The sequence below is a fragment of the Pseudorasbora parva genome, chromosome 1, assembly GCF_024679245.1.
Source record: "Pseudorasbora parva isolate DD20220531a chromosome 1, ASM2467924v1, whole genome shotgun sequence".
Taxonomy (NCBI): Eukaryota; Metazoa; Chordata; class Actinopteri; order Cypriniformes; family Gobionidae; genus Pseudorasbora; species Pseudorasbora parva.
This window is the reverse complement of record NC_090172.1, coordinates 47,989,670-48,102,109: the sequence shown is the minus strand read 5'-3', so window position 1 is coordinate 48,102,109 and position 112,440 is coordinate 47,989,670. Positions and strand designations below refer to the sequence as shown.

General features: G+C 38.2%; 7 protein-coding genes across 15 annotated transcripts in view; 3 read left to right on the top strand and 4 right to left on the bottom strand.

Moving 5' to 3' along the window:
- Nucleotides 1–18,667: 18,667 nt before the first annotated feature.
- Nucleotides 18,668–22,755, bottom strand: cmtr2 (cap methyltransferase 2). Of its 2 annotated transcripts, none has more exons than XM_067451639.1 (2): nt 22,655–22,755; nt 18,668–21,269 (listed from the first exon to the last, which is right to left on the bottom strand). In XM_067451639.1, the coding sequence occupies exon 2, from the start codon at nt 21,227–21,229 to the stop codon at nt 19,001–19,003; it is 2,229 nt and encodes a 742-aa protein (XP_067307740.1). In that variant the 5' UTR covers nt 21,230–21,269; nt 22,655–22,755; the 3' UTR covers nt 18,668–19,000. The 2 variants fall into 2 exon arrangements, with proteins under 2 accessions (XP_067307740.1, XP_067307745.1); XM_067451644.1 differs by having other exon boundaries at nt 22,651–22,734.
- Nucleotides 22,756–25,406: 2,651 nt separating this feature from the next.
- shroom4 (shroom family member 4) lies at nt 25,407–77,150 on the top strand. Of its 3 annotated transcripts, none has more exons than XM_067443770.1 (10): nt 25,407–25,759; nt 50,773–50,924; nt 64,112–64,270; nt 64,983–67,494; nt 68,991–69,055; nt 69,195–69,854; nt 70,746–71,375; nt 71,768–71,909; nt 73,954–74,226; nt 75,461–77,150. In XM_067443770.1, exons 1-10 carry the CDS (start codon nt 25,634–25,636, stop codon nt 75,746–75,748), a joined length of 5,007 nt encoding a protein of 1,668 aa, XP_067299871.1. In that variant the 5' UTR covers nt 25,407–25,633; the 3' UTR covers nt 75,749–77,150. The 3 variants fall into 3 exon arrangements, with proteins under 3 accessions (XP_067299871.1, XP_067299880.1, XP_067299888.1); XM_067443779.1 differs by lacking the exon at nt 25,407–25,759 and adding an exon at nt 40,866–41,003; XM_067443787.1 differs by lacking the exons at nt 25,407–25,759; nt 50,773–50,924 and adding an exon at nt 62,395–62,688.
- A 314-nt stretch (nt 77,151–77,464) lies between these two features.
- LOC137075336 (cytochrome c oxidase subunit 8B, mitochondrial-like) lies at nt 77,465–78,810 on the top strand. Its single transcript, XM_067443758.1, has 2 exons — nt 77,465–77,687; nt 78,526–78,810. The coding sequence occupies exons 1-2, from the start codon at nt 77,571–77,573 to the stop codon at nt 78,622–78,624; spliced, it is 216 nt and encodes a 71-aa protein (XP_067299859.1). The 5' UTR covers nt 77,465–77,570; the 3' UTR covers nt 78,625–78,810.
- A 122-nt stretch (nt 78,811–78,932) lies between these two features.
- Nucleotides 78,933–84,765, bottom strand: otub1b (OTU deubiquitinase, ubiquitin aldehyde binding 1b). The gene is made up of 7 exons (XM_067443712.1): nt 84,672–84,765; nt 84,008–84,069; nt 82,245–82,343; nt 82,044–82,162; nt 81,765–81,849; nt 81,431–81,625; nt 78,933–79,471 (listed from the first exon to the last, which is right to left on the bottom strand). Exons 1-7 carry the CDS (start codon nt 84,712–84,714, stop codon nt 79,274–79,276), a joined length of 801 nt encoding a protein of 266 aa, XP_067299813.1. The 5' UTR covers nt 84,715–84,765; the 3' UTR covers nt 78,933–79,273.
- Nucleotides 83,869–86,333, top strand: cskmt (citrate synthase lysine methyltransferase). 3 transcript variants are annotated; one of them, XM_067443736.1, is made up of 3 exons: nt 83,869–83,881; nt 84,879–84,949; nt 85,140–86,333. In XM_067443736.1, the coding sequence occupies exon 3, from the start codon at nt 85,157–85,159 to the stop codon at nt 85,817–85,819; it is 663 nt and encodes a 220-aa protein (XP_067299837.1). In that variant the 5' UTR covers nt 83,869–83,881; nt 84,879–84,949; nt 85,140–85,156; the 3' UTR covers nt 85,820–86,333. The 3 variants fall into 3 exon arrangements, with proteins under 3 accessions (XP_067299837.1, XP_067299846.1, XP_067299827.1); XM_067443745.1 differs by lacking the exon at nt 83,869–83,881 and adding an exon at nt 84,717–84,786; XM_067443726.1 differs by lacking the exon at nt 83,869–83,881 and having other exon boundaries at nt 84,775–84,949.
- A 26-nt stretch (nt 86,334–86,359) lies between these two features.
- On the bottom strand, nt 86,360–91,746 carry fam113 (family with sequence similarity 113). Of its 3 annotated transcripts, none has more exons than XM_067443692.1 (10): nt 91,644–91,746; nt 91,426–91,494; nt 91,187–91,266; nt 90,513–90,745; nt 90,260–90,410; nt 89,937–90,171; nt 88,342–88,434; nt 87,000–87,065; nt 86,707–86,835; nt 86,360–86,616 (listed from the first exon to the last, which is right to left on the bottom strand). In XM_067443692.1, the coding sequence occupies exons 2-10, from the start codon at nt 91,481–91,483 to the stop codon at nt 86,507–86,509; spliced, it is 1,155 nt and encodes a 384-aa protein (XP_067299793.1). In that variant the 5' UTR covers nt 91,484–91,494; nt 91,644–91,746; the 3' UTR covers nt 86,360–86,506. The 3 variants fall into 3 exon arrangements, with proteins under 3 accessions (XP_067299793.1, XP_067299785.1, XP_067299801.1); XM_067443684.1 differs by having other exon boundaries at nt 91,426–91,502; nt 91,644–91,743; XM_067443700.1 differs by having other exon boundaries at nt 87,000–87,062; nt 91,426–91,502; nt 91,644–91,743.
- Nucleotides 91,747–100,617: 8,871 nt separating this feature from the next.
- LOC137075284 (uncharacterized) overlaps nt 100,618–112,440 on the bottom strand; it is a 16,404-nt gene continuing 4,581 nt past the window's right edge. Inside the window, exons 3-21 of one of the 2 annotated variants that reach the window (XM_067443666.1) lie at nt 110,551–112,222; nt 110,138–110,410; nt 109,650–110,039; nt 109,129–109,554; nt 107,820–108,086; nt 107,472–107,723; nt 107,118–107,363; nt 106,786–107,043; nt 106,214–106,522; nt 105,843–106,112; nt 105,670–105,753; nt 105,082–105,238; nt 104,599–104,663; nt 104,313–104,524; nt 102,493–102,749; nt 102,287–102,400; nt 101,863–102,034; nt 101,748–101,792; nt 100,618–101,614 (exon numbers count right to left, since the gene is read on the bottom strand). In XM_067443666.1, the coding sequence (XP_067299767.1) occupies nt 101,325–101,614; nt 101,748–101,792; nt 101,863–102,034; nt 102,287–102,400; nt 102,493–102,749; nt 104,313–104,524; nt 104,599–104,663; nt 105,082–105,238; nt 105,670–105,753; nt 105,843–106,112; nt 106,214–106,522; nt 106,786–107,043; nt 107,118–107,363; nt 107,472–107,723; nt 107,820–108,086; nt 109,129–109,554; nt 109,650–110,039; nt 110,138–110,410; nt 110,551–112,222 (5,759 nt within the window). In that variant the 3' untranslated portion in view covers nt 100,618–101,324. Of the gene's footprint in view, nt 101,615–101,747; nt 101,793–101,862; nt 102,035–102,286; nt 102,401–102,492; nt 102,750–103,064; nt 103,300–104,312; nt 104,525–104,598; nt 104,664–105,081; nt 105,239–105,669; nt 105,754–105,842; nt 106,113–106,213; nt 106,523–106,785; nt 107,044–107,117; nt 107,364–107,471; nt 107,724–107,819; nt 108,087–109,128; nt 109,555–109,649; nt 110,040–110,137; nt 110,411–110,550; nt 112,223–112,440 lie in introns of those variants that run through there. The other variant, XR_010905024.1, reaches the window with a different exon arrangement.

Below are 112,440 nucleotides of genomic sequence, written 5' to 3'. Positions count from 1 at the left end.
TCCTAGGCCGTTGCTCCGATTTTCACGAAAATTGAAACAGATCATCTTCAGAGCATGTTGACAAAAAGTTATGGAATTCAAGTTGATTCGTCCAATCGTTTTCAATAAACGCACAAACAAATTTTACGTGGAGGTTGCAAAAACACACTAAAGGCTATATCTCCGCAACGCTTTATCGTATTCAAACCAACCTTGGTACATGTCATCACAAGCATGACTTGAAGCAACATGCAGCGTTTCGGCGCAGCGCCACCTACCTGTCCGGAGATACGAAAAATGCCTATTTTGGCTTATAACTTCTGAACCGTTTATCCAAAAATCATAAAATTGGTCTCATTAGATTCAGGGCGTCATGCCGAGTCGACTGATATCCAATTTTACCATGTCGGCCATTTTGGATGTCGGCCATTTTGAATTATGTGCAAAAATGCTGTATTTTATGAACGCATGAACAGATTGTTATGAAACTTGGTATGGGTCATCACCACGATGCCCTGAAGTAGCCTGAGAAGTTTCGAAACAGCGCCACCTAGTGGAGAATTTTTTTTTTCAAACGCTTATAACTTTGGGTGTGGTTGACATATTTTGATGGGAGTGTGTTTTTTGGTCTCCTGAATCCTTGCCGACTCCAACGATACCAGACTTGCCAGGTTTCGGCATATGGTTTGCGCAGAGTTGTAATTTAGTGCTTAAAAAACATTTGCTGATATCTTCGAAACCGCTAGTCCGATCGAGACGAAACCAGCCTCAGAAGTTCGGAAACATAGGTCGATAGCTATACGCTAATGCCCAAATCTCAAAATATTGATAGTAAGGGGTAGTAAAATCCAATCAAAGTCAGGTGTCAGTCATTTTTTACGTGTTTTTTCATATAAATGTCTATAACTCCAAAACAAAATGAAATATTTTCACCAAACTTGACACACATATGTATGGGCTCACTACGAGGACACATAAAAAAATTGGTGGGATTGTGCCTCTTGGTGGCGCTATAATAAAACAAAACATGAAATTCCCATTGACTTCAATGCAGTATTACGGTTTAAAATGCTAATGCTATAATTTAAGAATGCACTAGTGTATCGTTACAAAACTCGGTATGTGTCTTCCGCTCTATGTCCCGAACATATTCAAAAAGTTTCGGGGCAGCGCCACCTTGTGGTCAAAAGTTGTAATAAAATGTACAAAAATGCTAATAACTTTTGATTAAATTAGCCTATTGTAATGAGACTGGTCATAATACATTCATTGGCTCATGCCGAGAAGATAGATACCAATTTTGCCATATTTTGCAAACATATCTGTGCTCCATCTTGTTATTTGTTAAAAATCTACTTTTTCAAACTCATCCTAGACCGTTTGTCCGATTTTCACCAAAATTGATCCGTATCGTCTTCAGACCATGCTGACAAATAGTTATGGATTTCGGATTGATAGACAAAACAGTTTTCATATACCACTGCAACAGAGTTGAGCCATGATGCAAAAATTACTCTTGAGGCTGTATCTCTGCAATGCTTTGACATATTGACACCAAACTTTGCATGTGTCATTGTCATCTCAATCTGACTAAACCACATCAGTTTCGTAACAGTGACACCTATTGGTCGAAAGTGATAAACCATTAAACCATTATTATTGACTGTATTTAAAATTTGACTGCTATTTTGCCTAAAATCAACTTAATAGGTCCTTAATGGCTCATTGTTGCAGTTGGCTTGAGACTTCCAGCCATGCTGGCATGTCTTGTCTTCTTCTTTGCGCTTGGCCCCGATAATGGCTGCTTGCAGCTATATTTAGGGGCCAAGCACCGAAGGTGCGGAGGCACCTATTGAAATCGTTAGTGTTCCTATTATTAGGGGCCAAGCACCGAAGGTGCGGAGGCACCTATTGAAATCGTTAGTGTTCCTATTATTATTCTGCTTCTTCTTCTTTTTCCGCCATAGGAGTCTCTGGCAGCCCATAGAACCGTATGGTAAAAAGTTGTGAAATTTGGCACACTCATAGAGGCCAGTCTGAGCTGTCACTATAGCAAATTTGGTGCCTCTAACTCAATCCCTCTAGCGCCACCACCTGTCCAAAGTTTCACTCATATTTATGCTTATAACTTTTGACCCCTAAGGGCTAGAAACAAAATTCTTTTTTCATCGGATTCCTTGGCTCAAGCCGATTCGATTTCACCCTATGATGTCATTTTCCGGTATGCAAATTTTCCCGCCATTTTGAATTTTCTGAAAAACCTACTTTTTCGAACTCCTCCTAGGCCGTTGCTCCGATTTTCACGAAAATTGAAACAGATCATCTTCAGAGCATGTTGACAAAAAGTTATGGAATTCAAGTTGATTCGTCCAATCGTTTTCAATAAACGCACAAACAAATTTTACGTGGAGGTTGCAAAAACACACTAAAGGCTATATCTCCGCAACGCTTTATCGTATTCAAACCAACCTTGGTACATGTCATCACAAGCATGACTTGAAGCAACATGCAGCGTTTCGGCGCAGCGCCACCTACCTGTCCGGAGATACGAAAAATGCCTATTTTGGCTTATAACTTCTGAACCGTTTATCCAAAAATCATAAAATTGGTCTCATTAGATTCAGGGCGTCATGCCGAGTCGACTGATATCCAATTTTACCATGTCGGCCATTTTGGATGTCGGCCATTTTGAATTATGTGCAAAAATGCTGTATTTTATGAACGCATGAACAGATTGTTATGAAACTTGGTATGGGTCATCACCACGATGCCCTGAAGTAGCCTGAGAAGTTTCGAAACAGCGCCACCTAGTGGAGAATTTTTTTTTTCAAACGCTTATAACTTTGGGTGTGGTTGACATATTTTGATGGGAGTGTGTTTTTTGGTCTCCTGAATCCTTGCCGACTCCAACGATACCAGACTTGCCAGGTTTCGGCATATGGTTTGCGCAGAGTTGTAATTTAGTGCTTAAAAAACATTTGCTGATATCTTCGAAACCGCTAGTCCGATCGAGACGAAACCAGCCTCAGAAGTTCGGAAACATAGGTCGATAGCTATACGCTAATGCCCAAATCTCAAAATATTGATAGTAAGGGGTAGTAAAATCCAATCAAAGTCAGGTGTCAGTCATTTTTTACGTGTTTTTTCATATAAATGTCTATAACTCCAAAACAAAATGAAATATTTTCACCAAACTTGACACACATATGTATGGGCTCACTACGAGGACACATAAAAAAATTGGTGGGATTGTGCCTCTTGGTGGCGCTATAATAAAACAAAACATGAAATTCCCATTGACTTCAATGCAGTATTACGGTTTAAAATGCTAATGCTATAATTTAAGAATGCACTAGTGTATCATTACAAAACTCGGTATGTGTCTTCCGCTCTATGTCCCGAACATATTCAAAAAGTTTCGGGGCAGCGCCACCTTGTGGTCAAAAGTTGTAATAAAATGTACAAAAATGCTAATAACTTTTGATTAAATTAGCCTATTGTAATGAGACTGGTCATAATACATTCATTGGCTCATGCCGAGAAGATAGATACCAATTTTGCCATATTTTGCAAACATATCTGTGCTCCATCTTGTTATTTGTTAAAAATCTACTTTTTCAAACTCATCCTAGACCGTTTGTCCGATTTTCACCAAAATTGATCCGTATCGTCTTCAGACCATGCTGACAAATAGTTATGGATTTCGGATTGATAGACAAAACAGTTTTCATATACCACTGCAACAGAGTTGAGCCATGATGCAAAAATTACTCTTGAGGCTGTATCTCTGCAATGCTTTGACATATTGACACCAAACTTTGCATGTGTCATTGTCATCTCAATCTGACTAAACCACATCAGTTTCGTAACAGTGACACCTATTGGTCGAAAGTGATAAACCATTAAACCATTATTATTGACTGTATTTAAAATTTGACTGCTATTTTGCCTAAAATCAACTTAATAGGTCCTTAATGGCTCATTGTTGCAGTTGGCTTGAGACTTCCAGCCATGCTGGCATGTCTTGTCTTCTTCTTTGCGCTTGGCCCCGATAATGGCTGCTTGCAGCTATATTTATTATTCTGCTTCTTCTTCTTCTTCTTCTTCCGCCATAGGAGTCTCTGGCAGCCCATAGAACCGTATGGTAAAAAGTTGTGAAATTTGGCACACTCATAGAGGCCAGTCTGAGCTGTCACTATAGCAAATTTGGTGCCTCTAACTCAATCCCTCTAGCGCCACCACCTGTCCAAAGTTTCACTCATATTTATGCTTATAACTTTTGACCCCTAAGGGATAGAAACAAAATTCTTTTTTCATCGGATTCCTTGGCTCAAGCCGATTCGATTTCACCCTATGATGTCATTTTCCGGTATGCAAATTTTCCCGCCATTTTGAATTTTCTGAAAAACCTACTTTTTCGAACTCCTCCTAGGCCGTTGCTCCGATTTTCACGAAAATTGAAACAGATCATCTTCAGAGCATGTTGACAAAAAGTTATGGAATTCAAGTTGATTCGTCCAATCGTTTTCAATAAACGCACAAACAAATTTTACGTGGAGGTTGCAAAAACACACTAAAGGCTATATCTCCGCAACGCTTTATCGTATTCAAACCAACCTTGGTACATGTCATCACAAGCATGACTTGAAGCAACATGCAGCGTTTCGGCGCAGCGCCACCTACCTGTCCGGAGATACGAAAAATGCCTATTTTGGCTTATAACTTCTGAACCGTTTATCCAAAAATCATAAAATTGGTCTCATTAGATTCAGGGCGTCATGCCGAGTCGACTGATATCCAATTTTACCATGTCGGCCATTTTGGATGTCGGCCATTTTGAATTATGTGCAAAAATGCTGTATTTTATGAACGCATGAACAGATTGTTATGAAACTTGGTATGGGTCATCACCACGATGCCCTGAAGTAGCCTGAGAAGTTTCGAAACAGCGCCACCTAGTGGAGAATTTTTTTTTTCAAACGCTTATAACTTTGGGTGTGGTTGACATATTTTGATGGGAGTGTGTTTTTTGGTCTCCTGAATCCTTGCCGACTCCAACGATACCAGACTTGCCAGGTTTCGGCATATGGTTTGCGCAGAGTTGTAATTTAGTGCTTAAAAAACATTTGCTGATATCTTCGAAACCGCTAGTCCGATCGAGACGAAACCAGCCTCAGAAGTTCGGAAACATAGGTCGATAGCTATATGCTAATGCCCAAATCTCAAAATATTGATAGTAAGGGGTAGTAAAATCCAATCAAAGTCAGGTGTCAGTCATTTTTTACGTGTTTTTTCATATAAATGTCTATAACTCCAAAACAAAATGAAATATTTTCACCAAACTTGACACACATATGTATGGGCTCACTACGAGGACACATAAAAAAATTGGTGGGATTGTGCCTCTTGGTGGCGCTATAATAAAACAAAACATGAAATTCCCATTGACTTCAATGCAGTATTACGGTTTAAAATGCTAATGCTATAATTTAAGAATGCACTAGTGTATCATTACAAAACTCGGTATGTGTCTTCCGCTCTATGTCCCGAAGATATTCAAAAAGTTTCGGGGCAGCGCCACCTTGTGGTCAAAAGTTGTAATAAAATGTACAAAAATGCTAATAACTTTTGATTAAATTAGCCTATTGTAATGAGACTGGTCATAATACATTCATTGGCTCATGCCGAGAAGATAGATACCAATTTTGCCATATTTTGCAAACATATCTGTGCTCCATCTTGTTATTTGTTAAAAATCTACTTTTTCAAACTCATCCTAGACCGTTTGTCCGATTTTCACCAAAATTGATCCGTATCGTCTTCAGACCATGCTGACAAATACTTATGGATTTCGGATTGATAGACAAAACAGTTTTCATATACCACTGCAACAGAGTTGAGCCATGATGCAAAAATTACTCTTGAGGCTGTATCTCTGCAATGCTTTGACATATTGACACCAAACTTTGCATGTGTCATTGTCATCTCAATCTGACTAAACCACATCAGTTTCGTAACAGTGACACCTATTGGTCGAAAGTGATAAACCATTAAACCATTATTATTGACTGTATTTAAAATTTGACTGCTATTTTGCCTAAAATCAACTTAATAGGTCCTTAATGGCTCATTGTTGCAGTTGGCTTGAGACTTCCAGCCATGCTGGCATGTCTTGTCTTCTTCTTTGCGCTTGGCCCCGATAATGGCTGCTTGTTCTGCTTCTTCTTCTTCTTCTTCTTCCGCCATAGGAGTCTCTGGCAGCCCATAGAACCGTATGGTAAAAAGTTGTGAAATTTGGCACACTCATAGAGGCCAGTCTGAGCTGTCACTATAGCAAATTTGGTGCCTCTAACTCAATCCCTCTAGCGCCACCACCTGTCCAAAGTTTCACTCATATTTATGCTTATAACTTTTGACCCCTAAGGGCTAGAAACAAAATTCTTTTTTCATCGGATTCCTTGGCTCAAGCCGATTCGATTTCACCCTATGATGTCATTTTCCGGTATGCAAATTTTCCCGCCATTTTGAATTTTCTGAAAAACCTACTTTTTCGAACTCCTCCTAGGCCGTTGCTCCGATTTTCACGAAAATTGAAACAGATCATCTTCAGAGCATGTTGACAAAAAGTTATGGAATTCAAGTTGATTCGTCCAATCGTTTTCAATAAACGCACAAACAAATTTTACGTGGAGGTTGCAAAAACACACTAAAGGCTATATCTCCGCAACGCTTTATCGTATTCAAACCAACCTTGGTACATGTCATCACAAGCATGACTTGAAGCAACATGCAGCGTTTCGGCGCAGCGCCACCTACCTGTCCGGAGATACGAAAAATGCCTATTTTGGCTTATAACTTCTGAACCGTTTATCCAAAAATCATAAAATTGGTCTCATTAGATTCAGGGCGTCATGCCGAGTCGACTGATATCCAATTTTACCATGTCGGCCATTTTGGATGTCGGCCATTTTGAATTATGTGCAAAAATGCTGTATTTTATGAACGCATGAACGGATTGTTACGAAACTTGGTATGGGTCATCACCACGATGCCCTGAAGTAGCCTGAGAAGTTTCGAAACAGCGCCACCTAGTGGATAATTCTTTTTTTTCAAACGCTTATAACTTTGGGTGTGAGTGAAAAATTTTGATGGGAGTAGCTTTTTTGGGCTCCTGAATCCTTGCCGAGTCCAACGATACAAGACATGCCCAGTTTCGGCATATGGTTTGCGCAGCGTTGTAATTTAGCGCTTAAAAAACATTTGCTGATATCTTCAAAACCGCTAGTCCGATCGAGACGAAACCAGCCTCAGAAGTTCGGAAACATAGGTCGATAGCTAAACGCTAATGCCCAAATGTCAAAATATTGATAGTAAGGGGTAGTAAAATCCAATCAAAGTCAGGTGTCAGTCATTTTTTACGTGTTTTTTCATATAAATGTCTATAACTCCAAAACAAAATGAAATATTTTCACCAAACTTGACACACATATGTATGGGCTCACTACGAGGACACATAAAAAAATTGGTGGGATTGTGCCTCTTGGTGGCGCTATAATAAAACAAAACATGAAATTCCCATTGACTTCAATGCAGTATTACGGTTTAAAATGCTAATGCTATAATTTAAGAATGCACTAGTGTATCATTACAAAACTCGGTATGTGTCTTCCGCTCTATGTCCCGAAGATATTCAAAAAGTTTCGGGGCAGCGCCACCTTGTGGTCAAAAGTTGTAATAAAATGTACAAAAATGCTAATAACTTTTGATTAAATTAGCCTATTGTAATGAGACTGGTCATAATACATTCATTGGCTCATGCCGAGAAGATAGATACCAATTTTGCCATATTTTGCAAACATATCTGTGCTCCATCTTGTTATTTGTTAAAAATCTACTTTTTCAAACTCATCCTAGACCGTTTGTCCGATTTTCACCAAAATTGATCCGTATCGTCTTCAGACCATGCTGACAAATAGTTATGGATTTCGGATTGATAGACAAAACAGTTTTCATATACCACTGCAACAGAGTTGAGCCATGATGCAAAAATTACTCTTGAGGCTGTATCTCTGCAATGCTTTGACATATTGACACCAAACTTTGCATGTGTCATTGTCATCTCAATCTGACTAAACCACATCAGTTTCGTAACAGTGACACCTATTGGTCGAAAGTGATAAACCATTAAACCATTATTATTGACTGTATTTAAAATTTGACTGCTATTTTGCCTAAAATCAACTTAATAGGTCCTTAATGGCTCATTGTTGCAGTTGGCTTGAGACTTCCAGCCATGCTGGCATGTCTTGTCTTCTTCTTTGCGCTTGGCCCCGATAATGGCTGCTTGCAGCTATATTTATTATTCTGCTTCTTCTTCTTCTTCCGCCATAGGAGTCTCTGGCAGCCCATAGAACCGTATGGTAAAAAGTTGTGAAATTTGGCACACTCATAGAGGCCAGTCTGAGCTGTCACTATAGCAAATTTGGTGCCTCTAACTCAATCCCTCTAGCGCCACCACCTGTCCAAAGTTTCACTCATATTTATGCTTATAACTTTTGACCCCTAAGGGCTAGAAACAAAATTCTTTTTTCATCGGATTCCTTGGCTCAAGCCGATTCGATTTCACCCTATGATGTCATTTTCCGGTATGCAAATTTTCCCGCCATTTTGAATTTTCTGAAAAACCTACTTTTTCGAACTCCTCCTAGGCCGTTGCTCCGATTTTCACGAAAATTGAAACAGATCATCTTCAGAGCATGTTGACAAAAAGTTATGGAATTCAAGTTGATTCGTCCAATCGTTTTCAATAAACGCACAAACAAATTTTACGTGGAGGTTGCAAAAACACACTAAAGGCTATATCTCCGCAACGCTTTATCGTATTCAAACCAACCTTGGTACATGTCATCACAAGCATGACTTGAAGCAACATGCAGCGTTTCGGCGCAGCGCCACCTACCTGTCCGGAGATACGAAAAATGCCTATTTTGGCTTATAACTTCTGAACCGTTTATCCAAAAATCATAAAATTGGTCTCATTAGATTCAGGGCGTCATGCCGAGTCGACTGATATCCAATTTTACCATGTCGGCCATTTTGGATGTCGGCCATTTTGAATTATGTGCAAAAATGCTGTATTTTATGAACGCATGAACAGATTGTTATGAAACTTGGTATGGGTCATCACCACGATGCCCTGAAGTAGCCTGAGAAGTTTCGAAACAGCGCCACCTAGTGGAGAATTTTTTTTTTCAAACGCTTATAACTTTGGGTGTGGTTGACATATTTTGATGGGAGTGTGTTTTTTGGTCTCCTGAATCCTTGCCGACTCCAACGATACCAGACTTGCCAGGTTTTGGCATATGGTTTGCGCAGAGTTGTAATTTAGTGCTTAAAAAACATTTGCTGATATCTTCGAAACCGCTAGTCCGATCGAGACGAAACCAGCCTCAGAAGTTCGGAAACATAGGTCGATAGCTATACGCTAATGCCCAAATCTCAAAATATTGATAGTAAGGGGTAGTAAAATCCAATCAAAGTCAGGTGTCAGTCATTTTTTACGTGTTTTTTCATATAAATGTCTATAACTCCAAAACAAAATGAAATATTTTCACCAAACTTGACACACATATGTATGGGCTCACTACGAGGACACATAAAAAAATTGGTGGGATTGTGCCTCTTGGTGGCGCTATAATAAAACAAAACATGAAATTCCCATTGACTTCAATGCAGTATTACGGTTTAAAATGCTAATGCTATAATTTAAGAATGCACTAGTGTATCGTTACAAAACTCGGTATGTGTCTTCCGCTCTATGTCCCGAAGATATTCAAAAAGTTTCGGGGCAGCGCCACCTTGTGGTCAAAAGTTGTAATAAAATGTACAAAAATGCTAATAACTTTTGATTAAATTAGCCTATTGTAATGAGACTGGTCATAATACATTCATTGGCTCATGCCGAGAAGATAGATACCAATTTTGCCATATTTTGCAAACATATCTGTGCTCCATCTTGTTATTTGTTAAAAATCTACTTTTTCAAACTCATCCTAGACCGTTTGTCCGATTTTCACCAAAATTGATCCGTATCGTCTTCAGACCATGCTGACAAATACTTATGGATTTCGGATTGATAGACAAAACAGTTTTCATATACCACTGCAACAGAGTTGAGCCATGATGCAAAAATTACTCTTGAGGCTGTATCTCTGCAATGCTTTGACATATTGACACCAAACTTTGCATGTGTCATTGTCATCTCAATCTGACTAAACCACATCAGTTTCGTAACAGTGACACCTATTGGTCGAAAGTGATAAACCATTAAACCATTATTATTGACTGTATTTAAAATTTGACTGCTATTTTGCCTAAAATCAACTTAATAGGTCCTTAATGGCTCATTGTTGCAGTTGGCTTGAGACTTCCAGCCATGCTGGCATGTCTTGTCTTCTTCTTTGCGCTTGGCCCCGATAATGGCTGCTTGCAGCTATTTTGTATTTGTTTTTGTATTTGTATATGTGCACTGGAAGCTTCAGTACCAAGAAAAATTCCTTGTGTGTCTGAATCTGATTGCTCCAGTCTTCTGTCACATGATCATTTGGCACTCATTCAAATATGCGGATTTAGTGCTAAAAAATAAATAAAATAAATAATAAATGTATTTATTTTTAATTATCAATGTTGAAAATTATACATTTTCTTCAAGATTCTTATTCTAATGCGTCCTTGCAAAAAAGAAAAAAGAAAAAAAGTATTACTTAAAATACTTCTTAATAAACCCCCATTTTTGGACCATTGTGCATATTGTTTTAATGAAGAAGATTAACAGTTCTTAAAATGTTAGGTGGATTCAGGTAAATTGTGCCAAAAAGAAATATCTAAAATAAGTAACATACATAAATAACTAATGTTTATTGTATGAAAATGATGACCAGATGCAGTTCCTACATTAGCAAAAAAACTAACAAAACAGTGCTATAAACTACCAGATTTCCCATAATCCCAAAAAGTGACAGTGATGACTGTCCTTCTGCCAGCACAAAACATGATCTGATGCAACAGATTGGCACAGCAAAGGGAATCTCCCTATAATCAGACATACAATGCCATCTGCAAAATATACCCCCACATATGTAGAATGTTGTTCATTTGATGTAAGGGATATTATTGTAGGCTATGCAGCATTTTGGCTAAAACACATGCAGCACACACATATGTGCTTGCCTTGATCCTCTTCAAAGTCAAGAATAAGCCGTGCCACTTCTGCCATATTCATTCACTCTTGGGACATTATCACTTATGAAATAACCCATTAAAAATACAATTATTATGCAATCATTGAAGACATTTCTCCTTATAAAGAGCCTCTTTGGAATTAAAAAATGAAAATCCTGTCACCATTTACTCATCCTCAAGTTGTTCCAAAGCAGATCTTGGCCCCCACTGACTATCATAGGGGGAAAAAATATTAGTCAATGGGTACAGAGAGCCGATTGGTTACAAACACTCTTCCAAATATCTTCCTTTGTGTTCAGCAGAAGAAAGAAATGTATACAGGTTTGGAACAACTTAAGGGTGAGTAAATGATGACAAAATTTTCATTTTTGGGTGACCTATCCCTTTATTGGTTCTTTAAAATTGAATCAAGAACCCTACTGTCAGGATCATCAGTCACCATGGCTGTTTCTCAAACGGAAGGCTGCATATCTGGACTGCCAAGTCATTAAAAGTCGCTGAACGCCATCTCAATTTGAAGGATCCTTGGAAGACAGCCTTCTTCGGCCTGCTTTAAAGGATGCAACAGATGTATCCTTCGTGGTCTTAAATCACCCACAATCCTTTGCATGCATTTAAATTCACAAAAATAAACTGATGGAAAATGAGTCGGTACTGAGCTTGTCTGAGTTTATTATGAAGTGTAAGACAAAAAGAATGTTTTCGGACATGAAAGCACAGATGTTATCATTTGTTTTGCTGTAAATTTATCACTAACACTAATCTGACAATAATGTAAGCTGTTGGGAGACCGCAGACAGCTGCCATTCACTGTACTGCATTAATAGAAGGCCAGTTAATATAAAGATTTGAAATACAAAGTATTAGAAGCTATAATATTATTTTCGTTCAGTGACTATGGTGGTGGGAACGTGTGATATAGCCATGCACACTTACTATACCATCTCATTCTAGTGTTTAATTGCTGATGAAGACACTAGTCTACAAGCTTCAGAAGGACTGTACTGGGAAGGATGCAGTCTCGGTAGGATGCAGCCTTTACCCCATGCCTGTCACATATGCGCACAACATCTCCCACAATGCTCCCTGGTTATCACTTCAAAATTACCACACCTTTCTTTCTGCATTACCCTCATCTACTGCTCTACATAAGCCAGCACCACACACAAAGAGTTGTTCTGGACGACTGCTATATTGTCTACGACTTCCAACTGCTATGCTTACTTACCTGAGTCTATCTCCCTGTGCTCCATTCATTAGTTTCCATTCCTTCCAGGATCCCTGTTTCCTCCAGATCGTCTGGTTACTAACTGTAACAATAGGAGACATTGTTCATATCCAGTACAACAGTGATTTAAAGGTGTGTGGTGCTACTTACCTCTCAGGACCATCTTCATCATTCTTCATATTCTCTGGTTGTGTGTGTGTGTGTCTGTGTATAATACTCAATCTCTATATTTCACCTGCTTGTTAATAACCCGAGTCATTCACTTTACTCACCTGTGCCCATTGAATCTGTGTTCTGTGACACCTACGGTTACCCCTATTAAACCTTTTTTTTTAAGTGTCCCTTTTCCCTGTAAATGGAAGATGCTTATACAAACCTGATTCCAAAAAAGTTGGGACACTGTACAAATTGTGAATAAAAAAGGAACGCAATAATTTACAAATCTCATAAACTTATTTCTCATAAACTTATATTTTATTCACAATACAATATAGATAACATATCAAGTGTTGAAAGTGAGACATTTTGAAATGTCATGCCAAATATTGGCTCATTTTGGATCCTATGAGAGCTACACATTTTTAAAAAGTTGGGAAAGGTAGCAATAAGAGGCCAGAAAAGTTAAATGTGCATATAAGGAACAGCTGGAGGACCAATTTGCAACTTATTAGGTCAATTAGCAACATGACTTGGTATAAAAATAGCCTCTCAGTGTGGCAGTGTCTCTCAGAAGTCAAGATGGGCAGAGGATCACCAATTCCCCCAATGCTGCAGCAGAAAATAGAGGAGCAATATCAGAAAGAAGTTTCTCTGAAAAAAAATTGCAAAAAGTTTAAAGTTATACCCATCTACAGTGCATAATATCATCCAAAGATTCAGTGAATCTGGAACAATCTCTATGAGTAAGGGTCAAGGCCGGAAAACCATACTGGATGCCCAATGATCATCTGGCCCTTAGACTACACTGCATCACATACAGAAATCCTATTGTAATGGAAATCACAACATGGGCTCGGGAATACTTCCAGAAAACATTGTAAGTGAACACAATCCATCGTGCCATTCGCCACGAATGCAAATAGGTAAAAAAAAGAAGCCATATCTAAACATGATCCAGAAGCAAAGGCGTTTTCTCTGGGCCAAGGCTCATTTAAAATGGACTGTGGCAAAGTGGAAGACTGTTCTGTGGTCAGACGAATACTTTTTTGTGTGTTATTTTGGGAAAACTGGGATGCCATGTCATCCAGACTAAAAAGGACAAGGACAACCCAAGCTGTTATCAGGGTTCAATTCAGAAGCCTGCATGGGCAGCTTATACATCTGGAAAGGCACCTTGAATGAAAGGTATATCCAAGTTCTAGAACAACATCCTCTTTCAGAAAAGACCTTACATTTTCCAACATGACAATGCCAGACCACATACTGCAGCAATTACAACATCATGGCTGTGTAGAAGGATCCAGGTACTGAAATTACCAGATCTTTCAGCCATAGAAAACATTTGGTGCATCATAAAGAGGAAGATGCGACAAAGAAGACCTAAGACAGTTGAACAACTAGAAGCCTGTATTAGACAAGAACGGGAAAACACTCCTATTCCTAAACTTGAGCAAATTGTCTCCTCAGTCCCCAGACGTTTGCAGACTGTTATAAAAAGAAGAGGGGATGCCACACAGTGGTAAAAATGGCCTTGTGCCAACTAATTTTTAAATTTGTTGATGGAATGACATTTAAAATCAACTTATTTTCCCCTTAAAATTATACATTTTCTGTATCAGTTGTATTCTGAATACAAAAAATGAAATTTGAAACTTCCACATCCCTGCATTCTGTTTTTATTCACAATTTGTACAGTGTCCCAACTTTTTTTGGAATCAGGTTTGTAATACCAATAATGTATTTCTTTTTAAATAAAACAACCTCCAATTAGCTAAATAATACGTACTATGAAAAAGGGTTTTTCTGAATGTAAGGTGCAGCAATAAACCATTGAAGAACCTTTTTTAATAGTGTAAAAGGCGATCACTGTTTGATTTGTAAGAAGAAAGAGACTGAAAAGAGAAAATGTGAAAGATTAAAGAGTTAAGTAACAGATTTATTCCTCCGAGTTTAAACAACAAAGCTTAAAAAGGTTCAGTCATTCTTCTGAAAGGCTCTTGTGTGCTGACTAAACAACAAATTCTGTGTATGTGCCACTCAGAGTGCTCAGGCTGAAGTACTAATAGTAATGGATGCGTCCTCACAACCGCACGCACACACACACACAAAGCAGTGGAACTTTCCAAATTACTGCTGGACACTTTTTCTCAGAGACAGAATCATGCACCCGCACAATTTTATAGACTTAGTGGTAGAGAGGGAGCATATGCATATACTGTCTGGATAATGTGTCATGAAAACAAATATAATGCAAAGGAAGAATGGAAGAGAAAAGTGACTTTTAAATATGTCCTGGTGTGACTTTTAAATATGACTTGGATCTCACTATTCAACAGAAGCAGCCCTGCAAACATAACCAACGCCTTTTAAGACATTTTGCATTATTGAAAGAAAACACTTAATGTATCACGTCTTGGCATGCATCCTAACTCAGTGCTTAGACCACTAGGTTATGGGCATTTCCTCTGATAGATCTCAGATCAGTTTAATGTTTAACTCATAATGGATTTCATTCCTCTAGATTAGAAGAGTGACATTAGAATGAAGCTTTGGATTAAATACTGAGTGTGTGGTATATGTCAAGATTTCAGTGAGAGATAACATTGTGAATAATCGCGTATGCTATGCAGCTATTAGCGACATCATGTTAACGCATGTGCAAATGTGTGTCAGTTTACTTGAAGTAGTATATTCCTATATTGCTGAATTATTTTATGGAAATGTACGTTCATAAAAAAAGTTAAGCCGATAGCTGCCAGCAGACATACTGTAATGTGACTGAGGAAGGGACCTCCATGGAAATCCCACTCCAAATGTGAATCTGTCCATAGTTCTGATGGTTTATAAACCACTAAAGGCCTGCACAGTAGGCAGCCACTGCAGTTCTGCAAAGTGTGCAAAATTGACTCTAGTATGTGTGTTTGTATTTGTCAATGAAAGTCTTACTACATTAAAATTCTCATGTGGCCCATTCTATATATATTAATGAGTGTGACAGGCTGACAAAAACACATTTTAATAGATTTATTAAGTCTGCCATTCTGGTCAGGATTATCTGTTTGTTTTTCTGTCTGGTTTTTGAAATACTTGTTTTTCAAACAAGGGTCTGAGGAAGAAGCAGAAACTATCCATCAGTTGGGTCAACTTTATTTATATAGCGCTTTTACAATGACAATTGTTTCAAAACAGCTTCACAGTGTTAAACAGGAAAATGTTGTAACAAAATTTGATTCGGCTGTACAGTCCTTCTGGAAAACAGAGATGTTATCAGCTCATTTCAATTTATCATATAGTGACAATGTGGGCAAATCAGTTATATAGTTGATACAGTTAAATTAGTAATTCATTTTATTTGGATATTTACTTGAAAACTTAGATCAAAACTTGAGTGTCCCAAAATGAGCAAGCCAAGCCAAAGGCGACAGAGGCAAGAAATCAAAACTCCATCAGGGCATGATGGAGAAAAAGACATGATGGAGACAGACTTATTTTTGGGTGAACTATCCCTTTAAATGGTTGTATGCAGAGTTTTGGAAGACTAGCAGGCCACAGATCAGATGTGAGTACAGAGCTCTCACACTTGCTGTGAAATCCATACATGCTTAAAAATATTCAGTTGATAAAGAGTTCTTGGCATTCAAGAAATAAGAACACAACGTTTGGACATAAGATAACTTATCAGATATGTGCAGAAACTTTTACCTTCACAACTTTTTACCTTTAAGACAAGAGATGACACTTTTCCACATATTTGTAGACATTTCCTTAAACATGTTTCTGGACAGAAAAATGGCCATAGGTTGTTCACTGTCTTTTGTTGGATCACTCAGCTGGAACCACATCTGTAAACATAAAAAATATATAACTCAGATAACAGCCACTGGCTCACACTTGACTATTATGTCAAAACGTGTTTAGTTCCAGTGGTGAGCATTTAAGTAGGAAAAGGAGCAAAATGCATTGAATACCAAATATTTCGTTGGCCAGTTTGATTATTATTTTTGGCTATTCTATGTGAGAACAACCATTAACTAGGAGAGGATACTAATTTTTAGACACAACATTCCCAAAGAAGCAATGAAGACTAACAATATGGCATTGCAGGTAAATTATTTCTACTACTACTTGTGTACTGTATGCATTTATACTGTCTGATTTTATATATATTTCACTGGCACCCTCAATATTATTTATGTACGCTTTTTTATGTTTCTTATTTGCTAGATATACCTTTATTTTCATCAAATGTTTTATTTACATTAAAAAAATCTCATTTTCTTAAGAGAAAAAAAAAGAATATACGCAACTGTAAAAGAGAACAAAAGGGGGGAAAAAGAGTTGAGTTACTTATAATACTCTTATAAATTACAGCTATAATGCAACTTGTAGCACCTAAACACACTTTTGTTTGAAAATAATCCTGTACAATGCAAAAAACTAAGGACTCATTTACAGTTTCAGCATAGTCTTAATGAATACAATTAGGCCTACACAAAAGTGCCAAATGTTTATGATGTAGATGTACTCAACCATACAGTCATGGGCAAAAAGAAAAAAGCCCAAGCCAAAAATGACAATATTTAGTGTCTTTTAATGGTCTTAACCATTTCAATGACATATCATTGGTCAGGAAATTAGCAAGAATTGCACAAATACTGTGGATGAAGTAACAGCACAGAACAGCCTTCCCCTTTCGTTTTCTTTAAATGTTTAAGCTGTGGGTAAAACTTGCAGACAGTTTTTTACAGGAAGAAGAGTCAGTGATGTTCCACTCAATATTGATTCTTCAAACAGTTAAGAGTAATAAAACACAAAAAAATCAGTTAGTTTGAGTGTGAGTTTAGTTTTAATGAGAGACCAAATATTGACTATAGGGTTCAGATCTGGACTCTGATCAGGCCAAAACATGAGCCCAATGGTCTTGGTTCTTTGTTTTCTTTTGGGCAGGAGACTTAAAAAAATAACATTGATTCATTACTTTTTAATATTACAACTTTTCAAATGTAGGAAGGAAGCCATTTTGCAACATTCTCCTGTACCCCTAAGAATGAAATGACTTTAATGACTTTGCACAGTTAAGTAGCTCACTAATACCAGCAGCTAAAAGACGCCCCACACAATGACACCTATTCCTAAATGCTTTACTGTGGTCGAGGTGCATTTGATTTTATATTTCTCAGCTGATTTTCGAAGACACCGCTCTGGAGCAACAATGAGCATCATTTCCACACAAAAACCCATTTTCTGCCAAAAACTTATTTTTGTCTCTGATGTTTTTATGAAACAGCAATGGCTTTTAAGTAGTGCATTTGATTAAATTTGACTTATTTGTGGTAAAGACCATTAAAGGGTTAGTTCACCCAAAAATGAAATTTATTTAATTAATGACTCACACGCTAATGTCGTTCCACACCCGTAAGACCCCCGTTCCTCTTCGGAACAAAGTTTAAGATATTTTATATTTATATTCAATCCTCAAATAAAGATTCAAACGGTTAGGAATCAGTGAATAGATCAATGATTCGGATTGCCAGTGTCACGTGATTTCAGCAGTTTGGCACATGATCCGAATCATTGATCCCCAACCGTTTGAATCTTTATTTGAGTTATTGAGTAGTTTTTGTTATTTTTGGACCAAAATGTATTTTTGATGCTTCAAGAGATTCTAATTAACCAACTAATGTCACATATGGACTACTTTGATAATGTTTTTATTACCTTTCTGGACATGGACAGTATAGTGTGTACACTTGGATATGCTCTCGGACTAAATATAAAATATCTTCAACTGTGTTCTGAAGAGGAACGGAGGTCTTACGGGTGAGGAATGACATTAGTGTGAGTCATTAATGACATAAATTTCATTTTTGGGTGAATTAACCTTTTAAAGGCCCCTCCCTCCCATATATCAGACAATATGTGCATATATTGCATATTTTACCTTACACTTTGTTAACATTTAGTTGCTACTCATTGCCTTCCCAACTAGATATTTTCATGAAAACACATCTATATGTCCATTAAAGAAAAGTTTTTAATAAATCAGGTAGGACAAATTGATCAAGGCAACTCATATAATTTCAACCATTAAAAAAAAAAGACAATTAAACATAAATATTAAAATAAACACACTGAACTGCATTTTCTATTATATAAATATATCTAAGAAACATTTTTTACAGTCATATGCAGCACATTAAAGGTTAAAGAAAGATTTTCCCTAGTATAAATATATAAAACAAGGGAATTATACCCAATATATCCTAAATATGCACTGTGGAATTGGCACAAACTAAAGTTACTGCTTCAATTGAAGTAAACTGAGGCATGATTATAGTCAAACTAAAACGTTTTCCCAGAGGATACAGCCATATAGGGCTAGCATTATGTGCTCTATTCATCCTGCATGAGCACATGCAGCTGCTGTCGGATGACAGCAGTATTGAAGGAAGACAAGAAACGAGGTAATTCCCCTCTGAGAAGTTCCTCTAAAGGTACAAACTGCAGAACCTGCCTCCCCAGCTCAAGTTTAACTTTCTTCATGTTCTCCATCACATCCTGGAGAAAGTCCAGCAGCCAGGGTAGGGCTGAAGGTGGAGAGAAACCCATACACACAAGAGCAGCAGGAGGCCAACCAGACAAGCAACGGAATGTGATATATCGAAAGCACAGGTGGAGTGTAAAAATTACGCCTGAGGTGAAGCGTGTTAAGGCCGAGCATAAGGGAATCACAAGGGTTGACCCAAGACTCTGCTTCTGCAGAGCAAAAAGCACAGCGTTCAGAAGCTCAAGTTGATAGTCTGGTTGTCCGTCGTGCAACGTGGAATCCTTTACCTCACAACAGGAGGGTCCCTGCAAAAGCTCTGGCTGGAATTTAACACCTACAAGTGTGCCATCACACCAAGACTGGTTTCCCAGCACCAAACAAGATGTCACATCGGGATGGCTGCAAATCTCAGATAAGATGCTTATAGGGGAGTCAGTCCTGCAGGAGTTGCATATTGACATGGCTCTGTCAGAATGATTTGCCACATTGACCCTCAGGTTCTCTTCCAGAGCTTCATTCAGGAAGTCTAGCATTTCTTGATCACAGAAGGTGGAACTGCAAACTTTGGGCAGGGCAGCTCCCACAAGGGCAAACCAGGTTCCCAGATCGCACTCATCCAATGGGCCATTAAGTACAATCTCATATCCTTCTTTCCCCACAAGATGCTTCTTTATTAATGCCGCATAATTTCCCTGAGCAAGGCGCTGCTTCCATCCCTGAAGTTCCATCTCCTTGCGCTGATTAAAAGAGCCCATTTGCTTCCTCTCACTGTGTTTCACCCATCTGGCCACTCCACCCCGGCAAACCCAGCTTTTCCGAGGGAGGTAGTGAACATTGAAACGTTTTGTATAAAATTCTGCTGCATATTCCCTGAGCTGCTCCAATCGCCTGCGCTGTTCTACTCTCATGTCTACAGAAAGCTTGAGGTTCTCCTGGATTGTGTTAACTTGCAATGCATGGAAAAAAGTGCATATCTCTTCATGCTGGCTTAGAAATGAGTCTGGAATGCAGTGACGGGGAAAAAGCGCCACTGTGGATGACAAGTCTGGCCCGTAATTACGGATTAACTTCGAGAGCAATGGTCGAATTTGTTCTTTGGCCTGATAGTCCAAGCACACTATATACAATTCTGAATTTCCAGACTTGCTTGTGCCTGGCTTGAAGACGTTCACAGAACGGAAGCAGCATGCAAGGAGATACAGCAGACAGACAGATGAGTGTTCAAATAGCGTGAACATCTTCAGAACAAATGAGCCTCCAGTTCCTAACAGCAGCAGCGCACAAACGGCTTCACAATATTGTAGTGGAGCAACTAATCTCTCCTGCTCTCCTGGGTCCCCCTGACAGTCAAAGCTTCCATCTGCTGTAACCAAATCAACATTGCGCATATTGCTCACAAATCTTGGCAGTTCCAGCAGATGCTTCTGAAGCATTATGTCACCCGTGTTGTCGGATCCAAAGAACCACCAAGGCAGAGTGTGTGCAATGAGTCTGTCATCTGTAATAGTGCAACCACGTCCGTTGGCTTCATAGTATGGATTAAGGGTGTTCGCAACCCAGGTCCAGTCGCAGTGTAGGCCACTCGTCTTGAGGAAGTGATTCAGAGCAGATATGAAGGCACCAGGGGCTTCACACAAGTGTATGGAGTTCAATTCACCACTCCTCAATGCATTGTCAGGAAGAAGTTTAAAAGTGCCTAGGATCTCATAGAACTTGGCCCAAGCCTGCGTACATAGCTCTGCATTGGTTGTGGAGCGAAGGTGGGCTGTAACAGTGCCTGCACGATTGGTGAAACAAGTATGCTGGTGCCATACTGACAGGTCTTTATCACTGAGTTGATTCTTCACTTCATTTAGTGATCTTTTCAGAGCCTGCAAACGTGGGTGACATGCATGAGGATCACAGAGCACCACACTTGGGTCAGGCAACGTCCATTCTCCTCCAGCAGGGCGAACATAACCTCTGACCTTGTTGAAGAGCTGGAGAACCTCTGCGCATATCTCCTCATCACAAGTTTCAAGGACATTTGATTTTTCTGGTGCCATTCTTTTTCTCCCTCCCCGGCCCCGATTCATCTTTCAAACCTATGTTCGGTGACATCAATCACTCATAAAACTGAAAAAGACAAAAACAATCAATCAAGATTTTCATTAGCACTATAACATGGCAGAATATGCATAGCTTAAAGGGATAGGACTAGTTCAACCAAAGATGGAAATTCTGTCATTATTCACTCATCCTCATGTCATTCCAAACCTGTTTAACTGTCTTTTTTCTGTGGCACACACACGGGTTGGAATGACATAAGTAAAATTACACATTTTTATGTTTGGGTTAAATATCCCATTAATTGCAACAGAATTAGGTATTTAACTGGCTGCTGAAATGTTTCTAGTGAATTCCTCCTAACAATTCTAAGCCATATTTGCTTTAATAGGACAGTGAGACTAAATGCTATTTTGCATGCATGCATGCTCACATTTTTTTATTTTTTTATAAAGTGCACATGTCAATGCAAAACCCGCAGGCAATGGGTAACATATTATTTCTCTGATATGCTTCATCAAAATTACTTGTTAAGATTCACTGAATAATTGTGTTGTTTTACCATGTAGAATTATGTAAATATTACATATATATTAAAATTATTTTTTACAGGCTATATGAAAATGTAAAGTTATGTCTATCAGAAACCTAAAAAAAAACGTTTTAACCTTGTATTGACTTATGTATTTTAACATTGATTAAAATTGCACATATTTCATGTAGTCTCTCAATATTGGTCAGGCTTAAGAAATAGACTGTCAAACAACTTTCCAAAAGTACTCTATGTCAACTAACTTTACCCATTTATTTCCACTGATGCAATTTTCTTGCATCAATAGAAGCTTATGATTTCCTGTGTTTTATAGACCACCATAGGTATATCCACCACAGGACAAAAGAGTGTAAAACCCTCAGTGTTTTCATGTGTCTATGGATCGTGATTTTTTTTAATTATTTTTATTTATTTATTACCGTGTTGTATTGTATTGTTTATGTGCACTGGAAGCTTCAGCACCAAAAAAAAATTCCTTGTGTGTGGAAGCACACTTGGCAATAAAGCTCTTTCTGATTCTGATGTATCTCTCTGTCTGGCTAGTTAGCAAACAAGCTAACGAGGCTACATAACGTTATATTAGAAATGTAAAAAAGAGCTTTGTCACAAAATATATAATGTTTAATTTATGATTTTTACCAAGTTACTTTTTTAACCGCTTCTTAATACCAACCGAATATACGACAGAGCTGACAGATGAACGCAATTGCTGTGGGAGTGTTGTGGCTAGTTTAGGGAAGATTTGCAGGAAAATACGATGCGTATATTACGGCCCGCTAAATTGAACTTAATCACAAAAAACGACCTTGCTAGAATGATTTTTTTCCCTCTTTTTTTAAAACTTTTATCAGGATTCGATGTCAAGGAACTAATATAATGAGATCTGCTTGTGCTTACCGACCTCAGTACGTGTTCTCTCGCCTCCTCGTGCATGGCCCAGTCAGTGTTATGCAGTGCGACACACACATCGCTTAACGTTACTTCTTGGTTGTGACAGGAGGGGGAGTGACTTTCAGCAAGATACACTTCTGTATTTCAATTTATTGTTAAGGTATTGTGTGCTAAAATGATATTATAAATTAAATTGTTAATTACTGTGGCTGTTCTTACATGTTCATTCTGCATTTACTAACTCTCTACAGCAAGTGAGGAATGACATAAACATAGTTGACTGATGGTGGCTTCCTAATATAAAGGCTACTGATGTGCACTATTACCGCATTTTTTACACTGTAACTGAATATTTTATCCCCTAACACTAACGTAGGGCCTACTACCCCTAAACATAGGCTACCCATCACACAAACTTGATGCATTTTTTCATTTTTAAAGGAGTCATTCTGAATTATCTATAAACGTTTATGCTTATTTATAAGATGATATTATTGTATATATAAGCATGTAGCTTTATTAGTACAATTTGCTATGGCTTCAAAAAATATTGTATCTGTTTGTTTTATACCATTGAATCTCATAAACAAACTCACAGGCTGCACTATTCATTGAGCAAGATCCACTGTGCCATTCTTTGATTTATAAAACAGCATGTCTTATAGCAAATTGTGTTTTAACAAACAAAATGTATTGAATTCAAATCATGTCACCCATGGAAAATGGGGGAAGAAATATTGCCACTAAGCGATAGGAATGTGTGAGAGCAGAGATAAGAGCGATGCAGAGAAATTTCCCCTGGCTCAGCATATTAGAAGTATGCGACCATATAACTGCCTGTGCGAGTGTGAATTTAAGGCACAGTAATCTGTCAGAGTCAGATCATTACTATGGAGATGACAAGCTGCTTGCATGAATGGAGCGGTTTATTGCCATGGTGACACGTGACAGGCAGATTTTGACCCCATTGCTCTTGTACACTAAATGCCCCCCAAAAAGAGGAAGGGTCAAGGGAGAAATTCAGACCTATGTTTGAGGTGACAGTGGGAAAGAGAATTCTTTTTTTTTTTTTTTTAAATTTTAAGACATCATTGTCAAATGAGAGGCATTTAGATGACTAGAATATAGCTGAGCTGATGCGTGGGTGTTGTCATGCATAAATGTACACTACATGTGTGCTCAAGTGCATTCATCGACGTAAGGGTGCTTGTGCTTGCATGTGCGTTCAGCTGTCTCATATGGATGTGCAATCATGTGTACAAGAGTTGTGTTAAAGTGAGCACACTTATGTTGAAATGAGTGGATTATCTCTCGGAATGCTAAGAGATTAATAAAAACTTGACACTGGTAATGTTATTGTTTCTTAATTGTAACATCTTATTGCAGTAATCTACTTGAAGTCACTCTGGATTAAATGATGATTTACCTATAGAGGTCAATACCTTGTTCTCTTTAACACATTTCCCTGGTTTCACAGACAAGGCTTAAGCCCAGTCCCTATACTTGTTTGAGCTGCTCTAACTGAAAGCAACCTGCATTAACATACATTCAAACCACCATTTATTTAGACACATTTAAGCATTTATCACAATCACAGTTTATACGCTATAGGCTACAAGAATTCATAGTTAAACTGTGTCAGAATAAATTAATCTTGATAATGTCAGGTAACTGTCAGGCTGAGATCTGCTTTGTTAAAAAACATTCTTCCAAATATCTTCCTTTGTGTTCTGCAGAAGAAAAAAATTCATACAGTTTTGTTTGTAACAACTTGAGGTTGAGTAAATGGTGATAGAATTTTCATTTTTTGGGGTGAACAATCCCTTCAATTTTAACAAGAAATTATTTTTGAAGGGTCTGGGAATTATCAGTTGTATATCAATTGTATAGTTGCATATTGCAACTGCATTTGGAGTTTGCATTAGTATATTCTCTCTCCTCTCCATGTGTTTGACAGGTAATTGATTATTTAGACATGTTTTTGCAGTTTCTAATAATTTGGCTTTCCAGCTTAATAGCTCAAAGCAGATGTTCTAACAACATGACAAACTGGACATCACTGAACTTCTGTTAATAGCTGAATGGATAAGGAACTAGTTGCTCATCAATGTGGAAATGATTAGTAAAGAAAGGTAAGTGCTCACCCTGAAGCTTTGTTCATACATGCTGGCTGCAGACAGAGCTTGCATTAGTTAAAATACAGCTTTTGTATGAATTCTTATCCGGAATTCCATTACATCATGTCACACTTCTACATGAAACAACAGCTCCCTCAAGCGGACTTTTCATGGTATTGTGTTATTGTATATTTTAGCCAAAGGCTTAGGCTATACTTTATATTGTAACCATCTATTTGGGTTGCATTTATTTTAATTTGAAGTGCACGACACGTCATCTCTTTATTTTTTCCTATAGCTTAACATGCATTTGCAATTTTTTCCCCTCGTGTTAAAGAGAATATTCATTTATAGCTCACATAACAGAAATGACAGTTAAACATATTGACAGTCTCGACATAGCTTAATGGGAGAGCAATTCAAGTCAGTTGGTCATTTAATTGTCTTTTGCTGTCTAAAAAAGGGTAACAGTTCCTGACGCTTTTCTTAACCCATTTGAAGGTTCCTGTCAAGCGCAGTTTTCATGTAAATTATCGCTGTTGTGGTTAGAAAGTTATGACCCAAATGTTGATAATGGCCAACTTACTTGAGTTTTCCCAGACTCGCACAATGGACAATACAGCGGTCGATAAAGTTCCTGCCCTCGTCATAATTTCATTGGTCAGTTAGAGCGAAGCGCTGTCCTAATTGGCCAATCCATCTGTCACTCAATTCTACTCTTCAGTCTCAAGCACTTCCTCCGCTAAGAGTCCACGGAAAGCCCATCACTGGCCAACCCACCGCTTGTCCTCTCATGCCTGGAGTCTCGGTTGTCGTGATGAGGTTGCATCGTGATTGCATGGCGATCGGACGAAGCTGAAAACACAGAAGTTATGATGGAGACCGTAGAGCAGCTGGTGTCGTTCCAGCACATCCATGTGCAACTGAACGGAGGCGCTCCATGGGGATTCACTCTGAAAGGAGGGCTGGAGCACGGCGAGCCGCTCATCATTACTAAAGTAAGACCGGAGTTTGCAAAGTCTTAGAAACTCGTGTGTGTGTGTGTGTGTGTGTGTGTGTGTGTGTGTGTGTGTGTGTGTGTGTGTGTGTGTGTGTGTGTGTGTGTGTGTGTGTGTGTTATTGATATATTCTAACACTTGGTTACTTGTTTTCAGAGTTTAAACTTACTGTTGTTTTTGCTAGGATGAAATGTAACGGTGCGCATTGATAAATGTTTGGGAACTTTGTAAAAACTTGGTGGCAATTGGAAATTGACGTGATATCCAATGCTTGTGTCTAAACTGTTATTTCCACAAATGACATAAATCCCATGATATCTGTGAATCATTGACTTTCAAGATCCATGGAAACCAAAAGAAAGGAATGAAAAATCAATGTTTGCATAAGAGTCAAATTTATACAACAATTTAGTGGATCATTGAACATGGGTGAAATGACCAGCATATATTATTCATTATCCATTCACTATCATGAGTTTTGATAGACCAGTAAATTGGCAAATCTGATTAATTTGCCAAACAGATGGCTATATTAGCCGATTAATCGGCCTGGTTGAAGGACTAAATTCATCCAGTGTCAGATCCAAAATCTATTGACAGCTAACTGTATCTAAGGATTTGTGATTTTATGTATTTTAAAATTTGTGTGAACATTTTGTGAAATGCACATAAATGTATACATTTCGTGTACATACTGGACAAAGTGGTCATTTCAGCTTTCAAATATTTTACAGGGAATTTTGTGTGAATGTTTTGTGACATAAGCATAAATGTAGGCTATTAGTGCGCATCCTATTTGCATTCAGTTGTATTAAATCGCCTGTCTTGCTCTGTAGAAAAGTTGAGTGCATATTTTTAGTATTATAGGTAAATAATATAATAATTCATTCATTTAATATTCATTTAATTTATCGCACACAAAAAATACAGCAGCTTTTATGATAGAAAAGGGACATGGGATTATGAAAATCAGTCTGTAACAATAATGATCAGTTTTAGAGACTCAAACTTTAGAGACATCTCGGGGTTCTTTGCTGCTTTGTGTCATCAGCTCATTTGCTTTATCTTTAGTGTGTAAAACCAACTGGGATGTGGTACTACTGTGCAGTAATTTAGACAAAACCCCTTTATATGTATGAGCCCAAGGCAGATCAGAAATTAGTCATGTCTCATGTCAATAAATATTTGAAACACAATGACTGACCGGTAATAATAAAAAAATAAGCTAAAAATAACTGTAATTATTGAAAAAAGCAACGTTATCCCAAAAATACTTATAGTTCATGCTTTTTTTGAACCCACCTATGACATTTCTTCCAACTATAGAGAAAAGTACACGGAGGTAAGGGAATCCTGTTTTATTTCTTCTCCTCCCACCCCCACTTCCTCTCCAACGGCATTTGACCAACAAGTGTTGATTTATTTTTCTTAAATGAAGATGTTTTGGGGAGACAAGACCCCCAGAGATCACATTCCCAGACTCTGCCCCCTGAGTCAGCGGGGAGAAGGGGGTGGGGGTCATGAGGGGGAGGCTGGTATTTTTTTTGTCTGACAGAGGGAAGAAATTAATTTGATTTGTGCCTTTTCAGCATGTCTTAGAAGGAGTTTACAGTTGTTTATTCTGGTGCTCAAAACATCTTGATAACTTGTAATGTGCGTTGAGTCCGGTTTGGCTGTAGTTGGTAAAATGTCTTTTCTTCTGCTGTGTTTAATTTTAAAATGCTTTACACTTGGCACGCAGCATTGATATCGTCCCTTTTATCGCTCCCAGGCTTTTGACATTTACATGTCATTTGATCATTGTTTCTGCAGGATCAGAATGCATTCAAGATGAGCATTATATTAGTGATTCTGAGATAAAACTCAGTGTTTGCCTTCGCCATTCTGGCAGAGATTCATGCATTACCAATATGTTTCTAAGGTGTCAGAGTTTTATTGTCATTTTTAGTAGTTTCTTTTGAAGTTTTTGTAGCAGGCTAGTTAGTTCTCTGTAAGTGTCAACTCTTGGTTTACGGGGGGCTGGCTCATGGCCAATCTGATAACCTCATATTCACTGGCTGGCTGGACTTGTTAACTGCTTAACCTGAAACACATGCTTTGTTTGACACACAGTCCCTGTATCTGATTCTGCATGCGTCTCTGTCTACCTGCATCACTCGATTTTGAGGACTTTATTTGGATGTCATCATAAATATGATCTACAGAGTCTTCATCAGTGTTGGATTTCATTGTTTATATCTCTTTGCATGAACCTTCTGGGGTACATGCATGGCTCCAGTCGCTGCCAATCACGCTGATAGTTTTTCCATCTGATTTGGAGGCAAAGCACAACCTGCATGTCTATCTCTCCTTTTTTCTCTCATGGAATCTCTTGCCCTCTGATCCTGTCTTCCATCTTTGCACCCTGAGGGCATTATTTTGACCCCCCCCTCCAGTGGTCTCAGAAGACATTTATCTCAAACAGCAAACATAATGACCTGGTGCCCAAGGCTAGACCCAATACACCCCCCAGGTGTTTAACATGTGCTCAAATTAAAATCCCATGACGGGTCATTGTGACCTCAGCCAGGATACTAGGCATCTCCAGGCTACATAAAAGTCTGAATGTTGGAAGTTAAATGGACTCATATGGAATTTAATAGTAACAAACTTGCATCCCATCGTAACTTAATTTTTGAGCTGAACATCTTTAGGGTTTCAAAGCAACTTGTTCCTTGTGTGACAAAACATTGCCAGACTGATTTTCAAAATTGTGGTGAAAAATGCATGTAAACCATTTGTTTACAAAGAATGCTTGGTTATTTTCCACATTTGTGCCTGTGGAACCCCCCAAAAAATCCTCAAAGGCTTTTGCATTGAAATTGGCATTGATTGAACATGGAACAGGCTGATTTATGTATAAAAACCTCATTGTTGCTGCTTCCCCCCCCCCCACCACTTTGTTAATCATCCCTCCCTCACATTCCCTCTCTTTTTTGTTCTCCTGTAAAAGTGGAGATGGAAACATTGCGCATTTCCTTGCATTTCTCTTTTTCTGCTGTGAAGTTTATGTAGACCACATGGCACTCCAATCATCCCTCTCTTCCCACTCCTAATCGGTCAGTGGAACTTATTCTCAGGCGCTGGAGTTTTGAGGTGAAAGAAAGAGAACTTTGGACAGAGAGATGGAAATGTTTTACTGGGTCAAAATGTTTATGTTTTAAGTTTGCTTGCAGTTTGAACTTGCTGTAGAGCAGAATACATACCGCTTGTTTTTATTCCCCCAACAGCTTCGTTCCGGAAGTATTTTTATTTTATTAGTATATTTATTCTTTCCATAGGCAATATCAGTTTTAACCCATATACCAAACCAAACAGCTTAGAGATGAAACACAACATTATAAACTTGGATTCAAAGCCAAGAAAAGAGCGGGAAAAAACACAAAGGATCTGTGTTATAAAAATATATATATTTATCCAAATTATATTTTACAATTATTTATTTAGACAGGTATGAAATACAATATATTTAAACTATTGCTAAAAAGTAAGGAGTGGTGTAAATCTTTTTTATATTTTATAATTAAATTAAATTAACATAGTTTCATCTACAGAAGCATATCATATTAACAACCTTAAAGTTCATGGTAGGTCTGTCTAGAAATGTTTATGCATTTATTGATAAAAATGTGTTGCTTTATTAATAAAAAAAGAGTGGGATTTTATATTCCAGAACCTGACTCTTGCGGTCTATTTTTCTACTTCCATTTTTATCATCCCTATGTTTAAAGTGATCTCTTTGTTTAAAGTAGGATTACTTCCCCATTTCTGTTATTCATTAATGCCATACTTCTGTTTCTGGATAACTTCCCAAATTCAAATCATATCAGTTTTGGAATGCTGCGTGAAACTCATCAGTCTTGAGAGGTAATGCTTCCTTTTCCCACTGTTTTTACAATTGGATTTAATAGGGTAAATATATTGTTTCTTCGATTATTTGATAAAAGGCTGTTTGTTTTGAACGATGTGTTGATTGTGGTGAAGTCCACAGCTGGTTAGGGGTGTGGGAAGGATCTGATATGTGACAGGAATGTGAGCTTGGCTCCCGTTGCCTTTGCCTTGGGCAGGGAGGCTTTGATGGTGGGAGAGATATTGGGGTCTTATTGCCTGAGCCCCTCCACCACAAACACTCACCAGTGTTTCCACATGGTCTCTTAACCGAGCTAGGAGTGACAGGACTTCTAATCAGTGGGGCATGTGTGTTCGTTGTGTGTTTGTTCTCTGAGTGAATGGTTAAATAGTAAAGGTTGTAGTGAAGTAGACACTTCACAAGGAAAATAACGAAAAAATATAACTGCACACTCACTTAGTTATAAACGTATTTTTTAAGAAGACAATTATTTAATAAATGTTTAGCTGAATTTTATATAGGTGCATCCCTAAAAATACATATTTTATATAAAATATTGACAATATTTTCCCACCCTTAACCCACCCTTAATTTTCCCACACTGTCACACGATTTTTGAGATTGGACTGTGCAAAATTGACACTGAATAAACCGGCTTGTGTGAATTTGGGATGCTAACGATTAATTGTTGATAATTATTGAATCGATAAAACTGATGGTTGATTAAGCAAGGTGATCAAGGCTGATTTATACTTCTGCGTCAAACCTATTTTTGTAGCTACGTTGTAGGCTGGGTGTAGCCTGTGGTATAGCCTGACATGCACTTCTCCAAAAATGTAACGTGTCAATTCGATGCGGACCACAAACGCTGTGATTGGTCTGTCAGAAGCGTGCTCCAGCTGTAATGAAGTGTCCGATTGGCCTCTACCATAGACTGTAAAAAAATATGGACGTAGTGTCCGTGACGTCACCCATAGGATTCCGATAAGCCGTTCTGAAGCGTAAAGTAGGGGCGAGCTGGGCATTGCCATCTTGTGAGCGAGTCATCGCGTGTCACTCCCGGATAACAGAAAATGGGCAAAAAGGCGGGATGCGCACGGAGCTGAGGTGACGCAATGACTATAGACGCCGGATAAATGGCTATCCACTTGCAACCACGCCCTTAATTATGCAGAACTTTAAGGCTTTATATAACGTAAACGAATGAGTTATAAAAAAATTCACCTCCCTCACAGTTGTCATGAAGATCAAAATTAGCCTTATAGGCCAAAAACACAATTTGTACCAGGCTGTAAACATGTTTTTTTCTGCTATAAAGTTGGGACTGTTAACATGGGGCTCAATGAGATTCTGCTCCTTTCTGGAGCCTGCCTCTAGTGGCCAGTTAAGGGATTACATTTTACATTACTTCCGTATTGGCTTCAAGAGAGATCGCGGGAGGTTGCCGCTTGGCCTCTACACATCATTCCTTCCCACTATACCCTCCCATCATACCCGCGATCCACGCTGTGTCCGAAAACGAATACTTCCCCACTACATAGCATGTGAAAAAGTGTATGCCAACAGAGTAGTATATGTGAATACAGTGAGTATTTGAAAAACAGTATAGGCAAAAAGTCCCTGGATGACCTAATACTTCTGTGAGATTCTGAAGTACGCATTCGTTGGACACTTTACTATCCTACGAGGAACAGAAGACAAGCAACGCAACGGACGCTGGTAGGTCACATGATGATGACAACATGGCGGATGTAGTACGTCTAGATTACAGTCATACTACCCACATTCATACTATATAGAACATATGTTTTTTAATGGTTGCGAAGTTAAAATTCAAATGTAGCTCCTACTCAGACAGTTGGACGCACCACCAGATTCCATTGGTTAAACTTTCAATTGAGGTTGGAAAACACTCCGTCATAATGATGATGCTGGATCCCGGAAGTCCTATAGCTTTAGCAAAGCAGCATGTCATGTCACTCCATGATTTACGCATTATCTTGTTGTGTTTGGGCTCGTTTGAGATGACCCGCTCTGAATAAAGACAATCTATCATGGTTTGCTAATGTTTCGCATAGTTAAAAACCAAAACGTGGTACAAAAGCAGCATGTGTATACTGTTTACATGTGTGTTGGCTGTGCTTTTTCATGAAAAAACTTGGTGTAGTTTGATCTGAAACATATGCTTGTTATATTCTGATAGTTGAGACCTTTAACGATATATGACACGGGTCTATCCAACTTTTATATAGGATTATTTTACAGATCCCAGTGATGGTCATATTCCCTATATTCACTGTAATTCCATACTTCTTAGCTTTAAAATTACACTTATTTTGTGTTGATGAAGCAAGTGGTTGTTAAGTAAAGGGGTGATTCAGTAGTGCCCCCCGCTTTGCATTTAAGAGGTTAATTATAGGGATTAATTGATTGTCAATTTAAACAACGGTTATGGGAATGTATGTACATTTATCCAGAGTATGGAGATGATTATGACTGTCTTTCCTAATTTGGTATAATTATAGGCATACAGTTTAACCTCAGTGTAGCCTGATGAAATGCGAGTTTGTGGTGCATTTAGGATTTTTTTGTGAAGACACATGGTAAATGATAATCAGGGAGTCAGTTTTCAAAGTTCATCTGTGTTCTGCAGGGGACCTGACCACATCAAACACTCCACCAAAAGTTTTGTCTGCCAACCTCGTATCCAACATTTGGGCTCAACAAGCCGTCAAAACCACTCCAAAGTCTTTGCTCCCAGGGAGGTGAGTCTGGGGGAAGGAGGTTCATGTGTGTGGAGGAGGTTAGCTGAGGGGACAAGGTCACTTCACACACATTACGACCTCAAAAGACTCTATGGCCCTATTCATAAATGGCAGGAAACTGAGGAATGACAGGTCCAAAATTGAGCCATCATTATGCCCTTCCTCTTACCATGCACCCTGTCGTCCTGTCTGCTATGACAGTGATGGATCAATCCAAGATATCTTTGGTCCAAAGGTTGCTGACTCTCTGACATCCACCATTGTCTTTTTCGGAAACGAGGCCTGCTCTATGCTCAATAGTTGCAATTGAGGCTATAATAGAGCAATCTCACAGCAACGGGGTGACTTCAAGCATGTCGGACTTCCAGATATGTGCATTTTCAGATTACGGATCGTACGTCCAATATTTATGTACATGCACACTTCCATTGCTACAATAACAACCTAACTCACCAAAGTAATTTATTGCCAAGTGTACTGTGAAGTGGTTTGATGTTCCTTTAATTTGCCTCTCACTGAACTTTGTTAAAACAAAGACAATATCTGCCCGTCAGGAGGCTTCTTCTTGGCTGCACTTCAAAAATGGCTTCTCACCTCTAGAGGAGAGAGACCTTGTTATGAGAGCACACACACTGCTGTTTCTGGACGTGCATCAAAAGGTGGAGGTTTTCCCAGTGCACGTCTAAAGCATGATTGATCACTTTGGGATGTTTGTGGAAATGTCCACCAGCGGTGATGTATGTTGTCCTGATCGTCTTAAGAATGGATTTTTAAGTGAGTCGAATAAGCTGTACTGAGTTAAGAATGTGATCAAGTAACTGAACAATAAAGGCAGGTTGTTGATCTGGGTGTCATGTATGAGATTAGTGATGTGCTAATACTGACTCTGGGTGAGTGTTGGGTTTCCAGTATGAATGCCAATTAATGTGGTTTAATTTCGGTTTTGATATGTGTGCTCATGTGCCTGGTAATATAATATCAGAGCTTTCTGTGTTCAATTAGTCAGCCGCTAAAAGACTTTTTAGAAACACTTATAGTAATGATTTGTAAGTAGGACATTTTAAAACTATGACAGTTTTAAAGGTATAGTACACTCAAAAATAGAGATACTTGTATCATTTACTTAAAGGGGGGGTGAAATGCTGTTTCATGCATACTGAGCTTTTTACACCTTTAAAGACTTGGATTCCCATCCTAAACATAGACAAAGTTTCAAAAACTAATGTTGGACGTTTGATGGAGTATTTCTGTGTTAAAAATACTCCTTCCGGTTTCTCACAAGTTTCGGCGAGTTTTTTTCGAGTATGGGTCTACTTGACGTTAAATAGAGCGGAAGGTCCTTGTATGGGCTGTACGGGCTCTTCTCCCGGAAGGGTGCGCGCGCGCGCGCGTGACTAGAGGGAGAGAGAGGAAATGCACGCTGTAAACAGTCTCTCAGGTGCAGATCCAGTCGTCCGTGAACACTTATGTCGCGCCGCGCTCCACTTTATTCCTATGGGTGACGTCGAGCGACTTCAACGCTTCAGCACAGCATTCCGGGAAGGCAGCGCTGCATTTGAACCGATTTGAACGCAGAAATGACGGGAAGCTTCATGGCATCGCTTCAGTCGCGTCGCAAAGTGGATTTCCACGGTCACTGCTGTCACAGGACTTCACCAAATCATACCAAAGAAGTGTGTTTTTGACAGAGCGGTCCTGCTTTGGAAGCAGCCGGTGAGTTAATCAACTTCAAATGTCTCTGCTATTGGCTACCGTCGCATGAGTAAACATCAGTAAACGATACGATCGCGTGCTTCGTCATTCAAATGCGCTAACGGTTACTCTGTTGTTCTGTATAACGTTACACTATTCTGACTCTGACGTGCAAAACCGTTTTGCTTGCTACCTCTAAGGTCTAGTCACATACAATAGTCCATAAACCGAATCATGTCCTCATAAACTGCACACAAAGGCCCCTAAATACAGTACATACCACAGAGACGGACATCCTGATGTTGCCGTTTCTCCTGTTCAATTTATTTCAGCCTCAGATTTGATTGTGGATCATTATCTGTATTAGCTGAGATAGATGGGTTTCTCCACGCTTGAGGACGTCACCGCTTTGCGCGCTTGTCATTCTTTAGCTCCGCCCACACGATACGCCTCCAGGCGCTCGGTTTTTTCCGGAAAGACTCGGTACAGCCCATATTTCTTTCATAAATATGATAAAACTAAAGACTTTTCGGAGATATGAAGGATGCAATACTACTCTATAGGTACTCAAGATTGACATGAGATTGACTGAAACTGAGTGTTTCACCCCCCCTTTAACTTTAGCATTATTTATATTGTCATTGTTTTTTCCCCTATTTAGCCATAATTCATTTTGATTTCAGTTTGTCATTTTAGTACTTTTTTCAGTTAGTTGCCAGTTTTTCACTTAGCTTTTTAAGTTTAATTTAAAATCTCAATACAGATTTTAAAAATGATGCTCTGATCAATCAGCCGCAGAATGTTATCAGCCGAAAATCACATTCTATGATTCAATCGGATTCAGACGTCACTAAATTTGCCCAATCTCACGAACAGATTGCAATTTGATGAGATAAACCCTTAAAAAGTTGCCAACGATGCACAAAGTATACAGAGGGGGCTTTTGTGCCGCAAGCGATTTGGTGTTGATTTTTAAACGAGCCCACACAACAAAAGTGAGAAAATGATGTGTGGCTAAAGCTATAGGTCTTCTAGAGTCCAATCTTGTTCATTGCAATCATGACAGTGTTTTCCAACGTCATTTGAAAGGTTGAAACCATTGGAAACCAATGGAAACTAGATCTTGGTTATGGTGGGTAGGGACAGTGTGGACCAATCAGACACTGTTTTACAGTTAAAGCATGCTTGGATCACTCAGATTGACAGGTCTTGATTTACCATACACTATAAAAAAGAAGATTATCAAAAACCAAACTTGATTTTATGACCCTGCATATACTTTCTAATAGTAGTCATCCTGTCGAGCATGTAAATCAATAAAATTGCATCACTTTTTGGGGGGGTTTCTCTGCAATGTTGTAAGCACCTTCTAACATGATGATAATCTATTTTCTTCTAAATTGTATTTCAAATGAGACCATATTTGATGATTCCTTTATAGGGTTAATAAAAATTAGACATTTATTTTAAGTGTGCCACTTGAAATCACATGCAATCATTTAAAATGCCTTAGGGTGTTGGGGTTAATAGTGACAGCCAATAGAAAGCTTACATATCGATTATATAAAGCTTGAATGATCGGCCAATTATGATGACAAAAATCCTTATCGAGCACCCCTAAAATTAACAATAACGACACTATTTTAAATACAATTAATGTGAATGGGGACTGAGGTGGTGAGCTCCAAAAATATAAAAAAAGCACCATAAAAGCGCTGTTTCCAAGTCGTTTGAAGCCATATAATCATTTTGAATTCAATTATTCAATGTTCAATTTTCAGCATTATTATATCTAATATTTGCCTTCATGTACATTCAAATTCCTCCAGATGTGCCAGGCGTGATGTCAGTGGTGTCAAGCCGCATTGGTTATTGTTCTCTTATAACTGTTTACCATATGCCATATTTGAGTGTATGTGATTGTGAACTCAAATTAAACTTGAGAGCTACAAGAAAGCATTTGCCACAACATTAGGGTGACTAACATTTTTTTTCAGACTTCTCCCTTTTTGGATGAACTATCCTTTTAAATCGTTTCATGGAAACAAATTGTAGTTATTTCCATGTTAGGCGTGTCATTTGTTCAGCAAGGACATTTTTAATTAGGACATATCTGAACAATGACCGTTGTAATCCCGCAGCTTGGTTAATGAGCTGATCTTTGTTTGAAGTGATGTTCAGTGAATGTTGTTTAGCATGTTTTGACTTCGAATTAGGTGTTGCTTTGCCGTTTTAATGGTCTGACAAGAAAAGGTGCAAACAGCATTTGGCGGTTAAGACTGTGAAGGCAAACAAATTGAGGAATGTGATAAAGCAATTCTCCACAGAAAGGCATTTCTTCCTCACGAGTCTCCTTGAAACAAAACATGCTCTGTACATCTTGTGTGTGTTGGACTAAATGATTCTTGATGTGTTTCTCTCTACTTTTTTATATTTGCACTTTTTCTTATTTGTTGGCTACATTTCTTTGGCAAGTAATTTGTCAACCAAAAAGCCTCTCCTATGAATATAGGTCACTGGCTGTTGATTTAGTTGCAGTGGTGACCTATGGCTGTGTGTCACACCTTTAAAAGTCCCGGAGCACAATGGAACTTTAGACTAAGTCGGGCCGCAGCCATAGCTCAGCAGACTGAGGTAGCGCTCTCTCATTTTCCCCCAGCCTGAGCCTTGAATGAAGCCTTTGTCACCCTCTCACTCACGCTGTCTCACCCACCTTTTCTCTCTCAGCCTCTCTCTCTTTCTCCCTCCACCCCCACTCTTCTGTCTTTCCTCATAAATGAAGGAGCTTAACGATATTCTCACCCACTCTGACCTTGAATGCATCCAAGTATGTCACTTTTCCAGGTTCGCCTGCGTTCCAAAGTCTAAACTCTTACTTGGAGCCAAATCTCCCTTCCTGCGGTCCGGATCCTTCACTCCCATCTCCTCCCCATTTATGAGATCAGGCCAGCTCAAGGACAGAGGTGTCCCAGCTTGCATCGGTCCCGGTGACCTCGGATACTGAAGAAAAAACGTTCTGATAAGCCCTTTGTTCTTAGTGGGGGAGCTTTGTTTCTGCTTTGCTGTAGTGCTGAGAGGTGTTTTCTTAGCTCCAGATAAACTGAATTTGTGTGTGGGGGGATAGATAAAGAAACTTCAGTAGGGATAATGCATATGTCAGTCAGACAGTCAGTCAGTCGGGTTGTGTTGTTGAGTGGAGGCTCAAATCCTTGTCCAACACTAGACAAAGGCAGTGCTGCAGAGGAGGGGGTTACTCAGGGCTCGCAACCTCATTCTTCTCTCTTTTATGAGCAACAGAAGACTGTGACGCAAGTCTGGGTGCTTGAATACATTCACTGACCACCAGCTTACAGAGCTTTGAATACAACTTCTCATCAATTCCTGTTGTGTAGCTTAAATACCTTCATCAATGAGAATATATTACGTTAGTTCAGCAAAATTACCTAGAAATTTCCCCTTTGGAATAAATATTAATATATATATATATATATATATATATATATATATATATATATATATATATATATATATATATATATATATATATATATATATATATATATATATATATATATATATATATATATATATATATATATATATAATATATTTTTTTTAGAAAACTAATTTGTTTATTATAGCAAACGAGAAACTTAAACAACAAAAAAAAAGATTATTATTTAATATATGTATTCAACTTTCACAAAAGATTTCTGATGTCTTTCAGTCCATGGACAAAGTAAGAACTTCTGTTAATTTACCAATTGTGCTTTATTATCTTAATTTGACAAAAAAATGTAATCTTTTTTTATTACTATCTTGTATTGGCTGAAATCGGTCCATCATTAGTTTTTACCATGTTACCACTTACCGCACATGCACTGTAAAACATTTTTAGTAATTGTATGCAACGGTCTATTTTTTTGTATGGTAACAGATTTTTACTGTAGCGTTTAACATTTAAAAAAGTATACTTGTATATTTTTTACATGTAAAAACAATTTATATCTAAATAGTTTACCACAAAATTATGTATACATTACAAATAAAGTAACTTACGTAAATTTACCTTATTTTACAGAAAATAGTTATTAAACAAATACATAATGAATACTTTTAAAATAGAACTCTTTTCAAATTATATCACTTAATGTATGGGGAATTTCCTACATTGTGTTATGAAACATACCTTGTTAGAACCTTTTATTTTTTTGACTTGTTTGTAAAAAAACAAAAAACAAAAAAAACTTAAAGCTGCAATCATATGTGAAAAGTCTTGTGAAGATATATGGAGGAATCACACCAAGGAGTTTTAAGTTTCATGGAATGAGATGGGGAAGTTTCCTGAAGAGGATTTGGGTGGGAATGGCAGCTGTTAGGCCTCGTCTTGTGGAGGCCAATGGCGGATTCTGGGCACAATGGGGTTTCCAGAGTGACCCACTGACTCTGCTTTTGATTGCTGTGGAATGAAAGCAAATCCTGGGATAGCTGACTGTGTGTGTGTGTATATACTTTATGTGCGTCTGGGCATGTTTGTGTTTTTTGAATGGATGTTCTGAATTGCATTCCCCCTAGATTTTGGCATTTGGTATTAATTTTCATATTGAATATGTATAAACACTTGCAGGGGAACAAGTTGCTATGCAGTGAGCCAGTTGGGAACATTATTGTGTTTCAGGCAAGGAAACACGCTTAATGATAAATACATGGCATGGTTGTAGTTTTGCCATAAGTTTCACTCCATGCTATAATAGTTCAGGATAAGTGTTTATTCCAGTTTTGATTTTATTGTAAATTGCATTGACAAATTCTTAACTTAAAGGGTTAGTTCACCCAAAAATTAAAATTATTTCATTAATTACTCACCCTCATGCCGTTGGACACCCGTAACACCTTCGTTCATCTTGGGACACAAATTAAGATATTTTATTTGAAAGCTGATGGCTGAGAAAGGCTTCAGATAGGCCTCCATTGGCATTCAGTACATTCCCACTCACAAGACCCACTAAAAACATCGATACAAAGTCCATCTCACTACAGTGGCTGTACAATAATTTTACAAAGCGACGAAAATAGTTATTGTGCGCACAAAAATCAAAATAACGACTTCGTCCACCAAGTTATTGACGTGAACTCGACACATGCGCGAGAATATGACGCAGATCTGCCGTTTGGATACATGACCTAAAAGAGGAGAAGCGCCGCTATCGAATGAGTTCACGTCCGAGACTTACACGGAAGACAATAACTTGGCGGATAATAATGTCATTATTTAGATTTTTTTTGCCCACAAAAAATATTCTCGTCACTTCGTAAAATTATTGTACAGCCACTGTAGTGAGATGGACTTTGTAACAACGTTTTTAGTGCCTTTTATGGGTCTTGTAAGTGGGAATGACGCTTTTCTCAGCCATCAGCTTTCAACAAAAATATCTTCATTTGTGTTCCAAAGATGAACAATGGTGTTACGTGTCCAACGACATGAGAGTAATTAATGAAATAATTTTCATTTTTGGGTGAACCCTTTAATTGTACACACACGTATTTAAGTCTACATTTCCATTTGGCTCATTCTAGACATTTAAAATGTATCATAAGTAAAACTTTAGTTAGAATATAGTGTTGTCTTTGTCCTTTTTTTCTTTTGGTACATTTGCATTCCCACATATACATGTGACTTGTACTTTCCTTGCTCCAACTGTTGTGATTGTCTGTTGTTTTTTCCGTCAGGATAACTAGCTAAAAAGAGCCAAAACCCATGTTCACCACACTTCCTAGATCTGCCTTGGATGTCTTCGTCTCACACACTTCCTTATAATCCCACACCTTTTTTTCCCATTTTTCCATGGCCACATTTTGAGTGTGCGCATCCTTTCCCAGAGGGATCAGAGACATTGTTTCAAATCAGCTGTTGAAGGACTATAAAAAGTGTGGTATTCTTTTTTTCTCATGCATATGTTACCCCTATTTTAATTAATTTCTATGTAAAGCACTTTGAATTGCCATTGGGTATAAAATGTGCTATACAAATAAACTTGCCTTGCCTTGCATGTGATGTTTTGGCACGAGATTTATAGTAATAAGTCATATAGACACAGGTCACCCTTATACTCCGGGGGTGTTTCTGTGCTCTGTACCTCTGGCTGCTCTCTGTTCGTGGTTTTCTGACTGGGGAAACCATTACAGGGATTGATAAAGCAGCACTTGTTTTAAAGTAGTGTTCTTGGACAACCCTCCTCTGCGAAAGGTCTCGCTGGAAAAAGTTGTGAATTACAGCTGAAAAATGATGGTGTCAAAACAAATTGTAGGTTTTGTGAAAAATGCTATGACAATTTCCTTACTAATTTATTCAATAGTTTATTCAAAGACTGAACCCTCCCTGATTAGTGTCAGTCAAAATTAAATAGTATTGCCCTTTAATGGAACATCATGTTGTAAAATACAACTTGACATGTCCGTTCTGCACTCTTATTACTCAAATGTTCACTCTCCTTGTCTGCATTTCACATTGCAGCCAGCGTCCAAGTGTTTTCTATAAAACGGGCAACTGTGTTCCCTGTGTTTCTTTGCCTGTTGCGGGATAGGCAATGCTTGGTTAGACCCATCTGGTTTCTAGGCAGCTCAGGCGGACTGTTCCCTGGCCAGCTGTGGCATAATGGCGGGCAGTGAGCCAGACTGGCAAAGAGCGACGCCCTGTTATTTATAGAGCGATAGAGGGGGTGACCTCATGCCGCCAGGAGTGATGCAGGCACTGGGAGACAGGGAGTCCATTCTTCACTGCTGCAGAGGCCCGAGGTCCATATAGAGCCTCTTCTCGCTACAGATTGCTTTTCATCCTCATACTCTGATTAACGTGATGAATACGAAAACCGATCTGATCCCTGATGTGTTGATACAGGTAAAACTTTTGCATTGTTAACAACTAATCCAAAAGTCCATTGCATGAGAATTTTCTTTGTATGTTGGATTTTTGCATGCATTACGCAAGATAATATATTAAACAATGAAATGGCTAGCAGTGGACTTCTGTAGGAAAATGTATGTTTCATTTATTATTCTGGAACTGAATGTAAAACATTTCCAAAGGGAAAAACAAATACAATTTAGCATAAAATATAAATTCACCCTATTTCCTAAATATATCTTAAAGCTGCTGTCCGTAAAAAATTTTGTGTTCAAGATTTACAAAAAATATAAACTTAGAATGTACATGAATCCATTTTCCAAACCATGTTTTTGTCTTACCCTGTATTATTTTGGTACACTTATAATAAGCGTTTATATTGTGGAGGAGCACAGTCCCTGCGTCTCTGTCATAGACATAAACAGAGAGAAGTAGCTCCGGCTGCAATGTTCTTCCACAAGAAGCATGCAGTTCTATAAATTAACCGCTAGAGCACAAAAAGTTATGGACTGCAGCTTTAATGATCTCATTGTGAATGAATCATTGATTCATAATGAATGATTCATTCACAATGAATCATTCATCCATGGATTTTTCTCCATTTTCTCTGGTGTTGTATGCTGGATTTCTCCAATCGTTTTGTCTGCTTAAACTCTTCCCATTTCTTACAATCCACTGCAAGTTTGCATTCAGATCTGCCTACATCCAATCAAAAACTGGATAGATCTTTTTTTTGATATACATCACAATACAGAAGAATTTTTTTTGCTGCTACTTTCATTACATTACGACTTTGACTGTTAAAACCATACTTTTTAAAAAAACATTTTTTTAAGTTAGATGTCAACCTTCTTAGTATTCCTCAATAAATTCATTATAAACAATATAAAAAGCAAAAATTATAAAATAATGTGTGTACATGTTGCATGTTGCATGTTGCATGTCGCTATCAACCCGGGGTGTGAGGGGGGGGGGGGCACTCAGTTTCAGTCAATCTCATGTCAATCTTGAGTACCTGTAGAGTAGTATTGCATCCTTCATATCTCCGAAAAGTCTTTAGTTTTATTATATTTATAAAAGAAATATAGGCTGTACCGAGTCTTTCTGGAAAAAAACGAGCGCCTGGAGGCATATCGAGTGGGCGGAGCTAAAGAATGACGAGCGCGCAGCTACTGCACGAGAGCTTCTGAAAGTTGACATCCTCAAGCATGAAGATGAAAACGTTACCCTAAATAAACCATGGCTATCAGATTCAACTAATACAGATATGATCCAGAATCAGATCCGGAGGCTGAAATAAATTGAACAGGGGAAGCAACAACAGCAGGACGTCCGTCTCTGTGGTATGTACTGTATTTAGTGGCCTGTCAACATTTGTCTGTGTTTACTCGCAGTTTATGAGGACATGATTCGGTTTATGGACTTTTGTATGCGACTAAACCTTAGTAGTAGCAAGCAAAACGGTTTTGCACGTAAAACCTTGTAATCCAGACTTTAACAGTGTAAAAAGCTCAGTATGCATGAAACAGCATTTCACCCCCCCCCCTTTAACCATTATTCCGCAATGTCTGATTCACGATGAAGTGATGTTTACACTTATAGTTGCTGCAAGCACAAAACAAAAGAATAGGAAGCATCATCAGCAAAACTTGAAATGGTTCAGCAATTTACTAACACAATCAAATATTAGTCTAGTGATGGTGGATCTGGTAAAGAAGCTGGCAGCTATCAAAATATTGATTTTGAAGATGTTGAAAAAGATAGTTTTGAGATTTTGTTTGAAACCGAGAATATGAGCCAGATATGAGCCTGAATGTAATGGGAAATGAACTCCGACGAGGACAATGATGGTGTAAAACATCTGCTCAAACTAAACCCTTCCAAGCTCCAAAAGGTAACAAAATATGATTTATTCATTAGTTAACATGAACTAATAATAAACTGCACTTTCATTATTTACTAATGCATTAATAAAATCTTGTTAGCATTAGTTAATGCACTATGAACTAACATGAAAAAACCATGAACAGCTGAATTTTCATAAACTAGCCTAGGTCTAAAATGTGTTATTTATTTCCAGCCATAGTGGGTCGGATGAATGGCATACAAAAAAATAAGTGGGTCGCAGTAGGCAAAAGGTTGAAAAACCCTGATCTAATCAACCAATCACATGGCAGTTGCTTCAATGCATTTAGGGGTGTGGTCCTGGTCAAGACAATCTCCTGAACTCCAAACTGAATGTCAGAATGGGAAAAAAGATGATTTAAGCAGTTTTGTGTGTGGAGTTGTTGTTGTAAAGCTTAAACAGAATGAGAGCATGGATCCATCATGCCAGATGGGCCGGTCTGAGTATTTCACAATCTGATCAGTTACTGGGATTTTCACGCACAAGCATTTCTAGGGTTTACAAAGAATGGTGTGAAAAGGGAAAAACATCCATTATGTGGCAGTCCTCTGGGCGAAAGTGCCTTGTTGATGCTAGAGGTCAGAGGAGAATGGGCCGACTGATTCAAGCTGATAGAAGAGCAACTTTTACTAAAATAACCACTCGTTACAACCGAGGTATGCAGCAAAGCATTTGTGAATCCACAACACGCACAACCTTGAGGCGGATGGGCTACAACAGCAGAAGACCCCACCGGGTACCACTCATCTCCATACAAATAGGAAAAAGAGGCTACAATTTGCACAAGCTCACCAAAATTGGCCAGTTGAAGACTGGAAAATTTTTGCCTGGTCTGATGAGTCTCGATTTCTGTTGAAACATTCAGATGGTAGAGTCAGAATTTGGCTTAAACAGAATGAGAGCATGGATCCATCATGCCTTGTTACCACTGTGCAGGCTGGTGGTGGTGGTGTAATGGTGTGGGGGATGTTTTCTTGGCACACTTTAGGCCCCTTAGTGTCAATTGGGCATCATTTAAATGCCCAACCTACTTGAGCATTGTTTCTGACTATGTCCATCCTGTTATCACCATGTACCCATTCTCTGATGGCTACTTCCAGCAGGATAATGCACCATGTCACAAAGCTTGAATCATTTCAAATTGGTTTCTTGAACATGACAATGAGTTCAGTGTACTAAAATGAGCCCCCACAGTCCCCAGATCTCAACCCAATAGAGCATCTTTGGGATGTGGTGGAACGTGAGCTTTGTGCCCTGGATGTGCATCCCAAAAATCTCCATCAACTGCGAGATGCTATCCTATCAATATGGGCCAACATTTCTAAAGAATGCTTTCCGCATCTTGTTGAAAAATGCCATAAAGAATTAAGGCAGTTCTGAAGGCAAAAGGGGGTCAAACACAGTATTAGTATGGTGTTCCTAATAATCCTTTAGGTGAGTGTGTGTGTATATATATATATATATATAATATATGCTAAAGACCTGAATATGTAATAATAATAATATGTAATAATAATTAGCGAAACATACATCCATTAAAAGTTGCAGTGTGTAGTAGATATGAGGATCTATTGACAGAAAGGCAATATAATATACACAACTATGCTTTCAGTGGTGTATAAAGGTCCTACATAATGTACCATTATGTTTTTATTACCTTATAATGAGCCAAAAAAGTACACACTGAACCTTAAAGGGTTAATTGCAAAATTTGTTTTAATTGTTGGGCATTAAATATGCCTGGCGAATGGCAAAATGGGGGAAAAAATATAGAGACGCGCGGGTGACTTGAGTTGGGTCAGTAAGTAACCACCCCAAACCACATAGCAACTGCATAGCAATGAACTAAAACTAATTTGAACACCTTAACAACTAACAAATACCTACGTATAACAGTGATTTGGCAAATTTTGTCCTTACTCAGGACTAGAGACATCACATGATTTAGACTTGGCCTTTTTTTTTAGTGTTAACTTATTTAATACTGGATTGTTTGCAGTGTGTAGTTCTGAGTCAGCCCACATGTCCTTTGTGATGAATTTAGCAAACATATTGTAGTGGGAGAGGTGAAGATTAACTTGCTTCATCACTGTCCGAAACAAACAGACACCCCTCCCTCCTGCGGTCTCTGAGCCTGGGAGTGCAAAGGCATTTTTCGGTACACTGACAGCATAACTAGGAATTGCCTCTCAAAGCCGTTATTGTATTAAAACTATTCCCATCCTGGGACTTATAATTTTCAAGTCCTTCTCTTGTAATTTAAGGTGTTTCTCGCCTCCTCTAGCTAAAGCTCAGACTGTATTTTATCTTGAAAAGGAGTAACTGGAGCGGAGTCAGAGTTTGTTTGCTGTAGCCTCTGCCCTCACTACTCATGTTGGGTGTTTTTATAAACACAAATGTCTCAGGCAGAAAGTTCCCCCTAACATTCACCTCCTCAACCATATTTTCCACCAGGTCCCATTTGAAGAACGGTTACGGAAATTCTTATTATTCGCATGACATGTAAGGAGTGGTCACTCCTGAGGGAGATTAAAGGAATGGGGAGACCGAAATGGATTTGTCACGTAGGACTGTTCAACCCTCCATAAAGGTCCCTTTGTGAACTTTATTTCATGATCACTAGGGAGCAAGTCCGTACTCATGCCCAAGCCAAACAAGCACTCATGCAACACACACACACAACACACACACGCGCAGAGAGAGAGGTCTGATGGAACATAGGTGTGGTTGCAGTTATTTTTATCAAGCCTCCAAGGAGAACATGAGCTCAAGGGATAGGAAAGAAAGAGTGGGAGAATGAGACTGGGTGGGCATACAGGAAGGGAGAGAGAGAGAACGAAGGATGGAGGTTCAGTGAGGTCCATGTGGTGTGTGCACCAGCTGACGCCAACACTTTGACAAAAGTTTTTCACTCTGGGTTCTCTAAATAATGCAACAAGATCTGAGAGTAAATGCGCACGTTTGAAGTACCATTACATCATGGCCCCGGGTACCCTTTAAACAGATTTATTGGAGGACAGCGAGTGTATGCTCTTATCTTCTTTCTTCTCGTTTTATTTTGGTTTCCCGGGCTTCCTAGCAGGGAGTTGTGGAAGTTCTGAGCACTTTGGCAGCTTTTGAGGTAAGAAGGTGCGTGTGAGTTTGTTTTATTGCCAAGGGGGCGCTCGTGTATGCCTGCCAACTATGTGAATTTGTTCTTTTTGTGCAATAGTGTTACATATCCTGCCATAAAACATACCTGCTATGAGGGTTACCGGGCTTTTTCCAGTGGAGTATATGCAGCAGATTGGATTTTAGGGTGGAAAAAGGCTGTGTTTGTTTTGAGTTTAATGAACAAATGGAAGGTCAGGCTACATCACTTCTCTCCTACACCAATGCACCTGGAGAACATACTGTAAACCGATTTCATTGAGACTCGCACAGAAGGTTTATTGGATTTGCTGCAGAAATTCAGGTCTGAGGTGGTACACTCATCCAGCCAGTTTAAAACCAAGTGGAAAAAGAGTTATTCAACAAGTGTCGTCTGTGTTGCATGTACAAACAAACACATGCAACCTCTCAGAATTGAGAATGAAGCCCCTGTGGTCCAGGCTGAAGGGCTTTGCGGATGTTGATTGTGGTATCCATGGAAACAGTCTGTTTGGAGCAGATGGGAAGGAGGAACGGAGTGAGAAAGAGCAATGTCCTCTGTGAGGCTGTAATTGTGACCATACATCTGAATATGTAATGTTTCCATTACATGCTACCAACCATTTTGCATCATAAACCAACCGAATGCATGAGAAAGACTTCAGGCCTAAGGTACAGACAACATCACTCAGAAATCCTGACTGAATGACTGTCTTTTCTCCTCAGACCAACCTGAGAATATCCTAGACTGGGTAAACCCAGCCTGATCTGCCCGCATTTTGATTTCGCCCGGCAACTCAGTCTGGAAACCTGTACATTAATTTCTACTGCTTCTGTTACACTTTCGTGGGAACCAATCACAGCCTGCCTTATTTACCTGGCACGCTATTGGCGGGTTTAACATGGTGACGGATAGAGAAGCGATGGGTCGTTGCCCACTGATCATGCCTCTTGTGGTCTGATTGGTTGAAGGACTATCCAATTGCGTACAGAGTTATTTGAATAATGCCAGTTGATCACGCCCCTTGTGCAGCAGAAAATACAGTGCAGACTCCCCAGACCAATGTTCAATTTTAAATTGAGCTTGGTCTGGTGATAGCCAGACAAAAATATCCTATCGTGGATCCAAATGTTAATTAAAAGCTGTGACACACCAAGCCGACGTCAAAGAACTAGCAGCAATGAAATTTGAATGTGTTGTCGCCTTGCGACGGCTGCGTCTGGACCAAAAAGCTGCACTTTAACACACAGCAAAGACTACAGTTGACTGGCAACTGTGCCTGTGTGTAAGGAAATAACTGTGTAAGCAGGTATCAATAGTCTATATTCGTAATTCATAAAGGGAAAGCGAAACTACTACTGCAGATATACTAACCATGAACAGGGCAGTGCTTGCTTACCGTTTTGAATATCAATCACTTTCTTTATTCCATTCAACTTATGAAAAAAAATTCACTCTCTAAACAGAACAGCCAATCAAATTGATTCAACATTCTGAATGAGGCAGACTCCTGCCGACGAGAGCCTGAATAGAGCCGACCATTGGAACACACTGCAAAAACTGACTCTTACAGACGGCCCGATGTTGGCCGACCATCGGCTTGGTGTATCATGGCCCTAAAATATTATTTTATCTGGTCTAAGACCCTCAGAAAGTCATTAACTGCATCTCTCCGTCTTCCTTTTCTCTTCTGCTTCTGTGTCCCAAAACCATCTCTGGTCTCTTTTAAAGTTGTTCTCTTTCAGGCCACATGCGTTGACAAATGAACAGCTTCTCGGCTTCCCCACCTGAAATTTGACTTGATAAACGGCACAGAATTAGAACATCTTTCATTCACAAAGTTGCCCTGGCATGTTCGGTTATTAAATATGTTTGGCTGATTTCATTATGCCTTCAGCTACCGGATCCTCTCAGGTCTGTTTAATCGTTTTGTCCCTTATAAATTCATTTCACAGATTTCTGCAGATTTCCCAGCACAGAAAATGCAAAAACATCTCCAGATTCTGTCTGGGTCTGCTTATGAGACAAAATCTTACTGAACATTTTGTGAAGTATGAACTCTACCCACATCCTGACACTCGCTGTCCCCCACCGAGCATTTTATTCAGGCCGCATGAATATTCCCTTTATGCCCCTCTGGACATGTTCTGTCTTTGATCTCCCCAAATATTCCTGCAATGCTCACCGCATACAGTGAATGTTCACACACAACACATGTGCATATGTTTACTCTACGATACAGACCGACAGTTGGCATTGGATGAGTCTTACAAAAATGGGAAAGTGTGTGAACATGTTTCAGAAAGATTTGGTTTCATTGTTGAAACATGGGGGCTCACTTGTAGCAAAATGGTGGCATGTGTTTCCGTGCATGTTGTTGTTTTTTACTTTGTATTGAGTATGTTTACTGGTTCTGCTTCAAAGTCAAGAAAAAATAGCCTGTTTTTGTGATGCGTTGCATGCTGAACTTGACAAAAATACAATGAAAATGCACTATAAACCTGTTTAACACAATCTTCTGTGATGTACAGTAGGCTTTTACGGTTTCTTGATTGCTCTTGTGATTTCTTTATTTTCAGGTTTTATATTTATGGATTTGGCAAAGTGACATCCCTGGGAATGGAACCCGTGACCTTGTCGTTGAAAGCACCATTTTCTTTTTAAACTAATATTTTTAATGTTTGAACCTCTTTAATCTAAATTAGATTTTATGGCAATCAAGTTTATACATTAGTTCTCGATAGTCCTGCTAGTTCTCAACAGCCTACCCCTGATAACCATTCTATAATTTATTGCATTTATGAAAGGATATACTCAGTGTGGTTTTATATGTTTATATTTAAAAAAAAAAATGTTTTTCTATATTCACACACAGGATAAAAAAAGAAAAGAAAATTGATTTGCGAGCTTGATTTAAATATGACTATTAAAGCAGCACTAGGTAACTTTTCAACCTTCATAATATATTTTTTAAGACTCTTGTGATGATAAATCGACTTACAATAGGTTGAATGACATGTCTGCCATAGCCTGATTGGGTCTGTATCGTTTTTAATCGTACTTTTAAACTTCGGGTTTCGGGTAGTAACCCGAGAACAAAAAGAACTACAAAATTCGACTGCTTTACGGCATATACGTCACTTCCACCAACACACACACTTCCTTAAATTCGGACGTGCGAGCCCAACTTTGTTCGTCGGATAATATAGTCATGTCCGAAGCAGCACAGACACATAAGAAAGAAAAGGTTTTGTTGGAGGAAAGCAATAAGAGGAAACGAAAAAGTGATGGGATTAAAGGCAGGACGAGGATCAACATGTGACCAGCGTTTGCTCGTCGGCGTGAGCTGAAGGAGGCGTGCCCGACCGATGCTGTCATGCTTGTTACGGTGATTACCTACCACTCAAACATTGAACTGAAGTATCATATAGATTCTGTAAAACGGTAACCAATAGACTACTATAATGACGCAGGCTTGTAAACGTGAGCATCGTGATTATTTGGCGTTTGAAAAAAATAAAACCCATGAAATTATATTCATATGACATGCTGAAACATGCCACTGACTGTAACGTTACCTGGGATGAAGACATTTCACACGCGACGCCAGAAGAACTCTGAACTCCTCCTGCAGTGTTCAGGGGAACTGTCAGTGCTGCACCGACCCGCGGTGCCACTTTTATGAAGTTATTTGGCCCGCACCGCACCACTGTATATATTTTTACAACCCGCCGTGCACCCGTGACCATTAAATAGACATACGGGGTCCGCGGGTTATGAGACGAGCCACACATCACTAGTTCAGGGCTATCAGGGTTGTCATGTCAACAAATGCACGCGCGATGGCATCCCCTGACATTAGTTGAGGACATTATTTTTTCCAAACTGTAGGGGGACCCCGAGAGCAAAAGTAGCCAAGTGCAGCTTTAACACTCGTGTTATGTATTAACTATCTCTGGGGCAGAATATATCGTTTGAATTTTGAAACCCCTGATCTGCAGCATGACGGTAGCTGCTGAAAAGAGAAATGTGACTTCAATTTGAAAGCTTTGTGGCGTTAGCTGAGTATTTTGATGGGTGGATTTGTGTAAAGGGAAATGGGCTCTAATGTAAGACCTAAAACTAAATATGATACTCTGTTGTAATGTATGTGGCCGTCAAAAAATGAAAGGTGTGCTTTTATGTTAGAAGCCAAGATTTACATGTGCGTGACTGAGTGAAAATGTGATTGTGTATGTTTTGACTGGGCTAATATTTTGTGTATGGGAATTACGTGGCTTTTGGAGCTGATATTTGACCCTTTGTCCTATTTTATGTAGGAGGCTCCCCAATGGAATAACTTGGTATTGTGTGTCTGTAAAAATGTTTGATGAATGGCTGTGTGAACTCTGTGCATTTACAGTACAACATTGTATGTATATTTGACTTCTGCCCCCTCTGCCCAATGTTTTTAAAAGAGGAAGTGGCTACATGTGAAATGGACAGGCTGTATGGGTAAACGTGCTTATCTGTAAGTAAGTTCTGTCAAGTGTGTGTGTGCGCTGCTCTTATTTAAGCATTTAACCTCTACGTCCTCTTTGAGGGAGATATGTGTTGTTATATGGCTTTTTTTTTCTCTCCAGAGGACCTCAGAAATGTATTTTTTCACATCTGTGGTGCGTGAACATATACAGTGCATATTTAAACATCATATTTAACCTTAAACTGTTTCTCTCTCTTGCCTATAGATAGAAGAGGGAGGAAAAGCAGCCCAGTGTAAGAAGTTGAGAGTGGGGGATGAACTGGTGAACATTAACGGCTCTGCTCTCTACGGCTCCCGTCAGGAAGCTCTCATCCTCATCAAAGGTTCTTACAGGGTTCTAAAAATCGTCATCCGGAGGTAAGCAAACACAGACATACACACACATGCTGACTTAAGTTGCGGTCACACTTACTGTTGTTCTGCGAATCCAGGAATTTCATTTGGTATCCACATGATCAGTGTTGACCAACAGAAGGCTGCTTTGTTTCAAAGTGACTTCTTTGTGAGCTTTATAACTCGCTACACTATTCAGGGTTTCTACTGGTCTTAAAGGGTTAGTTCTCCCAAAAATGAAAAATCTGTCATTAATTACTCACCCTCGTGTCATTCCAAACCCATAAGACCTTCGTTCAGCAAGGTCGAACGAAGGTCTTACGGGTTTGAAACGACATGAAGGTGAGTTAATTAATGACAGAATTGTCATTTTTGGGTGATCTAACCTTTTAATTCAGAGACATGTCATGACATTAAATGTGGCATACATTGTAAAAAGTTATTTTTATCAGTATCTCCTGTTTTCAAATATCTAAATCTCTTAAAATCGAAATGCATTTTCTTAAGATGCAAATGTAAAATGAAGTCTTGAAAAATGTAACAAATATGTCAGATGAGTTATGAAAACTTCCCTTTGAATAAAGTTTTTTCTGAGCCCATTGTCAGATATTTGTTCATGTTTTAATCATAAAACATAAATCATTTTCACAGAAATTAATGTAATTTTGTATCTCCAGTAAATGCATCTTGATTTAAGGATATTTAGACATTAGCACTGGAAAACAAACCGGAAGACAAAAATACTGAGGAAGAACATAACTTTTTGCAGTGTAATCAGAAGATAAAGTAAGAAGATAAAATACATTTCCATATTCTAGTGGTTTGGAGCAGAGGTATTCAAACTACTTATCTGTAAAAATGTTGTAATGGAGACCTCCCTAGACATTTACATTTAGAGAACATAGTTTAAATGTATTTCTTAATATTATTTACTTGTCTTAAAGGGGTCTTTAAAAACTCTTAAATTTACCAGACACCTTGCTATTGACAATAGACAACGTGTTTTATTTTTTGCCTGCAAAATTTTGCTCACAATGTGAATTCACCTTTTATAGGAAGCTGCCATTTTGACTTACACACATATATGCTAACTTAAGATGCAGTCACATTAACTATTGTTTGGTGAACCTTTGTTGATGAAATCCTGTCATTTCATGCAAATTGTCCACAATTGGCCAACAGTTAGTGTGATTTTGTGATCTAGTGTGAGCTCCAAACATCACTGTATTATATATAATATACAATGGACCTTTTTCCATTTTGCGAATGTGATCACACCTTTATATAATGAGCCATTTGACTTCTGAAACATTACACCTAGAAGATGTGACCAGGATATGCAGTGTTTCTCTGTGGGAGATTATTTGCACAGTGGCTAAATCCACCAGTAGCCTCTGATTATGTGTCTGTTGTTTATTTTAGCTGGCATGATGCAAGTTGACATCAGCAGAGTTTGGCAGACAGGAGAGATTTGTCACTCATGACAGATACAATTGACTGACACACCCTGTTAGACTCACAGTAGCCTGATCTAGGATCAGATCTTCTGATATCAATATCGCTCCTAGTTGTCAGGACGTAAATGTTTAAGCTGTATCCAGGTCAGTGTTGGTCCATTCAGTCTGACCACTGGGGTTTTTCCCTGTCCAGGCATGTGGGCAATCAAAGTGTCATGTGATAGTGCCTCACTGTGGCTGTGTGCAGAGGCGCAGTTGAGGAGACTAACCAAAACATGCACACACTCACAAACATTTGAAGAATTTTTGTGATGCACCCATATGCAGTTGGTGATAAATGTTTACCTTTTATTGCTAGCTTTTTGTGCGCAGGGTAAATGAGGTGCCGTGTGTGTTGTTGAGTCTGGACTGGATGTCCAGTCGGCTGAGTCCAGCACATTCCAGTGTGTTGAGGCCTCACTGCATTAGTAGCTACCAGACAGCTGAGTGTACGTCCCACACTCCTCCCTCTTTCATCTTCTTTCTCCTCTCTCATTTATTTATACTGTCCTCCCTTCCTCCCACTCTATAAACCCACAATCTCAACTCTTCATTCTTTTCACCAACTGTCTAAATAAAAAAATCTCTAGCTTTTATAACCTCATTCTCTAGCTTAAGGGGATAGTCCCCCCCCCCCCTCCAAAATTTAGATTTTTTCATAATTTACTTGTCCTCAAGTTGTTACAAACCTGTATGTTTTTTTCTTTTGCTGAACACAAAAAAATATATTTTGAAGAATGAAGAATTTTTGAAGAATACCAGACAGTTGAGGGTAGCCATTGACTTCCATAGAAAATTCCAATTACCGTATCCCACAGTACCGTTACCTGTCTGTTTTTTGTCATTCTTCAAAAAACAAAATATATATATACACGTGTGTGTGTGTGTGTGTGTGTGTGTGTGTGTGTGTGTGTGTGTGTGTGTGTGTGTGTGTGTGTGTGTGTGTGTGTGTGTGTGTGTGTGTGTGTGTGTGTGTGTGTGTGTGTGTGTGTGTGTGTGTGTGTGTGTGTGTGTGTGTGTGTGTGTGTGTTGAGCTGCACAAGCTAGGCCTTTCGCAACGCGCCATTGCTGCTGAGGTTGGACGCAGTAAGACAGTCATTTTACATTTCTTTAAAAATCCTGAGAGTTATGGGACAAAAAAGTCAAGTGGTAGACCCAAAAAGATTTCAGATTTCACCAGCACTGAGCCGCAGGATCTGACGGGTTGTCCGTGAAGACATAGGTCGATCCTCAACCCAAATTAAGGCCCTTACTGATGCTGACTGCAGCCCAATAACCATAAGACGTCATCTGCTAGAGAAGGGCTTCAAGAACAAAAAACATCTTTAAAGGCCACGTCTCCTCCCACGACACAAACTTATATATATATATATATACTGTGTAATGTGTTTGTTTTGTGTGTTTGTTGAAGTATTACATTTTGGGATAATTTCATTATATACAGTAGTGTCCATTATATATTTCATTAATAGTCACACAGTGATTTTTTTGTTTGTTTTAAACTTTAATTTGTGTTCATCCGAAGAAAAAAAGTCATATACATCTGGGACAGTATCTAGTCATTTGTGGGTGGAGTCACAGATGCTGACCTAGCATTAAATAAAACTATACTGATACTTTGAACTTCATGTTATAGGCTCTCAACAGTGCATATCTTTTGAAACATGATTCTCTATACTGAGTATCCTATAACATATAGGGATGTCTGTATATATATATATATATATATATATATATATATAACATGCACACATACATGTGATACAATTAGACAATGCAATATTTAGACTAAATTGTATTGCATTTTAATATCCACCTTACTAGCATTGGCTAGAATTGTATAATTGTATTGTATTGTTGCTTTAATGTATCCTTCATAAACTCATTCTTGAACCCCTTAAGTATGCTTCAATCTTAAAAAGTTTCTAACTTTTATAACCTCGTTCTCTAGTTTTGAATTTCTTTAAATTTATGATAATCTCTTCATTGTTTAACCTCATTCTTAAACCCCTTGACAATCATCTAACCTTTTGACATTCTCTATTTATCCTATCTGTTGTAAATATACCAATGAAAACCAATTCAATATGCTGTTTATTTTTGTCCATACTCCGACGCCAACCACTCAAAGATTCTCAAAACACAAGAATTCTCATGAAAATTTTTACAACAAAATACAACCTACATGAGTGCACTTAAGGTATGAGAATTCAGAATTCCATTCTCAGACTGTAAACATGCTTTTAGCTAAAAGAAAAATCTGAACTTTTATACCTCCAGTATTAGGATAGACATCCAAACACCAGCTCTGCAGAAGCTATCCACAGAGTCAGAGGTTCGGGAGTGAGGGAGATGAGAGGGGTGTAGAGAGAAATTCCTTTTCTTTTTACATCCGTTTATTTGGCTGCATGTCAGAAATGCGGCAGTCTTAGTGTTATTACCCTGCCTGTGGTTTTCTAGGCTGCACATCCTACTCTGTATGTGTGCGTTTTGTATTTTGCTGTTTGTGGGTTTGAACCCTAGTCACACCAGCAGGACTGCGCTGGAGGCTCTTGAAGGAATCAGATTTGATTGTTCTATGTGGATAGACTGTTGCTGTACATGTGGTCTTTTTGCATGCGGCTTGTTTTTGTATCAAGCTAATGGGTTGGATTGGTTTGAAATAGAATGCATGTTTATTCATGCTTGGCAATCACTTTAACATAGGCACGGCTGTGTCATTTAAGGTCAGTGTTGCTGTATTGTGAGGCCTTTCAAATGGCTTTACCAGCTTTTCAAGTCACTGTTTCTCACCTTTAACCTTTAGCAAAAACACACTATTGACCTTTCCGCATCATCTAGAATAGTTGTATCAGCTTTGTGCGTGTGTGTGTGCGTGTGTGCGTGTGTGCGTGTGTGCGTGCGTGCGTGCGTGCGTGTGTGTGTGTGTGTGTAAAAGCAAATCTTCTTTGCTGGTTTATTGCTCAAAGAAAGGAACTTAAGTATGACTATGTGTATGTGAGGCTTTGTAATGGTGTGTTCGTGTGTGTGTGCATCTTTGGACGTCAGTAAAGGTCACATGTATTACGCAGGGCTCATTTCCACCTCCATTTTAAGGCCAAGGAATGTATGACTATTCAGTTAGCACCATGATAGAGATGTTTTTTTCTGTGTGTGTGTGTGTGTGTGTGTGTGTGTGTGTGTGTGTGTGTGTGTGTGTGTGTGTGTGTGTGTGTGTGTGTGTGTGTGTGTGTGTGTTTAATGCCAACCTCCTTGCCAGTCATTAGACATTTGCCTTATATTAGTTTTTGCAGAGGAGGTTATTTGAACAAACAGAACAGTATTCTAAGAAGCATAAAAATCCACAACGCATAAATATTATGTAAGATAGTGGTTTTCGACCGATTACAACCCCCTCCTTTGGCAAAGACTAGCTTTGCTAAAATGTACTTCTGTTATAATAAGAATAATTAACATTGGGCCATTGAATTATTTTTATCTATATTTTGGATTGGAGCTGTTGTGTCCTGCTTTTTTTTGTGAATGGGAAGGTGAGCTGTACAGTTAAAGGATGTTTTTGGTATGCCATGTCCAGAGACGCACTGTATTGTTTTCCTGCACACACACTTTCTATTGTTCAGCAGCAGCTGTCTGGAATGCAGATCTCATGGCATGCACTTTGTTCATTGGACCGTACTTATAATTGCAGACATTATTGTGTCTTCAAATTTTGAGTTTCATGTGCTTAGTTCTTTCTTGTAAGTACTAAAAGTATGAACACTTATTACACACTGAAAAAGTTATCTTAACCTGATGTGCTCTGCCTGGAGGTGTGGTGCCCATCTTGCAAAAGAGAACAGTGTGCTTCTAAAATTTCTGGATGTCTGGTTCCTCCTAGCTCCAACTCCCACTTCCTGTTACACATGCTGACTGTAATAGCAGCTTTAGGAGCTGAGCTGGGAACCATGGGACAGAAATGTTTATTTACAGCAAATAACCATTGTCAGGGCCGGAAGAACTGTTTTGAAATGCATATTTTGTCCCTGACTTAAGCTAAGTCTGAAACTCAGACCGTATTTGGACTGCGAGTGTAACAATATTTAGATGCACGCACTCATGCTCAGCCTTAAAGGAAGGGTAGGTCTTTACAGGAAAGCCACGTGAGGTAAGGGAAGTGTTGCTGTCTTGCTTTGGCATGTATGTCTGGATTTACTGAGCAATTGGCACATTGTTTCTACATCATTTGCCAATTGTATGTATAATAATAGACCATACATTAATTTTTTTAATTTTTTTTTTTTAAATTTTTTTAAAAATCTTTTGCGAATGTTGCTTGTCAGACTGTACGAACATGATCCCCGATATAAGCCATGTCACACTTTAAGATCTCAGTTGTCATTAATGTCATACTGTACGATAGCCAAGGCACGCTAAAAACGGACGCACACAAGAAAACTCGTCCAGAGTTTTATATCATCAATGAATTCCGTGTTCGGTGACAGTGAGCTGCATTACACGCAGGACTGAAATGGTGGCTACAAAGAAATCTCTAGCTCTCGTTTTGGTCATAGTTTGTCTTGAAAAACCAAGATATTTGCCGGTCGTCATAGAAGAAGTCACACTGCAGGAGTGTGCGCCAAATCTTAACATTTGATCGCAGTGGTCATTAATCGGCTGCTGGTGAACATCAAAGATGTCAGATTTTAGCCTAGGATCAGAGGAATCTTTTAGGATTTCTTTTAGGAATCTTTTTGAATCTTTTAGAAATTTGTCTCAGACAGCAAAATCGTGGGCAAAATCGCACTGTGTGCATCCGGCTTAAATGAAAACCAGATTTTCAGACCTTAAACCACCCCAGAGTCACCTTTGGTTGAGCCAGAAATTGACATGTACATGTTGTGCTGCTCAAACAAACCGGAATATTTTGAAAGCACCACGGTGTTCACACTATTGGGTGTAATTCAAAAAGATAAATTACGCACATTACCTTTAATCAGTACCAATTTTCCATGCCTCAGCATTTCTTGAATCGTTTGAATAGAAAAGGAGCAGTTAATAAATGGCACTTTTAGCCATGTGCAAATCACATTAAAGGAATCAATGGCTGCAATCTACCGTAAGAAGCCATCTGGTCAATTGCTGATTTGCTGCAAGCACCACTGCTCTCATGAGGAAATAAAGCATGGAAGAGCCACTTCAGTAATCATCTATCAAAGGTTGCCTGGTCTCTCTAGGAGAAATCCCAGTTGCACTTCACTCTATGAGTTTATGATCTTGTGGTTTTGAGAAGCTGTGGAGGAGAGTTATGAAGGACAGAGACAGCACACTCGGGAAGCTTCAAGGAAAAGCAGTCTCACAGTAAGACCCTGTCCGATCTGCTAAGGAACAAGAAAGAACAAAGGAGACTCAATGCCAAAACAATGGACATTCCTTACATTCCAAAGACCACCACCCCCTCCTGACTTTCCACATATTAAGAACAAAACTCTAAGACCTTTCAGACTCCAAAACTTTCCACATGCCAGCCTCGGTGTATGGTGTTACTGTATAATATGTTTTGATCAAACTTGAATGCACAGAATATAACTCATTTATAGTTTATGGCTTACGTTGCTATTTGTTGTTATATATACAGTATGTATTAGGGAATCATTGGTAATCAATAATTTATTTCAATGCTTTGGCCGATAGTATGAAAAATGGATAATCATTTGGAGATTTAATAACATTTCTATCATGACTACTCTCAGAGTGTTTGGCATGGTAATGGTTATGACAATGTTGATATGTTTGGTCTTGGCGTAAAATATCTGTTACGCTGCTGCTGCTGCTGCTGCATAGGGGTGGGTATCGTTTGAATTTCAACAATTACGATTCTGTTTATCGATTCCAAATTCAAAAACAAACAAAAATCAACAGGCTAAAGAACACTTACACAAGGAACTTTTGCCCTTTATAAATAAAATATGCATTAAAAATATAGTTACTAAAGTTATTTAGTCAAGAACAGCGAGTTAATTTTCTCGTCTTTTGTTGTTTGATTAATAATGTGACCGAGACGGCAGCAGGAATATTAGGCTGCTGTCACTTTAAAGGTGGGGTAAGTGGTATAACAAAAATGCTTTAGAAAAGTGTCTCTGGCCGAGTACCAAAACAAACTTATAGCAAATCAGCAGTAAGGGGTATAAAAATACAATTGGCAAGTATATGCGACCTGTTAAAGTACCTTTTTCACAGGCCTATTTTACCGTGCAAACAGCAGAACATACAGGACAGCTCAACAACAGAACCTTGGTTCACACGTTATCACATTTTCATGCACAGCGTTTCTAACAAAGAAAAAAAGAATAAATTAGCATGCAGAATTAAATATCCAGTTCTGTATATTGTGCATTCTTAGTTTATATAAAATGTGAGTATTCCTGTTCCTGGAATATGGCTTTCCTGTAGCTCAAACAGTAGAGCGTGGGACTGGCAATGCCAAGGTGATGGGTTCGAGTCCCAGGGAAAGCAAAAACTGACAAAAATGTTAAATGTGTACCTTGAATCCAATGTGGCTCTGGATAAAAGTGTCTGCCAAATGCATAAATGTAAATGTAAAATGAATATGTCAAGTGATCAATCCCGGACAGTCCTTCATGTGTGGGTTCATCCTTTGGGATTGCATTACGGTCAGACGTCGCACATAGAAATGGCTTTTTTTTTATTAACAGGCCCAGTAGCCCAGGGCTCTGCGCCATAGTCCGCTTTCTCTCATCATGGTAAACATTTTCTGTGGTATAAGTGAACAAGATGTAGGCCATCAGTTAGATTAACCTCTGTTCAGTTGCCAGGGAAAGAGTAAACGGATTGCTGTGTTAACATGAGTGTAGACTGTGAAGCTTTGTGAACTGCTCTGCATCTGTTTTAACATCTGTTATTGAAAGTTTGTTTAGAACCGTTTGTTATCGAGGCTCCAGTCTTATTCTTTCACTTTATGATTTTGTGATTGACCTGGCACATCTCTCTGCTTTCTGCCCAAAATAGTTAGGAAGGGTCTGATGCGGCTGATAAGCTTTTAGGCCGTGATGCATTTTTGCAGGCATTCTTTCTCCTAGAAAAGTACTTTAAAATCAGAGTGAAAGAGTATCCAAAACAACAAACATGCTATTGTGCTGGAGAGCCTAACTTTTGACTGCTCCCTTCCTGGACTGGGCTTTTTCGTTGTGCCCATACTGGTAAAAGCCTGGGTGATTAAATGGAATGCAGCCTGTGCGTCTCGCTCGCTGTTTTCGGGAAGCAGGCGACCAGAGAACAAATGATGATGATTGCACCGACTGAAAGTGGAGAGGGGTGTGTGTGCGCGAGCATGCATGCATGCATGCATGCATATTTATTTATTTATTTATTTATTTATTTATTTATTTATTTATTTATTTATTTAACAGGGATAATACAGAATTAACTTGTTGCATATCATTTCATGCAATAGATGCTTATCTAGCTGATAACTAATTTGAGGTCAAAGGTCAGTTCATTTAGGGATATACAGATAAATGAAATGTGGTGCAATGTTTAAAAATACTGTACCTACTACTGTACGTATTTTGAAACAGTTTTTTTAATATTATGCAGCAATGAATGACCAGATGGATCCTAGCAGAAATTTCCCAGATCACAATTACAAACTCAACAAATCGCTGCTATAATTTTGATCACTGTATTATTCTTGAACAAATGAACAATTGTTACTTGGATATGGGCATGGTCATTTATGTATTACAATACAATACAGACAATAAAGACTGCTAGAGGACTATGTATTGGTGTGTGTGTGTGTGTGTGTGTGTGTGTGTGTGTGTGTGTGTGTGTGTGTGTGTGTGTGTGTGTGTGTGTGTGTGTGTGTGTGTGTGTGTGTGTGTGTGTGTGTGTGTTTGTGTGTGTCACAAATGTTTCTTATAATAACCAGTGATATCACACCTTAAGATGATAGTAATAATTGCTATCACACACAATCTAAGTTCCTATAAAGGATTCGAAAGTTAAACTCTATAGCTACCCATAATGGTGTGGATTGCTGTCACATAATTTTAAGTAATGTTAATATTTTCACTGTACATTCCCAAACCCTGGGTTAACATTTATTATTTGCATATTTGCGGTGTCATTGTCATTGATTGGATGAAAGTTTGCATAAAAGCTCTAGCATTGTGCATCCTCGAATTGCTAACTGTACTTTCAAATTTTATACTGAATGGACTATATAGGTAAGAAATAAACAGTCTCTTCTTCACTCAAATTGTCAGGTTTTCTGTGAGCAGTTTTCCTCTCAAACGCTGAATTTACAGGTTATATACAATGTGCATATGTGTTTTCATGACAACACTGCATCATTTCACACTGTACAAGTTTGGCACCACAATGCAGGGTTAACACCGCAAAAGCAGCGCTAACTCTGCTCTGGAGCAGGGCTTCTCTATATGATCAATTTAAATAAGCTGATAACTTCTCCAGAACGACTGTACAGGCTACTAATCTAATTTTGTTGTAATATTGTCCTGTTTAACAAAGCTGCTTTGAAACAATCGTCATTGTAAAAGTGCTATATAAATAAAGTTGACTTGACTCCTTGTGTTTAGATTCAGCATCTGTGGGAAGTAGTTACAAAGGTCGAACAGTGACTTCAAACATTTTAACTACAGTCATGAAGAGCATTATTTGCAACGAGTATTGTGTTTCAGAACACTTAACCATTGCGAATCATTTCCACAGATGGTATTAAAACATGTTGTGTGGTCATCATGTGTTGTATTTGTCCAGTCAATGCTACTAAAGAATGTTCACTAAAGGGATCATTTACAAATGTGTGATTGCAAAATCAAATACTCTAGAAAGATATAGACCGTACATGACATCAAATAAGATAACCCAGGATTACGATTCTAATAATAGTTAGGGATAGTTCACCCAAAAATGCAAATTGTCATAATTTACTTTCCCTCATGTCATTCCAAACCTGTATGACTTTTTCCTTGTCAGTGGGCACCAAAACTGTTTGGTTACCAGCATTCTTCTATATACGCATACAGATTTGGGACATGTTTTGAACAAGAATGAATAATGAAAGAATTTAAATTTTTGGCTGAACTATCCCTTTAAGAATGACCCTGGGTTATAATTCAACCGAAGAACCCATTAGTGTGAGTTTGTGCACCGTTATAATTAGTCCTACACATGATTGTTGGGGTTTTCTTTTATTGTTAGTGTTGTAGCTGTTAATCAGACTGACCTCATTCTGACTTTTATCAGCCCTTCAAATTTGAGCAGAAAAGCCTGTTTATTAAGCTAACACCGCTGATATGATTTCAATTTCACTTTATTCTCTCTCTCGTTCTCTCGTTCTCGTTCTCGTTCTCTCTCTCTCTCTCTCTCTCTCTCTCTCTCTCTTTCTCTCTCTCAGGCAGGCAATTTCTGAAATAACAAAACACACACTGTTGATTCTCAGATGTGTTTTGCATAGTTGTGCTTTCTACACCATTGAAAAAATACATGTACATGTACTTCCTCATGCCTCTGGGACAGTGCACCGTTTCAATGATTTTGTCTTATTCAACCAATTTGTTTCCCTTCTTTCCTCATACGGTATATCCTCCTCTTCTCTCTCTTTCTCTACCTCCCCTCACTCTCTCACCAGTGCTGGCCGAAATTGACTGCTCTCCCAGGGAGACAGGAAGCGGCCCTCACATTTTTCCCCCATTCAAACAATAATAGGAGAGAATGCTAGGTATTATTTTAGCAGTGGCTTGCCGCTTTATCTCCCCCAAACATAGTTTCCTCTCCGTCTGAGCACCGCTTCCTCTCCCCCTAATGTCATTAGAGAGAGTGAGTGGGCGGCTGTGTGTGTGTATATGAGCGAGAGAGAGAATATTCTGTTTATTGGACAGAGTGTTTGGTCTTCAGTTGTGACTTAGAATAGAGAGAGAGAGAGAGCGAGAGAGAGAGAGAGAGAGAGCTGCTCTTTGAGGGGAAGTGGGGGGGAGTGTTTGTCTGTTAATTTTTTCCTGGACTAGGAATCTGGTCAGAGCCTCTGGCTGCCTCATTACAACTAAATGACCGCCAACCTTCACTCATGTGAGCGCTGAAGCCGTTAGGGTCCTGATAAAGACTGACCACTCACAGCAGACAAAGACCTCAGGGTTGTCCTTTGACTCGAGACGTCTACTGATAGTTTAAAACTGAACTTCATCTTGAACCTGAAGCTAAACAGTCTTGGATTGGATTAATCTCAGAATATTTGTTTTACTGTGAGAACATCTGGAGTTGTGTCAGCTGCTGTGAGTACCTCAAGACGTTTTTATTGCATGGAAAACCTCAAGAGGGAGTCAAACCAGCACTAATTTCAACCTAGTTAACCTGTTTGTGTTTGGTGCATTTCACTGAAACAGTACTGTTGTGCTAAGGCAGATGCAGTACCTACAACACTGAAACTGAGAAAAAGGGTTTCAGTTAGTGTTTTTTGATAATTTGATTGTTTTGGTAATTTTATGTTTTGAGTCAAATTGAGCCATCTCAGGACAGATAATAGTCTAAAGAGACCCAATTTTACTCATAAATAAATTTTGACATAGTTGTTTTTTCAGTGTTTAGATCGTTTTCCTTTAGCTAGTTGTATGGGGACTCAGATCAGCTTTATGTTGTTTGATGTTTTAGGTTAGATCAATAGTTTGTATTATTGGACAAGGAAGACAATGTGAATATCTATGAGCTGTCTTGGGAAATCTTGAATATCCTGAGATTGCAGAAGTTTTAATTGGGATGAAATATTGATTACATTTATTGTTTATAGGTTTCTAAACGAGATGTATTTACATTTTGACCATTTCATTTGAAAAATATCCCCTATTTACTTAATGTCATTTGTGAGGTAATAGATTGTGTTTTTAATGTGTATTCATTTGTTTAATTTTGTTGTTTTGGAGTAAATATTCTCCTACCTGCTTACATTAACCTTACTCTGAAAAGCACTGTTTGTTTCAGAAGTGTTTTTAATGTACACTACCAAGTTTAGGGTCAGTAAGATTTTTGGATTGTTTTCCCCCAATAAGGATTCGATTTGTCAAAAGTGACAGTAAAAACATTTATAATATTTCATCAGCTTATGCTATACTAAAAGATTGTGACGCTATGTCCTGTGTGTTATACCAAGAGATTGTTGTTCCTTTTATATTGCATTTTTTTTGCTATATCTCACTTGCTTCTATTCTTTTCTAGCCTCTTGTGGAAAGACTAAAATTATTATTAGTCGAATAATAAGCTCTCAAAATCCATTCTTCCCTCTGGATCATTATTGCCATCTGGAATGTTTGTGAATACTCTACTCCTGTCAATGGGACTGATGGGATATACCTGGAATCTGGGCTTTGTTCCATTAATGCTGTTACTTTATAAATTAATTAGACTTTTTTTTACTATAGATGTCTTATAAAGAACCTCAATCAGCCATTTCTGCAATCCAATGGACGGCAGATATGAAAGAGTTCCAGATGGTGAAGTCAAACAGATTTCCCTTGATTTCTGTATGTGTTTGTCAAAAGTGACACTGCTTTGGGAGTATAGGGTCTTTTCTTTATGCTTGAATGCTGTGGTTTCCAGACTGTGGTTCCTTCTTGTCATTTATTGGTACTTGAATATATTAGGATAATGTTGTACATCTTACGCTCTTCAGGCTATACACGTCTTTCTGACTTGTGTGTTCAGGCGCAGTGTGCCAGTGATCCGTCCCCACTCTTGGCACCTGGCAAAGCTGTCAGAGGCACCCTGCACTACGGGCGCTGGTGACCCTTCAGATGGCTCCTCGGCTATGCAGCTCCACTTCACACCTCTCAGTGTACCGTGGCACTCTGGAGGTGACAACAGGTTGGTATAAATAACCATTATACAAATGATATATTCAAGTAAACATACTTTTTTTGTGTGTAAACACATAAGTGTTTTACATTTATTCATACATCTTTTGAAACATTTCCATTAAACTACTAATAGCTTTAACAGATCTTTGTGTCTATGTGAAAGGGATAGGGATATATAGATCTCATTGTTGAATTAGGGAATTTTGCTTCCAGCTAATTTCACAATGAAAACAATCAGAGAGGAAGCTGGTGATCTCACTTCTTATGTCAACATGTGGCTCACCGGATGCCACCACTATTTTCAGATGTATGACTCAGAAAATTCTTCACAGATCACCAGTAGAGTGACCAACAACACACAAAACACACAAAAAAGCCTGTAGTACAAAACACAACATTGGCTTAAGGGGCTAATCTTTAACTTTCATCTTCAACTTTAATGTTTGTTCTGGGGGATTTGTTCTTCAGTGTTTTGCCGCGGAGACTGTGAAACCTTATCACAACACCTGTACCACAGAATGAAAAGGCCTACATAATTATTTAATTTAAATTTCTGTAAAAAATAATATGAAATTGAAATGGAAACTGTTTGAACGAAACTGAAATAGTTGGCACATACAGATATCATTTAATACAGAAATTTAAGCTGGCAATAACTAGTGTAAGTAGGTGATTGTGTCACATTATCTAACTTTGTTCTCTTCTGTTTCATTGTGCAGTGAGCTGTCCATGCAGTGGGGCCACATCTCCAGGCACTACAGCACAGACCGCAGCAGCTCAATAGGAAGTATGGAGAGTCTAGAGAATCCTCCCAACCAGGGTTACTATGACAGTCAGCTCTCTCCCATTGATCCTGTCATCTTCAACAACAAACGTGACTCTGCTTACAGCTCATTCTCAGCCAGCTCAAACACATCTGATTACACTGTTCCTGTCAAGCCTGAGGAGACCAACTCCATGGACAATCTCCTCCAGGGTCTGGGATCTTCCTGCAGGTATCCAGATGGAGGCCAACATTCTACCCCCAGTGGCCATGGAAACCAGCAGGAAGAGCATCAACACTCTAAGATACTGTCTGCCAGAACTGAGGCTAAAGTCCGACCGTCATCCTATAGCTGCGAGGAGGAACACTGTGCACCACCGCAGCCACCCATGAGGAAGGACAGCTTTAGGGCTACTAGAGGCCAACCAACTGATAAACGCTGTGTGTCTGCTCCTGTAGGCATTCCAGCGGCAAATGTAACCAGCGGCATGGTTGAAGATCAACCCCAAGTCAAGGAAGTTTTGACAGGCAAAGTTTATTTGAATGGAACACAAGACAACGAGCAAGAATGTAAAGGGTGCCTCACTGAAACTTATTATACCTTAAACTCTCAGAGAGAAAGCAAAGCAACTGACAGTGAGAAAAAACACTTTGAGAACTGTTCAAAGTCTGTGGGGGTGCCTTCCCCTCCCCTGAGTCCCTTTTCACAAAGGAATATGGATGAGAACTTTGATAGCCAACTCCAACCAGAATGTAATCCCCAGTCAGCAATGCACAGGCACAGTGCACCTGAGAAACTTTTAGCTTCCCAGCTGTGTATGATGGATATTTCTGGTGTCAAAATTGATCATCGTGCATCTCCAACTTGCCAGTGGTCACAGTCTCCTCTTTATCTGAGCGATACTTGTTCAAATAGGTCTCACGGCAAGTGGGGAGCAAGCCGATGTTCCACGCCTGGTTCTGTGGCAACTTCCGAACTTGAGGATCCCAGGGTAGAGGAGGAACCTCTTGATTCTGGACAGAATCTGTGGGGGAAGCCTGGGAATCCCATGGGGAATGGATTTTCCTCCACTAACTCTCAGAACATTGAGAAAAACATTAGTTCTGTAGGTGTGGACACTCACCTAACCGAGAACGGAGGAGAAGTGAGGGTGGACAATAGCAATGCCACAAAGCAGTCGCAGAAGCGGCAGTTGCGTAGCTCCAAGTCGCGTCGCAGAAATGAACGTTTTGCCACCAACCTCAGAAATGAGATCCAGAGAAAGAAGGCCCAGCTGCAGAAGAGTAGAAACCCTTGTGGTGAAGAAACAGTGGAAGAAGAGATTACAGATCTCAATACAGAGGCAGTAGCTCCTCCACAGTACCATCAACACAGACCCCAAACCCTCCCACGTCCTGTTAACAGTCTGCCCTCTTCTTCCGGGCAAATAATCAAACAAATACCTCAACAAGTTCTTGATACCACACAAACTGAGGACCTTTCCAGCACCAGGGTTGTGTGCTTCCAGTCAACTCCAACCCAAACTCAGATCCCTCAACATACCAGACAAGTATGTGTGCGTGTGGTGGAGGAGGTAGCACCTGCAGGTAAACCACGGCGATGGCGTTGGACACCAGAACACAAGCTTCAACCAGAAACCGAGACCTCTGAGAGTAAGAGAAATGAGTCTACTGGACAGGTGTGGTCTGAAAAAATGCTATCGACAAGAGGGCGGACAAGTTCCTCCAGTGGTCGTTCAGGTCGGTCAGATGAGTGTGACATCCCTCCTTTTGCAGACCGCAGGAGGTTTTTTGAAGAGACTAGCAGGAAGTTGAGTCAGTCTGTAACAAACTTATCGAGTCTGACAAGTCGAAATTCGAGACTTGACAAGCCGTTTAGGCCAAACCATCCATCCTCACCTGAGCCTATTGAGATGGCCTCTAACCTGGGCAGGAGAAGGTTTTCATATCAAGATGTGCCCTATGTAAATTCATTGGACACTGGAAGACAAAGTACCCAACAAGACCAAGAAAAAATTATGGAAAGGCTGATGGAGAGAGAGCGAGAGAAAGAAAGAGAACAGGAGAAATTTAAGGAGCAAGAGAAGCTAAGAGAACAAGAGAGGGAGAAGGAACGATTAAGGAAAGAGAAGGAAAAAGAGCAACTAATGGTGAAGGACTGGGAGGAGAAGCAGAGGCTGCTACAGAGAGAACAAGAATGGGAGTCCAGCAGAGAAACTGTTCGCTCTGAACACAATATGAGCAGTGACACAGTTCCTCAGTCTTTATCTCATGACGCCTATCGGAAGCAGCAGCCCACACCTCAGGTTCCTTCCTCCCTGCAGTCCTCTGAGCATTTCTATAGCAACACTACCACTAACATCCAAAAGCCTTGCTCAGCGTTCCACCCAGTCACCACCCAGCACAATCAGTATGATGGCTACCACATAAATCCACCCTACAAGGCCAGGAGCTACACCCCAACTGAGGTAAGACTGGGAATTCAGCATTGTCCATTGTCTTAAAAAGGGATTGTCAAGCTTTTCTGATCCAGGCTCTCAGCCAACCCAGCAAACCTCTAATATCTAATGCCAGAATTTCATTTAAATGTCATTTAACAGCATTACCAAGTTTTGCAATTCATTAAATTAGTTGATGTGGTTTCCCGATTTACCTTACTTATTAAAGTAACATGGATGTACAAGTATTAGAGGATACCCTATGGATGTAAATGTCATAGTATGCACTATAAATGGAATAGACATGCACATAGACACTTATTAGTTAACCAATTATTTATGCAGGTTAGAGTAAAGCCTTCCTCCTACAGTTCACTGTCAAATAAAAACCACATAAATTCAGTGAATGGTCTGTATATGTGCTTATAATGAATAGCCTGATGGAAATTCAAAAAGGGTGTGATTTACTTTCTTTATTGTGGTTATTTTCAGTTCTAGGCTTACAGCTCTGGAAAAAAGTAAGAGACCACTTAACATTGAGAAATCCATGTTAAGTGGTCTCTTAATTTTTTCCAGGGCTGTAAATGAGCTAAAAGATGAGTCCTTACAAATACATGATGTGAAGCAATTGAGCCTTTGATTTCAGTTAAATAGTTTTGAATTGAAAATAGCCTTATTGCATATGGAATGAAAATTGTGTATTTGTTCCTGAAACTTTACTCGAAAATGCGCTGAGCCAGAATGATGCTTTTAGGGAATCTGTAAAATATTATGCTTCTTCTTTGTGCATTGATTTATATGTGCACTGTTAGAACTGAATAAGGATTAATCGGTTTATACTCTACTTGAGCTGTTATTTTAAGAATGAGACCGTTGTTTTCAGTCCTCGTTGCAGACTTATTTTAATATTAGCATTCATACAGGTCAGGATATATTGAACCTGGCCTTCTTCAGTGTCTCAAAAGGCAACATGTTGGCCAGAACTGTATAAAAGTCATAAATCAGCTCTAAAACAACAGGAAGATTGAATATGTATGCTATCTCAACAGTCACTATTTTTAATACATGTCATTTGGTTTTTAAAAGCATTTTAAAAGTTTCAACTCATTCTCTAACTGATCTCTGAGACATTCTTATTCCTTCAGTATATTTAGATAGACAACCTTTATGGATCCTTGAGGGCAAATTGAGGTGAATTCCAGAGGGATTTGTCCTTGTTGTGGAATCAAGCCCATGTACTCTAGATGAGAATCAGAGATACTATTGACAAGGAAGGAACTGTTGGATATGTAACCCTTATATACTTATTTTGCACTTTGTTTGCTTTTAAAAATCTGGGCTCTAGGTGGTTGGTTGGCACAACATTAGAGAGAATGAACCAGTATTTGTATGGTCACATAGAGCAAACTCTTGCCTTTCAAACCCAGTTGAGAGCGGCGTTTAAAGGCCAGGGTTCACCTATAGTGGGTTGTTAGAGTAAACTATTATAATAATATATTTAAATGTAATGCAAATGTATTTTACAGGCCCATCTTATGCAGGGACCGGAACAAAACAAAAAACTAAACAGAAACTACAGCTTAACAGAGAGGTAAGATTCCTGTTTTTAACTGGGTCTCAGTAAATTTAATGCTGTTATTGCCCCCATTTTATGCATTCTTTACTTATATATGTATTGTTATTGGCAAACTTTTACTTAGGAGTATAGCATAACATTTATTTTTCTACAGGGACTACTCAAAGTGCAAAAGAGGCTCTAAGACAGGAGAAGGTGCTGTTGTTCCTGACTTCATGGGTCAAGGTGGCCACAGGATTACAGGTGGCTGCAGTGAGGAGCATCTTTTTTCACCCCTTAAAAACCGTGCTATGTCAGAGAATGACATTCGCATGGAGACGCAAAATATTCATAATCACATTTCAAACACCAGCAGAATGCGTGCGTCCACTCTTAGCGACCTGGATGAGAATGGTGTATGTGTTGGTGAGGTAAAGAAGAAAAAAGGGCCTCCGCCTCCTCGTCCGCCGCCCCCAAAATGGGAGCAGTTCCACAAGAGGCGGGCATCCCACCACAACCTCTTCTCCTCCCCGCCACTCTATTCCTCTCCCTCTTCCTCTCCCTCTCCACCTCGGTCACAGCCCTGCACATCCCGGCCTCCCAGTGTGCCTGAAATGACACGCCAGCGCTCCTATAGTCTTCCTCCGAGGGAGGGTTCAGATAGCCGTCACTCCTGCAGTCAAGAGTACTCGGTGGCTCCCCCCAGCCCTGCTTTTACCCGCCGGGCTTTTAAACCCGTAGCCCTGCCCCCTAGAGAGAGAGACATAATCCTTCAGAACTATGACACAAGGAGAGAACTTCTTCAACCTTTGCCACACCCAGAACCATGCACAAGGTAAAGCGTGCCATCCAACCCCACGCGTATGACATCTAAGATCCATGATAAAGAACAGGGCAAATCTTTTTAAAGCTCATGCTTAAAGCACATGTGCTAACTTCTTAGAAGTGTACTTTTTGTATTCATGTTGATTTCATATGGTTTTGAGAAACCATTTTCAAGAAAACAACTTGAAAATCAAACAAATTGAATGTGGTCTAAGCATTAAGTAAAAGGTAAAAACATTATCTTTACACTTTGAATACATGAGAACTTTTTATTTATTGTTTTACAGAAATTATTGATTGTTAGTTTTTTTATTTTTGAATATTAATAATTAGTGAAACATTAGTAAACATAATATAAGACTAAGCCAAACTGCTAAAGATTTTATTTACTTTTATTTATTTACATTTCATTATGATATACATATTATGATATGCTCACCTCAATATATTTATTCAGAAATACAGTAAAACAGTAATATTTTTAATATTAACATTTTTTTTTTAATATGCTTTAAAATGTTTTTTTTTTTTTTGATGGCAAAGCTGAATTTTCAGCATCATTACTCCAGTCTTCAGTGTCATGTGATTATCCTTCAGAAATCATTCTATCATGATGATTTGATGCTCAAGACACATTTTTGTTATTCTAAATGTTGTAAAAAGTTGTGCTGCTTAATTAATTTTTGTGGAAACCATGATACAGTTTTGTAAGGATTCTTTGATGAATAGAAAATAGAACAGCATTTATTTGAAATAGAAATCTAAATATATTAACTTTAGATCCATTTAATGGATCCTTGCTGAATAAAAAAAAACTCTTACTGAACCAATACTTCTGAATGGTTAATTGCATTTTAGATGTACTTTTGAATAAATTACTTTCATATCTGCCTTCTTTTAGAATACCTGTCCATACTGCTGCAGTGTCAGATGAGCCTAGAGTCACACTAGTGAAGCCCATCTTTCCTGAGCATCGAGTTGAGTGGGACCGGTCCAGTCCTCACTATCCTGCACAGGGCACTACCAGGTTTCTTGAAATCCCAGAGAACAGATTGTCAGCTGGGCCAGTGTATCCAGAATCCTACTTCTCTATGAACAACAACCACTTGCTGCCCCATCCAGCAGGTTTCCCCGGAACAGCCCACAAAAACCAGATTATTTCCTCCCGCAGTCCCAGCAGCATTGAAGATGGAAACCTGCCCCTGGAAACAGACATCGATGAGATCTGTGAGAATGAGCGAGCAGGAGAAGTTCAGAGGAGGGAAGGAGAGGACAGGGTGGAGATGCAGGGTTTTGCTCGGCCTGTTATGGTGCTGGAGACAGACATCGACAACATGCCTGATGAAGGGGCTCCGCCGGCAAGAAGCATTAGAGGGCCGAGGAGCTCCCTGGTGGACTCCATTCTGGATGATGATTATGGTATATCTAGGAAGGAACTGATTGGAGAGTTATTTCCACACAGTGTGAACACAGATATAGGTGTCGAGAGCTGGAGAGGGGGCTACCCAATCAGTGGAGGAACACTAGAGAGGTACAACAATCTTCTCACTTTTTTGAGCATTAACTTTCCTTTTCTTAACATTTATGTCTAAATGCCATGATAGTTATGGTTGTCATGGAAAGAGACATGTTGATGAAGAAAATGTTTTTCAATGGTTTTGCATTCCCTCACAAAACCTTTGCACTCCCTCGTTAAAACATTTGCACCCCAAAAGTTGTGATTAGTTCAATGTTTTACTTGCCATTTCTTTGTAATTATTTGCAAAATGTCTGAATTTTCCAGTGAAAATTGATTCATTCTACACAGTACATTCTAAAAAAAATGCTGTGTATTATATTTTATTACATTATATCAGAAAGATTGTTACAGTACCTTAACCTCCACTATTGTTCTTCAGAAATATCAATGACCTTTTTTTCTAGGCCCTCTAGACTGGGAACATCCACAGCACAAGCGTCACGATCAACTTGTTACGACCAATCAGCTGAGAATGCGCAACTTCTTGCAAAAATTCGAGAGATCTCAGAGAGGAAAGAGGAGGAGGAGGAAGAACTCAATTATAAGGTGAAAGATTTGCTTATTACACACTTTGTAAATGTAAAATCATCCAGGTTCATACAATTTTTCACTTTTATGTAAATTCAGATGTGGCCCCAAAGTTCATGGACACTTGAAATGTTACTGAAGTACATATGAAACTTAAACAATTGTTGCTTTGCTTAGAGCTAAATTAACTCTCCTGACCATTTTATTCATGATCCTTTTATTTTTTATAACGCAAGATAATTTTTTTTGGGATGTATGAAGTTGGTTCCTATGAAGAACTAGGAGTTCATCTTTTAAAAAATTACTTCAGTTTATTCATTCAAAACATGAATTGAAAAAAAAGGTTGCTATTAAAATTTACACACAAAAAGCCCAGTATTAATATCATGTTAAAATGTATGCACTATAAATGGGGGGGGAGTGGGGGGATGGGGGGAGGAGGGAAACACTCAGTTTCTGTCAATCTTGAGTACCTATAGAGTAGTATTGCATCCTTCATATCTCCGAAAAGTCTTTAGTTTTATTATATTTATAAAAGAAATATAGGCTGTACCGAGTCTTTCCGGAAAAAAACGAGCGTCTGGAGGCGTATCGAGTGGGCGGAGCTAAAGAATGACGAGCGCGCAGCTACTGCACGAGAGCTTCTGAAAGCTGACATCATCAAGCGTGGAAAAGAAAACGTTACCCTAAATAAACCATGGCTATCAGATTCAACTAATACAGATATGATCCAGAATCAGATCCGGAGGCTGAAATAAATTGAACAGGAGAAACAGCAACAGCAGGACGTCCGTCTCTGTGCTATGTACTGTATTTAGTGGATTGTCAACATTTGCGTTTGTTTTCTCGTGGTATATGAGGACATGATTTGGTTTCTGGACTATTGTATGCGACTAAACCTTAGCAGTAGCAAGCAAAACGGTTTTGCACGTCAGATAGTGTATAAAAAAACCAATGGAGTAACGTTAGCGCATTTGTGAAGCACGCTTTGTGAGAGCGTCCCCTAGCCTAGATTTATGTTTGGATGGTTTTACAATAAACAAACTGACATATTAGTCAGCTAAACAAATGTATTTAAACACACACCATACATCGCTTGCTCCATTGATAAATTAACTATACACGATCGTGTTGTTTACTGATGTTTACTTACGCAATGATAGCCAACAACATAAGTTAGACATTTGAAGCAGTTTTACTCACCGCTTGTTTCCAAAGCACGGCCGTGAACCTTTATCGCTGGGACTGCTCTGTCAAAAACGCATTTCTTGTTGATTTCGTGAAGTCCTGTGGACAGCAGTGACCGTGGAGATCCACTATTGCGACACGACCGAAGCGTGATGTTGTGATGCTTCCTGTCATTTCTGCGTTCAAATCGGTTCAAATGCAGCGCTGCCTTCCCGGAATGCTGTGCTGAAGCGGTGAAGTCGTTTTACTTCACCCATAGGAATAAAGTGGAGCGCGGTGCGACATAAGTGTTGCACGGACGAGTGGATCTGCCCCTTGAGAGCAGTGTTTATGGGCGTGCATTTGCTCTTTCGCTCTAACCACACGCGCGCAGACCCTTCCGGGAGAAGAGCCCGTACGGCCCATACAAGGACCTTTCGCTCTGTCGACGTCAAGCGGACTCCTACTCGAAAAAAACTCTCCGAAACTTGTGAGAAACCGGAAGGAGTATTTTTGACGCAGAAATACTCCATCAAACGTCCAACTTAGTGTTTGTAACTTTGTCCATGTTTAGGATGGGAATCCAAGTCTTTAGCTCAGTATGCATGAAACAGGATTCTTCCCCACCCCCCCACCCCCAATGCAGTAATGCAGAAATGTTGTAAAAGATTTTATTTATAATTTTATAATTAAAATGTGTATATATTTTAAAATGTAATTTATTCTTGTTGATGGCAAAGCTGAATTTTACTCCAGTCTTCAGTGACACATGATCCTTCAGAAATCATTCTAATATTATGATTTGCTGTTTAAGAAACATTTCTATAAATGTTGAAAGCAGTTGTGCTGCTTAATATATAAACACACACTTATTAGTGAATGTTTACATTTACAGAAGCAACTGATAGAGAGCCTTCGTAAAAAGCTGGGTGTCCTGCGTGAGGCACAGCGGGGCCTGCAGGAGGATATTCGGGCCAACACTCAGCTGGGAGAAGAGGTGGAGAGCCTGGTTCTTGCTATTTGCAAGCCCAATGAGGTGGACAAATTTCGTATGTTCATCGGCGACCTAGACAAAGTGACCAGCCTGCTGCTGTCACTTTCTGGGAGGCTGATCCGAGTGGAAAGCGCCTTGGACTGTGTTGACCCAGAGACCGGCCATCATGAGAGGGTGAGGAGAGATAAAGTATGTTGCTGCAAAATGTAAACTGTATTATTGCCCAGCGACGTGTTGGCATAATCAGGACCAAAGTACGCACAATATGCTCAAAAGTTGGGTGCTCGACAAAAAAGATCGTAAAAAAATTATAAAAGTCTGCGCGCACAGCTCCAAAAATATGTTATGGTAGACTCACACACGGTTTAGGTTTCGAGCACGCAGGCTCTTCGTCAGACAATACAAAGTATACTAAACAAGCCTCAAAAATCACATGACCAAAAATAAATAAAAATAAAAATAAAGTCATGGAACGCAAAGGCAACAGAAACATACAAGATGGTAAATGTGAAAGTATAATTTGTAGGTATACTTTTAATTGTCTGATGAAGAGCCTGCTTGCTCAAAGCGTAACTCTATTCTACGTAACTCTAAGTGTGAGTCTATTCAAAATTCTTGCATATTTTTGGAGCTGTGGTGTGTCGACTTCTGTTTTGTTTTTTTAATAATGTTGGCATGAAAAAGAAGTTGCAATAGTTTTTTCTTTTCTACTGGGACAAACCTGAGTGAAAATGTTTCTTGGTTAAGAAAAAATGTATAGCGGGACATCGGAATCATGGACATGATTTTGTCCATCGGGAATTGATTGGATTGTTGTGATTTGCTATTACTGTGGTCATGTGAGTGACAGATTGTCCCGCCCTCACGCCAGTAAACATGTCAAAAGAGAAGAGATGTCACTGCAAGAGGGAGGGGGGAAGTGATTTTGATTTTAAAAAATCATGAGGCACATGAATGAAAAAGTAAAGTATGCACAAATAAAAAAAATTATAATTAATACTGATTAATACTGAAAAATGACAGTTGACCATTTTGATTTCATAGTGACTTTATATAGTACATCCAACTTTAGCTGCATACTGTACATACAGTACATACAATATAGCATAGATTGGTTGTATTGTCTTAAAATACATTATCGCCCTGCTCTAAATTTGCTAGGTGCAACTATAAGGCTGGGTTGCCATGTTTGCATAACAAAACCAGCCCAATGCAATTCAAAACCCACCCAATCATTAACAACATGATTTTGAGGAAAGCTTCTTTGAAACACTGTATTTTACGTAAGCGCTTTAAAAATTCACTTGACTTGAGAAACAGTAACATCTCTCTTTTCTTCCTTCTATATGCTTGCATTCATTTAATTTGTTTAACATTTTTATTCAATGGATATGTCTTGGTGTTATAGCTACAACTTCTGGAAAAGAAGAAGCAGCTGCTGGGGCAGATGGGAGAGGCTCAGGAGCTCAAGGAACACGTGGACCGGCGTGAACAGGCTGTTGGTAGGGTGCTGGGATGTTGCCTGACCCCAGAACAGATGCGTGACTACAGTCACTTTGTGAAGATGAAAGCGGCCCTACTGGTAGAGCAGAGGCAACTGGATGACAAGATCAGGCTCGGCGAGGAGCAGCTCAGGGGACTTCGAGAGAGCCTCGGCTTAGGGCTAGGGATCGGTCTGGGGTATGGGCATTACTGAAAAGTGCTTTAAAAATAGAGATTATTTTAAGATTACTGTGTGTATGTATGAAAAGATTTGAGTGGGACTGAAAAGACCTTGTACTGCATTATGGACATTGCATTGACACAACATTTGAGTACAGAAGAGCACAATTACCACAGAATGATTTCAGTTGAATTTAAAAACACTACATCACTACTTGAAGTTGTCTGTTAGGACTTCAGCTGCACTAATACCGTTCAGTAAAGTTTGCGCTCACTCAGTTAACCTCAGACACCGCCAAAGAATGCATGTGTGCGTATACTTCTCATTGAATACAGCTGGGGGAGTGTCCATGCACTGCTATTTATTTATTTATGTGTGTATATAACCATACACACAATATGTATCTATGTTAGTAAAATAGAGAATCCAGGATTCACGTTCACATTGCATTAATATTTCACAGCCTTACTTTGCTTGTATCTGATTTCATTCCACTCTTTGGCATGATGAACTGTTTTGTTGAAAATTGTTTGTTTTGTGAAGTATTTGCATGTACATTGAAAACGTGTACATACTACATAGTTGATGCTAATGTGCGTCTTTAAGTCACAGAAGTTTCATTCTGTCATAACTGGAACTTTTCTTAAATTAAACATTGCGGCCTATTATTGCAGTGTTTTCAACAAGTGACCTTTTTTATACTTAAATTTCATATTCAGTATGCCTTTATAGTAATTGCTACACTTTTCTCAGAAAATGATTATTGCCAAAGATAAAGTGCATGTCTTTGTGAACATTAGAATATAAATGTGCTGTGCCTGATTTGAGAAGACCAGCCTTGCCTTACCAAAGCCCTTATATAGAAGTTTCCTTTGAATAAGAGTTTTTAGTTAAATGAGATGCACTGTGTAACCTACGTATCATCTCACACACTGACATGGCAACTTTTGAGGCAATTGCTACTAGATTTCCTTTACTTTTTGAGAAACTGGACATTTCTCTAGAAGGAAGGAGAATGCTGCTTCATTGACCATTTACTGCCTTGAAAGTGATTTTTTTTTTTTTTTTGTGGCAAAACAAAGGAGCTTGAGATGAAGATTAAGGAGAGATTTAGAAGAGTGATGTATAGTTGTATTTTGTATTTGAAGGGTTTTCTGTATAGGAATAAAGAATGAATGTATGTATTTGGTTTCCAAAATGCAGATCACGAAGGCAAATGTGCCTGTGCTTTTATTTTTGCTTGTTTTGTTTTTTGCTTCACTTTGTAAACGTTAAAGTTTATTGACTATAAACTCTTGTTAATTTTTTGTACTATACATTGTAAACAGATTAGTGCTGGAGATTAAAGGAAATATTTGGTCTATTGATAATTTCTGCCTTTTTTGTGATTGAAAAGATTATTTGTTAAACATGTACAATTAAAAACAATATCCTATCGGGGTTATGCCTCTTCTTTTTTTTTCCTTTTAAAAAATAATTATTTTACAAATTCATTACACACTTTAGGGACTTGACATGCTTCGTGGTGTTGCATTATTTACTACAAAACTATTTTAAACAATGTTTTGCTGATTCATTTAATTATGCAGAATAATTTAGTGAAGTATATATTTAAAAAAATACATTATAATCACGCTGTCACTCTTTGTAACCTAATTAATTTAGTATTTGACCCTAATAAGCATAGTTTGAGGTAATAAGTTAATAGGTTGTCCTTACGTAACTAATTAACGATGGTATTGATTGGCTGGAACGTGAGTTTATTAAAACTACGTTACTTGGCGGGAAACGTAATAAAACATTCGAGCATTGCTTCTTCTCAACTATTATTTGCTGGTTTACATTGGTCGTGTACATGATGTTTGGCTTTGTACGAGCACTCAGAAGCACAATATTTACACCCAGTCATCATGCCTTTACCCAGCGTTTCTACATTACCTCTAAACCTGCAAAAGGCAAGGTCGGCGTGGTGGTAAGTCCGACTAATTTACATGAAATAATAATTTCGAATGTTTTTTTAGTTAAAATCCTAGTCCATATCTACGTAATTGATATTTGTTTAATTACATACTATATGTTGCTCATTGCGTTTTTGTTCGAAAAACATTTGTGTTCCTATGAGTTATTTTAATGACAAATGTAGAGACCGCTCGATGCGAGTGCACATCAATCCATGTTTGCTTTGCTCGCGCGCGAACGTTAGAAGGGCTGCCCTTTTTGTAGTTTGTGCTTGCTTAATCAGTTGAAACGTAGCAAATTTCCGTAGCTCCAGAAAATTAAAAACTTTATCTTAAACTCTCATGGAAACTAGCATGTATAAAACCATATATATAATATATTTTGCAGGTTATATTACATTTTTATGCCTGCATACGCCCTAGCCACACTGGAAAATAAGCGTTTTGGAAAATCTGCGGGTGCCATCTTGTGGTCATGGTGCATTATGGGAATTTCTAGCATTTGATCGTACATCAATTGTACAATTGTCGTTATTGCAGTGAATTGAATGAGGGCACTCGACAACGTCCACTTTGGTTTCGGACACCACTACAAATGTCCCCCTCAAACAGTGCCCTATCTAAAGGAATAACTCCAGTTGTAAACCAATCAAAATAGACTTCCACGAATATGCTACCTGAAATCTTATTGGTTCAGAGTGAACTACTTAGATGTATCTATTTTGTGGACCTGTTACAACTTTTTATTTTTAAGTTGCACATTACTTGCATGTATTGTTTATAGTTTTTCATAATTGCATCTTTTTTTGTTGTTGTTGCAAATATTGTGTACTATCTTTCCCACACTTCTAGGAGAGCGCATTTGTGATGGCCTTTATCTGCATTACTGTCCTCGGTCCGGCTGGATGGATCCTGTCCAACTCGTCTAACTCCCACAAGAAAAAGCAATGAAGGAGAATGATGCCTCCAGCTGGAGATGACTTTTTTTTTTTTTTTTTTGGTGTGTATGTGTGTAGTGGTTTGAGTTGTCCGTTACCCAAACCTACTCTAGATGGCCATCAGACCGTATAAGCCATATAATGCAAAATGCGCATTTAAAACCTTGCTGTTTAAGATTAAATAAAACAATAGACTCAATAGTGGTCTTTTTGTTACTGGCATAGATCCACTTCTGATTTCCGCTTCATGGAAACTAGCATAACTAGCTTCATGTTGTGAATAACATTCACAATTAATGATTTTTGCAACCAGAAATTCACTTTAGTCATGTGAGGTGGAAGTCCCTTTAATAAAACTCATGAAAGGCAGTGTAACAAAGGAAACACTAAAAGCAAGTTGACAACATTTACAACCACAAAAACCTACTGTACAACCCTAATGCTGCCGTTTGATGCAGTGTCAGTTTTTCGAGATTAAAAGCATTTAAGTTTTCAACTGTACTGAAAAAAAAATGATTTTGTAATGACAGAACTGAGTGAAAACTTTGTGACTTTAATCATAGCAAAGTCTTGCATACATGTGTATGACTCAACTTGGCTGTAGAACTGGGATGGGTTTTTTTTTTTTTTTTTGACAATGGAACCACAGAATATATAGAGTATCACTTATACAGGATGTCATAGTGGCCTGGGCGGTAGAGCAGGAAGATGCGTGGCTCACTTCCTTCAGGGAAGATATGATTGTTCACCGTTCCACCCTCTCCTCTGTCCATGTATTCCACTAATATGGGCACATTCAGTGCCTGTGCTAAGGCTATAATATGGATGTGGTCGCTTTCTTTCGACATGGGTTCCACCTCCTAAAAAAAAAAAAAAAAAAAACATTATTACACCAAGTATAATCCTTGATACTATGATTTAATATAGCTCAACGGGACCATATTTAGGCATATGCACCAACACACACGCAAACATTCACCACATACTAATTTTTAAAAGAAGCATTTGTCCAGAAAAGTCACATGTTGAAATAAAATCCAAAAGTCAATAACATACCAATGTATGTCCCTCATGAAATCTTATCCTAATCAGCTTATTTAAATAATGTACACTGATGAGCCAAAACATTATGAATCGAATATCATTGATCATGTAACAATGCTACACATTGAGGTCTGGATAGATTAGAGGCCAAGCAAACGATCCGTTCTGGTAATCAATGTTTTGAATGCAAGAGAAATGGGCAAGTATAAAGATACGAGTGACTTTGACATAGGCTGGATTGTTATGGCAAGGCAACTGGGTCAGAATATATCTGAAAAAGTAGCAAGGCTTTTGGGTTGCTCCAAGTCAGCAGTGATCCGAGTGAGGCACAACCAAAAAAACAGTGACAAAAGTGTTGGGTACCCAAAGCTCAATGCTGCATGAGGGCAATAAAGGCTATCACAATTTTAATGGTGATTATGAATGGTAGCTGCAGACCAATCAAATGCCTGTGACAACCCCTGTCCACCATCGAAAGTGCGATCACTGGACCTTGGAGCAGTGGAAGAAGGTTGCCAGGTCTAATCAGTCTCGTTTTCTATAGCCTCACTTGGACGGCCATGTATGTATACCATTTACCTGGGAAAGTGATGGCACCAGGATGCACAGTGGGATGACGACAGCCAGTGGAGGGAGTGTGGCGCTCTGGGCAATGTTCTGCTGGGTAACCCTGTGTTATTCATGTGGATGTAAATGTGACATGTACCTCCCTACCTAAACATTGTTGCAGACCAGGTACAACCCGTAAAGGGATACATCACCGCTTTTTCATATTAAACTATGTTATTCCCTTAACTAAGACGAGTTGATTCATACCTCTCATCTCAGTGCGTGCACTTAATCTCTCTGACCTGCGAACTCCCTGAACTCTACTGTATGGCGGAATAGCACCTTTGAGAGTACTTCCGACTCAGCGCAGTCAAAAGTCCTGGCTGAAACATCCTCCCTCACATCTCCCCCTCCCCCTCCCCCTTTTTGATAGAAATGAGAGGGAGGGGGAGATGTGAGGGAGGATGTTTCAGCCGGGACTTTTTACTGTGCTGAGTCAAAGTACTCTCAGAAGTGATATTCCACCATACATTATAGTAGTCACCATACTTGATCGTTCAACTATTCGTGTAACTGTATTTAAATAGGGAAACATGGAGGTGTTTGGTTGCTTCTAACTTGATCTCTGTTTGGTACCATAATGAATGAACTGGACTTAGTGGGCTAAGTAAATGCTATCAGAATTTCACCACGGGTCAGAGTGATTAAGTGCACACACTGAGACGAGAGAGGTATGTATCAACTCGGCTTAGTTAAGGGAATAACAGTTTAATATGAAAAGGCAGTGATTTATCCCTTTAATGGCAATGGTGTTCCCTGGTAGAAGTGGCTTCTTGAAGCAGGATAATGCACCTGGCCACACTGCACATATTGCTCAAGAATGTTTTGAGAAACATGATGATGAATTTATGGTGTTGCCCTGGCTTCCAAATTCTCCAGATCTCAATCCAATTGATCATATGTGTGGGATGTGCTGGATTAACAAGTTCGATCTAAAGAGGCTCCGTCTCACAACTTACAGGACTTGAAGGATCTGCTGCTAACGTTTTGGTGCCAGATACCACAGGACACATTCAGCTGTCTTGTACCGTTCATGCCTCAGTGTGCACACAGATGACCAACAGCATATTAAGCCATAATGTTCTAGCTCATCGGTATAGAAGCTTCATTGAAAAGACATTAACATTAAGACGTCAAAAACAAACTAGCACAAGTAATCTTTTCACCTGCTGGCAAAACTCTTTCACAGACCGGCCGCCCTCTATGAAGTGTTGAAAGAACACATGCTCCCGCTGCAGGTATCCAGAGGTGAGAAGCCTCAGGTAAACCACTATGTAGTCAGACACGCTCTGGTCATTAAAGGAGTTAAGCAGCTCTCCAAGTGATTGCTGCTTTTCACACAGCTCAATCAAGTCCATGAACTGACAAAGGAGAGAAACCACAGTGAGCACCAACTTACTACACAGACAGCATGATTCAAGTAAAATTACAGGATTTATGCCTTGAGTTTTGAATATAAGAAGAATGCATAAAGTTTAAATGATACATTTTCCAACTTACAGTGTTGTGAAAGTCCTCAATAGTGAATTCAGTAAAGCCCTGGTTTACAAGGTCCAGTTTGCTCTTAGCTGCCACGGCTTTAAACCTATAATGCCAAAAATGAGAAAGGAGTGATACATACATTCACTGACCAAATGACAGAAAGCAAAATAATATGTACACAATATACAAAATTGCACTTTACATAAATAAGTTTGCTGCGGTTTCTTGAATTAGTGTGTAATTTCCAGAGAAAAGCAGTGGTATCTGCTTTAAGCAATTCAAAAACAGTAAAACTACCTTTCCAGCTCTTTGCTGTCTTCCAGTAGTGTCTCCAAATGTGCAAATCCAAAAGCTCTGTAGAAACAATTTCCATCCGGCCGTGTCTTCCGAATGTGCGCATACTTTTTGTGAAGGTCCTATGAACAAGACACATGTTGGAGAAACAGTTGTACAGAAGGTTTCAGCACTTGTCAAGAAAGCTCATGAAACTGTAGTGACCTTTATCTTGAGTTGGTAAATGGTGTCCTCTGCAGCATATTCACCCTGAAGCACAGAGAGATCTTGTATGTCCGACACTAAAGGGTTAGTGGTGGCTATCTATTAAAATAAAACACACGCAATTAGAAGGTTAGTTAATTTACTCCCCCTCATATTGCTCAAAATCAATATGACTTTCTTAAAATCAGTGGCATACATAACAGTTCTAGTCTCTTTTCCAAACAATGAAATTGGGGTGTTATAGTTATCATTCTTGGTGTCAGGTACAATATTTAATCTTGGAAATGCTAACTTTAGCCTGCTAGCATTAAAAGCATATGATCACACCTTCCTGGCTGTAAATCGCCGTTCAAAGCAACGCCTCCTCCAAAACATACGAACGTCAACAGGCCAGAAAGCAAGACGACCAGAGACAACGTTATTGGATTATCATTCACCAGTGAGAAAACTTTATAGTACAGTAAATAACTACTACAATAACAAGCAAAACTGTTTGTCTGCCATTCTTACACGCTCTGCACAGCATACGTGAATGCACTGATTATGTATGATGTCTGCATGAACAGGCTGTACAGTGGTCTACACACAAACATTGACTCATAGGGAACAAATTATATATAATTTAATTCTGACTAAAGACAATGATTGAACGAACAGTCTATGGTCCTACACGTTCCACAGATGATAATATATTTATAAAAATACATTTGGATTGCTAAACACAGTGATTGCTGTAAGAAAATGAGGAGACTTTCACCCAGCATAACAAAAAAAATCTGCATAGAATAACCTATTGCACTTTTAAGGCAATTCCATTTAATGATGTTAAAGGGTTAGTTCACCCAAAAATGAAAATTCTGTCCTTAATTACTTGTGCCATTCCAGACCCGTAAGGCCGCCGTTCATCTTTGTAACACAAATAAAGATATTTTTGTTGAAATCCGATTGCTCAGAAAGGCCTCCACTTGCCGCAATGACATTTCCTCTCTCAACACCCATAAAAGGCACTTAAAGGGGTAGTTCATCCAAAAATTAAAATTAGTTTGTTTCTTCGAATTAGACCCCATGGCATTATATGAGCAACGATTGGAGTTAAAAATCTTAATTTGAGTTCTATTGAAGAAACAAACACACCTACATCTTTGATGCCCTGGGGGTAAGCAGATAAACATTTTCATTTTTGTGTGAACTATTCCTTTAAGAATTTGTTAAGACTAAAGACGTCGTTACAAAGCCCATCTCACAACAGTGGGTCTACAATAATTTTTTGAAGTAACGAGAATAGTTTTTGCACACAAAAACTATTCTCGAACTGCTGATTCAATAAGCTGATTCATGACACTCTGAAGCCTCAAAAAGCAGTGTTTTGAAATCAGCCATCACTATATAAATTGTTATTTAGTTGTTGTTTTTTTGCACAAAAACTATTCTTGTTGCTTTATAAAATTATTGTAGAACCACTGTAGTGAGATGGATTGTGTAACAATGTCTTTAGTGCCTTTTATGGGTCTTTGAGAGAGGAAATGTCATTGTGGCCAATGGAGGCGTTTCTGAGCCATCGGATTTCAACAAAAATATCTTCATTTGTGTTCTGAAGATGAACAAAGGATTTCTTACGGATGTCGAACAACATAAGGGTAAGTCATGAATGACATAATTTTCATTTTTGGGTGACTAAAATGACAAATTATATGCTTCAGCTTTAAATTCTAGATTGTTCAAAGCTATCAAAGCCATGGTATTGGTTCAGAAGGTTCCCTCACCTCTTGCTGAATGCGGTCCTGCTGTGCCATTATGGCTTCATCGTGTGCGAGGCAGTTTACTCCTGCAAAATAGATAAAAGTCATAAAAGTTTAAGAAACCTGACACACAAGAATTCGATCTTACCAAGTTGACAGTGATTACAGTTGGTAATGCTGGAGTTGAGTTCTTTCACCTCGCTGATTCTCATGCCTTTACACGATCCGACGTAATGTAAACAAAGCCCTGTGAGTCCTCTAACCATTATCTAATCTAACCGAGTATCCCAAACGTCCATAACGGTTATTATCAAATTAATATACAAATATATACACCAATTATCTTCTAATTTACTAAATTAATATAAGTCAATATTACAGTATACAACTGATTGGCAAACAGGACTACCAATCAATTTAAACTGAGAGCGTACATTTTTATTTTAGTATTTATTTAAATATTTTCCAAACGAAAATTTGACTGTGTGCAAAAATGTTGGAAGACTGTTTTTTTTAAATGAGCCCATGGTCTTTGTATGCTTCTGCTCTGCATCTCCTCCTGCTCGTGCAGAAGTGAAAACAAATTCGTTGCTATAATATGCAAGCTCCCTCGTGCAGATGTTTTTTTTTTTTCACGCATGCCACTCATCTATTAGACTGCGCGAGGAAATTTTAATTTGGTACTTACCCTCCATCTCTACCTGTGATGATTCCTGCTGCTCATCCGCCATCTTGATTGAGTTCTTTTTCCACCGCCCCCTCTCTCATGTACACTTCCGGGTCGTGTCATTCATTCAGTCAGAGTAAGACGCATGCTGCTAGCGTTGTGGTTGTTCTTGAATGCCTTTATTTAAGCTGGGATTTGTAAAAAAAAAAAAATGTTTTCATTTAACAGACTTGCAGTGTCGCTGAGGACCCTTCAAAAGCTGACGGAAGCTCAAAGATGGCACCATACTAGTTTGACAAGTAACGTTGTGTATTGTATTTGTCAAGTTTCAGTTAGGTAGAGATTCACTTTGACATATTAACCATATTGTGCAAAACGGCACAAAACCATTTCCAAACAGGTTTATAAACAAGCTTAAAAAGACTTGTAATACTTGGGGAATCGTGTCTTTTTATTCTGTCTGCTAATATGTATAACTTCTGTTCACAGATGAGTTGATTGAAAACATGGATAAAAAAGCAACATGGGACAGATTCTACACAGAAAATGGAAGCAAAGGCCAATTCAAAAATTTTGAATGGTTCTTTGGATTTCACTCAGTCAAGGACTTTATTCTCCCTACACTTCAGACCATGTCTCATTCCGGTATTGGCCCATTTAACATCCTGGACATGGGTTGTGGCACATCTGCATTAGGACCTTGTATCTACAGAACTTCTCCGTGTGCTGTAAAGGTTACTTGTGCTGATATCTCTCCAGTGGCAGTGAAACTTATGGAGAAGAACACTAATTTGGCATCAATACAGCCATGCAACCCATCCTCTGCTCTTGCTTTCCTGGAGCTGGACTGCACAAAGTTGAGAGGACACTTTGGGACAAGAAGCCTGGACATGATATTGGACAAGGGTACTACAGATGCATTAGTTAGGTCTAAAGAAGGTCAAGTTAAGGCTGGACAGATAATGAGACAGTGCTTACAGGTGCTGAATCCCTCAGGGGTTCTCTTACAGTTCTCAGATGAGGATCCTGATGCCAGGCTTATATGGATAGAAAAAGAAATTAGAGGAGCAGAACAGACAGCTGATGTAGGGGTTCACGAAGTGGGGGAATTGAGAGGGGTCAGCTATTTTTGCTATCAGATTTCTCCTTGTACTAGCCCCCACTCTTAAAATACAGTGCATTCAAATGTTAATAATGCTAATTAAAATAAATATATACATATAAAATTATGACCAGGTGAAGTGAATAACTGATGATCTCTACATCACAGCACTTGTTAGTGGGTGGGATAAATTGTCCGGGTATGTGGCCTACCTGGGGAACCCATGGCACTAGGATGCACTATTGAAAGAAGGAAAGCTGGCTGAGGCAGTGTGATGCTTTGGGAAGTATTCTGCTGAGAAACCTGAGGTCCTGCCATCCATGTGTATATTACGTTGTTATGTACCATCTACCTAAGCATTGTTACAGACTATGTACTCCCTTTCATGTAAACAGTATTCCCTGGAGGCTGTGGCCTCTTTCAAAAATGCTTCAGGAATGTTTTGAAGAGCACGAGTTTCAGGTGGTGACAGCCTCCAAGTATGTATGTATCTCTATTCAGCCATCCATCTATCTACAACTTGCTGAGTCAAAAGCCTGTTTACATTATTTGCATTACATGAATAAATAAATCAAAAAACACACTTTTGTAAAAAAACAAGTATTTATAAAAAAGAAAAGATTCACATTCTGTAGTGCCTATTAAGCTTAAGAATTTACACTGAATTAAACCAGCATCATTTAAAACAAAATGTACGAATAAAGAATATAGTGCATAGTTTAATATGTACACAGTACACCCTGCCAAAAAAACTTTAGTATCTGTAGGGATGTAGTCTCTCTCCCGCATGTGGCCTTCGGCGTTTCTGCTTCATGACTAAATTGTTCACTGGCCAGTAGGGGGCAGCAGGGGCATTGCTAGCACCTGAAAAAAACAAACACATAAAATCCACTTTTTAGAGCAATATCATAAATATTAGCTCCTAATGATTTCAGAAAATAATAAAATATGTACCTCTGTAGAAGTTTTCCCTTTCAAAGCTCTGGTAACCTGCAGTCATGTGGGGTGGCAGATCATCATGGCAGTATTGTGACCCGAAGCCATTGAACTGCCTCATCCTTTGGCCCTGTGTCCAGACAGGACCTGAAAGATGACAATAAAACGGTCTCTTTCAAAATAACCAACCATGAATTAAAACTACATTCCCCCAGTGCTTTCTGAAAGTTGTACAATTAGTGGTTCCAAATGAGTCATGAGGATTGTTACACTGGTTAAGTGAATTCTCTCAAGAGTGGCTTGATTGTTACCATTGTTGTAGTGGATGGCGGGCATCACAGGTGGATAAAAGCATCTCTGCCTGCTATAAGGATCTGCTAAAAAGACATGTTTTAAATTGTGAAAATTACTTTGAAGGAAAAAAAAGAAAGAAAGTAATCTGTGCGGCAGCCTGGTTATTTATACTATTGAAGGGTGCAGATGCGGATTCTGAAATCCACTGCCCTGTCAATATACATGTATATATCCTAATGAGATTTATAATCAAGGTCTTAATCAGGATTTATTCTCATACATATGATTTCTTCTTGTTTATGATACTAATCAACAGAAATACTGTTTGATTGTTTATTATTCTTTTCATCCGTTCTCTAAAGTCTGTATTTGGCCTCTGAGGAATGAATGTCAAGCAACGGCTAGGAGTGCAGTTTCCTCATTCAGCCCGCTGATGTGTGAAAATGTACCATAATAATCTATTTTCTCTTAGCCAATCAATCAGAATATACATAGCTAGACCTTGAAAATAAATTAATTTTGTTGAATTTTTTTAATACAATTCAATGTATGTGGAGATTGTGGCCTAGGAACTCCTTGTGAGACCTGAAGCTGGCTTCTGCTGATGAAACGGCAAAATATTCTTCAGTAATATTTTTCTGTAATTAAATAACACTTCTGACTCTTGATCTTAATTTCTTGAAAGTAGTGATAATTTTTGTCAGACATTTTTTTATTTTATTCTCAGTCTTAGTCCTGTGTCAAAAAACATTTTAGATCATTAAGTCAACTGTTTGTGTTTAGTCAAGATCACAAGTCACATTTAGTCACATTTTCGTCATACTGCATCGAACTTAATCAGTGACCTATAAGGATGCAGAAGGAAGATTCATTCTAAGAAATGGCTCTATAAACAGCATTAATGTTTTACTTATGAATGTATGCTATGCGCCAAATGATAGGCAAGCTTTTATTGAAGTTTTCAATGTAATTGACCATATGCACCATATTGAGTGTTCTTAAGAGCTTCAAAAATAATATAAGCCAGCTGGAAAACTTCCAGTCAAATGTCATTTGTTGTTGTGTCGGGATACTTCACTGCCTTTTCATATTAAACTATGTTATTCATTGAATCATTGAAACGAACTGTCCGAAAGAACCGGTTCACGGAAAAGAACCGAACTTCCCATCACTACTGTCTTCAAGATTGATACCAATATGATGGCTGATATATTGTGCATCCCCTAGACCACACCCATATTTTGTGGTAATCAAAAATAATGAAATTGGAAAGATGCATTTATGTATATATGAGATCAATTATTGTTCAATAAAATTAATACAAATTTACTGAGCCAAATCTTTTGGTTGATAATGTACCTTGGTAGCGAGCAGGAGCAGGAGCACTTGAGGTAGCCATTTGCCAGCTGTGGTTCTCAGGTAATGGTGGATGCTTATCTGGATTAATCTGGTCTGCAAAAAAAAAAAAAAAAAAAGCAAAAAAGACCAAACATAAACAGGGTATCTGCAGGTTTCACCAAGTCAAATTAAGACCATTCGCGCAATAAACAAAACATGCAAATGAAATGAAGAATCACTAAATTACTTGCAAAGCAAATTAATTTAAATTGAACAAAGTATTAGTAAATTTTATAGCTCAATAGATCCCACCAGGATTAGGATGGATGGATGGTAATCCTGGTGGGATCTATTGAGCTATAAAATTTACTTAAATGTACTATTACACACACACACACACGGCTATGTTAGATGCACAATAGTCACACATGGCAATTAAACAAACAAAATGCATGAATCTTGTTTGGCATTACCAAAAAAAGGCTGTTCCAGTGGTGTGCTATCTATCTTTAATAACACGATCGCTTGGGGTGGGAAATATGACTAAAAGCTTACAAGTAAACCCCAGCAATAATCAATTGCTTAATATAAGTAAAAAAAAGTTTTCAAGTAATTAAGTAATCTAAGTAAACGGTAATAAAATATATACTTAATTAAACAAATGACAATAGGACAAACAAATACAACAAAGATATATAAACAGTGCTTTAAGTGTAAGTGCTGTTTTCCCCATTTGTGTTGTTATTAAGTTATATTAGTTTGCTTTTACTTTGAGAACTTACTAATGCGCAGATCCAGAACTTACTGACACGTCCCAAACTTTTTTTAACTCAAGTCAGGATATGGACATATGCATAATGTGTGTATTTGATCATTCAAGAGTAGGCTAATGAGCCTAGAAATAAAATATTCAATACACTTGCACGAGCTCTGACAGGCGGCAAACACACACATCTGACATCGGAGTTCGGAGTTTACATCACTGTTATTAACTATTTTTAGTGCAATCGGGTATATTATACTTTTATTTGGTCATTATCCAAGATGGTGAGAAAGTTTAACCTTTGCTTTCACGATCGCGGAACCGTCAGCTGAAGAATGAAATCTGTTTTATGCGTCTATGGGCTATGATCAGAGAGACTCGTGCCAATAACACGAAAGCTGATTGGCTGCAATATTAGATGCATGCTGTCTCATTTGTAGTTGTAATACAGCGAACAATAGCTGGACTAGCGAAAGAAAGAACTACAACACCACAGAATAAACACGCGTCGCGGGAGGATTTCAATGAGGTAGCGTTATATGGACGTAGGAAAATTAAGACCTGTTTAACATTATTTAAGACCTAGAACGCAATGCTTCCGATAATTTAAGATTTTTAAGGCCTTACATTTAGATTTTGAAATTTAAGACTTTAAGACTTTTTAAAACCCCGTGAGGACCTTGATAAATGGGTGGCAAAAATGTTCCATACATCTTTAGTCAAGTTTTTAATTACAGTTGTGATTCATTTAACTGTTTGATTGGTATAGATAAATATATTCCACTTTTAAAATGATAGAAGCTTATTTTGCAGCTTTAAACCTCAGCTAACCAACTCAATCTGCATTTCTCACCAAGTTTTGGCAGCTCCACACCCCATGCTTGCGCAACATGCTCCAGGAGCAGGCATGTGATCTTTCTGTGGGCGACGGAATTCCAGTGTACACCATCGTGCATCCTGTGTTGCAGGCTGAAGCGAAACTGGAAGTGCAAATCCAGCACATCAAAGCCGAACTCGTTGGCAAGAGTGGCACCAAAGTAATTGGCTTCAATCACATCAAATCTTAAAGTCGGACCCATGTGTGCAATCTGAGTTTGTGGGAAAGATGAAAAAGGATTATTGACTCTCATCAATGTTCATGAGGGTTCATCCTCTGCATCTTTTTGTGTAACCCACCTCTGGGACCAGAAAACCTCCCACGATCTTCTTGCCCAAGGGCATGGTCATATTCCACACAACCAGGCTCTCTTCTGGCAAAATGGTCTTTAGCTTTCTGAAGAACGTGTTGAGGTTTTCTCTATACTCCGAGTCCCATTCACGGCTGTACCTGTGCAGTGTAGTAAAACAAAAATCATGTTAAACAAACAAATAATTATGACATGCTTAATATCTTATGCATGTAGCAAGCTGTAATGACGAGCACTCCTACCTGGATATATCCCAGACACAAGAGTTGACGATAACCAGGTCTGGTTTTATGCCCTGTTCAAAGTCAGCTAAGATGCTCTCCATGTAACGTGAGAAAACTTGAGTCACAAAATAGAAGCGGATCAAGTGGTGGTCCGTGCGGTACTGTCTCACTTCCCTGTACTTAGTGCCATTATTCATCTGGCCCAATCGGCCACCTTCCACCAGGCAATCCTGTTCAAATGCAAACTCACCCTAGGAAATATGGAGAAGATAGATCAGACATGCTTAACCAGGAAACTCTATACAGTATAGGGAATATTTCAACTCACTTTTCACAATTTACATACACAGCAGCGTTATTTGCTCTATTTATTACATTAAATAATAAATCAAAACTGTTTATTGGTTATTTAGCCAAAATAGCTTTTGGACGCGATACCTGTTTTTTAGCTGGTCAATCAGCTATCTGTCCCAAAAACTACAATGACAACTTTAAAATGATGTTAATCTGGAACTGTAGCTGGTCTAAAAATGGCCTACCAGTTTGCACCAACTAAAAACCAGCTGCCATACCAAATATAGCATCTTAATCTGGATTTTTTTCCAACGAAATAATTAGCTTAATGTAAAAATCTAATGTTTGAACGTACATATTTTGGTAAAAGGAAACATGGATTCGGATAAGTTACTGACCTTGCTTTTTAACTGCGATAAACTTAAATACGAGTCTCTCTGTAGGATTAGGACTAAATCCTTGTAGACAGAACGCTGAACTGGAGAGAAAATCAAGTCAGTTTTATTAAAAATCAATCATCATCATCATCATCAAAAAAAAAAAATCAATCACGTGTAAATTAGTTTGGAGTGGGTAATCACGATTCACGGAGGCCATTAACGTTACTATAACCATATTAATCTCAGTCAGTACTCACTTGAGTCTCCTAGCACCACAACAAACTTGTTGTGGAGCAGTTGAGTCACAGGCCTCATCGTGCCGTTACCTGGCTCACTTTGAAATCAGAGTGACATTTGATTGAAAAGCAAAACACAAGTACACTTTGTATTAATAAATGACAATACGATACACGTTGGGTTTGAAAAATTATCCACGATTTCCTTTCATTAAACACCTTAACTCACCAAACCTTACCTTTTAAAACAAGAATTCCGAGATGAGCGAGGATAAATTACGCGTCGTGATAAGAGTTCTCTGAAGTAAAGTGAAATACTGCGCCACTTGCGGTAAATATGGGCAAAACATGCTAATTTTTTGTTTTTATACTTCCTCTGGTCAGTCTAATTGATCTCTCGTCTTTAACCTCTTTAACCTGAAAACTTCAGCCCATTATAACAGAGAAAACTATTTAAAGTACACTTCATACACAGCTCACTATTTTACGAGAAAAAAACATATAACATAATATAATATATATTAAATTCCAAATGTTAGAATGGTGGCATCATGATTAAAAAAAATATAGAGAAATTATACAAATGTTAAAATATGGGTATATGGTAAAAATATAAAATTTTCTTTTCAAGTTTCTTTGTGAAATATTGAAATCCAAGCCATTGAGATATATATATATATATATATATATATATATATATATATATATATATATATATATATATATATATATATATATATATATATATATATATATATATATATATATATATATATTTCTTTTAGCAATATTGCTAGTTGTCCATGACTACTACAGCAGGCAAATCATCTTTGTTTGTTCTTTTGGTTCTTTTTATCAAACTTTTATTGTTTACTTATTGTCTGTTGATTTCACTTTCATCATCAAATATATACATTTCTAAATTACATTTGTGAAATTTTTGCACATAATTAGGCCTATCATACAGGCAAACTGTCATAGTTACATATATTCATATTGCAGCACATCTCACATTACTGTGGTGTTCCTCATTTCTAAATCACTCTGAATTGAATAATCTGCTAAATAAATCTCATTACATGCATGTAAGCAACATGAATACTTATACAACAATACCATATGTCAACAGTCAGAAGTAATAGGCTACTAATCTGTGGTAAACTGTTGTTCATGTAAAGTGCTTTTATACTGAGGTCTATTCACAATATTATTACAAAATCTGTAAAAGGCCTCTAACCCTCGAGGCCAAACAGCATCACGTACGGCTTCAGTCGGCCTGTCACAAATTCATCATTGCGAGGCAGCTTCTTCATGAACTCTTGAATGGCTTTCACTGAAATTTTATTTGTGAAATTTTTCAGTGAAATCCATTCTCTTAGTCTTAACTTGTTCTTACTTTGTTTTCTTGAGAATTATCCAACGCCTCCATGTGTTTTTGAAGGCAATCTTATCACTTTCCTTTTTTTTACACTGAATTTTCATTCGCAGTTCAGTCACATCTTTATCTAAGACCTCAAACGTAAGATGGTGATTACCATCATGCAAGGTTTCAAATCATTTTTCCTAAAGGGTATACAAATAATTATAAACACAAAAAAGCTGTACAGCATTTTCTAAAGGTTAGTAAAATCAATAAAGCATTGTTAATTTCCTGTGCCAATGGACATGTGCCTTGTTAGCTTCACACCATGATAAAACAGCAAAATATATGCGTTTGTGGTGAAAGAAAATTGTGGTTAAAATATAGATTAACGGTGAAAATGTCTGGGACAAACAATCTCTGAATCTAAATACCTTTGGCTATTTGGGATCAAAGTATACTTAGCATTTGTCATTAGTTGGCAGTCAAATAGTTTAATCGGTTGACAAAAACAAGAATTTATGAAAGTTTATTAAAATCTACATTAGTAACAGTACAAGATATTTTTAAGGAAGATATTTCACTACAGTGTTGGCTATTGGTTGGTTGGTTGGTTGGTTACTTTATTGTCCCCGAGGGGAAATTCTGCTTGGGCACAGTGCATGGTTGCTTCTTAAAAGAACATCACAAACATAACAGAATCCGATTACAGAAATATTGATTAGGCACAGTGCAGAAATACTTCATAAAAAACACCACAGACATCACAAATCACACAAATACTGCTTGGGCATAAGGCAAAGTTACTTCATAAAAAACATATATATTATGGCAATATATAATGAGATGTCATCTTGATGGATTATCTGTAGGGATGCAGTCTCTCTCGTATATGTGGTTTTCTGTATTTCTGCTTCATGAGTAAGTTGTTCACTGGCCATGTGGGGCAGCAGCTGAAGTGTTAGAACCTTTAAAACAGAAATCAGCCTTTTAGTGCAATATTGCATTATTATTGGATCCTGATAATTTGAGAATATAATCAGATCTGTACCTCTGTAGAAGTTTTCCCTTTCAAAGCTCTGGTAACCTGCAGTCATGTGGGGTGGCAGATTATCATGGCAGTATTGTGACCCGAAGCCATTGAACTGCCTCATCTTTTGGCCCTGTGTCCAGACTGGACCTGAATGATGAGAATAAAATGGTCACTTTAACGCTAACAAAACCAAACATGACTAAAAACTACATTCTCCCAGTGCTTTATAAAAGTTGTACAATTAGTGGTTCAAAGGGGGTTGATCGTTGTTTACCATTGTTGTAGTGGATGGCGAGCATCACAGGTGGATAAAAGCATCTCTGCTTTCTATACGGACCTGTTAAAAAGGCATGTTTTGAATTGAGAAAAAAAAGAAAAAGCAGTGGTGGGTATGATTTTTTTAAAATGTTTTTGAAACAAGTCTCTTATGCTCACAGAGATTGCATTTATTAAATCAAAATGTAACCAAATATTTTTTTCCTATTTAAAATAACCATTTTGTATTTAAATATATATATTTTTAAATAATTTATTTCTGTGATGGCAAATCTGAATTTTCAGCATCATTCTTCCAGTCTTCAGTGCCACATGTTCCTTCAGAACAGTCTAATATGCTGATTTGTTGCTCAAGAAACATTATCAAATGTAAAAAAAAAAAAAAAAAAAAAACAGTTGTGCTACATTACATTTTTCTGACAACAAAAGAACTGAATTTATTTTGTAACAATGCAAGTCTTTACTGTCACTTTTGATCAATTTAATGCATCCTTGCTAAATAAAGTATTTACAGTGGTGGTCAAATTTGTTGGCACCCCTGGTAAATATGATCAAATATGACTGTATAAATCTACACTGATATCCTTTTGATCTTTTATAAAAATAAAAATATTTCACTTTCATTGAAGTAAAAGAATTGAAAATGGGGGTAAATCACATTATGAAATAAATGCTTTTCTCCAAAACACGTTGGCCACAATTTTTGGTACCATTTTATTACAACTTTTTGCAACCTCTTTTTTCTAAGATAACCGCCCTGAGTCTTCTTCTAATGCCTGATGAGTTTGGAGAACACCTGAATAGAGATCCTCCATACAGAATCTCTCCAGGTCCTTCAGATTCACAGATCCATGTTGGTGCTTCTTCTGTTCAGTTCAGCCATTCATTCTCTATATGGCTCAGGTCAGGGAACTGCATGGGACGGCTACGGTAGAAGCTTTATTTTGTGTTCAGTGGCAGATTTGTGTGTTGATTTTCATCTTTGTTTTGGATCGTTGCCCTGATGGAAGATCCAACTACGCCCCAATAAAATATTTCTAGCGGAGACAATCAGGTTTTGATTTTTTATCTGCTGGTATTTGCTAGATCCTATTATACCATGTATCTGAACAAGATATCCAGGACCTCCAGCAAAAAAAAAAGGCTCTCAACATTAAAGTTCCAGGTGTATTTTTTAGCCGTGGGCATGGGGTACTTTTTAGTCCTGTTTGCACCAAACCCTTCTGGTAGATTTTCTGCTAAAAAGCTCTTTTTATAGTTTCATCTGACCAAAAAACCAGGTCGTGTCTGACAACTGAATATGCTGGAGTTTGTTTCTGGATGAGCGAGGAGGGTTTTTCTTGAATCCCTCCCAAACAACTCTGTGATTCTCCATCTGTGATCCTTGGAGAGTTTTTGGCCACTCAAACTCAAAAGGGTGTTCCTTGTCACCCTGGTGTGGTAAAAAAGGTAAATATTAATGTAAATATTTATTATACTTCAGAGATATTTTACTCATAAAAAAATCTAGGAGTGCCAGCAATTGTGGCCAACGAGTTTTGGAGAAAAGCATTTATTTCATAATGTGATTTACCCCCCATTTTCATTTCTTTTATTTCAATGAAAGCTTGGATTTTTGTGCTTTTTTAAATAAATGATCAAAAGGATTAACAATGCAGATGTATTTTTTTACAGCCATTTTTGATCCTATTTACCAAGGGTACCAACAATTTTGACCACCACTGTATTTCTTAACAATTTTATTTACTGAGCCCAAAATTTTGGTTGATAATTTACCTTGATAGCAAGCAGGAGCTCTTGAGGTAACGTTAGCCATTTGCCAGCTGTGGTTTTCACGTAATGGTGGATGCTTATCTGCATTAATCTGGTCTGCAAAAAAAGAAAAGCAAAAAAGGACAAACATAAATGCATGTGACTAAGGCTACTTTCACAATGTCAGTCCAAATCGGATTATTTTGTATCTGATTGGATTCTGATCTAAAATTATTGACCGTCCACACGGTGTATCGTAAACTGTTCAGATCCTATTTGTTTGTCACTGTCAATGCCGCTCTTTTGTTTTCTTGAATATATGCCTTGGTTTCTGGCAATGATGTTGTAAGGATCATGCTCCTATCAGAACAGTCATACTGAAACGGATTTACAGAAATGCAATTTGAATAGAATTTTAAACCAAATATGAATGAATGTAGCTCGAAAAGGATTTGTAAAAATTGGATTTCATGTGATTCTTAGCCATTCATACTTTAAAAGTATGATAAAGAAATATACTTTGCGTACGTTTAAAAAATAAAGTATACTTTGGCCTCAAACCACATCCATATTTGTGGTCATTCAAAATTATGAAATTTTTGGAAAGACATATATATACTTGTCTATATATTATAAACACAAAACCAGTCATAAGGATCAGTTTTTCAAAAGCTTTTATAGGCTTTCTATTGTTGTATGGTTTATTATATGACATGACAATATTTGGCCAAGATATAACTATTTGAAAATCTGGAATCTGAGGGTACAAAAAAAAGTTGTCTTTAAAAAAAAGCCTTTAAAGTTGTCCAAATTAAGTCCTTAGCAATGCACTTTACTACTAATAATACATTTATATTTACAGTAGGAAATTTACAAAATCTCTTCATGGAACATGATCTTAATATTCTAATGATTTTTTTATTTAATGCAGGACTGATAAGTAGTACTACATTAACATTTCAGCTACTACAATTAACTAATATAGAAACAAGCTTAACTCATCTTTAAAAATAATGGTCCATGTCACTAGTAGTTGCTGCACAGTGACTAGGTAACACTTAAGTAATTAGTGATGCATTTTATGACCACACTGAGTGTAAAAAGACAATTGCTCACATCTCAGACACATTAATGTTGTAATTAATTAGTATTTATTTTCCTAATTTGTCATAGTTAATTATTGGTTCTTAAATTATGCCAATCCCATTGAGTATTAATAATTATTAATGACGGACCATTATACTAAAGTATTACCGATAATTTCCCTATCCTTCACATACACAGTAGCTCCATTTGCTCTCATATATTGATTACATGAAATAAAAAATGATCAAAACTGTGTATTTGTTTTTTGTCAAAATATTGTTTGAACATGGTACCTGGTTTTTAGCTGGTCATCGGACGGTCCATCAGTACTACGTGCCAAAAACTAGCATGATAACCTTCCAAATTGAATCATCCAAATTTTTAAAAAATACCTCAGCTCAAATTCTTGATTTTGTTAATATTTTTTTCTGAAGATAAGTAAATAGTGATGAAAGCCAAAATATTAAATGTTATGAATGTATATTTATTGAGTAATCCACTATTTTGTCGAGGGGGTCAAAATTAAAATTTTCATCTAAGACTTGGAGCCACATTATGGGGGGGGGGGGGGGGGAATGGTAAAATTGAAATCTTAATTTTTAAGGCCCTTTGTGGTTAAATCCCATCGATATGAGGATACCAATACACCTCTGTTTACAATTTTGTTCAATGTCCATGTTCAATGTTTAAAAACCAAATGTGATTTATTTTGCACAAAGCTTATTGTATTTAAAGGGGAAAGTCTGAAGAATAAATGTTCAAACTAAAAATACATCTTGTTTTTCTCTATCAAAACAATTGCATACAACACACCTTTCTGAGAAAAATTCTACTGAAATGGAAAGTTGAGGCAAACTAACTTGCTCTCAAAAGTGTATTTATAAGAATCTACACCACTCAGATTATGTCCACCTTTCTTGGTTGGTCCCCCTTTTGCTGCCAAAACAGCCCTGATTCATCAAGGCATGGACTTAGTCTCCTGAAGGTGTGCTGTGGTATCTGGCACCAATATGTTAGCAGCAGATCCTTTAAGTCCTGTTAGTGGAAAGATGGGGCCTCCAAGGATCGGACTTCATTGTTTAGCACATCCCACAGATACTCGATTGGATTGAGATCTAGAGAATTTGGAGGCCAAGTAAACACCGTTGTGCCTACTCAAAGTCATTGTGCTCCCCAAACTATTCCTGAACCATTTAGCTTTGTGGCAGGGTGAATTATCTTGCAGAAAGAGGCCATAACCACTATACCATTTCCATGAAAGGGTGTACATGGTCTGCAACAATGCTTAGGTACTTGCCAAATATACAAGTAACATCCACATGGATGGCAGGTGTTAGGGGTTAATAGCTTATGACCCAGGACTAGTAGTGAAGAAATGAAGACAAAGAATCAGGATTGCAATTCATTAAAATAAAAATTTACTTAAGAATAGTTTGCAGTTTCAAAGGCAGAAGCCAGCTTCAAGTCTCACAAGGAGTTCGTAGGCCCCGCTCCCTCTCTCACCGTCTCGTTGCCTCGCCCTATTGTACATACTATTGTCCCAACAGTTATACCGTTTTCAAGGTCTTATCCAAGTCATTACTGCAATGCGGACGGTTCTGATTGGCTCAGAGACAATGCACAGTCATGGTAAATTTCCACTCATGTCAGTTAATCTGATGCACATTTTCATAGACGTGTCACTTGTTGACGCTTTCACCTTAGAATTAGGCCCGTAGTGACCTTCCAGATCTGGAGCAGGCGCCAGCTTGCCCAGAACAACAAGTCCACCCATCTCTTAGGGTGCCCATTGTACACCATTGTCAACACTGATCTGTAACATAGTATACTGTGCACATACATAGATACACAGTCTCTCCAAGGTTGGAGCTGATTAAGCTCCAGTTCTAACCAGTTCTAACCAAAACATACTGATAACATATGCTTTCTTTCAGTGAGAGGGACACACAATAGTACAGGCAATATTCATCTTGAGTCTTTAGTGTTTCAGTAAAAGGAAAAGGAATAAAATATAATAAATTAAATGAAAGACACTTAAAAAAACAAGAAACACAAAGCAAAAACACAACTGGAAATAATCATTATAATAATATAGGAAGATAAATATTGATTAAGGTTTTGATTATGAAATTAATCAGGATATATGTTTTATATACAGGTATATTGACGCGGCAGTGGATTTCAGAATCCCCCTTTCACAGGACCCAAGGTTTCCCAGCAGAACATTGCCCGAAGCATCACACTGTCTCTGTCGGATTGCTTTCATCCCATAGTGCATATTGGTGCCATGTCAGTTCTGATGCTCATGTGCCCACTGTTGCTGCTTTTGGCAGTGGAAAGGGGTCAGCATGGGCATTCTGACTGGTCTGCAGCTATGCAGCCCCATACACAACAAGCTATGATTCACTTTCTATTCTGACACATTTCTTGAGCAATTTGATCTACAGTAGCTCGTCTGTTTGACGACTTACTCCCCATGTGCATCAGTGAGCCTTGGCCACCCATGACCCGGTGGTCGGTTCACCACTGTAGTACTGTACCTTCCTTAGACCACTTTTGATAGATACTGAACACTGCAGACTGGGAACATCCCACAAGAGCAGCAGTTTTGAAGATGCTTTGAGTCAGTTGTTTAGCCATCACAATTTTGCCCTTGTCAAAACCTCTTAAATCCTTATGCTTGCCCTTTTTTCCTACTTCTACAGCTTGGAACATACTCCGCAAGAACCAAGAAATTTGTTCGCTTTCTCAAGGTGGCAAGAACATGAACAAACTTTGTTCTGACGAGAACATTCCATACTTCACGAGAAAACCAGGTGCCGAACAACTCTGTTTCACCACATTAACCACGCCCACTTTACATTTCTATATGTAAAGTAATAGTTCTCCGACACCCACAAGAAAAAAAGTTCTGCTCAGAGTCAGGCGATGTGTCGAGAACAAGATGCAAGAACTTCCAAACCAGGGCTAAAAGTAATTAAATACTTTTTGGAGAGAGTAATTTGTACAGTAATCTAATTACACTATTGAAGATTTAATTAGTAACTAGTAATTAATTACTTTTTTAGAGTAACTTACCCAACACTGGTTGTAACCTCTATAGTTGTAACTGGGTCGTAACTTGAGTTCTGTGGAGAATGTGAAGAAAAGCGAGATTATTGCGCCCCTTGCAGTTAATATGGGCAAACATGCTAACTTGTTTTTTTAGACTTCCTTTGGTCGGTCTAATTAAATTGATCTCGTCTTTAACTTCTTTAAAGAGGAAAACTTCACCCCCTGGCCTCCATTATAGCAGAGAAAACAACATAAAGTACACTTTTTATACACCTGTAAACTATTGTACTCGGTATTTGCTTTGTTATTTTTACAGGGGGGAAAAACTCTAAAAAAGGATATATGTAAAATGTTTTAATGACAGCTATGGCCATTCATTAAAATAAATAAATAAATAAATAAATAAATAAATAAATAAATAAATGTTGTATGAAATATGATATGTCTATGAAATATTAATATTTAGATTGACAATGACATTCAAAGACATACGTGCCTTTCTCTCTTTTGTGAACTTTTTTAAGTTCTGATAATTTTGCACATTCTATGCAAGCAAGCAAAGTTGGATTATGTACGAGTTTGTCCCTGGTAAGGGACTTCAGGTAAATAATAATTTGAATTATCAAATTAAACTTGTTATTGCTTTTATCAATTTTTTTTATTGTTTACATTGTTTGTTGATTCCATTTTTGACAATAAATATTAGGACATACATTTCTAAACTTCTTTTGTGAAATCTTTGTACATAATTCTAATACAAACAGATAACAGGCAGAGTAAATGAATTTTCAGTTACAGTATATTCATATTGTAGCAAACATATTCATATTATCTGCTAAACAAATAGCCTAGCCTATATGTAGGCTACACATAAGCAACCTGACCTACACAATCAATTTACAAATTCAATTACGAAACCACATTTACAGTTTAGGGCAGTCACTACCGATTATTTTGGTAATTGAGTAATTGGATATTTAGTTTGAGGTAATAAAAAAAACAACAACAATAACCTTTCAAATTATTTAAATACATATATAATACAACAATTCAATACAATTGGGTTCAAATTAAGTATCGAAATCAAGTAAGTAACCATAAGGTTTTATACAACAACATTGTTAAAATATATATTATATCAATCGACTTATGTACATTGTGTTTGTGTATATAATGCCTGAAGAGGACGGCAACAAACTAGTTGTTGCAATTTACAGCACATTAAATCCATTACAAAACAGCAGCCATATATAATGTCAACAGTCCGAAGTTACCAATCTGTGGTAAACTGTTGTTCATGTAAAGTGCATTTATACTGAGGTCTATTCACAATATTATTACAAAGTCCGTAAAAGGCCTCTAACCCTCGAGGCCAAACAGCATCACGTACGGCTTCAGTCGGCCTGTCACAAATTCATCATTGCGAGGCAGCTTCTTCATGAACTCTTGAATGGCTTTCACTGACTCTTTGAATCCCCATGTCTCAACAACCAAACTCGCCAATGCACACCTGTCGTTTGCTTCGTTAAGTCTCCTCCAACCAATAGGATCTCTATTCACAGTGTTATGCATTAAATGCTTTAGCGTCTTAAACTCATCAGCTTTAAGATCCTCCATGATTTTACCAAGATCCGATATCCAGTTTTTTTCTTAGACACACACATAGACAAATAATTATCAGGTGTTAAAATGTTTTAAAATGAGAAAATCAAAGAGAATATGGTTTAAAAAACATAAAAATGAATAGGTTTTAAATGTAAAAATAAAATAAAATTATAGTACCTGATTTGTTAGAATATTCTTCAGATCTTATTTGTGTGTAATTATCTAGAGAGACGAGAAATACAAAATATTTAGATACATTTTACAGTGTACAAAGTTTTAAAAAAAGTCTTACCTCTGTTTTTCTTGAGAATTATCCAACGCCTCCATGCATTTTTGAAGGTAATTTTATCACTTTCCTTTATTTTACGCTGAATTTTAATTCGCAGTTCAGTCACATCTTTATCTAAGAAGACCTCAAATGTAGGATGGTGATTACCATCATGCAAGGTTTCAAATGTTTTTTCCTAAAGGTTACAAAAAAAACAAAAAAACAATTATACACAAAAAAGCTGCACAACATTAGCAGGTAAAATCAATAAAGCATTGTTCATTTTCTGCGCCAATGGACATGTGCCCCATTAGCTTGACACCTTGAAAAAACAACTAAAAGACATAAAAATAAATGTGTTTGTGGTGAAAGAAAATGGTGGTTAATATATAGATTATAGGTGTGGATAAGCAAATGTCTGGGACAAACCATCTCTGAATCTAAATACCTTTGGTTGGACTCTTTTGGCTTTTTTTGAGATCAGAGTATACTTTGCATTTGTCATTAGTTTGCAGTCAGAGCTGGTTTGGATGAACATATACTCTTGTTGCTGTTTTTTTATCTGTTGACAAAAGAATAAGAAACAAGAATATGTGATGTTTATTACAAATAATCTTCAAAAGCAAAAGGAGAACAAATTAAAGGTTGGCAGACCTCTGAGAGTAGGACATTACTCGGCAATAGGAAAACCCATAGCCTTTGCTGTGTTGGTAACATATCAGGTTCCTGGAAGAGCAGCACCTGTCCCCTGATCATTCTGTTATTTTGATCATTCTCATGCACAATTCCATAGCTAGATAACTCACAGACATTTACAGCTATATGCGTTTTTGAAATTTTAACCGGAGAGAGGAATTCCAGAGTGTCTTCATTGTGTATATGGACAACAGAAAGATTTCCAATCGCATCAACTGTAGATAGAAAGATAAGAGGTACAAAAGAGAGAGACAGAAACACCATTAAAATTTATATCCAAGTTGTTCGAAAAATTATTTACAATAAACACTAGTATTGTGTTACTGATTAATTATGACGGAAAAGATTTCACAGCAACTGGCAGCAAAAGGCTGTTTTTGGTATCATTGCATATGTAATTTTCGGATAAGGAAATGTCACATGCCTGTCCTGTCTTGTGTGCACATGTAGGTTTTTGTTAGTTGAGCTTGTGCTCCTGTCATTGTCTGATCCCTCCCCCTTGTTATCTGATTAGTGTTTATTTCTCCCACCTGTTCCCTCTTGATTTCTTCCCCTTATAAGCTCCTTGTGTTTGCCAGTCTGTGTTGGATCCTTGTTTCATGTTGGTGTCTCCCCTTCCTCCTGGGATTTCATTTGGGATGTTTTTGTTTTATGTTCTATTATGTGTTTTAGCCCCCTCGTGGGTGTTTTGTTTTGTATTTGTTTTATTTTTGCAATAAATTATCATTTTTCCATGCACTTGAGTCCTCGCACCATTTCCATTGTCTGTGACGTAACAGGAAATGCCAGAATGAATTGTGGCAAGCGGTTAAAACTTTCATACATTACATTAATACGGAAAAACATAAATGGAAGATCATCCCATGTAATGTAAAATAGTACACAATTACTGTATACTTGGACTTAAAGCTCGTGTTGTGGGCAACGAACGGACTAATTTATTTGAATATGTAATGAGAGTCCCCAGATTTACATTTACATTTACATTTAATCATTTAGCAGACGCTTTTATCCAAAGCGACTTACAAAAAAGGGTAGATCAATAGAAGCAACGAAACAAACAAGGCCAACAACCTGTAAGAGCTGTAAGAAATCTCAATTAATTAGCACAGTACACAACTTTTTTTTTTTATATATAGCCAGCTACAACAAATACTCACGTACAGAAAATACAGAACACTGGATTTTGATAGCTATGATAACAACCCATTAGGACTAAGGCTGATGCCCCAACTGTTGTCGTTAATGCGGATTCAGTGGCCCAATGGGTTGGTTTTGTATGGCATTCTAGCTAAACGCACAGCAATAGCCATCGACAGCAAAAACTCACGTACGCAAAATACAGAACACTGGATTTTGGTAGCTATGATAACTATGTAACATACCCGCCTGAAGGCACAAATCCGGATGAGACGTAGATATGATCAGTAAGTGCTATTCTGTATTGGTCAAGATGGTATTATGTTTGGAAGGGTCTTAGCTGCTTTATATTTTCAATACAGTTTTTTGGGGTGTTTTTGATGTGGTTGAAATCACGCTGTTTTTGTGCATTACATTTATGCCAAATTAGTAAAAGAAAACAATAGTCAGACTCCCTTTGAGATAATGATTCAACCTTCCTTTTAAAGAGTTGTAGTTTTTATACGTATTCCACATCAGTTACATATAAGATTCCTTTCCAGTGAGGAAGCAGCATCAAAATCTGCTTATGTAAACAGTGAAGACTCACTACATTGTAACACTGGATGGGCTGACATCATTGTTAATGAATCATTTACCATGTGTCTCACAGTGCGGAAGGTGAAGTTCATAGATTTCTCCCATAGTGGTTTTAATATCAAACAGAGGTCCAGCAGGCTCATAGTGAGTGTTAATGAGGAGACGCATATCCCAGTGAACCACACTGTACTCTACACATCCACTTCCTTTCATTCCAAACAACAGCCCAGTTGTGCTGCACAAGAAAAGGCCTTCGGATGTGCACTGAAACCTACAACACAATAAAAAGAAAACATTCGCACACAGAAAGATCATATTCATTTAAGACATACAGTACTTACTCACCTGTATGAAATCCTGCCATTATTTACTTCTAGTTCAGGCTCAAACTCCTTTATAGGATCTTCCCTCTATGACGTAAGATAATTCGAAATGAAGCGGTTTTCTTTTGGCACAGTCATGCATCCAACTTAACTTCAGGTGACAGATCCTAGCAAAGCTTACTGACAACTAATCAAGAATGGGCAAAAATTTAAAAAAATTGAGGTCCCCTTCACATTACCCATATGTTTGTAAATGGCCTGTTTGTAAAAAGTATTTTAACATGATCTGCTGGGGTTTACTAACATTCCTTCATTGACTACACCCAACTAATGAGTCTGTGAATTGCTAGACGAACTAACTAGTGAATTGCAACATTATCACTGGTCTACTGAATCTCGATCTGTGCTAGTCAACTAGCATATAACACATTAATAAATAATGCTTTTATAAATATCTGAACTCTTGCACAAAAATAACACAAATGTAAAAAAACCTGTTCCATACCTTGACAAAAGCTCTGATTGTGTTTTCCGTTTCACTTTTTGATCCCAAATCTTTTTTACTGTAATGTTGGGTGCACCTTCTTGCACCAGCCTGTTGGGTTTCAAAGCGTGCTTCTTCCACCAAGAGGCCAATCTCTGTTATTTGGTTGTCACAAAGGCTGTGCAATTGATTGAATAAAGATTATCAAAAGTTTAATTCTAAAGGACACATCAGAACAAACCAAAACTGTAATCGAAAAACAAACAATAATAATAATAATAAATAAATAAATACTTGAGATAGCCAGAACTTTTACGTAACAAAATACAGTGGCAACGTTACAAGCATCAGGCACTTTGGTGACATTGTGGTTTTATCATTTTTACTTATAAATAATAGCTGCTCAAATAAAAACAATCATATGCAAAAAATTATAGAGTACTCCAAGATCTTAAGTTTAAGTGTTAAAGAATTGAGACATCCAAAATGTTTATCTAATTAAAATGAGCCAATTAACAATTGTTTTTTTCACCATTACATTTTTACTTTTTTCCCCCAATTTCTAGTGTACAATGATAGCTTCCTAGCATATTTTAACAGCATAATTACCATATGGTCTTTGTGAAACTGTTTCCATCTAGGGCTTTGCGCAGTCTCTGAACACCTTTGTCAGTTATGTCATTTCCAGTAAGACTAAAAAAAACAAAACAAAAAACAATGTGGTTAAGCTTTTTAAAGACCACCAATGTCCTTTGATTTCTGATGAGCCCATGAATACTCACTCTAAAATCATCATTTTGTGAAGGTGTGGGAGCAAAAGATCCAGGCATGCATCTGTGATCTGGCAATGACTCAGATTAAGATGTGTAAGATCCTCTGTGTAATCCAAGACTAACTGCAGAGACTCACACGTATCATAGTTAAGAGGAGTGCCACTGAGATCCAGCTGTTTTCCAAGTGCTTTGGAAAGTGATGATGCCCATTTCAAAGACATAGCCATGGGGGCATTGAAAATCAGTGTCAGAAACTGAAAAAGAAGGTCTTTGCCCAAACTGTTGAGGTAGAAGTTTTTGCAAATTAATAATTTAATAATCTGCAGAAAATAACAATAAAAACAATTACCAAATTTATGTTAAAATATGTGAGGACTCACTGAAGATGCACTTTGTGCAAAATAGGGAACAGAATCTCAAGTGCAGAATCATCTGCTTGGCAGTCGTATAAAATTAATTCTGTGTCACATGCTGATTTATTAATGGCAGAAGAAATGGCAGTACAATCCATAAGACTCAGAGTTAGAACATCCCCATTCTCTTGACCAAAGTGGCCACTACTGAGGGAAGAACTGCAGGAGAAGTCAAGTTTGTGGTTCAGGGAACTCAATAGGGCAGATGCTGAATATCCTTGTTTTTCCATGTCCTTAGAGGTATGAAGAAAACTCAACAGGAGCTTTCTATCAACCCTATTCCAAAAAAGCACAAAAGCAATGTTAGTAAGACCATATGCGCAAAAGTGGCAAATTTTTTTGGTTGTAAAGACCCAGTCACACTGCACCGACAGTCACCAGATTACAACACGTCACATCTCAGACGTTCTTATTTTGATTCAGCATGTTAAATTGTGAAAACCAGCTCTAACATGGCTAGCACAAAACCATCAGAAGTGTCTGTTGCCATCTGTCAGTGCGGTGTGAATCGACTTTTAAGAAAATCATGAGCACATTACCTCAGATCTGAAACTCTGTGCATAAGTTTTACAATGCTCTCCGTCTCATTATATGGCACGACAGAGTTTAACAGGTTGAGCTTAACACCATCACTATAGTGCAGGGCAAAGCAGAGGGCTTTGCAATCAGTTGAATCCAACTCTCTCATGCAAAGGTTAATCAGGTTAGCTGAAGAATTGACCAATTTCACAATTAGATGACCCGCACGTTTTTGATATATCTCCTTCAGTGCAGCCCTGACAAATCGTGGGCTTATCCTGCATAATTAAGAATGAATTATTTTCATATATTTCAATTTATATAAGTAGATGTACACAAGGAAATGTCTTGCCTTTTAAAGCAGACTGTGTCCAGTACAGCAAGAAGGCTTGGAACTTTCAGAACATTAAATCTGCCTTCTGGAAGGTCTAGTGTCACCTGCTTTTTGGTGACCTGAACCAGATAAGATAAAACCTCCCAGGACAAATTACAAGGAGACAAATCCCCATCAATTTTCTCCAGGAACAACTGTGTCAGATGTACATCTTGAGCATCATACACAACTTCTGCTAGTCGCTCCAGAGTGTCTTCATTAAATCTGTTGCCACAAAATTGTTATAATATTTTTTACGTAAATGAACACTTCAAATACATGTTAATACAAGATACCAACAATACTATTGCCAGTTTTATGTTTCCCACTTACTTAATGGACAAGGGACCCTGATAACACAGCAGACCGAGGAGATGAGGCTCAATTTTAAACTCTGAAAGGTTCAACTTGTGGACTGTCCAAACTCTAAGAAGAGAAGTCAGGTTGCTTAATAGCTGGCAAAGTGCTCTCTCTGATAGATGAAAGTTTGACAAAACCAAAGACAGCTCTTCCACCGTTACGGAATTTATTTCTTTATGTGACCTAACCATTCTTGCCAGCTTTGAAGTTGCAATTTCATTTACTCTGAAAATAAATAAATATATAATAAGAAAAATCAAATTTGTGACCCAAACAAAAAACTGCAACTGTGCAATATATTTTCATCACAAAAATTATTACCTCAAGGTTTGAAGCTTTTTCATATTTGAAAAGAGGTAGGCACAACCTTGACATGAGATCTTTTGAGGGAGAAGACTGAGGGAGATGTCCTCTTTATCCAGCAGTTTGAAAACATCGGCAACAGCTTTGCAGAGGCGACTTTGCAGCATGTCTATCAAAGAAATGTTAAAACCAAGAGCTCTCAAAAGCTCAATGATCTGTTTTGGATTCCATTCCCTCTCTGCAGAGAGGACCTCACACACTGTCTGGAAAAACTGCTCACCACAGCTATAGAGATAGTGTAAATTGAGTTTAATATAATATGTAATGTGAGTTACTAAACATATCAAACTAAATGCAAGAAATGATTTGCTTAATGATTATCTCAATATGAAACCTTAAAGCAGGGGCGTCCAATTCTGCTCCTGAGGGCCACTGTCCAGCAGAGTTCAGCTCCAACCCCAATTAAACACATTTTTGATGTGTTAAAAATCAAGGTCTTAATAGACATATGTCTAGTATCTGGTATGCCTATTAAGACCCCAGCTAATCAAGGTCTTAAAGGGCTAGTTCACTTTAAAATGAAAATTCTTTCATCCTTTACTCTCCCTCAAGTTGTTTCAAACCTGTATGAATTTCTTTCTTCAGCTGAACACAGGGGAAGATATTTTGAAGAATGTCAGTAACCAAACAGTTAACTGGAGCCATTGACTTCCATAGTATTTTTTTTCCTACTATGGAACTCAATGATTCCAGTTAACTGTTTGGTTACTGACATTCTTCAAAATATCTTCCCTTGGGTTTAGCTGAAGAAAGTAATTCATACAGGTTTGAAAACAACTTGAGGGAGAGTAAAGGATGACAGAATTTTCATTTTAAAGTGAAAAATCCCTTTAATAGGCATACCAGAAGCTTCTAGGCATGTCTGTTAAGGCAAGTTGGAGCTAAACTGCAGGAAAGTGGCCCTTCTGGACCGAGTTTAGACAACCCTGCTTCAAAGAGATAGCTCATCCAAAAAATGCTGTCATCATTTACTCACCCTCATGTCATTCCAGCCCTGTATGACTCTCTTCTGTGAAACAAAACTTTAGATATAATGAGAAATGCCTCAGTTCTTTTTTGTCCATGTAATGGAAGTCTCTGGTAACCAAAATAGTTTGGTTACCAACATTCTTCAAAATACCTTAGTTTATCAGTCCACAGAAGAAAGTAAGTCATACATGTTTGGAACAACATGAAAGCGATGGAAAAAAAAACATTTTTGGACTACCCCTTTAGCACTGACATAGGAACATTAGTAATGCACGTTAATTTTATCTAATCTACTTACCAAAGATTTGAGATATAGGGTAAGCAGTTGAGGAAACTCTTCAGTTTTTCTCTTTCACACGACCAGTTCCTGAGCTCCACAGGTTTTGTGACCGTCTGAAGCTTTAGTAGTTCAATTAGAGCAAATGTCTTCTCTAGTTTTAGTAGATCCACTGTCCATACAGCAGGGGCAACCATAAGAATGGGCTTCAATGCTGGTAGTGCCGTATTCCATGATGAACTTTGTTTCAGCTGGGTGAAGAGATCCAAAAGGAAAAAGCTCTGCATGTCTTTGTTGTCTTCAGCAAAGGGAAAGGTTGAGTAACTGCATGCTGCAGAAAGGCTCTTCAGTTTCTCCTCTCCACATTCAGATGCAAGAATGAAAAGGTCAGTAACAGTCTTCACAATGTTGTGGATGTCTTTAGGCTGTCTGAGTGCAGCACTGAACCTGCAATAAAAAGGTGCATTTTATCCTTTTATTTTATCCTTTTATCCTTATTTTCGACCACCATTTTCCAAAAAAAGTTGGTTAATTTTACTCACCTTATTTCTTTTACGTAAGGTGTACAATGAAGAAAAATGTCAAGTTCACTGAGCACATATGTGACACTATCTAGTTCCGCTGGCTTCTTTAATTTTAGAGCTTCCATGGTTTGGAAGAGCAGTGACATTGATGGGTTTGAAGGCTTTACAACCCATGTAGGTGGAAATGCATAAAAAACAGGTTGCAAAACTGGAAGAACATTCATGTTCTTACCATGTTCATGCAGTTTCAGCAAAAATGTACACTGCTCCTCAAAGTTTTCTGTTTGATCTTTGCTGAAAACAGGTAGCAGATTCCTTACACATCGTTGACCAGTCTTCATCTCATAAATAGCTCCTTGAACATAGAGGTCTGTTTCTATTGCTACCTTGAATTGATGGGGGGAAATCCTATAAAAAACAAAACAACAAAATATTTATATATACAAATTAAGTTGAACTATTAAGTTCAAATTATTTTGGAACACATAAGTGTTTACTGGTTGTACCTAATGGTCGCAATATTGGATAAGCTCTCAAAAATTGCCTTCTGCAAAGATCTGGTTATGAGGCTTTCATTTACATGCAGAAACATATGAATGCTCTCTGATCTCTTCTTTTTAAGGATTTCTCCTATCTTTTGAAACACTTTCTGGTCTTGTGTTTCATGTGCATAGAGGTGCATTTCAAAGCCGAATAAGCTAAACAGGCTATCAAAATCTGAAAACTGTTCTGCTTCAAAAGCCGCTCTCCAAATTTGAGACTGCATCCTGCTTGTTGACCTGGGAATAAAAAAATGTGTATAAAAAGCAAAAATAAATACATTAAAAATCTTATAAATCATATACTTTTTTGTAATTGCTATAAAATTGTGAAAAGGGGTGATAGTTTGTTTCACCAGCCATAAATTAACTTCTTGTACCTGAGAAGTTTCAGTTTTTTTAATGAGCCTAGAAGTAGTTTCACCCCAGAGTCAGAAATGTCACAATTTGTGAGGTCCAGATCAATATTCGGATGTTTAGTTTGACTGACCACATAGGATAGTACACAGCACTGGTGAGGATCAAGTGTTTGTTCCTCTAAATCCAGCTCATACTGAATCTTTGACAGGAAGAGTAGGCATGCCTCAGGAGACTGGTACTCATAAAGGCATCGACACACAAACAGGATGTTGTCAGTGTCCACAAACTGCTCACAATCACCTTCTTGATTCTGTTCTTTAGTGTAAAGGAAAGTATCAATGATCTGTTGAAAGTACTTGGCACGGGTGGCTTCTATCTGTTCTACTGGCACCAAACACTTTATAAGCACAACTAGATTATCAGAGAGAAGCCCAGACAAAAATGGCATAATATATTTGAGATATTTTCCATCTTCTTCGCTGTTGCATCGATCAAGCACATTAGTGATCTTGTCAGGATTTAAAATTAGAAAGAGAGATGCCCAAAACTCTTGCATTGTATTATGCAGGAATGCATACACTTTGCAAGAGGTTGTGGATGGGTTCCAGAATTGCTTCGTCAAGAAGGCATTTTGCACAGGCTTGTCTTCATGATCCAAATCTGTCAGGTTCACTGTCCTTGCTAGCATTGCTTGATAGGAGGCTTGAGCTAATTTTATGATGTCCTTCTTGTTGTCTGTAATGTACTTATCCAAGTGCTCCACATTTTGGTGTCCATGTTGTTTCATGCAAAAGCGAAAAATCTGGACATACATCTCCGTAATTGTAAAATGCTTATTCCTGGCTTCAACAGGACTTACTGAAATGCAGGCAGTTACTATGAAGGCATACAGTGGTACAGAGCACAAACTAAACAACTCTGGGTTTTTCAAAGCACCAATGTCATCTGTTGTTCCCAACATCCATTTGAAGTATTCACAGATGGACCAGTGATTAAAACCCTGAACCTCAACTCGATAAGATGGCCAGTCTGACAGGAAACCTGTATCTTCAGCTTCTGGTCTGCAAGTGGTCAAGACCTTTGCATCTTTCAAAAATTCTTTCTCCATGAGCAGCTTAATCGCGTTTTTTCCAGTCACATCCATGATACCATCAAAAATGAGCACAACATTCTCTGAATTGCCCTCAATATTTTCAAGAACTTGATCTGATGCTTCTTCTGGGCACATGTAATGTTGAAATATAAGATCCTTCCACATAAGAGGATATGAAGATTGGGAGAAAACTCTCATCAGTGGCTCATCAAAATAAAACATGTAACTCACTGGAATGCTTTTCTCTTCAGTCCAGAGTCTAAGAATCTCCAGTGCAACTGTTGTCTTGCCCACTCCAGGTTTTCCCACAAGCAGGATGCTTTTCTCATCATTCATAAGTAAGTCTTTGGGAGACAACATTTTCTTATTTGTTGGAATGTATTTCTTCAGTTTCTTTGAGCGAGATTTCTTGTATTCCTTGTTCTTCTTAAGCTTTGAAATTGTACTACAATCTGTGTCCATAACAAGGGGTATGTATGTGAAGGGTTTGCTTTTATGCTCATTCTTTAAAAAAAGCATGCTTTGATTCCATTTATCTTCCAGTATTTGTCTTGCTTTCCATCTCAAAAGGCCTTGGTATGCAGCACAAGGATCTGGGTCTGAAAAATATATTTTAAAACACATTTCTTCAGTGATATGACCTACAACAGTACAATGAAAACTAGTCCACAATAATCTGAGTAGTAAATGCTTGCTCCAGACTTTAAAAAGGTCCATCAAAATAGTCTCTATGTTCTAAATTTGTTTTGAGATTTTGTTCTAAAAAGGTCAAAAAAACTTTAATAAAACAAGGCAGGTTGTCTCAAACCAAACCTCC

Coding starts and splice junctions, on each gene's coding strand:
- cmtr2 (XM_067451639.1), bottom strand. CDS start 21,229: ATGAATCGGGGCCGGGGAGGGAGAAAAAGAATGGCACCAGAAAAATCA.
- shroom4 (XM_067443770.1), top strand. CDS start 25,634: ATGATGGAGACCGTAGAGCAGCTGGTGTCGTTCCAGCACATCCATGTG. Junction 25,760..50,772: donor AGCCGCTCATCATTACTAAA/GTAAGACCGGAG, acceptor TCTTGCCTATAG/ATAGAAGAGGGAGGAAAAGC. Junction 64,271..64,982: donor CACTCTGGAGGTGACAACAG/GTTGGTATAAAT, acceptor TTCATTGTGCAG/TGAGCTGTCCATGCAGTGGG.
- LOC137075336 (XM_067443758.1), top strand. CDS start 77,571: ATGATGTTTGGCTTTGTACGAGCACTCAGAAGCACAATATTTACACCC. Junction 77,688..78,525: donor AAGGCAAGGTCGGCGTGGTG/GTAAGTCCGACT, acceptor CCACACTTCTAG/GAGAGCGCATTTGTGATGGC.
- otub1b (XM_067443712.1), bottom strand. CDS start 84,714: ATGGCGGATGAGCAGCAGGAATCATCACAGGTAGAGATGGAGG. Junction 81,850..82,043: donor GACAGCAAAGAGCTGGAAAG/GTAGTTTTACTG, acceptor TTGGCATTATAG/GTTTAAAGCCGTGGCAGCTA. Junction 79,472..81,430: donor TGAAAGAGTTTTGCCAGCAG/GTGAAAAGATTA, acceptor TTTTTTTTTTAG/GAGGTGGAACCCATGTCGAA.
- cskmt (XM_067443726.1), top strand. CDS start 84,862: ATGTTTTCATTTAACAGACTTGCAGTGTCGCTGAGGACCCTTCAAAAG. Junction 84,950..85,139: donor GCACCATACTAGTTTGACAA/GTAACGTTGTGT, acceptor TTCTGTTCACAG/ATGAGTTGATTGAAAACATG.
- fam113 (XM_067443692.1), bottom strand. CDS start 91,483: ATGAGGCCTGTGACTCAACTGCTCCACAACAAGTTTGTTGTGGTGCTA. Junction 90,746..91,186: donor TATCGCAGTTAAAAAGCAAG/GTCAGTAACTTA, acceptor CATATTTCCTAG/GGTGAGTTTGCATTTGAACA. Junction 90,172..90,259: donor GAGGTTTTCTGGTCCCAGAG/GTGGGTTACACA, acceptor CCACAAACTCAG/ATTGCACACATGGGTCCGAC.